We start from the raw sequence: 144,179 nt of genomic DNA, 5'->3' as shown, positions 1-144,179 counted from the left end.
AGGCCGCTGGAAGATTTTCAGTGAGAATGTAGCACCATTTTATTTATTTATATTATAAACAAGTAATTTGACTGCTTTGTGGAGAACAGAAAGGGGCATGACACCCAGCTGGGTAATCATCAAGGAAGGTTCTGCAGACATCCTTGTTGAAGATGCTGATGGGTGAATGACAGTTGAAAGTGAGTTGGAGAGGAGAAGCAACGTTAAGTATATTTTGGAAAGACGGTAATAGATTAATTAGATCTCAGAATGGGAGAGGGTGAGAGGTGTTTCCTAGGTTGTTCTGGCTTAAGTGCATGAATAGATAGCAATGGGTTTCCATGAGATGATAAATATTGGAGGATCAAATATGGTGATTAACAAGAAGTTCAACTTTGCATGTTATGTTTGGGATACAGATGAGCTATTACAATTGATTTTACAATTCTCCAGTAGAGAATTAAATGCTTGTGTCTATAGCTAGAAAAAATCTGAGCTAGAGAAATAAATTTGGGATCACTGATGTACAGAAAAGTGATAAAGAAGAACATTATGAGTGAAAATAATTTTGAAAATATTATTTATGAAAGAGAACAGAGAAATGAGTGGTTACTAGGAGATTGTGGGGGGACAATACAGAGGGTTGTTTTTTTTTTTTTTTTGCTTGTTTATTTCCTATGAAGGATCATGAAATATTTCCTCAATAAAGAAGAAATTGGTGTGAGGTGGACATATCTGAAGCTTATGGGAGTGATCGAAACCCCTGATTCTCAAACTTGGCTGCCTATCAGAATCACCTGGGAAATTTAAAAAAAAATACTGATTCTTGAGTTCCACTGACAGAGGCTGATTTAATTGATATGAGTGAGGCCCAGACAAAGGAACTTTCTAAGCCTCTTCAAATGAATCTCAGAGTTTCCGAATCCTTAATCTAAACAGAGGACAAAAAAGTGTGAACATGCAGGAGAGGAAAACCTAAAGCAATCAGATGTAGAGGAGCATGAGATTCTGGACCTTTGGTGAATAAGTGAGGGGCCTGAGCAATGAAGAGAGGATGAGGATGTGGAGTGATGGTTGAATGCAGGCAAAAGAGGAGACAGCTCAGCGTCTAGATGGAGATGTCATCACCTGCACAGGAAAGAATCCATCAGTAAGCAGAGAGGAAGGAAGGACATACTGTACTTCACTTCTTGAAGAAGGTGATAGCTAAGAACTGGTAGGGAGAAAGGGCATAGTCACCTTCCACAAATGGAGAAATGTTTGAATCTTTCTGTAAAGAACACAGAGGCAGGATGAACAGGGGATAATTTCCCTTTCTCCCCCCAAAAATGAGTCAAAGGATATCTGTGGGGAAGGATTTGGACCCCAAGACACATCTGTCGATATGGTCAAACTGCAGAAAGTCTGAGATGTAACAAACAGTCTTAACCTGTTCCTTCCTGACCCTTTCATGATCTAACAATCATAGAAGCTAAGTATCTTGCCCTTTCTATCCTGAGGGCAGTCACCATTCCTGGTCTTCCACTGTTTTTCACTTTACTCTGGTTCTATTTCCTCAAAAGCTACTCAAGGACCCTCATGGGAAGTTTTGGGACTAATGTCTCTAGCACTATCAGCTTCACACTAACAGGCTTCCCAGAGATAGAAGGCCTGCAGCACTGGTTAGCTGCCCTCCTCTTGCTGCTTTATGCTATCTCCATCCTGGGCAACATCCTAATTCTCTTCATTATAAAGGAGGAACAAAGCTTGCACCAGCCAATGTACTACTTCCTGTCTCTGTTGTCTGTCAATGACCTGGGTGTATCCTTTTCTACGTTGCCCACTGTCCTGGCTGCCTTGTGCTTTCATATCCCAGAGACTGCCTTTGATGCCTGCCTGACCCAGATGTTCTTCATTCACTTTTTCTCCTGGACAGAATCTGGGATCCTTCTGGCCATGAGTTTCGATCGCTATGTGGCCATTTGTAACCCCTTGCGTTATTCTTCAGTGCTCACTGATATCCGTGTGGCTCACATGGGCATATCCATCATCATCCGCAGCTTCTGCATGGTTTTCCCATTGCCCTTCCTTCTGAAGAGGCTACCTTTCTGTAAAGCCAACGTGTTAACCCATTCCTACTGTTTGCACCCAGACCTGATCCGCCTGCCCTGTGGAGATACCACCATCAACAGTATGTATGGACTGTTCATTGTTATCTCTGCCTTTGGTGTAGACTCAGTGCTCATCCTCATCTCCTATGTGCTTATACTGCGCTCTGTATTGGCCATTGCCTCCCAGGAGGAGAGGCTGAAGACACTCAACACATGTGTGTCCCATATCTGTGCTGTGCTCATCTTCTATGTACCCATGGTTAGTGTGTCCATGGTTCATCGGTTTCGGAAGCATGCCCCTGAGTATGTGCACAAGTTCATGTCCCTGGTATATCTTTTTGTGCCTCCAATGCTCAACCCAATTATCTATTCCATTAAGACTAAAGAAATTCGTAAGAGGCTACACAAAATATTTTTGAAGACTAAGCTCTGATCAGGGAGAGAACTTCTGGAAAGCCAGGTGCCCTAGGAATCTGTTGTTATTGCTGATTCTTGGGTATACTTGGCCCCAAAGGGTTTTAATCCCCTTCTGTAAATGGACCTATGATTAGGTACCTGCCATTAGTTGTGTGGTACAGCCTGTTGTAATTAACTGTGTCACAGGTTGTCATAGGTGACTTCTGTCCGAGCTAACAAGGAAGAAGGTCTTCAGTTAGACTCTTTTATTTGTCCCAATAACCAATTACACCTATGCTTTCCAGTAATTCTCAAAACAGAGCAAAATTTATGTAAACCGCACTATAAATGGAGATTATGTTACTTGAGATCAAAGGTATAACTGAATATATTTTTTTTAATTTTTTTTAAAGATTTTATTTATTTATTTGACAGATAGATCACAAGTAGGCAGAGAGACAGGCAGAGAGAGAGGAGGAAGAAGGCTCCCCACCTAGCAGAGAGCCCAATGTGGGGCTCGATCCCAGGGCCCTGGGATCATGACCTGAGCTGAAGGCAGAGGCTTAACCCACTGAGCCACCCAGGCACCCCTAACTGAATATATTTTAAAGGAGTAATTCGTTTGAGTATCTTTAAACTTGAAAAATTAAAATACACAGTAACTGTGACCAACCTTTCACTATTAAAATAAATATGAATATTCTCAAGTCTTCTAAGAAGGAATGTATATGCTTTCCATTCTGACTAAGCAATATAAGTGATGTTAATACTTGAAACTTACAAGTTCAAACAAGGAGAAAGGTTTTGTGGAAAAAATCATACGCTGTCATCCCTTGGGTAGACTTTAGGGGATGACTGTCTTCTAGGGAATCAGTAAGCCCTCTAACTGGAAGGCTAACAGACACCAGTGATAGATGGTGGGGCGAGTCTGCTTCAGTGGCAAAGCCAGTTTGGTCCACAGTTTACTGGAATATAGATTTTCATGGCCTGTAGTAAGCACGTAAGCCCAGAGACTTTAGCACTTGGTAGAGTAGAGAACAGTGACTGAGGAATATCAGGACATTTAGAGAGCACAATCCCTTTAGAGTAACAGCCATGAGGTGAGAGGAATACTCGGCAAAGTCATGCAAAACATACATAGCACAGCGCACACGGGCCATATGATCAGTTGGCAGAGGTACACACAAACATGGCGGCTTTCATTGGATAGTACACAGGCTATCGCATAATTTGACTCTGTTGGATGATTGGGAAAAGCAGACACTGAGGCAGAAACATATCAGTTTTAAAGAAATATCCTTTTCCATGTTTTTACCCCTCAAAAGATAATGAAATAGCTTTTCTAAAATAAAGCCGTAAGGACTGAGTGACAAGATATTGCCCTAAACAGCAGCAATATAGATCTGCATCTCCTGTGAACACTTAGATGTCAAATTAACCAACCGTTACAAAAAAAAAAATGAAACAGAATAAAAACCTAGAGATAATATCTTCAACAATATTAGATGATGGAGAAATGACTACTACCCTAGATCAAGGTAGGTATAGCTAAAACAGAGTTAGAAAATATGTGGTAGGGAGCAGTGTAGTGAAGGGATATAACCAAACTTAGTCCAATAGGAAATGACAAACCCCCCAAATCACAAAAACTCACCCCCAGTAGGAGAGGATGGAAACCTAGGCAGAAACCTGGGTGGTGGCTTTGAGACTGACTGGTGAAACTGGGAAAAATCCTTCTAAGATCTAAGTCCTTGTGCACCTGAAAAGATCAAGCAATGCTGTGGTGCTCCTAAGCATTTAAGAATCTCTGAAATGCTCAGCATATAAGCTTTTCCAGCAGGCTTTGATCTCAGCCAGAAGGAAACCACAGATAAAAGAGATAAAGATTTATTTCGCTAAGCATGATACGCTCTAGTTCCATCCATGTTGTCGCAAATGGCAAGATTTCATTTCTTTTGATGGCTGCATAGTATTCCATTGTGTATATATACCACATCTTCTTGATCCATTCATCTGTTGATGGACATCTAGGTTCTTTCCATAGTTTGGCTATTGTGGACATTGCTGCTATAAACATTAGGGTGCATGTGCCCCTTTGGATCACTACGTTTGTATCTTTAGGGTAAATACCCAATAGTGCAACTATCATATGATCTCCCTGATATGAGGAAGTGGTGATGCAACATGGGGGCTTAAGTGGGTAGGCGAAGAATAAATGAAACAAGATGGGATTGGGAGGGAGACAAACCATAAGTGACTCTTAATCTCACAAAACAAACTGAGGGTTGCTGGGGGAGGGGGTTTGGGAGAAGGGGGTGGGATTATGGACATTGGGGAGGGTATGTGGTTTGGTGAGTGCTGTGAAGTGTGTAAACCTGGTGATTCACAGACCTGTACCCCTGGGGATAAAAATATATGTTTTTAAAAAATAAAAAAATAATAATATTGCACTCTAAAAAAAAAAAAAAGAGAGATAAAGATCACACAGTAAGAAAGAAGGTACTGGTGACAGATACAGGCTCTGAAGGAAGTAGGTGCAGAACAGTGCCATGGCACTATAATTCTCAAAGGTGTTCCCCACCCCCCCCTTGGAAGGAAGGCTTTTATCTGGTCCAAAAACTGGATATGAGCTAACTCTGTTCACAGTTACGAGCAAAAACGAAAGATAAAAAAAAAAAGACAAAGATTAACTCATGGCCCTTAAAGTCATGGTTATGATAGGAATCTTTCTTGTTTTTCAAAAAATGTTTTATAGCTTACTGCTCTGGTATCTATAACTGAAAATTAGAAACCATATGACTGACTTCAGTATATCTTAGGTTTCTTTTTTTGTTTTTTAATCATATCTCTGAATTCAACCAGAGAATTGAAAAGTCACAGAATAAGGAGCAAAGTGAGTGCCAGGTGTAACAAGAAATATTTCTGTCATGGTTTTGTGCAGTGATGCCTTATATATTCCTTTAGCAAACCCACATGGAATGAGGAACCTGTGATAAGCACTGGGTATGTGGCTAACTGAACGGGTTACTGATAACAATGAGCGGGTGACAATGGGAGATGCTTTCTTGTGCCTGTCTCAGCAGTTGAATATGGACATGGGGAACTGAGCTCTGAATTAAATAAGGGACAAAAAGCACAAAAAAGTGATAGAAATTCCTTTCCTTTCAATTCCTCACCCTCCAGTTCTTAATTGGATAAGGACCACTGGGGTGTACACACACACACATATACACACAGTAAATATAACCTGTTTATATTGACTATGGGTTAAAGAGAAGTTTATTGAGGAGGCAGAAAATGAAAAGACCTTAATTTATTAGTGTAGAAAAATAATTCGTTATATATGCATGTGTATATGTATGTTTAATGGCTGCCTAAAAAATACTGGCCAAGTCCCTAATTAGCAGTATGTTTAAAAAAGGCTTTTCTTTCTGACATAAACTGCATTTGTTCAAACAGGAAAGATATAGTATTCAATCTGATATCTAAATGTACTGATATCTAAATAAATGATAAATTTATAAACCTGTTTATAATATTTTGTGTGGTCTGAAGACTAACACAGTTAAGAAATTATGTTGGAAAATAAATCAGAATCAGTTTCAAAAATAGGTCCCGTTTTCCAATTTATACCTGAATTTTGCCTTATAACTTTCTCTCCCCCTGATAACCATAAGCTTGTTTTTCTACATTATTTGTAAACATGTTCTTGCACATATTAGGATTTTCTAAATATTGAATGGTATTTCCTGAGAAATGTTATCATTAATCTTCATCCTTGCTGACTAAATGAATTGGGAAATATTTCCACTCTAGTGACACCATGTCATGTCACATGTCAAATACAGAAAAAGCCACTTAGTGCTCTACCACTTCTAACCTGTTTGACATTCACAGAAGACTTCATCTCTAACAGAGACAATGCTCCTGACTGTCAAGACTAGTATTTAAATTTTACTGAGCCACTCTTGATTACAGGCTGTCTTCCATGGTAGAAACACAGATGGCCACCTAAGAAGTTTGTTTCTCCTGGCTTTTAATATGGGATGCTTGCTTAAAAAACAGTTGGAGATTCCCAGCCTTCATTCTGCCCTGCCACAGTTTGCATGAACATGGACCAGATCCCCATCAGTCACATTCTTTGTCACACTGCAGCCATTCAAAATGTGGTGTGGCTGTGCAAGGGGGTATTTAAAAGGAATAGTTAGTATTTCATCAAGATCAAAAGCTTTTGCACAGCAAAGGAAACAGTTAACAAAATCAAAAGACAACTGACAGAATGGGAGAAGATATTTGCAAACGACATATCAGATAAAGGACTAGTGTCCAGAATCTATAAAGAACTTAGCAAACTCAACACCCAAAGAACAAATAATCCAATCAAGAAATGGGCAGAGGACATGAACAGACATTTCTGCAAAGAAGACATCCAGATGGCCAACAGACACATGAAAAAGTGCTCCATATCACTCGGCATCAGGGAAATACAAATCAAAACCAAAATGAGATATCACCTCACACCAGTCAGAATGGCTAAAATAAACAAGTCAGGAAATGACAGATGCTGGCGAGGATGTGGAGAAAGGCGAACCCTCCTACACTGTTGGTGGGAATGCAAGCTGGTGCACCCACTCTGGAAAACAGCATGGAGGTTCCTCAAAATGTTGAAAATAGAACTGCCCTATGACCCAGCAATTGCACTATTGGGTATTTACCCTAAAGATACAAACGTAGTGATCCAAAGGGGCACGTGCACCCGAATGTTTATAGCAGCAATGTCCACAATAGCCAAACTATGGAAAGAACCTAGATGTCCATCCACAGATGAATGGATCAAGAAGATGTGGTATATATACACAATGGAATACTATGCAGCCATCAAAAGAAATGAAATCTTGCCATTTGCGACAACATGGATGGAACTAGAGCGTATCATGCTTAGCGAAATAAGTCAAGCAGAGAAAGACAACTATCATATGATCTCCCTGATATGAGGAAGTGGTGATGCAACATGGGGGCTTAAGTGGGTAGGAGAAGAATCAATGAAACAAGATGGGATTGGGAGGGAGACAAACCATAAGTGACTCTTAATCTCACAAAACAAACTGAGGGTTGCTGGGGGGAGGGGGTTTGGGAGAAGGGGGTGGGATTATGGACATTGGGGAGGGTATGTGGTTTGGTGAGTGCTGTGAAGTGTGTAAACCTGGTGATTCACAGACCTGTACCCCTGGGGATAAAAATATATGTTTATAAAAAATAAAAAATTAAAAAAAAATTAAAAAAATAAAAGGAATAGTTAGTAAATACATCTTGGGAGACTTTGGCATATTCCTTCCAGCTCCCTTCAGATAAGTATCGCTCACAAACCCTAACAACTAAATTCTGTAATTACGGAGCCCTCAAACCAAACACAGTCGCTCCCGCATTGTAGGTCACAATAAATACTGTTGAACGAACAAATAAAGGAGTGAGCTGCTGTATTTTCTTTAAGCAAACAAACAGTAAATTTTATAAGGAAAATAACATGTTGCCAGAATTATATCCAATCCCCTAAAAAAACAGTACTTTTTTTTTTTCCTTTTTCACTTGGGGTTGAATAAAGGAGAGTGTCTAAATATCTTTGATGGGGAAAAGGAGATTGAGAAACACTTGAGAAAGAAATTTTTCTGAGCACCATGACTGCCAATAAAAAGATGTAAGATCAAGATTGTCCAATCACCAGCTCTGTTTGTTGTATTTCTGTTAGTTGAGATCTGTTTATAATCTAAATTTTTAGTAAAGCTTGCCACACATCCATGCTTTCAGAGAGTGATGCACACCTGTGGAAATGTGTAGGCTTGGCTGGGATTACATGTTCTATTTGAAGATTGTTGGGGGCTTATGAAAATTTCAGTAAAATATCCAATATTTAGGTGGTGTTAGCTGACTCCTGAGTGACACATGTACAAAACAAAGTAAATAAACCATTTAACAAATAATGTATCTTCCTTTATTTTCTTATATATATTTGACAAACAAGTTTTTTCATGGATAAAAGAAGAAATAAAAAGAATAAAAACACTTCATAATATAAATATAAACACAAACCACATCCACCATGAAACAAAATGTTGGCTACTGATGTTGGTTTGAAAGATCCTCAGGAGAGTCCCGAGTGTCATTTGAAACTGGGCTCTGTATTTGAGGACAGGAAGAGCCCAAGAAAAGAGGCAGGCCACTCCAGTTTAGTAGGCAGCAGACTTAACAACCAAAGGAGCTTACATACTAGGTTTATCTTGTGTGGCTGAAAGCCAGTACATCTTTACACCTGCTGTCAGAATCTTGAAAGTTTATATAGAAGCCTTATCTGGGCTCAGCCTCTATGCTATCCACATGGTCTCAGCAACACAGGACTATCTCAAGGTCATGTCCATGTGACAGCTTTTAGAAGGGGCAAGACAAATGCTAGACACATTCCAACGACAGGGTCAGGGGTGAGGAGCCTTGAGTGCTGAGGCCGAGCTCGTGGGTTAACTAGCAGTCATATCCTCTCCCTGACCTTCCCAGTAAACATTCACATCCAGGCATTGCCTGATAATGGTCTTTCTCTTCCCCTGCATGGTGTGATGCCTCAGCAGGACTCAATTACTTGTTTGAGGCAGGAGGATGGTAGTTCACAAAGGGTTAGCTGACTTCATGAGCCCTTTGTTGTGTCTATGAAACCTGAGCCCTCTTCAGGGGACATACACCACTCAGCTGTGTGGAGGGCCTCTGGTTGCCTGTGCTCAATGCAGAGTCCCCAGCACATGTATCCCCTCCTCTCTGAAATGAAATAGCACAGCGCAGCGTCCTGAGCGAGAGAGTGACACAGTGAGAGAGGGGGTCATTCTCCCAGTGAGGCAATGCCCTTGCTGTGGAGAACCCTAAATCAGAAGAAACAGTCTGTGCCCCTGCTCCTAGGTCTCCTTTTGCACAACAGTATCTAGGAAGGAGCTCTTCTCATCCTGCTGAAACACAACTGAGGCATGAAGCTGACTCCTCCTAGCAGAACTGACCATGTCTGAGGATGGCTTCCTGGAGGTGGGGCTGTATCTCAGGGGTACTGAGCAAGTGGGGCTGATGGTCAGCCATGCCCAGGGGCCTGTCCATGACCCTCTGTTACCACGTTCCTGTTTCTGCAAGTTCTCCTGGTTCCTGGGCTCACACAGATATTAATCCCATAGAAGGGCCCCTGACAATGGATGTGTGTTTTCTCAATTGTGCATTACATTCTACTTGTATGGGTTTTCCTATGAGTCTTACTATGAGGCATGGGTGTCAGGAATCCAACACTGCCATAATTCTTGTTCTAGTTTCTTCTGTCTGTCCCTTCATAGACCCAGCCAGCACAGGCCCTGGCAGTTGAGATTGACACCCCTGACAAGACCATGCAAAATTGTGACTTTTATTACTCAGATTTTTTTCCCACAGACGTCAATATAGACCTCATCCAAGCTTAGTTAAGCCAAGCTCAGTATCTAATTTTCTAAGGAAGAAGTAAGGGGCCTAAAGTAAAAGAAGTATATAATCTTTGATTCTTCTTAACTGGCCCAAATCCAGATATTTTCCTATTTCAATAGGGGAAAATCTTGAGTTCAAAGTAAAGCTTGTTAATAAACGAGGAAATAATGTGGAGAGGAGCCAGAGGTCCTGATAGGAAGCTCCTACCCCAGTGTCCTTGTCTTTTATCCTTTCCACCTTTCACTGTCAATGTGGGGCCCGTGGTCATAGGATTGTCTTCCTCTCTTTCCCCAGGGTGGGAATCACTGAGTGTTTTCCACACTTTCATATGCAGAAAATTTCTCAAGCTTTGTCTTTGCATCTACATAATCATTTCTCCCTACTTTCAAGGCATGATAAATTATCACTATTACTACTATTATGACTACTACTACTACTATTATTATTAATTGAGGTGACAGTATAGACCTTCTTGTATTAATAAAAACAGTCATTACTTGAACTGACTTTGAAGTCCGTAGTCTGACTCATTATTTTCCATTGGAAATCATGCTGAGTTATGTTACCCAATCATGCCCCTAAATTAATTAATTTCTTGGACAAGGGCACTTACATTATAAGTCTCTTATTCACTTATGGGCATATATGGAAACCTGGATCCCAAATACTTTGTTTCCATTCAGAAATAATTCCTTCCTTCTGGCACCTCATACTTCTTCTTCATATTCTCTCAAGAAAACTTCACAGAGAGAAAACTCTAAGTAACTTTACATTCAGCTACTTGAGGTCTCCTGCCCAGTATTTCTGGTGAGTAGGTCAGTCTCCACAGGACATCTCCCTTAATTTAGTCTAGATTTAAGCCCAAACCTCATCTGAGAACATTGCAATTCTGCCAAGGAATTTTTATTGTTTTGTACCTCCTAGGTATCAAGGAAAGACCAAGCAAGAAAACCAAACAATTTAATAGAAGGCCAAAAAAATTATTTTGTAGTGTCTAAATCATAAATTCTCTATTGCCTAACCCCGGGCTTTTTAGCTAGAAATTCTAGAAAGACAAAGTAGTTGACATTAGTCATCACATCATTATATAGAAAAATTAAAATCCCATTTTGACAACGTCAAAATGAACAAAGGTTTACTGTTCAGATGTTGAATATTGTTTTCCCCATGGGAGGATGGATTGGTGAGAAGATGAAGGAAACAAAGAACAATCCGGAGTTTCTTCTAGATGTCAGTCTTTTTCGGTTTTCCCAGGGTCACACATCTTATAGCAGATTCTGACAGTACATTAAATGTCACATTGTGAAGCTGAAACACTAATGAATGAGATGACAGTGAAGGCAAAGGGAAGGAAAAAGTTGGAATGTTAGTAGTGAGGCCAACCATCAGAGAGATAGTGTTTGTAGGCATTAGATACACATGATGGAGACAGACATGTACTAATATAAAGATGTATTTATTTTAGAGAGAGAGAGCGAGAGCACACCCACAGGAGTCTGCGGAAGGGCAGAGGAATAAAAACTTCAAGTAAACTCCCCTCTGAGTGCAGAGCCAGACATGCGGCTATATCTCCATGACCCATGAGATAATGACCTAACCCGAAAATGATTCATTAGCTTAACCAACGGAGGCACCCAGGACCCAGGAGACAGAAAAGCACTGAGTCTCATTTAGATCACTTATAAACAATGTTACTTTGAAAAACTGATATAATTCTCTATACCTTATGAGATTGTTATGAAGGTTCATGCATTGAATCACATCATAATTCCTAATAGAACCTGACATTTTAATGACTCAATGAGTTAGTTATGATAATATCAGCAATAGTTATTGTTATAGAAAATGATTCCTAGATTACACCAATCTTCCTCTGTAAAATGTTGTCTAATCACTTAAGGACTCCAATATTTACCTCTCAATGAAAGCCATAGAGGTTTGTTGAATGTACTAGTTATATTTCATTATCATTTCATAGGACAATTTTTTGATATTTTACTTTTATCCTTCATATTTATTCTCTTCTATATGATATAAAGATAATGATGATATGATGATGATGACAATGATGATGATGAAAATGATACCATGGATGACAACTTATGACTACAGTCAACAGCAGATATTAAAAGCAAACATGGCAGTCACATTTTGACGGGGCGAAACATGCGGATAATGGCTCGGCGGATCTCCTTTGTCTTGGCGCTATAAATGAGAGGGTTGAGCACAGGAGGGACAAAGAGGTACACATTGGACATGAGGACATGTACAAATCGTGGGGCATGCTTCCCAAAGCGGTGCACTACTGAGACCCCAATCATCGGCACATAAAACGCAAGCACAGCCAAGATATGTGACACGCAAGTGTTGAGAGCTTTCAGGCGTTCCTTGCGGGAAGCGATGGCCATGACTGAATGCAGAATGAGCACATATGAGAGAAAGATAAATAACATGTCCATGCCGAAGGTGGATACAAGAACAAAGAGGCCATAGATGCTGTTGATAGTGATATCAGCACAGGCCAGCTTGATCATGTCTGGGTGCAGGCAATAGGAATGGGAAAGAACATTGGATCTGCAGATAGGCAGCCTCATGAAGAGGAAGGGAAGGGGAAAGAGGGTGATGAAACTCCGAGCTGTCACAGCTACACCTATTCCAGCAATAACTCCATTGGTGAGCACAGTGGCATAGTGTAAGGGATCACAGATGGCCACATAGCGGTCAAAGCTCATGGCCAGCAGAATTCCTGACTCCATCATGGAGAAGGAATGAATGAGAAACATCTGGATGAGGCAGGCATCAAAAGCAATATTGCGGGCATTGAGGCAGAAGGTTCTGAGCACCGTGGGCAATGTGGCCATGGACATGGCCACGTCACTGAAGGACAGCATGGACAGGAAGTAGTACATGGGCTCGTGGAGGCTGGGCTCCACTCGCACGACCTGTAGGATCAGAGTGTTGGCTCCGAGGGCCACGGCATACATCACACAGAGGGGCCCTGCTAGCCAGGAGTGAGCGCTCTCCAGACCAGGGATGCCAGTCAGGAGGAAGGAAGCAGGATGGGTGACATTGAACAGTCCCATGGCAGGGGCAAGTCAGCCACACACTTAACAGGATCGGACCTGGAGGACTTCTGAGAGTTGCCCTTACTGGAGGACACGAAGCCAGGGAGTAGCATGCACAGGGCATGAAGTCTACAGTAGAAACTGTTGCCTTTCTGAAATCACTGGTCAGGGGAAAACATTGGCAAACTTCTTTTCTTCATGTTTCCCCATCATCAGGCTAGAAGCTGGGCTAATAACCCTCTGCTTTACACATGAAAGGAGACAATGATCAATGTTTCACAGATCTCCATTAGGTACAAGAAAATCTTCAAGTCCTATTATGTTAAGCTATGTTATCCACAACTTTAAGGTGTCCTTGAAGGAGCACTGAACAGAAATATTCATAGGTAGTTAGTAGAAAGAGCGGTGAGAGTTTGAGTCATCAGGAACTCATGTTAGGAAGCCCTTACCAGGCAGGCACAGCCTCCGGCACTGCCTTACTCAGCTCTTCGGACAGTGACACATGTTACTGACTGCATTCCCAGACCTTAATCACAAGGATTTCTCTGTGAGTGTGATTACAGTTTGTATTGTCCTGTTACTCTGATGTTCTGTTAACTGTTTCACCTTCATTGCCTCATGATGGATGAAGATAGACAGGGCTGGAAGGCTTTCTGTCAGGCAGAACTGTTTCAGGCGAAGGCACCCTCCTTTGGGAGAGGAACTCCTGAAATATTTTCCATTTCCCCTTCCTCTCCCAACCCTTACAAAGCAAGGCTGGAGTATGATCTCAAAGTCCTTGCCGATCAGATGGAGGAGGAAGGGGACATGGGATGTCCAGGTATCCACAGGCCCCAGAAATGCTCCCTTGAGGACTAATGCAGCCTCATCACATGGCGAACATTCCTGGCTTATCTGGGGTACTATAGGACCCGGTTTGCTCTGTGGTTGATAAGAAGTCAGCGGCCACTTCTCTGCATGATGGATTGCATCCCTTCTAGTCATAGAGCTCAGTCTACACAGATCTGTCTCCCTCCACACGTGTGGTTGCTCCGCTGAACATCCCCATTCCTCACTTTTTCCCTCCTCCCTGACGACAAGTCCTATTCTTCATACAACCCTCAGTGAAGGAATTTAGGGGAGGAAATATAGGAAGATTAGTGAGCAAAAGTGAAGTGAACTGAAAGAAAAGGGAGAAGAAACCAGTCTTCAACGAGTAGGATTCTCTGCAGGGCAGGCCAAAGCCAATCTGTGTGTAGACATCTACGTTTTAGTATTTGTGGAAAAAACTTGACAGTCCCAGGATCACATTCCTGATCATTCCCAGCAGTGACTCACCTCCTGGGTTCCCTGGAAGCATGGGAAGAAAGAAAATCAGTGACAGGAAGGCTACATGTACTGAGCACATTGCTTGTCAGATAATCTGTAGGAACTTTCTATCTGTTTCCTCAGTTCATCCTTGACCATGAGGTGGAGGCTCCTGGCTGTAAGCAGGCCTCTCAGAGCATGGTCAGTAGGTGGCAAGGCCTCAGTTTGAGTAAAGAGGTATAAGACTCTAGCATCTTCTTCAATCTTGGAGGCACCATTGAGGGGGAGAGAAGAAGTCGAAAGAGAAAACAGAGTCCACATTTCTGGATGGGGACTTCAAAGATGCTGTTGGACCAAGGAGATGGTCACAGGGAGATTCATGGGGCAAAGAAGATGTGGAAGTCCCTGTCTCCAAAGCTGGACTTTAGTTCCTGGGCCCCCAGAACTCAGAACTCTTCCTTTCTCTGCCACCACGTGGGGACCAGGTGGTTTAGGGGACAGGGTGCTGGAGGGGGTGAGGAGCCCTGGACTCACTAACCTGCTCTGGCTTGCCCTGGTTGTGTGAGCTTGCCCTGGCCGTGTGAACTTGGCAGAAGCTAGTTCTCTTTCTACAGAGAACCTCTTTCCCCTTATCACTCTTTTTTGTGATGTATTTTATGATCCTTTAGGGCTCTGATGTTCTTTCACATTTTAATTTCTAGTCAAAGACAAGCTGATGAAAGTTTGCTGTGCAAGAAGGCTCACATAGAGGATGAACAGCTGGAGGATGAACACAGTGTCTTCTGATGAAACAGCCTTGAAATCAAAGGCAAGAATAGAAGATTAGAGATGGTTGGCAAAGCCAGCTCCTGCGGAGTTTGGGACTAGCGGATTTGTTTATTCTTTTATCTCCTGGGTAACTTTACATACCTTATCTCAGAATTCATAGTCATCGTTCGCATAGATATAGAGCAAACTGGAAGGGATTATGCTAAGTGAAATAAGTCAAACAGAGGAAGACAATTACCATATGGTTTCACTTATATGTGGAACATAAGGAATAGCACTGGGGACCTTAGAAGGAAGGGAAAAATGAAGAGTGGGAAATCAGAGGGGGAGACAAACCATGAGAGAGTATGGACTAAAGGAAACAAACTGAGGGTTTCAGAGGAGTGGGGGGACGGGGTAACTAACTGGATGATGGGTATGAAGGAGGGCATGTACTGAATAAAGCACTGGGTGTTATAGGCAAACAATGTATCAGGGAACACTACATCAAAAACTAATGATGTCCTATATGGTGACTAACATCACATATTAAAATTTTTTTAAAAAAAAGTAAAGAATTCATAATCAAATGCAAAGTTTGTTAATGTTAGTCAATCCATTTTGTAGACTGTGAACACTTTGCTCCAGGATTTCAGAAATTTGCCCTTGTCCTGAGCTGACTTCCTCCCTGAACTGCTACAATGTTAATGAGTCCTAGCAACATGGATTCAAAGGACATTGAACCTGCAAGCTGAGCTATGTGCAGAAACAGAGTGTATTAGCCAGAGTTCCACAGTTAGTGGCAGTGCCCAGGGCCTTGCCCCTGCACTGCTGGCTCTACTAACCTCCAGGCACTCTCTCCCTCTTCTCCTCCCTCCACTGCCTTCCCAGTTGCACTCTTTCTTAGAGCAGTGTTCAAGGAGTCAGCTAGCTGCTCCCTAATGGATCTCAGAACTTACCAGAAGCCAGACAGAGGAGAGACTCTGGAGGAGCAACATGCCCATCTCTCTATTGGCTCCAGTGAATTCATACCTGCCCCTTTTGTATCTAATTCTAAGCCTCTGGAGAGAGCAGGGTGATGCTACTTTGTGTCTGAAAATGCATCAGGAGGGTTTCAGCCTCTAGAGGTTCTTAAGGACCCTTGAGAATTAAGCATGTGTTCCTGTTTCTGAAAAAGAACCCAGCAACTAATCAGGCCGTCCAATTCTTTACCCACTGCAAGACACCATTAGTGATGGCTGGGCATGGGTATAAGAGAAGAGTTCAGGGTTATGTCATCTGTTGACCAAGCGGAACAAATAAGATATAAGCTGAAAATTTAACAACACATTTCAGGAAGAGTTATCACTGTACCTTGTGCAGGTTCTCAAATGTTGCTCTAGTTGAGGTTTTGTGCTTCTGTCACTGTGCTCCCATCATTTCCTCTGCATGGAATTCTGCCGCCTAAGCTTTTCCTGATGAATTCCACAGCTCTAAGTTCATTCTAAGCTTTATCAGATCTGTGATTCTTAATGTGAAGCTGAAACAGACTTTGAAGGGTGGGTGCTGTTCAGGTGGTGCTGGGGTCTCAAGAGTTCAGACATGAGGCTTGTGTGCCTGGGACACCAGCCCCTGGATGGGGCAGCAAAGGTGGGTGGGGACTTCCCTAACTTGTTCTGAGGTGTTTCATAGGTCATGGTAAGACACGTTCTGGAAATGTGGAAAGGTGTAAAATGGAACCAATAATGGTCTGGAATTCCTTCTCACTGAGGCTGCCTTATCCCCATTAGCCGATCTTGGGAACTGGCTGGCAAAGGAGAAGTGTCAATTACAGAGTTCTAGCCCCAGAATCACAAAGAATAACATAAAGAGTGGGATTGAGTCAGAGAAAAAGTAACGTAATAACAGGCAAGATAAAATAATGAGCTTCATCCTGGGAATTGTTTACACAGGTTTCAAAAGAGAAGAGAAACTGACCAGCAAAAGGGAATAACACCCAGAGATTTGCAGCAAAGGAAGTCACTGACTGCTACCCCTAGGTGGGAGAGTTCCAGGTCAAAGTGACCTTGCCCAGCAGAAGCTGGAGCCATGACACAGAGACAGACCCCTACTGGTTACTTAGCTTTGGGCAGGAGAGTGGAGTGAGTGACATTCCCCCTGTCTGCTGATGCTGTTGACACCTGAACCCAGGTGGAGTCTGGGATATTCATGTAATGATAGAGGAAGAGCTGCAGAAGGGTGCGTAGTGGATCTGAGGGTAAAGAGGCCCATCCTTGGTACTGAAGCGAAGCATCATTCATTCATTCACTACAGGGTGATGGTATCAGTAACACTATAAGCTCCAGGATCTCTCATGGACTTTCAGCCTCATAGGCAGCACCGTGCAAGGGGTGGACTCACTGTTACACGTTGAGGAGGAAAGTTGTTGAATTTCTAATGTTCTGAAGGGTAGAGACTCTGATTATCTTTTCTCTCAAAGCCAGATAATCAGATTTCTCAGGTAACTACTTCAAGACTGGCACACAATCAAAACTGAAATTCTTTTTTCTTTTTTTTTTAAATTTTTTATTTTTTATAAACATATATTTTTATCCCCAGGGGTACAGGTCTGTGAATCGCCAGGTTTACACACTTCACAGCACTCACCAAAGCACATACCCTCCCCAATGTCCATAATCCCACCCCCCTTCTCCCAACCCCCCTCCCCCCAGCAACCCTCAGTTTGAAATGAAATCTTGCCATTTGCGACAACATGGATGGAACTAGAGCGTATCATGCTTAGCGAAATAAGTCAAGCAGAGAAAGACAACTATCATATGATCTCCCTGATATGAGGAAGTGGTGATGCAACATGGGGGCTTAAGTGGGTAGAAGAATCAATGAAACATGATGGGATTGGGAGGGAGAAAAACCATAAGTGACTCTTAGTCTCACAAAACTGAAATTCTTTTTTTTTTTTTTTTTATTTCCAGCATAACAGTATTCATTATTTTTGCACCACACCCCGTGCTCCATGCAATCCGTGCCCTCTATAATACCCACCACCTGGTACCCCAACTTCCACCCCCCGTCCCTTCAAAACCCTCAGATTTGTAAAACTGAAATTCTTAAAGCCTTACCAACTCAAGTAGCTTTCATGACTCTTTCATTATAGCGTTGTTTATTTCTGCCATGAAAGCAGTAATAGCACTGTTACAGTTGGCTCTACAGGGATCTGTAGCCTCCACTGTGGAGAGCAATCTGGGGAAGGAGCCAGATGCTTCTAGGATGGGACACAGGGATAGCATGAGTGTTTACTTGTTAATAAGCAGCTGACCTTGGGACAAAACAAGCTCCCCCTATAAGCTGGATTCTTTAATCAGATAAAAAGATATCCATTACCTAAGTATATAAATGTATCCCATAATACATTTAAGTACTGATTTTATACAAGGGATGATCAGAGTTGGTTTCAATGGGGACTTGAGATGGTTGAATTTTCACCGTGGTTTTTAAAGTGGCATGTTCTTTCAAAAGAATGGTCTATGTCTTGCTTCATTTTATTTTTATTTTATTATTTATATTATTTGGCACCATGAAGTAAACACCCTTTGCCTCAGTTTCTCTACCCCTACTACCGTATCTTATATCCATCCAGGGAGCAGGGCCAGAGTCAAAGCTACTGGGTAGGATTAGGGATGGAGAGCCATGTTGAGCCATCCCTTGGAGACGCCTTCTTTTATGAGGCCCTTGGCTTGGGGCAACTTCCTTCTCCATGGCGAGACACCTGGCTTCTGATTGCTTGTCCCTTGTCCCTGCTGGGTGGTAGAGAGTGGGCTGGGGGCCAGAGCTGAACTAGGTTGACCTTGTTCTGACTGAATGTCCAAGTCCCTCCCAGCGAGTCAGGAATTGGACAGGAGTGTTGGACCTGGTGCTGACATATGGGGGATTCCCCCGTATCCCCTCTGTATGAGTTCTGACGAGGATCAGCATACTGTAGACCTCAGGTTGGAGTAGGCTGTTCCCCCAAGTAGTTAAAAAAATCCTGAACTTTTTATCAGGTACAATTTCAAACACACAAAATTGAAATAATTTTATGGAGAACATCATTCTACTTACCACAGATCCTTGATATTTTATTATACTTGCTTTATCTTGTATCTACTTAGGTAACCATTTCTCTATCATCCCTCAGTCCATTTATCTTACTATTCATTTCAAAATAAGTTGCAGCATCAGTGCACTTCACCTTAAATAGTTTAGCATGCTTATTATTAACTGAAATTTAACATTTTGTATAGTCCTTTGATTTCTTTCAGACATATAATGCACAGAATTTACATTTGATAAGTTTTGATAAATGCATTGATTTTCTTGTGAAATATGTTTATGACCTATTTCTAGGAGGTCTCTGAGGAATTTTTGCACTGTTGAATGGATCACTTTTTCAGTATTTAGCTTCTTTGCAAGAACAGGCAATGCTGCTCTGTATAACATCAGTCTTGAGAATAACATCTGGAGGAGAATAATGCTCAAAAATGTGGGGTTTACAATCTGAGGGGTTTGAAGTGGCGGGGGTGTGGGAGGTTGGGGTACCAGGTGGTGGGTATTATAGAGGGCGCAGATTGCATGGAGCACTGGGTGTGGTGAAAAAAATAATGAATACTGTTTTTCTGAAAATAAATAAATTGAAAAAATAAAAAATAAAAAAAATAAATGTGGGGTTTAAAAAATTTTTTTTCCTTGGTTTTATTTGAATGGAAGTAAGTTTGTAATTTTTAGGCTCCATAAAGTGTTGGCGTCAAGGGAATGCTTAAATAGGAAGCAAGCTTGTGGATGCTGACATACATTTGTACAAAAATATGCAATGCATTTAAACTCCATATATGAATCCATGAATAGATGTGGTGGACAGTCATTGAATGTCTTGTTGATCTCTTAATGAGAATATGGATAGATTTGAAATGTATACTTTTGGATATGTGATCATAGGGATATATTTGAAATATATTATTTCTTCAAGGATGCATTGGAGTCTCCAATGATTTATAAGATTATGTCCATAATCTACATGAGTCTCTATAATTAATGAAAGAATAGAGAGTCTGGTGTGTTTGGTGTGTCAAGATGGGTGACTGAATAGAGATTTGGGCAATTAAACATATTTGTGTTTATCTGTTTGTATGTGTATGGATTGAAAAGAGGCACTGCAAATATTAATAAATAAATGGCTAAATATGACTAGTGCCATATTTGTGGGAGTCTTAGAATGTCCAAGACTATGCATGTTTGTGTGCATACATGTGTTTATATCCCTTGATCAAGAACAGATTCATATAGTAATGGATATGGATGATGACATCAGGGATGATGAGGCCAAGAATGGGATTCTCCTGGGAGCAAGTCTCATATGGCCTAGCTCACTGCTCATTGATACCACCTTCTCTATTATTTACACTTTCCCTCCTCCCACTACAAACAAACCCTGGGATTCTAAGATGGTCATAAATGTGTGAGTCCTAGGAAAATGAGCTGATGTTACTCTCCCAGCTGGACTCCCAGACCAGTACATCCAGCTACAGGGAAAAGAACCGTCTGCCACCCAGTGAGTGTCCATCCTTTGGATTGCCCATGTGGACTCCTTATCTAAAAGGTGTCCCAAACTTTAATACTCTTACTGCAACTTCAGACAGACTCTGCCCCTCATATTTTCCCTCCAAACATCAGCCAAATCTTTTTGCTGACAAAGTCAAGGATCACAGATACTGATGCCAGGTCTCATCTTAACAAAAACCCTAATACCAAACCATATACCCTTAAAGTTAAGGAGACTTAAATGCATCAGATTTAGATTTTATCTTCTGTGTATTCCATGCTTTTGTTTGCCTGCAATTTGAATTATTGTCTCATATACCTAACCATTGGATATGCAGCTGGAGACAAGATCACAGAACCAAATGAATCGAAGTCATTCAACCTCATGGTATTCAATCTTAGCTAGATTTTTAGGATTGAATATGTCTTGGGAATGTAATTGGTGAGGATATTACTGTGGGATATTACTGTTAATACTGATGTATTATTTGTGGCACTGTGTGTGTATGTGTGTGTGCTTGTGAGTGTGTGTGTGTGTGTGTGTGTGTGTTTATAAGTCTGTGTTCTGGAGAGTGTACATATGAGAGGATATCTGAAACATTGTATAATGTCAGTGAGTAGCTATGAGTCTCCTTAAATTCTGTGGTTGTGATGGTGTTGAGTGTGACCAAAGGAGTGCATGATGGTTTCTGTATGTGCGATGTGAGATAGTCCCCATGGATAGACCTGAATGTTTAAGTGTGTGTAGGAGTATAAAGATGTATATTTAGTGACACTTTTGTGTGACCATGTTTATGTTCATCCACATCCTGTGTAAAAGACCCACATTTTTGTGTCTGTCTCCATCGTCTTGACTTTTCTTCCTAAATGAGTCACATTTAGGAAGACTTAACTGACACCCTTATAGTCCAAACAATGAAAAATGTTTGTTAGGTGGTGGCAGAACATGTTTTATTTGGAGTAGAAGTTTTCAGAGCTGCTTTCTAGACCGAGGAAAGTCTGGAGTGTCTGCCTGAAATATGACCATTTGGTTTACCTAAATTTGCACACCAGTATTTAACTAAGTATTTAATATATATTGTGAGAGAGACCATAGTATCTGTTGGCATGGCACTCTTAAGAGTCTTTCCACTTCTTCAGTATGTGAAAATAATCTTGGAGTGAAGATGATAAAAAACCAAATCTGGGTAGGCTGGATGTGAGAAGACTTTTTGGAGAGATTGTCTTTGAACCTGGGTCAGGAGAAAGAGAGACACTTAGAGGGGGAATAGGGAAAAGAAACTACTCGTTAAAGGATTCCTTTGGATTCTCATTTGGATGAGCAAAAACGAAGGAATATACAAATTTCCTTCTCATGGTCCACGTACTTTCAGGATTATTCCTAACATCTGGGGGTTCTCCAGCCTCTGGGCACCATCTAATTTCACTGTATTTATTAGGAAGACAGGGAAAAAGATGGAAATTTTAGAAAGTTAAAGGAATAAGGAGTTGTTATAAGAAAATAGGGGAGTCATTATGCCTAAATTCCAAAGGGGAACTTATTTTATTTTTTAAATTTCAAATATAGATTTTTCCAGTTTTATTGTGATATTATTGACATATAGCATGTGTCAGTTTGGGGTATACAGTGTGAGATGAACAGTTAACCTACTGTGCTACCCAGGTGCCCTAAGGCTGAGAAGAAGTCTTTCATGGTATGGTTTTCTCAATCTGCACCATTCTGACTACTGTTTACTTTTCCTGGAGTTAGACTGCCACTGCTTAAGGAGAAAGACAAAGAAAGAGTCAGTAAAGAAGCTATAAAAAGAGATGTGAAGTAGGAGGAAACTAAGCTGCCAACAATATTTACTCTGATGGAGACTCACCTGGATGAAGAGAGAGAATGTTTTCATCCAGGTGAGCAACAAAGAGGTGACTGGTGAGCATAGAGGTGAGCACAGAGTGATCAGGGGCAAGTGTGGCAACCACAGTATAATAAATTGAACAGTGATAGAAGGTAAGGCCAATAAGTTTGAAACCTTGATGTAAAATGTATCAACCTGATGATTCACAGACCTTTACCCCTGGGGCCAATAATACATTATATGTTAATAAAATTAATTAAAAAAATAAGTTTGAAACCTTGACTTTCAGATCTCAGAATGGAACTAGGAAAGCAGACATATAAACAGGATCCCTTTCCACGATAGGGAGACAGTGTTTCAGGGAGTTTGACTAAGAATTAAGGAAGAATTAAGAGAGGGACAGTTACATTTTTATGGTGGTCTGTCTGGTCTTATACATGCTTATTGCCTGAAGGGCAAGAGACAGGAAAGGAGAGACTGAACTTGAAGTACAGTAGACTAATGGGAGAGATAGCAAGAAATAGAATTCTGGAGGTAGAGGTCTTGGCCTTGGACAAGGGGAGACACACCTTTCTCAGAAACCAGTGGGTAAGAACAGATAAAGATGTGAGTTTAAAATTTAAGTAGTGTTAAAATGACTCTGTCAGTCTGTCTCTCTGTTTTCCAATAAAACACTTGTTTCTTTGGTTTTATCCTGCTGTACACTCAGAAGTTTGGTTATAGAAGTTATCAAAGGTTGGTGTTTCCTGTATGAATGTGAAAGAGAAACACAGAGAAGATAAGGGTACCAGTCCCAGTGGGAGAGTGGGTCAAAGAAAAAGTAAGGAGGAACTCACAGACAAATAGGCCAGTTATTGAGACACTGAGAACACTGTATGGGTTTGAGAAGGTAGGAGAGGTAGAAGGTAGAAGGCTATTGTAATAAAGTAAAAAATAAAGGAATTTAAGATTGCAGAGGTGGAATATTTTTTGGTGATGGCAGGTCCAGGGATAGTTGTGGGACTGGGAATCTGAGGAGACCTGAGTAAAGGTTATTGAAGCTATAAGTTCACAGGGTAGAAGTTTCATCTGCACCATCAATCAAAGGATTCCCAAAGGAATGGGTGGTGGTTTTTTTTCCCCTATTTATCTTAATTTCTATATGTCCCAGATTTCCAAAAGATGGCTTCTAGGATGAGATGGGGGAAGCGAAGGAATGATGCACTTTAAGGTAAAGATTAAGGGCATCATTCATGCTGTCTCCTACTTATTGCCTTGCTATGCCATGGCAATCACCTGATCGTCACATCTTCATGGAGTTTCTACCATGGCCTAGACAGGGTACTGAGCACCGGTGATAGAGATATGAGTAGAACCCAGTTACTACCCTCAGAGAGCTCATAGTATAACGAGAGAAGCAGGAACATAGACAAACACTTTCAATCTCTAACCTTTTGTGTTGGAGACAGGAGGTCTGAAAGAAAGTGAAGAACTCCCCCAAAACACCCACCAGGGGTCACCCCTGTCTGTATTCTCCCACCTGCCTGCCATGCTGAGCCTCAATGATACCCCCTTCCAGCCAACCACACTCCAGCTGACAGGCATTCCAGGGATGCAGAGAGGCCATGCCTGGGTTGCCCTGATTTTCTGCATCCTCTACCTGATTTCCATCATAGGCAACCTCAGCATCCTCACTCTGGTGGTTCGGGAGCCTGCTCTGCACCAGCCCATGTACTACTTCCTCTCTATGCTCTCTCTCAATGATCTGGGAGTGTCCTTCTCTACACTTCCCACTGTGCTTGCTACCTTCTGCTTCAACTACCACCACATTGGTTTTGATGCCTGCTTGGTTCAGATGTTCTTCATCCACATGTTCTCTTTCATGGAATCAGGCATACTGCTGGCCATGAGCTTTGATCGTTTTGTGGCTATTTGTGAACCACTACGCTATGCCACTGTGCTCACCAACAGCCGCATCTTGGCTATGGGCCTGGGCATCCTTGCCAAGAGTTTCTTCACACTCTTCCCTTTCCCCTTTCTGGTAAAACGACTGCCCTTCTGCAAGGGCAGAATTTTGCATCATTCATACTGCCTCCATCCAGATCTCATGAAAGTGGCGTGTGGAGACATCCATGTTAACAACATCTATGGGCTCTTTGTTGTCATTTTCACCTATGGTATTGACTCGGCATTCATCCTGCTTTCCTATGCATTGATCCTGAGAGCTGTGTTGGCCATCGCATCCAGGGAGCAGCGGCTCAAGGCACTCAACACCTGCATGTCACACATCTGTGCAGTGATGGCTTTTTATGTGCCCATAATTGCTGTCTCCATGATCCATCGCTTCTGGAAAAGTGCCCCACCTGTTGTTCATGTCATGATGTCCAATGTCTACCTGTTCATACCTCCCATGCTCAACCCCATCATCTACAGCGTGAAGACAAAGGAGATACGCAGAGGGATCTTCAAAATCCTTCATAAATCCCAGAGCTGAGGAAGGCTACTAAGAGAAGTCCTTTGGAGAAAGGACTGGGGTTGGTTTGCCAGCTTTAGGGCACTGGTCTGCCAGCTTTAGGAATGCTAAAACACGGGGAGGGGAACCAAGATCTTGAGAGCTAGAATATGGAACTACTAAGAGAACATCCGACTCAATAAAATGTCAAAAATATATACTGAACATTTACCATGTAAAATTTTGTGCTAGTCGCTAAGAATGTTATAATGCTGAATAAGGCATATCGTTAAGTAAGAGATATATCAAGGAAAAAAAAAACATAAAAATGAGTAACAGATGCCCTGAACAATGTGTGGTATATATGGAAACAATATATATGGAAATTTTATATGTTTATAAACAGTATATATGGAAATTTTACCAAGCAAACAGGCTGAGCACAAATAATGCTACTACCACTCAGAGTGAGGGAAATGATAGACACTAGACAGCAAATTCTGTGGAGGCTTGGTGCTTCATGTTCAAGAGAAAACCCACTTGATGTTCAGAGATCAAGATCAGACTGTGTGTGTGTGTGTGTGTGTGTGCGTGTGTGCGCATGTGTGTTGTGTGTTTATATAAAGTAATTTGTGAAGGATGAGAGGGGTTAGGGTACTTGGTAGAGGGTGATAGGAAAAAGAGGTTATGGTCTTAGCATAAATAACTGCCTGAGAAGAAATCTTTAGGCAAAGGAAGTTTAGAACCTTATGTTCCAAGTATGGCCCAGTGAAGAGCAGCATTGGTATATCTGGTAGATTTTTAGAGAAACAGAATCTTAGACCTCACACCAGACCTACTGAATTCAAGTTGTATTTAGTAAGACCCATGGGTGATTAAAGCTTGAGAAGCACAGTGCTACTCTTTCAAACACCTCTCAGGTAATGTCCATGGAGCTTCCCTCTCTCTCTCTCTGCCTGCCTCTCTGACTACTTGTGATCTCTCTCTGTCAAATAAATAAATAAAATCTTTAAAAAAAAATAAAATAACAAGACTCATGAGTTACAAGAGTCTGGAAAAGTGGTTCTCAAAGTGTAATTTCCAGACCAGCATTACCAGCAAAGAATGGGAATTTGTTAAGCATGAAGATTCTCTGGCCCTTCCTCAGATTTCCTGAACCAGAAAATCTGGGAGGTGAGGTCTAACAAGCTGTGTTTTAATAAATTCTCCAGGTAATTCTGATATAATTCTCAAAGGTTGAGAAGCTTTAACCTAGAATATTAGTCTAGAATATTTGGAACAATTGCAAACAGATTTGTTTAGACAAAGGGGAAGTTTCATATTGAGAAATTTGGGAAGTACAATCTTGAGAAGATTGTGTGTGTGTTTTTTTAATATTTTAATTTTAATATTTACTTATTATTTATTTATTTATCTTTAAAGACTTAACAAGGTTTTTCTTGGGGGCGAGTCAGGCAGACAACTTCTATTGGTAATATCAAAATTGCAGACCTCCAAGAGGAAATCAAGTGCTCAGCATAAATCACATTGTTTGCATAAACAGTTTAGGCCTAGTGAGTCACTCTTAACAATTTGGGTTGTGGGAACCCTCTGGAGATCCACGTTCCCAGATGCCAACCGAGGGACTCTTTGCAACATGACCATTCTAAGAATATGCTGTCTTGGACCTGCTATGTTAACTCTTTCTACACACTGAACACCAAACTGATAAAGAGTCTCTTGAATAGAGTCAAGCTTATGCCATGAATAAAACTGAATATACATGAAGTTTTCGTAGTAAAGAACAAAACGTCCCGGAGAAGGTTATTCCATGAAATTTGGTATGGGTGAGTCCATGAAGGATAAAATCAACTACAGATGTTGGTGGTGATCTGGGAGAATGGAGTTCTGACAGTCACCTATATTCGTAGACCAGAAAACTTAGTTGAAGATTCTGTATATTGTGATGCCACAAAAGCATTCAATGAAGAAAGAACCCAAATGTTCCACCTGTTCAAGTAAGAATCACTGTTTCCTGGGTTTTGAGGACTAGAATTGTTTCCAGCATTTGCTCATGTGGGTCTGCTCTGTCTTATGAAAACTCTCCCCATGCGCACACCCTTGAATTAACACAAGATCAGAGACAGCAGAGAAGTTATGGCACTGTAGATGAGCACACAATGTCTGAGGACACTTTGGCATATACATATTTTCTCATGGTGTCTCACAATTAAAAGTCCCCAAATAATCCCAGCAAGGGCCTGCTCTAATTGTTCTGCTTGACCGAGATCCAGTCACAGGGCTCCTGGCTTCCAAGGAGTGCCAACTTACTCTCCTTTCCCCTGACACCCTTGCCCAGAAGGTTATTCCAAGGATGCAGTGTGCACAAACAAGATTTTATTTATTTATTTTGGAGAGCGAAAGAGCGAGAGAGAGCGAGAGAGCAGGAGGAGGATGAAGAGGGAGAAGCAGACTCTATGCTGAGATCAGTACCTGAGCCAAAATCGAGTCAGACACTTAGGCTTAATCAACTGAGTCCCCCAGAGGCCCTGTGGATGGTTTTGAAAGCTGTGAGGAGACTGAGTGAAGGGCAGGGGCATACGGTGCTGTGGTGAAGGGAAATGCAGATTACAGCCTTTTATCTCCACGAGGTGGTGCAGGTGGAACACTGAAACAGCTTCACAAAAAAGAAGGATTTGATGAACAATCCCCCCAGCCATCCCACAGTCACTCTGAGGCCCCTGTCCAACTGCCCCCTGTGATTCCCTTCTTTACCCCCCAGTTCTCACCCCATGCCATCACAACGTACCTGGAATCCAAAATTCAGTCAAGCTCTAATTTTAAGGCTGCCCTCTAGGCAATTAGAACCTAGAGGGGGAAAAAAAAATCAGTTGTTTGTCACAGTGAGATGCGGGACCTTGCCAGTTGTCAGTAGGATTTCAATGTATACAAGTCACCTGACCAACACCTCTTCTGAGGCTTCGTCTCCTTTCTACAAAGTCTTATGAACTTCTTTCTAAACAGTGTATTTCATTTTTAGAAACGATATGCCTACTGTGGTTATATTCTTCTACACCAAACATGTACCTGCTTTGCTTTGCTCTATTGTGGAAAATTCCACTTAATACTCCACAGGGCACATTTATTTCTCTACTTAAGCTTTATGGGGGAAAGTGTTGCATAATTTCCCATAGATAACCTTTAACACGTATAAAAGGCCCCTTTGTTGGGATTTGTACAGATGCCAGGTTTACTGTTGTCACTTGAAACCAGTACTTAGGGTTTCTGTTGACTTTTCCTGTCAATTAATGGAAACAGAATCTTCAGAAACTGAATCTTTAAAAAGGACTTTTTAAAAGTAAAAAACAAAAACAAAAGCAAAAAACAAACAAACAAACAAAAACAACAACAAAAAAACCCCCAAAGAGATAATGACAGTTAAACCTAAAATCCTGCGCCTAGCAGTGTTTGGTACACCCAGTACATGTTAATTCAATGAACAACCAAATGACTAATTAAATAAATGAATGAATTGGATCTGATCTGATGCCTGTTTCCCATCATGTTGTCCTGAAAGACATACCTAGAGTCACTTAACTCTATTACTTCTCAAAGTCTTGCCCCTTCTCACCAGGGGCTTATGCCCAATCTGCATTGTTTTGGTCTCTGTTTTTTTCTCCTGTGATTCTCTGACTTCATTCACAAGGTTGTCATCTGCATTCTCTTGAATTCCATCTCCGGGGTCCCAACTCATTCATCTGATACAAGAAATTCTACAATAATGGAAAGCAAAAAATGCTCTTTGGAGATATTTCTCTTGGAGATATTTTGAAGTTCCTCATAGGGAAGGGGAAATTTTCTCCATATTTATCTTCTGTTTGCTTTCCCTAAGTATCCCACTCCTCAGTTTATAAAGGAGAGAGAGATCTCCTGCTATGCCTTCTTTTTTATTTTATTTTATTTTTTAAAATTAACATATAATGTATTATTTGCCCCAGGGGTACAGGTCTGTGAATCATCAGGCTTACACACTTCACAGCACTCACGATAGCTCATACCCTCCCCAATGTCCATAACGCAACCACCTTACCCTACCCACCACCCCCCAACACCCTCAGCTTGTTTTGTGAGATTAAGAGTCTCTTATGGTTTGTCTCCCTCCTGATCCCATCTTGTTTCATTTTTTTCCTTCCCTACCCCCAACAATCCCCTGCCTATGTCTCAAATTCCTCATATCAGAGAGATCATATGATAATTCTTTCTCAGATTGACTTATTTCGTTTTCCTGTTATGCCTTCTTCAAATATATCTTTATCCTATTTGAAACTGAAACAAGGATGAGGCCAACTGAAATACTTAGTGGGAAGATTAAATATTTGGGAAAGGATTTATTAGGGGTATTTGAAATTGGGGACTCCAGCAGAATCTATGATAAGGATAATTATCATGTGAGGTACAATCACATTAAAAACTGTTACTTTCTTCTTTTCATTTGAACATCTACCCCTATAGATAGTTACTAACCCCTTATGAATTGAGTTCCAAGTTCAAGAAATGCTAATCTCTTGAAATCATGAAGCTGGTAGATGGTAAAACTAGGACTCAAACCTACCTCTGTGTGACTGTGAACCCTATAGTCTTTCACCATTCTAGGATGTGTCTCCTGAACTAGACCTCTGAATGTGGTGAGGGGTTGAATGTAAGGGATGGGAGTGAGTATTGAGTAGGGAACAACTACGATGAGTGGGTGAAGGAAGCTCAGTCGTATCCCTCAGTGGTTAAATCCTGGGCTCCAAGCTCTCTTCTCCTGAGCTCTGAGTCCCGGAGTTTGCCCACTGGGGTCTAAATTTTAGGTTCTGCCTGCGATACAGGCTTTAAGTCCAGAATTTGAGGATGTCGATTCCTGGTTCTGGGCTGAGAGTTCCAGTTTCGAGACTGGATTATTGGGGGCCAAGAAGATGTTGCCATGGAGACTGGGGGATTTGTCTTCATCCTCTGCATCACAGGGAAGCTGTTGAGATTTTTATTTTCTGTGTGGAGAGAGGGAAGTATATTTAGGGGATGTATTTTTCTTTCCATTCTCTTCCCAAGGGGAGATATAATCCCCCTCCTTTTCTTATCACCAGCTCAGCATCACCCTCAGGCACACCAGGGCCCCAGGGTCCTGGCCCCTGGGGACTCTCACTCAGAGACATATAGAGCCCTCCTCCCCTCTTACTCCTGCCTGTCTAAGGCTTTTTTCCATGCCTTCATGAGCTCTGGCCTATGCTCTTTCAATCTCACTGCCATTTCACAAAGCTCTCTCAGGTGAGTCTGAGACTGTTCGCCTCTCCAAGGCATGTATGCAAGAGTATATTTTGGTCTCTAATTCCATTTGGGCCTCTGAGGTTCTCCCGGTCTCTCACGTCTCTGTATCTTTGAGTGAGTCTCCGTCAGGGAACATACGGGCTGTGTATTTGCTGCGATTTGTTTGGTCTGTGATGGAGAGGTTTAAAAAAAAACATTCCCAGATCTTATTTTCATGTAGGTTTCCTACGAATAGAGTAATATTTATTCAAATGTTCCTGGTCCTCCCACACTTTCGGATAAGATGCTGGAAAGTGGTTTAAGGAAAGACACATGAACCCACGACACGCATTGAGAACCGCCCTCTCTTGGGCCCCACACAGATCCACAGCCCTGATATTCTCAGTGTCACAGGATGAGAGAGAAATCTTGGCAGGCTGGACATCAGGCCTGAGGGCAGAAAAACAGTTGAAAAAGGCAGAAAGGGCCTTTAGTCCCAATGCAGCAGGTACTGGGATTGTCCTGCCAATATTCCCAGCAAAGATTATTCAGTCTTTGCTTGAACACCTCTGCTGACCAGAAGATTATCACCCTACTGTGCAGCTTTGACTCTTAAATAAATAACTACACAAGTAAATACATGTTTGTGAGTTCAGATGTATTTTGCAAGCAGTTAACAGATACCAGGAAGAATAATATTCAGGTGAAACCTGAAAGAGATTGTTTCTCTGTGTCTGCAGCAATTACACCAATATGGAGGAAGCATCTTTAAGCCCCAGGTAAGAAAGCACTTCAGAAGTCAGTGCATCTAACCAGGATAGTGGCGTTAGGTGCAGTGAGCTCCCCATCATTGGGAATGCTCCAGCTGAGTGTGGGTGACAGTTCGATAAGGATGCAGTGGAGGGGAATCTATCAATAGGTGCAAAACTGGAATCTGGTTTCAGGTCCTAGAGAGACTGTTGGCAACTGAATCAATGGACATCTGAGAGGGGCCACTTTAGAAGGTTTCTGGACCTCTTCCACCTGCCTCCCCCCACCCCATCGTCTGCATAGAAGGCAGGAAAAAAAAATGTGCATCTGACACTCTGTCCTTTTCACCGCCTGTGAAAATGAAGACCAACTTCTCCAGCATCACCTCATTCTTCTCCCTTAGGTGGCTTCTGTTAAATACTATTCTTATTCCACATTACAAGTAAAAAACTGAAAACAAACAAACAAAACCCCCTTTGGATTAGAGTATAAGTAAGTTGCCCACATCACATCTAGTAATCGGCTGAGTGTGGATTTTGACAGGTCTGATTTATTCTGTTTCTGCTTTCGATTTTTAAACTATGTGGTCTCTCCTAAGATTGGGCAGTTTCAAATATTTCCTTTACATGTAAAGTTTTAGGGTTTTAGAGGTCAGAGAAAGAGGAGGTGAGAAGAAAGTGTCTGCTATATTTTTACCCAAAATGATGTAGATGGCTGCAACTTCCCTCACTTCCTTCCGTCTGCCTCCTTCAGCCTTTGAGGTGAGCTGCTAAGGCAGAAGACCTTCAGGAGGAAGCTAATTTCATTTTTTTGTTCCAGATGTCAGGTGAAGACATCTCTGCTTTTGGTGACACGCGAGCTGAAAGCAATGAAAGTCTTGATGTCCTGTCTGTCTTCCTAACTGGCATCCCAGGATTGGAGGCTCAACATGGCTGGCTTTCTATCCCCTTCTTCACCATGTATATTGTGGCCATTGTGGGTAACAGCCTAATCATGGCAGCAGTGCATATGGACACTGCTCTACATGAGCCCATGTACCTGTTTCTCTCCATGCTGGCTGTGACTGAGGTCGGTGTATCTGTGTCTACATTGCCCACTGTCATGGGTATTCTTTGGTTTGATGCTCGCCAGATTGACTTTGATGGCTGCCTGGCTCAGATGTTCTTCATCCACACCTTCTCAGGCATGGAGTCAGGGGTCCTTTTGGCCATGAGTTATGACCGCTTTGTAGCCATCTACAATCCACTGCGATATACAGCCATCCTAACCCTGTCCCGTATCATCTGCATGGGTCTGGGAATCACACTGAAGAGTGTGATGTTCATGGCCCCACTTCCAATCCTTTTGAGGCAACTGCCCTATTGCCATGTTAATGTCCTCTCCCATTCCTACTGTCTCCACTCAGACCTGATCCAGCTGCCTTGTGCTGATACTAAGCTCAATAGCATCCTGGGTTTGTCCATTGTCCTGGCCACTTTTGGGCTGGACTCACTGCTCATCGTGGTCTCTTATGTGCTGATTCTTTACACAGTGCTAGGCATTGCCTCTGGGGAGGGACGGCGGAAGGCCCTCAACACATGTGTGTCTCATATCTGTGCAGTGCTTTTGTACTATGTGCCCATGATTGGTGTGTCTGTGATGCATCGAGCTGCCAAGCATGCCTCACCCCTGGTCCACACACTCATGTCTAGCATCTACCTCTTTGTGCCTCCTGTCCTCAACCCCATCATCTACAGTGTCAAGACCAAGCCAATCCGACAGGGAATTTTCAACTTGTTCTCCTGCAAGAGGAAATGGCTCTGAATCCTTCTAACAGGGCAAAGACTTCAAGCCACTCCATAAACTCTGATGGTGTTACTGCTGTGAGCAAAGCTGGACACCAGGCATTTTGTGGAGGAATAAGAATGAGGAATTCTAAGCATTGTCAAAGGCTTGACTCTGGATCATGAGTCATCCCTGGCCCCTTTTATTTCACATCCTGTCAACATCTGTGTGTCTCTGTATGTATGTATGTGAATGTCTTCTCTCACCAGATGTGACCGTCTTGAGGGCAGAGATCATGAATTTCACTTTTTTATTTACCCCCAAGCGTCCTAAACAAAAAAGCCCAATAAATAATAAGTTAGAAGTAAAGTTAGTAAGTTAACATTAAGGCTGGGGTCTTGATGTTTGAATTGAAACAAAACAAATTGCTGTTTTTGAGAGGTTAGGCAGGGATTAAGAATATCCCCCAAGAAAGAGATTGTCCTAGGAATGTGCCTCTGAGTAAGGTGAGCATACTTTTTGGCTTGCCCAAGATAATCATGGTTTACACTTATTTTCCTCAGCATCATTATTTATACAGCACTCTCTTTCCCTCCCCAGAATGTCCTTGTTTAAACGATAACTTGTATGGGAACCTACTTACGAAGCAGCCTCCTTCCTGGTATGTAAGGAACCAGACTCTGTACAATCCACATTCAATGATCTCTACACTTAGAATTTACGTACTTGGAGACTCTGAGGTTGAGGAACAGCTTATTAAATTACCTCAGTTTAGGCACAAAATAAAATACAGACAATCTCAGATTGTCCAGGTTTCAGATCCTAAGAATTCTACCAAAAGCCCCAAATTCTGCTCCAGTACACTCTCAGACCCTATTTGCAGGTCCAAGTAGGTCTGGTGTCACTGTGCCTGAATATTCCTGTTTTTCTTTCCTCCCCTCCCTTCAGCCTACAGTAACCTCAGCTTATGGTATGATGGGTATATTTTTATATTTTTCTTGACCTTACCCCGCCGTCAGCCCTGTCAGCATGGGGTTGTTTGTATCTACCTATGCCTTTCTAGGGTTTCCTGGAAACCTTTAGTCCTATGGGAAAGACCATTCTCATACCTCTTAAGGAACACAGACAGGGCTTTGTGTAAAGTGCATTGATAGGACTGGGCTGGTTGACCAGTAACTGGTCTCAGGTTTTTAGCCTTTCTTACTTCAGGGCCTCCAATTACAATGCAAATGTTTTCCTCACTATATACAGTTCTTCCTGACTTTGTACAGCTCATTAGGTGATTATTACTTTTTTGTCACCAAGTACTAGATTACATGCCCACTAATAACAGTTTCTATAAAGTCAGGGTGACTGATTATTTCTTACAACTGCATGTGCACCTGCAATTATCCCCAAACAAAAGATTTACTTTTTTTTTTTCTTAAGATTTACTTTTTAGGGGCTCCTGGGTGACCTAGTTTGTTAAGCCTCAGACTCTTGTTTTTGGCTCAGGTTATGATCTCAGGGTCATGAGATAAAGGCTTGAGTTGGACCCCATGTCTGTTTAAAGACTCTCTCCGCACCCCCCAAAATAATTAAAGAAAATCTTTTTTAAAAAGTTTAATTTTTTTTAAAGGACATGAGAAATACAAACCCAAATTTTATTAGATTTAACAGGCATACAATTCCTCAGAATTTTAGAATGTCTGCTCTTCAAAACACGTTATTAAGGAAATGAAAAAACAAGCTAAAGACAGGGAAATTATTTACAGTACATGCATCTTACAAAAGACTTGCATACAGAGTATATAAAGATCTTTTATAATATGATAAAATACAATGCAATTAAAACCACAGTGAGCTAGGACTTAACAAGTTAACATGACTAACATTGAAAAGACGTAACGAAAATGTTACACATTGCTGGTGGAAATGTAAAAATAGTATGAGTGCTTTGGAAAAATGCATGGCAGGCACAAGAGAAATGAAAACATGTATTCACAAAAAAGCTTAATGAAGGGGTGTTTTTTCATAATAGCCACAATATGGAAACAACTGAAGTGTCCACCGGTAGGTGAATGGATAAGCGAAATGTGAATATCCATATAGTGGAATATCGCTGAGCAATAAAAAGGAACAAACTATCATACACACAAAGACATGAACGAACCTCAGAAACATGGTTTACAAAACAAGAAAGACACAAAAGACTACACATGATAATTTCATTTATATGAAATTCTAGAAAAGGCAAAAACTAATCTATCATGACAGAAGGTAGATCGGTGGTTGCCTGGGGCTGGGTGCAGGGGAGGGGATCGACTGGAGGTGGTTAAGAGGGAAGTTTTGGGGGTGATGGAAAAATTTCATATTTTGATTGGGTGGTGGGTATAAGTATTTGTCTACATCATTAAACTGTACCCTGATAATGTGTGCATTTAATTTTATGTAAATTAATGTTAAGGTTGATTTTTAAAAGACAAAACCCAAGATTATATTGTGTCTTAGATTCAACACATACAAAAATACTCTACAACCTGCTATTAGAGTTTCTGTATGCTCACTAAAAAAAGAAAAAGGACTGATCTATTTCCCCAGCAACATTTCTCATGTGACAATGTGTTAGTAACAAGTTGATAGGCACATCTGGGTGCCTGGGTGGCTCAGTTGTTAAGCATTTGACTTCTGATTTCTGCTGAGGTCCATGATCTCAAGGTCATGAGATGGAGACCCTTGTGGGGGTCCGTGCTTAATGGAGTCTGCTTCTCTCCCTCTCCCTCTGCCCGTCCTTACATGTGCTCTCTCTCTCTCTCTCAGATAAATATATCTAAAAAAAAAAAAATCCATCCTCTCCCCCAAAAAACCAAATAGTGATATGCAGATAGATAACTTCTAGGAAAAACATGTGCAGTACTGTAGCATAATGAATGTGATATCTATAGTAATGTAATATTAGCCAATTTTTAATACATATGATGCCACTACTTTTTTCCTGCTAATTCACAGGTTAAACGTTATTGCTGGAGTCCTGTGTTTTGCACGTACTACCTGCTGTTCAATATATCATGCAGATACCACCTTCAGTAAAACACACACACACACACACACACACACACACATATGTATGTGCATATATTTACATTCAAGCTATGACTAGACTCTCGCTCCCAAGTTGAGAGGCAAAGAAATACAAATAGATACCAGGCTAGAAATCCATAATCATAAAAATCCACCAATAAAAATGCTCATATTAGGACATAAACAGCATGTCAAATGTTTTACCCTTTGCAAACGAATGCAGAAGGATTGTACAAGCATGTACATTCACATTTAGTCCTGGTAAGAGTGGATTGTTGGACTAATTGGATGAGTTTAGAATTTTTATTAAAAAATGTTTAAATATTTTTCCCTGTTATTTTTCCAGTATAGAATATAATGTTGGAATAAAATTTTAATATATAAATTGAATTAATTTTCTCATTGAAAATCTAATAATTTTTAGCTTCCATATTTCTGATACTGATTTGTCAGATAAATTAAAATTTCTTCTAAAAATATTTGTTTCTGTTAATGAGTGTGATTGTGGCTACTAGTTTATCATTGTTTCTAGGCCCTCTTAGCTGGCAGAGCAAGGAAATCTGTGTCCATATACTCACCTGGGTCTATACAAATATGTCTGCATTTAACCATAGGCAGCCACATTGAGCTAACCATGACTTCATATTGACGTCTCCAGCTCTGTTGCATGGATCACTCAAGCCATCTCCTCTTGCTTTTCTGTAACCTCCCATTTGGATAGTGAGAACCTGGCTGCCTCTGTCTGCCATCCATTCACTTAAGTGTTCGATTCCAGCACACATGTAGAGTGTTGGTAGAAATGCTGATTACACTGCCATGAGAAATTACTTCATCAAGCAGAGTACGGCATTTATTGTTCTTCCTGTCTCTACTCTTACAGACTCCAGCCAGTTTGCAAGCTCAGTGCAGCAACTCCTCCCCACACCCATCCAGCACACACATCCTTCAATGCAATACCCATCTCCTTCAATGCAGTTGTTTCATATTTTGTAATAGAATTCTATTTTTTTTTTTGCCATATTCTGCATTCCATCCTGGGAATCCCTGATGTCATAAGTATTTATCAAAAATTCACGGATGTGGGGCGCCTGGGTGGCTCAGTGGTTTAAGCCTCTGCCTTCAGCTCAGTCATGATCTTAGGGTCCTGGGATCGAGCCCCCATCGGGCTCTCTGCTCAGCGGGGAGCCTGCTTCCCCCTCTCTCTCTCTGCCTGCCTCTCTGCCTACTTGTGATCTCTCTCTGTCTATCAAATAAATAAATAAAAATCTTAAAAAAAATTAACGTATGTTATAGTTCTTTCTGTACTGCTATAAAGTGCTATAGGATGTGGCAAATGCATGGTGTCATGTATGTACCATTCCAGTATTATAGCATGATTTTATCCCTCTAGAAAATCCTCTGTGCATCACCAATTCAGCACCCTACTCTCCCAAATCCTTGGTGATGACTGATTAGTTTATTCTTTTTCTAGTATTGCCTTTTTCAGAATTTCATATAAATGAAAGCAAACATGTAGGTTTTTAAAACTAGCTTCTCTCATTTAGTAATACACATTTAGGGTTCATCTATGCCTTTATGTATCTTGGTATCTCATTCCTTTTTTTAAATTTCTGAATAATATCCCATCATCTGGATGTACCACATTTTTAAAATCTTTTTACCTGATGAAGGGCAAATTCGTTGCTTCAGTTTTTCTCTGTCTTTGCTTTTTTGCTAATTATTTGCAAGAAGATTCTTAGGTGCCCAGTTAGAATTAGATCCCTTTTTCTGTAGCAGCAACCTGAGCTCTCTTCTGCTTGAAATAATACAATTCACTTCACATCTCTAAAAAATAGATATTCAATCCTACTTCCTCTTATATACCTCATTTAAAATAATTTTAAAAGGGTTAAGAAGACCACCTTCTGAATTTTATGAGATACAAGCACATTTCCATATTGACGTGGGACTAATAGAGTCATTTACTTTCTGGGCACTGAATAACTTATGTAGAAACATTTCACAATAGCTAAAAAAAAATTCCAAAATGCAAATCTATTTTGAAATCTAAACATATCATGTCATTTCTTAAGTCGTCAAGGCTACACACATACACACATGCACAAGTACACAGAGGAAAGAAGAGTTTTGTCCAGGAAAAGGAAACGGAAAGATTGAACAAAGAATTAGGGCAGACTTCTTCATTTAATCTTCATTTAGTTTCCACTTAAATATTGGCAGATGTCTGGGAGTTTGGTGACTATAACATTCAGTTGATAGAAAGCTCTCACTAAGAGATTATTTCATTCTTAATAGCTGCTGGAAAGGCAGCACACCGAGACATGACCCATGCAAGCCTATGGGCTTAGAGTCGATGGGTGCCTTGTCTTCCATTACTTAGACTATACTTTGTATACGGACAGTCAGCCAGACCATTCACCAGTCATTGAACAACCTACTTTGCCCAATAATTCCTCTTTGTGTCTCCAAACTCTAGCCTTTTTAGTGTAACCAAAATATTTCTACTCTCTTCTACAGCTGACTTTAGTTTTACAGTTACAGAAACATAGGCCATGGATTCGAATAGTCTGCCAGTGCTGCCAAAAAAAGGTACCACAGACTGGGTGGCTGAAACAACTTATTTTCTCACAACTTTGAAGGCCTTGCACAATTTCTCACCATTCTGGTATTCTTTGAGGCCTTCCTCCCTTGGCTTACAAATGGCTGTCTTCTCCCTATGTCACCACATAGTCTTCCAGCTGTGGTTGTGTTCATCTGTGTCTAAACACCCCTTCTCCATGGGAAACCAGTTATATTGGAGTAGAGCCCATCCTAGTGAACTCATTTTAACTTAATTACTTTTTTAAAAACCCTATCTGTAAATACTGTCATATGCAAAGATACGGAGATTAAAATTTCTACATATGAATTTGCAGGGGACACAATTCAGCCCATGACACTGGTAGTTCTCATTGTCCTAAGTTGAATTTAATTCTGTCATCTCCACCTCAGAAACCCATCCTCCCATTGGAGAAGTCTTTAGAGGGTAGTGGAAGTATCTGTGTGTGTGGACAGGTACCATCTAGCTACCCCAGTTCCTATTCTCGTGATGATGGAACCATAGATATTTCCATAGATGTTCCCATCCATAATCCACAGTGTAATTTTTTGGAAGGGAGTTGAAGAAAAGAATTCACATAATCTGAGCACCTTAGTTTGCACACCTGTGTCTTCTGCATACTGTGATTCATTGAAAACTCAGCCTTATGAGATGGGTATTATTACCTCAGTTTTAGAAATCCAAAAAGTAAACTCAGAGTTTTATTAGCTGGTCAAAAATTCATACAATTAGTAACGGGGAAAAAAAAAAAGAGTGATTATTAATGGTGTCAGGTGCTCCACTTGAAAATCTGGCATAATCCTAAGACGTACTTTCCCCTCATGATGTTTTAGGAGATTCTCAAGTCTGTACTATCCACTGGGGGGAAAGAAAAAGTCTTCTTCTCCTCCTTCTCCTTTTTCTTCTTCTTTAAATTTTAGTTAGTTAACATTTAGTACAATATTGGTTTCTGGAGTAGAATTCAGTGACTCATCACTTACACATAGCACCCAGTGCTCATCACAACAAGTGCCCCCTTTGACATATTCCTAACCCATTTATTGACTTAAAAAAAAAATTTTGGTTTCCTGGTCCTGATTTCCCCTGTTCTGAGATTGCACATGCTTCCCATTCTGCAATTTGTTTCCTTATACCACCTGGCCCATGGTTCTCTGGAGAAACCTGGTAACTTCTAGGCTCTGGTTAAGAAGGGGGAAAATAAGGGAGAAAAGAGTATCAGTGGAGAAAGACATCCTTTCCCCCCTTGTTCTCTGCCTTTTGCCTCCTAAGCATCCCCTGCCCCACTACACTCTCACTGAAGTCCTGCCTATTTTGATTCAGATCTAAGTCACTCGTTCTACTGGCCACCTGCATTATGGGTTCAGGAATCAGAAGTTGTGACCATAACTATAGCTGCCTTTCAAACTGATATGTCTGAGATCCAATCTCATTCCTACAAAATAATGATCAGGAAGGCCATATTCCTTCTATCTGAACCTTTTCTGGTACAAGAATTCATGATGACAAAGGGAAATTGCCCCTAAGAATTTGAGCCACATCAAAGACATTAAGGTTTAAAAACAAAGCAAAAGAGTCTGCTCTGGTCAGAAAATTGAGTTCTTATTCCCACAAATATTATATGTAAACTCACTTAAAGTTTTAATTCTAAACACTAAAGGAACTCTAGCATGACAAGAGCCTTAATTCTAGTGATGGGGGACCTAACTAACCATTCCACCCCAATCTTCAGATTACATGTGTTCATTTGGTCTGCTGAAATCATGTTCTTTAGGTAAACTGGAATAGCCAAGAAACTTGAACTGTATTCATCCTTCCTGGAAGATTTGCCACTTTTTTTTTTTTTTAAGAGAAAATAAAAGTATTCTTTGCAGGAAGGTGAGCCAGTACAGTGGACCTCAAGTTTACCTGGATGTCTGAGTGAAGCTGCCTGTGAGAATGGGTCGTGGGGGCAACAAGTAAGGGATTTCTTCAAACTTATTTAACCAAGCCTGTGGGAGAAAAGTACATCCAGAAAGGAAGACAAAACTTAAATCTTTACTCAATTAATGAAGCTCATCCCACTGTTGGTAAATGTGCTAGAATTGAATCAACTCAGGCCCACATCTCTTTTGGACAGAACAGGGCGCCTGGGTGGCTCAGTTGGTTGGACAGAACATTTGGTGATAGGTCCTCCCAGATAAAACTTTGAGAAAAGCCAGGACGATGTCATACTGCCTTAAAAATATGATGGTGTATTACTGTACAGTCACCATTTTTCATTGTGGCTCTACTGTCCCCATAAGCCTGTGACTCTCATCTCCTGAGTAATCTAAATAAATTCCTTCTTTCATCTCAAACACATATTTCTTTTGAAAAGGAGGTTGTTGATTCCCTGGCGGATCTGCTTCGTCTTTACACTGTAAATGATGGGGTTCATCACAGGAGGTGCCAGCAGGTAGATATTGGCCATGATGACGTGGACCAGTGGAGAGGCATGTCTGGCAAATCGATGAGTCATAGATACTCCAACCATGGGGACATAAAGGACCAGAACAGCCAGAATGTGGGATAGACAGTTATTGAGGGCCCGGAACCGCTCAGTCCAGGAGGCTGTGCCCAAGATACTCTTCAAGATGAATGTATAGGAGAGCACAATGAGCAGAGGGTCCATCACTATAATGAGCAAAACCAGAGCAAATCCATACCAGCTGTTGACCCGGATGTCAGCACAGACCAGGCGGATCATATCCTGGTGGAGGCAGTAGGAGTGAGTGAGAAGGTGGGAGCGGCAGAAGGGCAGGCGCTTGAGTAGGAAAAGGGAGGGGAGAACAGCCAGAATGCAGCGGCAAATGATGGCTAAAGCAATCCTGCCAATGATTTTACTGGTGAGGATGGTGGCATAATGGAGGGGGCGGCAGATGGCCACATAGCGATCAAAGGACATGGCCAACAGTACTGAAGATTCCATGAAGGAGAATCCATGGAGGAAGAAGAACTGCACAAAGCAAGCTTCAAAGCTGATCTTACGAATGTTGAGCCAGAGGAGCTGCATGACTGTGGGCAGGGTGGTGAGGGTGAGGCCCAGGTCAGTCAGGGCCAGCATGGAGAGAAATAGGTACATGGGCTGGTGGAGGCATGGCTCTGTGCGGATGACAGCGAGAATGGTGGTGTTACCCACAATGGAGATGGTATAGAGGCAGCAGAAGGGAATGGAGATCCAGATGTGAGATGCCTCAAATCCAGGGATGCCCGTGAGGATGAAGTAGAAGGGGGCTCGGGTGGTGTTAGATACTTCGGCCATGCCTTGGTGAATGCAAAACCAAAATCTGTGTGTTTCACAATAAGAGATTTCATCAGTATGCTACTGCCACGGGATCATTATCTAGTCTTTAATCTAGGACTGAAATAGGTGTCTGGAATTGATTTTTTTTTAAGTTTTTCTTTTTCTTTTAAGGTTTATGTATTTACTTATTTGTAGGGGGGATGGGGAAAAGGGAGAGGGAGAATCCGAGCATATTCCCCCAATGGGGCTCTATCCCACAACTTCGAGATCATGACCTGAGCCAAAATCAAGAGTCAGACATTCAACTGACTGAGCCATCCAGGTGCCCCTGGAATTGTTTTTCATAAAACCATTGAGCAATATGCTAACCAAACTGGTAGCACATAATTATGGATTCTATTGCCATTAATTTGTATTTTAAATTATCTTATTTTTCCAACTTTCTAACACTATGCACTAAAATTTAGCTTTCTGCAAGCCTCATAATACACTTCCTACCAGCTCTTGTACACATAAACTTACAGATGCTCGTTTACTAACTGAATAATTGGTCATCAATATTTCAAAAAACCGTCTAAAACCAAATCAAGAGACTTTTAAAAAAATTTTTTTTTAAGTTCACCTGAAATTTGACACGCAGGCAAATAAGATTCTGGAGACCACCTCCTTTTATTCAGACAGAAGTATGGTGATGTCCAGGGGTCGTCTTTGAGCAACAGTATGGATGATAGTGACAATTTTATTCTGGGCAGTATAGAAGCAGGCACCTGTAGAGGAAGGACTACAGTTTGGTTTGTGCATGTTGAGTTTGATGTTTGTAGGAGCTATCCAAGAGAAACGACGATTGGACAGACAGATATGAGGCCCAGCAGGACAGAAGAGAAATCTACTAGGGGTAGTAGAGTCTCTGGCATATTCAGGGTAACTGTAAATCTGGAAGTTAATGTGATAATCTACGCAAGGGTAAGAAAGGAAGAAGGTGGAGGATCCATCCCTTCAAGGAAGTGTAAAACTTAGCAATTGTATAGATGGGGAAGAAAAAGCAAAGGAAACAATGAAGTACTGCTTGGAGAAGTGGGTGGAAAACCAAGGAAATGGGAGTCACAGAGGCAAAGACGGTAAAGGGTGTGGTCACTACAGTTCAGTGCTGCTCAACCACTCAGTAAAAGCAGTGCTGGAAAGCACCTATTTGGTTTAAGGATGTAAATGTCAATAGTAAGCTTTTGAAAAGACATTTCAATAGAATGATGGGAGAAGCAACTGAATTAAAGTGGCCTGAGGAGTGAACAGAAAAATTTGACAGTTCTGAGGACCCTGTGTTCCAAATGGGGAGCTATACTGCTCCCTAGGGGGTGAATACAACTTGTATTTTTTAAATATTTATATAATGAGAGTAAATGAATACTTACTAATTTTTGGAGTGCTTTGAGATGGAAAGCTGTGAACTTTCTTTTGAGGAAATACACACAGAAGTTACTGGGTTCCTAGTATTCATGGTGTCCAACTATATTCCCCCTAAAGTGTCTATAAATGCCAAACGAAGAATCCCCAGAAAAACATTAAACCCAAGACTTTAGAAAATAATGCAAGAAAAAAAAATTAGGGAAAAATGGGAAAAAAGAAAATGGATATAGATATGGGATTTTTTGAATTATAAAAATTAAAAAGGATATAGAACATTCAAAAATTGTTTTTTGAAAGAATCATTGTAATTTGAAACCTTTTGGCAAGTCTGACCAAGAATAAGAAACATAGGAAAATATTTAGAAATGAAATGTAATGAGAGAGCTAAACTGTAAAGAAATTGCAGAAGCCAATGAGAGGTGATCTTACCACTGACCGACCACCCATGGAGCATTCCAGCCTCACCTTTGTGCTTCTTGTTTCTTCAGGGCTCTCTGGGGCATCTGTTCTCTGCCCTGTGGCTGAGTGTGGTTATATGCTCATGAAGATCCAGGCTGGACTGCACGAGGTGGGTAGGGAAACCCCTGGAGAGATCTTACATGAAAGTGAATATTGTGCCCTGAGACCAGAGGCCCTAAGGGACAGAACCAGGAAAAATAACAGTAATGATGAATATAATAGCTTCTAACATTTACTTAGTGCTCAGCACGTGCCAACAACTGAGCTAGCCGACTTACAGAAATGTGAAGATGTTGTTAGGTGACATGTAAAAGACACACTCCATATCCTGGCAGATTTTTTTCCTCAATGATTATTAGTTCCCTTCTGCTTACTGCCATAGCTATGTGGTTTTAAAAGGGACTACTTGTTGGCAGGATTACCATTTGTTATTGTCACCTTGAATATGGCCAAACTCAGATTTGATACAGCTTGAAGATTTGGGGGAAGGTATCCCTTATCTCTTGATAGATTCAAAAGTCAGAAAGGCAAAATGGAATTTCTTCTTTCTGTGTCTTACAGATGCTGGCCTCAGCATCATACTTTCCTTCTTCCCCAGGGAGTCTGACTCTCTTCTCAGGCAAGAAGGGGCTGTGATGAGTGTCATCTAGAGATAATTGACCTAAGGCCTGAGCCTGAGGGTTCATCCGAAATTTCAGAAAGAGAATGAAAGTGAGACCTAAAATTCTCATTTTATGTCAAGCTTCCTGACAATCTGTTCTTATCATTCCTTCCTGTACTTCTCCAGCTATAGGATGCCTTTCTCCAGACACTCTAAAATTACCTCTTCTCCTTTCTCCCAAGGAACTGCCACTCTCATTTCTCTGGTCATGTACGGGATGGCCCTTCCTATGGTTTGCCTGTTTGGTTTCATTTGATAATTCTAAGTCACAACTGACAGCAGAATGCAGTCACCTATCAGTGGGCTATGAATCTAGGGCATAGCTAGAGGCAGCTTAAGATCCCTAGATCAGAATCTACAGAAACATGTGAGTCTGGAAACCTGGAGTTAAAGTAACAGAATTAACTTTTACAAAAATATCTTTGGTTGTTTTGGCACCTTTGCAATGCAATGCAAGAACACCATTTAAAATTATTTTTTATTTTATTTTAATTCCAGTGTAGTTAACATATATTGTGGGGGGGGCACCTTTGTGGCTCAGTGGGTTAGACCTCTGCCTAAGTGGGTAGAGGCTTAACCTACTGAGCCACCCAGGTGCCCCTGATTTCAGTTATTTTCTATAATAAGTGAGAGTGAGCATCTTTTCACATTATCAAGAAATTTTATTTTTCTATTTGTTTATCTCCTGTGTCCATTTCTTATTTAGGTCAGAATTTGGCAATTTTTTTCTACAAAAGACGAGATAGTAAATAATTTTAGCTTTTTGTGATCCATACAACTTCTTCCAAAACTGCTCAACTCTACCACTGTAGTATGAAAACAGCCATAGTCGACATATAAATAAATGAGTATAAATGTATTCCAATAAAACAATATATAGACACTGAATTTCGAATTTAATATAATTTTCATGTGCCACAAAATGTCATTGCCTTTTGTTTTTTTAGTCATTTAAAAATGTAAAAACAATTCTTATCTTGTGAGTCATACAAAAACATACACATTTAATAATATATTTTAGACAATATCTATTAATCTCTTACTATAAATAATAATGAAATTAATGAACTTCCCAGTTCACCACCATCTTCTATCTACTATCTTATTTTAAAGCATTTTATTAGAGAGATGTTCAAATAGAGTGCATCGAAAAAGAACATTATAAGAATTCCCATGTACTCTTCATTCAAACTCAACTTGAAGAATTATCTGTATAGTTAATATTTTATCAATTTTGACATTTTTGCTTTCTACTGATTAGTGTATAGCTTAAAACTTTAGTTTTCAATTTTAAATTATGTCTTTTAAGCCTTAACTACTAAAGATGGAGTAATCATATATCTAATACTGCATCCCAAATGTAATACTACCATCCCAACTAAATTTCTACATTCTCAACTGCTATAAATTTATGTTCTGCTCTATAATCATAATCTCTTTTTGAAACAGTGGAAATGGTATAGAGGTGGATATTCCTTGAAACCAGAATAGATCCTAAAATCTAAGTAGGCCAGATACAGAAGGAATCACAAAGCCAAGGCACATTTGCAGAAACACGGTGCCTTCAGTGGTAGAAAACAAAGGAGCCATTCACTGTGAACATGTGAATAGCTGCCGTTTTCCACTGTCTAGAGAGAAGTATAAGCTAAATAAAGTCACATATTGAACCTTAGGTCAATTATCTCTAGATGACACTCATCATAGCCCCTTCTTGCCTGAGAAGAGAGTCAGACTCCCTGGGGAAGAAGGAAAGTACGATGCTGAGGCCAGCATCTGTAAGACACAGAAAGAAGAAATTCCATTTTGCCTTTCTGACTTTTGAATCTATCAAGAGATAAGGGATACCTTCCCCCAAATCTTCAAGCTGTATCAAATCTGAGTTTGGCCATATTCAAGGTGACAATAACAAATGGTAATCCTGCCAACAAGTAGTCCCTTTTAAAACCACATAGCTATGGCAGTAAGCAGAAGGGAACTAATAATCATTGAGGAAAAAAATCTGCCAGGATATGGAGTGTGTCTTTTACATGTCACCTAACAACATCTTCACATTTCTGTAAGTCGGCTAGCTCAGTTGTTGGCACGTGCTGAGCACTAAGTAAATGTTAGAAGCTATTATATTCATCATTACTGTTATTTTTCCTGGTTCTGTCCCTTAGGGCCTCTGGTCTCAGGGCACAATATTCACTTTCATGTAAGATCTCTCCAGGGGTTTCCCTACCCACCTCGTGCAGTCCAGCCTGGATCTTCATGAGCATATAACCACACTCAGCCACAGGGCAGAGAACAGATGCCCCAGAGAGCCCTGAAGAAACAAGAAGCACAAAGGTGAGGCTGGAATGCTCCATGGGTGGTCGGTCAGTGGTAAGATCACCTCTCATTGGCTTCTGCAATTTCTTTACAGTTTAGCTCTCTCATTACATTTCATTTCTAAATATTTTCCTATGTTTCTTATTCTTGGTCAGACTTGCCAAAAGGTTTCAAATTACAATGATTCTTTCAAAAAACAATTTTTGAATGTTCTATATCCTTTTTAATTTTTATAATTCAAAAAATCCCATATCTATATCCATTTTCTTTTTTCCCATTTTTCCCTAATTTTTTTTTCTTGCATTATTTTCTAAAGTCTTGGGTTTAATGTTTTTCTGGGGATTCTTCGTTTGGCATTTATAGACACTTTAGGGGGAATATAGTTGGACACCCTGAATACTAGGAACCCAGTAACTTCTGTGTGTATTTCCTCAAAAGAAAGTTCACAGCTTTCCATCTCAAAGCACTCCAAAAATTAGTAAGTATTCATTTACTCTCATTATATAAATTATTTAAAAAATACAAGTTGTATTCACCCCCTAGGGAGCAGTATAGCTCCCCATTTGGAACACAGGGTCCTCAGAACTGTCAAATTTTTCTGTTCACTCCTCAGGCCACTTTAATTCAGTTGCTTCTCCCATCATTCTATTGAAATGTCTTTTCAAAAGCTTACTATTGACATTTACATCCTTAAACCAAATAGGTGCTTTCCAGCACTGCTTTTACTGAGTGGTTGAGCAGCACTGAACTGTAGTGACCACACCCTTTACCTTCTTTGCCTCTGTGACTCCCATTTCCTTGGTTTTCCACCCACTTCTCCAAGCAGTACTTCATTGTTTCCTTTGCCTTTTCTTCCCCATCTACGCAATTGCTAAGTTTTACACTTCCTTAAAGGGATGGGTCCTCCACCTTCTTCCTTTCTCACCCTAATTCTTGCCTAGATTATCACATTAACTTCCAGATTTACAGTTACCCTGAATATGCCAGAGACTCTACTACCCCTAGTAGATTTCTCCTCTGTCCTGCTCGGCCACATATCTGTCTGTCCAATCGTTGTTTCTCTTGGATAGCTCCTACAAACATCAAACTCAACATGCACAAACCAAACTGTAGTCCTTCCTCTACAGGTGCCTGCTTCTCTACTGCCCAGAATAAAATTGTCACTATCATCCATACTGTTGCTCAAAGACGACCCCTGGACATACTTCCATCTGAATAGAAGAAGGTTGTCTCCAAAATCTTATTTGCCTGCATGTCAAGTGTAAGGTGAACTAAAAAAAAAAAAAAAAAAAAAAAAAAGTCTCTTGACTTGGTTACTAGAAGGGTTTTCGAAATATTAATGACCAACATTTCATTTAGTAAGCGAGTATCTGTAAGTTTATGTGTACAAGAGCTGGCAGGAAGTATATTATGAGGTTTGCAGAAAGCTAAGATTTAGTACCTAGTGTTAGAAAGTTGGAAAAATAAGATATTTTAAATAGAAATTTATGGGGCACTTGGGTAGCTCAGTCGGTTAAAGCCTCTGCCTTCCACTCAGGTAATGATCCCAGGGTCCTGGGATCGAGCCCCAGGTAGTGCTCTTGGCTTGGCAGGGAGCCTGCTTCCCTTCCTCTCTCTCTGCCTGCCTCTCTGCCTACTTGTGGTCTCTGTCAAATAAATAAATAAAATCTTTTTTAAAAAGTAAGTAAGTAAATAAATAAATATAAATTTATGGCAAAAGAATCCATAATTATTTGCTACCACTCTGGTTTTATGCCACCACAATGGTTTTATGAAAAACAATTCCAGGGGCCCCTGGATGGCTCAGTCAGTTCAATGTCTGACTCTTGATTTCAGCTCAGGACATGATCTCAAGAATTGTGGGATGGAGTCCCATGGGGGGAATATGTTCAGATTCTCTCTCTCCCTCTCCTCCAACCCCTGCAAAAATAAATAAATAAATCTTAAAAGGAAAAAGAAAAAACCTTAAAAAAAAATCAATTCCAGACACCTATTTCAGTGCTAGATTAAGGAAGAGATAATGATTCTATGGCAGTAGCACACTGATAAAATTTTTTATTATGAAACACACAGATTTTCGTTTTGCATTCAACAAGGCATGGCCGAAGTATCTAACACCACCCGAGCCCCCTTCTACTTCATCCTCACGGGCATCCCTGGATTTGAGGCATCTCACATCTGGATCTCCATTCCCTTCTGCTGCCTCTATACCATCTCCATTGTGGGTAACACCACCATTCTCGCTGTCATCCGCACAGAGCCATGCCTCCACCAGCCCATGTACCTATTTCTCTCCATGCTGGCCCTGACTGACCTGGGCCTCACCCTCACCACCCTGCCCACAGTCATGCAGCTCCTCTGGCTCAACATTCGTAAGATCAGCTTTGAAGCTTGCTTTGCACAAGTATTTTTCATCCATACATTCTCCTTTATGGAATCTTCTGTATTGTTGGCCATGTCCTTTGATCGCTATGTGGCCATCTGCCGCCCCCTCCATTATGTCACCATCCTCACCAGTAAAATCATTGGCAGGATTGCTTTAGCCATCATTTGCCGCTGCATTCTGGCTGTTCTCCCCTCCCTTTTCCTACTCAAGCGCCTGCCCTTCTGCCGCTCCCACCTTCTCACTCACTCCTACTGCCTCCACCAGGATATGATCCGCCTGGTCTGTGCTGACATCTCGATCAACAGCTGGTACAGATTTGCCCTGGTTTTGCTCATTATACTGATGGACCCTCTGCTCATTGTGCTCTCCTACGCATTCATCCTGAAGAGTATCTTGGGCACAGCCTCCTGGACTGAGCGGTTCCGGGCCCTCAATAACTGTCTATCCCACATTCTGGCTGTTCTGGTCCTTTATGTCCCCATGGTTGGAGTATCTATGACTCATCGATTTGCCAGACATGCCTCTCCACTGGTCCACGTCATCATGGCCAATATCTATCTGTTGGCACCTCCTGTGATGAACCCCATCATTTACAGTGTAAAGACGAAGCAGATCCGCCAGGGAATCAACAACCTCCTTTTCAAAAGAAATATGTACTTAAGATGAGAGAATGAATTTATTTAGATTACTTAGGAGTTGAGAGTCACAGGCTTATGGGGACAGTATAGTCACAATGGTGACTATACAATAATTCCCCATCATGTTTTTAAAAAAGTATGACATGGTCCTGGCTTTTCTCAGTTTTGTCTGGGAGGACCTACCATCAAATGTTCTGTCCAAAAGCGATGTGGGCCTAAGTTGATTCAATTCTAGCACATTTACCAACAGTGGGATGAGCTTCATTAATTGAGTAAAGATTTAAGTTTTGTCTTCCTTTCTGGATATACTTTTCTCCTATGGGCTTGGTTAAATAAGTTTGAAGAAATCCCTTACTTGTTGCCCCCACGACCCATTCTCACAGGCAGCTTCACTCAGACATCAGACTTGAGGTCCACTGTACTGGCTCACCTTCCTGCAAAGAATACTTTTATTTTCTCTTAAAAAAAAAAAAAAGTGGCAAATCTTCCAGGAAGGATGAATACAGTTCAAGTTTCTTGGCTATTCCAGTTTACCTAAAGAACATGATTTCAGCAGACCAAATGAACACATGTAATCTGAAGATTGGGGTGGAATGGTTAGTTAGGTCCCCCATCACTAGAATTAAGGCTCTTGTCATGCTAGAGTTCCTTTAGTGTTTAGAATTAAAACTTTAAGTGAGTTTACATATAATATTTGTGGGAATAAGAACTCAATTTTCTGACCAGAGCAGACTCTTTTGCTTTGTTTTTAAACCTTAATGTCTTTGATGTGGCTCAAATTCTTAGGGGCAATTTCCCTTTGTCATCATGAATTCTGTACCAGAAAAGGTTCAGATAGAAGGAATATGGCCTTCCTGATCATTATTTTGTAGCAGTGAGATTGGATCTCAGACATATCAGTTTGAAAGGCAGCTATAATTATGGTCACAACTTCTGATTCCTGAACCCATAATGCAGGTTGCCAGTAGGAAGACTGGAAGACTGACTTAGGTTTGAATCAAAATGGGCAGGACTTCAGTGAGAGTGTAGTGTGGCAAGGGATGCTTAGGAGACAAAAGGCAGAGAACAAGTGGGAAAAGGATGTCTTTCTACACTGATATCCTTTTTTTCCCTTATTTTCCCCTTTCTTTACCGGAGCCTAGAAGTTACCATGTTTCTCCAGAGAACCATGGTCCAAGTTGTATAAGGAAACAAATTGCAGAATGGGAAGCATGTGCAATCTCAGAACAGGGGAAATCAGGACCAGGAAAACCAAATAATTTTTTAAAAGTCAATAAATGTTTTAAGAGTATGGGTCAAAGAGGGCACTTGTGATGAGCACTGGGTATTATGTCTAAGTGATGAGTCACTGAATTCTACTCCAGAAACCAATACTGTACTAAATGTTAACTAACTAAAATTAAAAGAAGAGGAAAAAGGAGAAGGAGAAGGAGACTTTTTTTTTAAAATATTTTTTTATTTATTTGACAGAGATCACAAGTAGGCAGAGAGAGAGGAAGGGAAGCAGGCTCCCTGCTGAGTAGAGAGCCCAATGTGGGGCTCGAACCCAGGACTCTGGGATCATGACCTGAGCTGAAGGCAGAGACTTTAACCCAGGAGACTTTAACCCAGACTGAGCCATCCAGGTGCCCCCCCCCCATTTTTTTCAATAGACAATAGAGGCTTGAGAATCTCCCAAAACATCTTGAGGGGAAAGTAAGTCTTGGGATTATGCCAGATTTTCAAGTGGAGCACCTGACACCATTAATAATTACTCTTTTTTTCCTCCATTACTAATTATATGAATTTTTGACCAGCTAATAAAACTCTGAGTTCACTTTTTGGATTTCTAAAACTGGGATAATAATACCCATCTCACAAGGCTAAGAGTTTTCAATGAATCACAGTATGTAGAAGACACAGGTTTGCAAACCAAGGTACTCAGTTTATGTGAATTCTTTTCTTCAACTCCCTTCCAAAAAATTACACTGTGGATTATGGATGGGAACATCTATGGAAACATCTATGGTTCCAAAATCACGAGAATAGGAACTGGGGTAGCTAGATGGTAACTGTCCACACACACAGATATTTCTACTACCTTCTAAGGACTTCCCCAAAGGGAGGATGGGTTTCTGAGGTGGAGATGACAGAATAAAATTCAACTCAGGAAAATGAGAACTACCAGTGTCATGGGCTGAATTGTGTCCCCTGCAAATTCATATGTAGAAATTTAAATCCCCTTATCTTTGCATATGACAATATTTAGAGATAGGGTCTTTAAAGAGGTAATTATGTTAAAATGAGTTCACTAGGATGGGCTCTGCTCCAGTATGACTGGTGTCCCATGAAGAAAGGGGTGATTAGACACAGATAAGCACCACCACAGCAGGAAGACTATGTGATGACATAGGGAGAAGCCAACCATTTGAAAGCCATGGAAGGAAGGCCTCAAAGAAAACCAGCATGGTGAGAAATTGTGCAAGGCCTTCAGCGCTGTGAGAAATTAAGTTGTTTCAGCCACCTAGTCTGTGGTACTTTTTTTTGGCAGCACTGGCAGACTATTCCAACACATGGCCTATGTTTCTGTAACTGTAAAACTAAAGTCAGCTATAGAAGAGAGTAGAGATATTTTGGTTACACTAAAAAGACTAGAATTTGGAAACACAAAGAGGAATTACTGGGCAAAGTAGGTTGTTTGATGACCGGTGAATGGTCCAGCTAACTGTCCGTGTTATAAAGTATAGTCTAAGTAATGAAAGACAAGGTACCCATGGACTCTAAGCCCATAGGCTTGCGTGGGTCATATCTTGGTGTGCTGCCTTTCTAGCAGCTATTGAGAATGAAATAATCTCTCAGTGAGAGCTTTCTATCAGCTGAATGTTATAGTCACCAAACTCCCAGACATCTGCCAATATTTAAGTGGAAACTAAATGAAGATTAAATGAAGAAGTCTGCCCTAATTCTTTACTCAATCTTTCTGTTTCCTTTCCCTGGACAAAACTGTTCTTTCCTTTGTGTACTTGTGCATGTGTGTATGTGTGTAGCCTTCATGACTTAAGAAATGACATGTTTAGATTTCAAAATAGATTTGCATTTTAGAAAATTTTTTTAGTTATTGTGAAATGTTTCTACATAAGTTATTCAGTGCCCAGAAAGTAAATGACTCTATTAGTCCCATGTCAATATGGAAATGTGCTTGTATCTCATAAAATTCAGAAGGTGGTCTTCTTAACCCTTTTAAAATTATTTTAAATGAGATATATAAAAGGAAGTAAGATTGAATATCACTTTTTTAGAGATGTGAAGTGAATTGTATTAGTTCAAGCAGAAGAGAACTCAGGCTGCTGCTACAGAAAAAGGGATCTAATTCTAACTGGGCACCTAAGAATCTTCTTGCAAATAATGAGCAAAAAAGCAAAGACAAGAAAAATGAAGCAATGAATTGGCCCTTCATCAGGTAAATAAATTTAAAAAAATGTGGTGCATCCAGATGATGGGATATTATTCAGAAATTTAAAAAAAGGAATGAGATACCAAGATACATAAAGGCATAGATGAATCCTAAATGTGTATTATTAAATGAGAGAAGCCAGTTTTAAAAACCTACATGTTGGGGCGTCTGGGTGGCTCAGAGGGTTGGGCCTCTGCCTTCAGCTCGGGTCATGATCTCAGGGTCCTGGGATTGAGCCCCGCATCGGGCTCTCTGATAAATACTTATGACATCAGGGATTCCCTAGATGGAATGCAGAATATGGCAAAAAAAAAATAGAATTCTATTACAAAATATGAAACAACTGCATTGAAGGAGATGGGTATTGCATTGAAGGATGTGTGTGCTGGATGGGTGTGGGGAGGAGTTGCTGCACTGAGCTTGCAAACTGGCTGGAGTCTGTAAGAGTAGAGACAGGAAGAACAATAAATGCCGTACTCTGCTTGATGAAGTAATTTCTCATGGCAGTGTAATCAGCATTTCTACCAACACTCTACATGTGTGCTGGAATCGAACACTTAAGTGAATGGATGGCAGACAGAGGCAGCCAGGTTCTCACTATCCAAATGGGAGGTTACAGAAAAGCAAGAGGAGATGGCTTGAGTGATCCATGCAACAGAGCTGGAGACGTCAATATGAAGTCATTGTTAGCTCAATGTGGTTGCCTATGGTTAAATGCAGACATTTTTGTATAGACCCAGGTGAGTATATGGACACAGATTTCCTTACTCTACCAGCTAAGAGGGCCTAGAAACAATGATAAACTAGTAGCCACAATCACACTCATTAACAGAAACAAATATTTTTAGAAGAAATTTTAATTTATCTGACAAAATCAGTATAAGAAATATGGAAGCTAAAAATTATTAGATTTTCAATGAGAAAATTAATTCAATTTATATATTAAAATTTTTATTCCAACGTTATATTCCATACTGGAAAAATAACAGGGAAAAAATATTTAAACATTTTTTAATAAAAATGCTAAACTCGTCTAATTTGTCCAATAATCCACTCTTACCAGGACTAAAGAATGTACATGCTTGTACAATCCTTCTGCATTTGTTTGCAAAGGATAAAACATTTAACATGTTGTTTATGTCCTAATATGAGCATTTTTATTGGTGGATTTTTATGATTATGGATTTCTAGCCTGGTATCTATTTGTATTTCTTTGCCTCTCACCTTGGGAGCGAGAGTCTAGTCATAGCTTGAATGTAAATATATGCACATACGTGTGTGTGTGTGTGTGTTTACACACAGTATATTGAACAGCAGGTAATATGTGCAAAACAGAGGACTCCAGTGATAACGTTTAACCTGTGAATTAGCAGGAAAAAAGTAGTAGCATCATATGTATTAAAAATTGGCTAATATTACATTACTATAGATATCACATTCATTATGCTACAGTACTGCACATGTTTTTCTTAGAAGTTATATATCTGCATATCACTATTTGGTTTTTTGGGGGAGAGGGTGGATTTTTTTTTTTTTTAGATATATTTATCTGAGAGAGAGAGAGAGAGAGACCACATGTAAGGAAGGGCAGAGGGAGAGGGAGAGAAGCAGACTCCATTAAGCATGGACCCCCACAAGGGTCTCCATCTCATGACCTTGAGATCATGGACCTCAGCAGAAATCAGAAGTCAAATGCTTAACAACTGAGCCACCCAGGCACCCAGATGTGCCTATCAACTTGTTACTAACACATTGTCACATGAGAAATGTTGCTGGGGAAATAGATCAGTCCTTTTTCTTTTTTTAGTGAGCATACAGAAACTCTAATAGCAGGTTGTAGAGTATTTTTGTATGTGTTGAATCTAAGACACAATATAATCTTGGGTTTTGTCTTTTAAAAATCAACCTTAATGAGTTATAATTTACATAAAATTAAATGTACTCATTATCAGGGTACAGTTTAATGATGTAGACAAATACTTATATCCACCACCCAATCAAAATATGAAATTTTTCCATCACCCTCAAAACTTCCCTCTTAACCACTTCCAGTCAATCCCCTCCCCTGCACCCAGCCCCAGGCAACCACCGATCATATTCTAATATTGCTGTTGCCCCAGGATACTCTACTTCTGGGGTTCTAGTTCCATGTGTACTTGACCTTTCTAGCAAATACCATATATTCTTTAAGGTTTTTATTTATTTTGTTATGCTTCATCCTTTCATTAAAAATTAAAAATTAGTGAAATATTTTTGAAGTCATTTACGAAATATTTCTCTTAACCTTTCTAATTGTTCTTGTCAGTAGAATTGGTCTAAACAAACTAATACTTACTTTGATGAATGTGGAAATGCTTAAAACATGTCATGCATTTTTCTCAAGGGTTCTAATTCATAATTTAGCTTCATGCCTAGTTTATTATAATGACATCATTTTGTTCTGTTGGCAAAATCAAGAATAAAGTTGGTATGAAAAGGTCTAAATTTTAAGTCAGAATAGTGACTATGTCAGAAAAAGATGGAGCCAAACTTGATACTTTCCCAGTCATATTGGACTTTGCTTATTTTTTAATTGCATAGACACCCAGAGACTTCTATACTCTTCATTGTGTGATTTTCTAGGATTTTGTCTCATCTCTGAGACTGGACCTCAGGGAACAAAGTGAACAAGATTGGAAAGAAAGAAGCTAGAAAAGGGGGTTATGCATGGAGTCCTTTCTGGATGGAACTTTTTGAAGGGAAGACATTAAATTAGCCATGATCTGACAAACTATACCACATTTAGAATCTCAGTGTCTTTGATACCTTTAAATATAAGAGTAATCACAGTGAGGAAGCCTGAGCCTGAGGGTTCATCAGAAATTTCAGAAAGAGAATGAAAGTGAGACCTAAAATTCTCATTTTATGTCAAGCTTCCTGACAATCTGGTCTCATCATTCCTTCCTGTACTTCTCCAGCTATAGGATGCCTTTCTCCAGACACTCTAAAATTACCTCTTCTCCTTTCTCCCAAGGAACTGCCACTCTCATTTCTCTGGTCATGTACGGGATGGCCCCTCCTATGGTTTGCCTGTTTGGTTTCATTTGATAATTCTAAGTCACAACTGACAGCAGAATGCAGTCACCTATCAGTGGGCTATGAATCTAGGGCATAGCTAGAGGCAGCTTAAGATCCCTAAATCAGAATCTACAGAAACATGCGAGTCTGGAAACCTGGAGTTAAAGTAACAGAATTAACTTTTACAAAAATATCTTTGGTTGTTTTGGCACCTTTGCAATGCAATGCAAGAACACCATTTAAAATTATTTTTTATTTTTTGTATTTTATTTTAATTCCAGTGTAGTTAACATACAGTGTTGGGGGGTGTGCCTTTGTGGCTCAATGGGTTAGACATCTGACTTCGGCTCAGGTCATGATCTCAGGGTCCTGGGATCGAGCCCCGAATCAGACTCTCTGCTCAGCGGGGAGCCTGCTCCCCCACCCCCACACCTGCCTCTCTGCCTACTTGTGAACTCTCTCTCTCTCTCTCTGTTAAATAAATAAATATAATCTTAAAAAAATAGTGTTGCATTACTTTCAGGTGTACAATATAGTGATTCAACAATTCTTTTCTTTTTCTTTTTTTTTTAAAGATTTATTTATTTGAGAGCTCAAGCTGGAGGGGTAGAGGGAGAGGGGGAGAAAATCTCAGGCAGACTCTGTACTGAGCCGGGAGCCTGACATAGGCTCACTCCCAGTTCCCTGAGATCATGAACTGAACTGAAACCAAGAGTCAGACGCTTTACCAACTGCCCACTCAAGTGCCCCAGTTATGCAACAATCTTATACATTATTTAGGGCTCATCATGATAAGTGTCCTGTTACTCCTCTTCACCTATTTCACCCAACTCCCTCCTCCCCTCCCCTCTGGTCTCTATAGTTAAGAGTCTGTTTCTTGGTTTGTCTTTTTTCCCCCCTTTGTTTGTTTCTTAAATTCCACATATGAGTGAAATCGTATGGTATTTGTCTTTCTCTGACTGACTTATTTCATTTAACATTGTACTGTTCAGATCCATCCATATTGTTGCGAATGGCAAGATATCATACTTTTTATGGCTGAATAATATTCTATTCTGTGTGTGCGTGTGTGTTATTTTTATATATTCATCATCAATTGACAGGCACTTAGACTGTTACCCTGATTTGGTTATTGTAAATAATGTTGCGATAAATATAGGGGTTCATACATTCCTTCAAATTACTGTTGTTGTATTCTTTGGATAAATGCCCAGTAGTACAATTCTAGATCATAGGGTTGTTCTATTTTTAAGTTTTCATTTTTAAAAAAATTTTAAAGATTATTCATTCATTTGAAGGAGAGAGGGAGCAGGAGGAGGGAGAAGGGCAGAGAGAGAGGGAGAAACAGACTCTGCACTGAGCAGGAAACCTGACAAAGGGCTGGATCCCAGGACCTTGGGGATCATGACCGGGGACGGAGACAAAGGCTTAGCTCATTGAGCCACCCAGGCACGCTTATTTTTAAGTTTTTGAAGACCCTTTATACTGTCTTCCATTGTGGCTGCATCAGTTTGCATTCCTATCAACAGTGCATGAGATTTCCTTTTTCTCCACACCCTAGCCACAGCAGTCAGATAAGAGAAAGGAATAAAAGGCATATGAATTAGTAATTCCATCATATCATTGCAGATGACATGATGCTATATGCAGAAAACCCTACAGCTCCATCAAAAAAACTGCAAAAATTGATAAGTGAATTCAGTAAGTTCGCAGGGTAATCAATGTACAGAAATCCATTGCACTTCTATAGACTGATAATAAAACATCAGGAAAAAATTACAAAAAAATCCCATTTATAATTGCATCCAAAATAATAAAAATCTAGGAGTAAATTTAACAAAAGAAGTAATAAACTTGTACTCTGAAAACTAAAACAACAATGATGAAAGACATTGAAGATACCACAAGGAAATAGAAAGATATTTCATGCTCATGGATGGCAAGGGCAAATATTGTTAAAATGAGTGCTGTGAAGTGTGTAAACCTGGTGATTCACAGACCTGTACCCCTGGGGATAAAAATACATGTTTATAAAAAATAAAAAATTAAAAAAAAATGTCTATACTACCCAAAGAAATCTATATGTTTAATGTAATCCCTACTGATATGCCAACAGCATTTTTCACAGAACTAGAGCAAACAACCTTAAAATTTGTATGGAACAACAAAAGACAAATAGTCAAAGCAATCTTGAAAAAGAAGAATAGAACTGGAGGCATCGCAATTCCAGCCTTCAAGTTGAATTACAAAGCTGTAGTAATCAAAACAATATGGTACTGGCATAACATTTTTAAAAGATACATTAAACAGCTTTATTTGTGTGTGGGAGGATTACAGGGTCTATTTTAAATTGGTTCTAAACCTAGTTTCAGAAAGTACAAAGTATACCAGAGACGGAGGTAGAAAGAAATTTCTAAGCTCTATAAGGGAAGGAACACGTCTCTTTTGTCACCACTTTATCTCTAGGGGTTAGATTTCTGTTTGATCCATGCATGTGCTCAATTAATGTTCTTTGGTTTTGGATGAATGGGTTCGAGCAAAATGCGTATTTATCTAAGCACCAGTTTTTCTTTTCTTTTTCTTCTTTTATTTATTTATTTTTTTGCACCAGTTTTTCATCTTTAAAAAAATAACCTTAATACTGAGTGGGAAGTGGGGGTTGTGGGAAGTGATTGAAATATTAAATATAGAGTGTTTAGTATACACTTGCCTCTCATAAGTCTTAGTTCATTTCCCTGAAAATACGAATGTGAAATTTCTACATTATTTCGAATGTCTGCAAATAAATAACCAACCAGACAAAAAAATACGAATATATGTAAGTGGCATGCTTTCCTTTTTAAAAGATTCTGCATCCTGGGAGGGAGATTTGTATGTTTTTTATATAACAAACAAGATTTGTAATCTTTGTCACATTCAGCTGGGAGCCCTGGTGGCTGAGCAAGTACCAGAGTCAGTACTGGAAGCCTCCTTTAAGCTAGTTAGTATATCCTCCTGCTATTGAGATCAGATACCAAAAACTCAAGAGAATATAATTCATTTCACATCCCCATTCCCTAGAGTGAAGAGCTTAGTAGGTTTCCCAGGACACCATCCAACTCTTGATTACTTTTCACTTATGGGAAGAGTTATGTTTTCATAAGAAATCCTTCCTACATTCCTGCTCCAGCTAGGTGAGATAATGGAAAACTTGATGTAAAATAACATCAATTCTTTATAGTGCTGTATCACAGACAATCCACCCTCGCTGGTACCCCACTTCAGTTTTTTTGCTTGATTATTCAGAACCTTCATCAGATAACATATTTTAAAGTAACACCATTTGCATAACATGTGAGCTAGGATCACCTTTGATTATAGAGGAAAGTCCCCTCCTACTTTATCCTTTGTCTAAACTCTGGCTCTTTTCTGGAAGAGCATTCGGACAATGCCATGATGGATCTCTTTGGTCTTAATGCTATAGACAATAGGGTTGATAACAGGTGGGAAAAAGAGATAAGCATTGGCCATCATAGCATGAACCAAAGGGGAGACATGGAGTCCAAAGCGATGCACCATAGATAAACCAATCATAGGCACGTAGTAAGCAAGCACAGCACAGACATGTGATCCACATGTATTGAGTGCCTTCCTCCGCCCCTCCCCAGTGGTGATACTCAGTACAGTGTGGAGTATCAGCCCATAGGAAACCACAATAAGTAGTGAATCCAGCCCAAAAGTGGAGGTAACAATGAAAAGCCCATAGATATTGTTGATAGAAACATCTCCACAAGGTAGGTGGATAAGGTTGGGGTGGAGGCAATAGGAATGGGAGAGGACATTATGGCCACAGAAGGGCAAGTTCCTTAAGAGCATGGGCAATGGGGCCATGAGAATAATACTTTTCAGCCCCATGATAATTCCTGTGCCAAAGATACGGGGAAGGGTGAGGATGGTTGTGTAGTGCAGTGGGTTATAGATGGCCACAAATCGATCCACAGACATGGCCAGCAACACTGCTGACTCCAAAATGGAGAAAGAATGGATGAAGAACATCTGAAAAAGGCAGGCATCAAAAGTAATCTCAGTGATGCCAACAAGGAAGATGCCTAGCACTGTGGGAAGAGTAGATGCAGAGACACCAACCTCAGCCAGTGCTAACATGGCAAGAAAGAGGTACATGGGCTGGTGCAGGGCAGGGTCTGTTCTGATGACATGAAGAATAGTGCCATTCCCAAGGAAGATGATAATGTACATCAGGCAGAAGGGGATGGATATCCAGATGTGCTCTGTCTCCAGCCCTGGGATGCCAACCAGAATGAACATTGTAGGTAAGAACTCCAAAGAGCTATTGGAGTTCTTCATGTTGAAATCTCATCCCATGGGACCTTAAAAATTAGAAACAAGCTAGTGAGATCACATTATAATGGAGAAAGACTTCTGGACTCTGTGGAAGGGAAGAAGAAAACAAAGTTTAGAGATTCAGGTGGCCATAGGTCTCCTGCCAGAAATTGACAAGATGGCCACCATCAGGAAATGCACAGGATTAAGGGGATTACAGTCTTCATCAGAGTAAAGTTTAAAGCTGAAAGAAAATTATCCCTCTAAATTGTACTTCACTTTGGATCTGCCAAGGGAAAAGTGTCTGTCTTGTCTTGCAGTGCCGCTGCTTTGGTCTCAGAAAGCTGCTGGGGAGAAAGGCATGTGTAGGCAATCTCAGTTTTAAGGTATGGAGTAATGTCAGGAATAGGTGGACAAAGATGTTGATAAATATGGATGTAACACAAGCAGCACGGTACATGAAAACAAATATCTGTGGAATGAATGTAGACATGTGGAATAATTGAGGTCCAAAGCAAGGCTAACAAGTGGCAGTGAAGAGCCTGGAGCAAATGGTTGGAAAATAAACTAGAAAACAATGGGGTATGAATTCACCCTAGGTTTAGCTGTTCTGTGCTTTGAAAGGACTAGGAAGCAACTGAAAAGATGATGTGTAAAGGATAGAATGAGTCAAGAACCAAGGCTGAAGGATTTGCATGCAGACTTTAAAGTTCATGAAAATATTCTGTCACCATAATATACACAATCTCTTAACTCGCAGCTCTCCAGGACAACTTACCTGATCCATTGGACCTTCTTTCTGACTCAGACACACCTGTGATACGCTGCAACAACAACACTGGGAACCTAAACAGACTTTCAAGGAAGATTGTCTTGGGCAGGGGGGGAAGGCACCAGAGAGGAGGAGAAAAACACCTCTCTAAAGTGTCTAAAGGGATATTTTAAGCTCAGCTCTATCTGGGATGTCACCAGGTGTAACAGTAGAATTCTGAATTCTGGGATGACAGGGCAGGAAGAACCTCTGGAGAGGTATTTTCAATTAACTCATCCAAACACACACACACACACACACACACACACACACACACACACACACACACATGCTCCTGCTCACACACTTGCATATGCAATAATTTCCACACATGCTGAAATCTTGTCTTCATCTTCTCTGATGAGGATTCCTCACTCAGCCACTGCTGAGCTTTAGGGACCTCACTATTATATGCTGGTTGTTATTTAGTTCTTTGCAGGTTAAGTCAAGAACTAACATAAGTAAAAATTAATATACATGGGTGACTTACTTTATTAAACTCATTGCATTAGATTTACAAACGTGGTGGAGTTTACTACTACAAGCACAGTTATACAGTATTTTGTGGGAGAAGGGCACACAGACATAACCAACTTCATACTGAACCCATTAAACAACTTGTCAGGGACAAGTTACTGACCTCAAGACATGACGACACATATTGGAACGTCCCATGGCTGGGGACTTGGAGGACACTAACATTTACCAATAGCTATGGAGAGCTTCTTTTCTCCCTTCTCTGCCCAAAGCCCGATGCATCTTTCTTAACCTTTACAGTGGACCGAAGTTGGTCTGCCTCTGGGTCCAGCAGCTGTTTCTTCTGTGTGAGGCCTCATTGCACTCTTGATTCCACTGCTGCCTATTTCTAGTTTATGCCACTCTGATGACTTGATATTGGAAGAAACAAATCTTGAGGGAGACTTGAAGCTAGGATCTATCCTCTCCTGTTATCAGCAGCCTTCTCTGGCTCTCCTTGTGCTTTTCTCTCTCTCTCTCTCTCTTTTTATCCCTTTTACTTCTTTGCATCCTTTTTGTCCTGGTCCTTCAAAATCTCCCCAGCCAAGCAAGGCTCCTTTAAGAGCCTTCAAAGTCTCCTTTAAAATTGTATTAAAAGGCAATAATTCCCCTCAGCTTCAGATTCATATGACAAGGACATTTCCAGTTTGAGGAGGAAAAAGGGGATTGTTTAATCCAAAGCCTAATGTAATACACAGTGGAACACCACAGGTCAGCAGAGAGAGAGGAGAGAACAGCACAGTAAATACTACACTCCTGGAAGTGGGCAGAAGTGGAAGTGAATGCTGTGTGCAGGACAACTCTACCTACTTAAAAGTTAGGAAACTCCTTTATTTTTAAAGACAGAGGTGTTGATACGTACCTCAGAATGGCTCTGAGCATTGAACGGGAACCTTTAGCAACCAGTGACTATCAGCATCCCCACACTTCCTGCCTCGTTTCTCAGTTATCCTCAGAAGGGATCAGTCAAATTCAAATTGTCCCCAAATTTCTATTAATAATGATCTTTCCTGTTGGAGAGGGACTGGTTCCCTGAGGAGGAGTGCCCAGATAATTTCATCACTCCTTCTCAAGGGCCCTTAGAGGAACCAGGCAATGGCAGAGTCAAAACATATTTGAGATGAGCATAAACATCTACTACAAGAATAAAATAATTAATATATGTAAATTGTGTATAAAAGGGTCTGACTTATAAAAAGTACATTATAAGGGTTAGCTATTATTCTAACAATTATAGAACAATTTGTATCTTGGAGAAATAATGTATTAATTTACTTACAATGGTCATCGGCTGCCACTTTTATAAACATGTAGATAATGAGTAAGGAACAGGGCACAGAGGTTATGGTATTCATAAAATATCAAAGGTGTTTAATAAAAGGACATGATGAAATTCAAGAGGTTAAGCTCTTGTGAGAAAGGTTTCAGATTGGTTTGGGGGCAGGGGAGGGGAAGATTGATCAGACAGATCACCAGCTTAAGATGACTAGAGAGAACTGGCAGAGCGAGCCTTTCCAGACCAGGGTTAAAGAGGATTTAAAATCGCTGAACCAAACTTGAGTTTCAATTATTTGTGGATGGCTGGTTCATTGGCTAATTTTCTGACCAGCAAGGGGAAAAAAAATCAATCTATCTATCTATCATCTATCTATCTATCTATCTATCTATCTATCTATCTATCTTGGCTTCAAAATCCACCATGACTCATTTTTATAGGACTTTTAAAAGTTCTTAAAATAAACTTCTTGTGCTGCTGGTTTAACCAGAGAGAAGAGAGTTTTGTGTGATTGGTGTGCAAATGCATTAAATGATATGTAGGTAGATGAGATTCAGATATGTATGAAGTCAGCAGTGAGCTGACAGACTCGGAGAGAATGCAGGGACTGAGGGAGACATGGCCTTATCAAAGTCAAATAAATCTAGTGTAAGTAAGAAAATAAGGAATTGGAAGTTAAGTATCTGCAGTCAGAAAATAGGCTTGTAGAGGTCAGGAGACACCATGGAGTGAGCAACATGGAATTGAATTAAACCCACTGACACTGAAGATGAGAAGCTAGATAGAATGTATTTATTAACTATTTTTCTCAAGTAAGGACACCCCATACCTTTCTCAGAAAGACACATTTCAGATCATTGCAACTAATGGAATGGGCAATATTTCCAATATTTCCATGAGAAATATTTACCCTCAAATTTTGTTTTCAGTTTTGTTGCAACTTTTATATAAAAATCTTGCTGAGGTAAATATATTTTAGATGAGGCACTGGGATGGGATTATGATTTTAAAAGTTAAGACTGTAATTTTCTACCAAAAAACCAGAAATTATATAATCTGTATTTCATATAAGGCTGAGAATGTTGGAGTGTCAGACAGAGTATACTTTTGGAACTCCGTATAGCACATAAAGTTTTTCTATACCAAATTGAAATGAGTGAAATCCTAAAACTTTACAAATGCATTTGTGCCATGTGTAAGAATTTAATTTTATGTAAATTATGTGCATTTTAAAGATGATAATTTAATCATATATTCTCTTACTTTAGCCAAAACGATCTATCATAGATTTATCTATCATTTTGTCTATCTTTAAGATAAAAGCTTCTTTTAAAAAAATTATTTTCATTTTCATTGCTTTTGTTTTTTGAAAGCATTCCGTAATTTTGCTTTTGACAAAAATGAAAATGCCATCAATGGGACAATGGTGAGATACCTCTTATCTTAAAAAGGAAATCAGGTCTTTTGGACCTGATGAGGTTGGTTGGACCCACGGGTTTGGGTTGCGATAGATTAAAGCAAATGAACAAACCAACCAACCTAAAACAAAAGCAAAACCAAACCTATTTTCAAACTTTCTTCCAAATGCAATCATATCTCACATACCATATCTAAAATATTACCATAGTTTTTCTATATATGATTAAGATTAAACCACACATGCATTTGTCAAGAGTCTCCCAAATGTTACTGGGAATGTTTAATTAAACGCATGTGCTGGGACTGAGGATGGATTTTGCGTTGAGACCACTGATGTTTTACCAAGAAGTTAAAGGGCTTAGCATCTGCCAGGAGCATATCTTTTGACTTTAGAAAGAGAACCTGAAAAAGTAAGAGTGGGAGAAAAATGATAGTCAATGCAGAAAACAGAGGGGAAAGAAAGAATACTAGGGATACAGTGTCATCAAATGGGATTCATGCATACAGAAAATTACAAGGTCAGGGAAGTATTTGTTGACTTGTATTAATTCACTCAATGATTAATTTGTTCATCACCAAGCATTTATCAAATAGTATATTCCAAGTGAACAAAAAGACAACGTCCTACCTTACTGAACTTAATATGTACTGGATGTAGGAAAATAAAACAGTACAAAACAGTATAAAGACAATTACTTGATTACAATTGTGATGTACAGTATGAGACAACAAGAATTCGAGTGGGGGGACAGCTCCTCTCATGAGAGGGAGAGAGACATTTGTAAATCCAGGTCCCTACAAGGAAAACACGCCTCTCAGAATCTGCCCCTCCCATGTTTCCCTACTAATACTCCAGGTGCAAAGACTTCAACTTAGCACATCTTCTGGAATTTCACATTTCAAATTCTCAGGATGACTAAGCATATTTAGCATTAGCAAATTGTGCTCTCTACTTTCCACTTCATCATCTCAATGTCCATGTCAATAGATTTTTTTCAATGAGGGCTTTGGAGGAAGAATTAGTTCTATTCCTCCCTTCATATTCCTCAAGAACAATACAGATTCCTGATTTACAAAATTATTCCTTCTGGGCTTATTCTCAATTTTAGGGCTTTGTTCTTAGTATCTAGTTTGCTTCTAATTGTTCTAAGGTTTGAACAGTTTTTTAGTGTGTGTGTGTATATATATATATATATATATATATATATATATATGCACACAGCTGTATACATATAACTGTATATTTTTATAATGAAGGAAAATGTGGAATGCCTTATTTTTTAAAAATAGGTCAAGGAAGAATTCCATTTGTTCTTCTCTTCACCATCACAGTCTCTACCAAAAGAAGCTATTATTATTATCAATGTAGCATGTATTTTTGAATACATAAACTGATATTTATATGATTAAATTGTTTTATAAAAAGTGTTATCAAATATGTGAGTGTGCACCTTGCTATCTCTTGCTTAAACTTTGAATGCTTATCAATCTGTCTTTTTTTATGCTGTGGAATACTCCATTTGTGGGCTGATATCAAGTCATTTAACTATTTACTTATTGATGGCCAGTCAGGATTCTTTTTATTATTACTATTATATTATTTCAAACATTGCTGAAGTGAAGATTCTTTTTTTTTTTTTTTAAGATTTTATTTATTTGACAGAGAGACAGCCAGAGAGGGAACACAAGCAGGGCAAGTGGGAGAGGGAGAATCAGGGAGCCCCATGCGGGGCTCCATCCCTGGACCCTGGGAACACGACCCAAGCCAAAGGCAGATGTTTAACAACTGAGCCACCCAGGCACCCCTGAAGTGAAAATTCTTATTCAAGTCTCTCTGTTCATAAACAAACCTCAGAGTATAAATCTAGGGCAGTGCTAAGAACTGGAATTTCTGGATGAAAGAGTAGATGCATTTTTAAGCTGACACATGTAACAAAGGAGCTGACAAAATACTATACAATAGAGATTTAGATTATGACCTCTTGTGTATGAAATATGAATTCTCAATACATTCATCAACATGCAGCCTTATCAAGCTTTCTAACTTTGAGAAGGTGATGAGCGTCCTGTGCTTCCCTGGACTACTTTTGGTGATGAAAAGGACTGGCTCGTGGATGACATCTCACTGGCCTTAACCCCGTTATTGCTTTCTTGGAAGAAAGAGTTGGATTAACCCCTGGCGAATCTGCTTTGTCTTAACACTGTAGATGATGGGGTTGAGCACAGGAGGCACCAGAAGGTAGACATTGGCCAGGAGTAGACGGATCGCAGGGGCCGCGTGCTTCACGAAGCGGTGCACGAGAGCCACGCTGATCATGGGCACATAGTACACAAGCACGGCACAGATATGTGACACGCATGTGTTAAGGGCCTTCCGCCGCCCCTCCCCAGAGGTAATGCCCAGCACCGTGTAGAGGATCAGTACGTAAGAGAGGACAATGAGAAGCGAGTCCAACCCAAAAGTAGAAGTAACAATGCAAAGCCCCAGAATGCTGTTGGGACGTGTATCTCCGCAGGGCAGCTGGATTAGATCTGAGTGAAGGCAGTAGGAGTGGGAGAGGACGTTGTGGCCACAGAAGGGCAGACGTTTCAGGAGGAAGGGCAGTGGGAACATAAGTATCACACTCTTCAGTCCAAGTGTAGCACCAGCAGCAGCAATACGGGATCTGGTCAGGATGGCGTTGTACCTCAGTGGCTTGTAGATGGCCACAAAGCGGTCCACAGACATGGCCAGCAGAACTCCAGACTCCATGATGGAAAATGAATGTATGGAGAACATCTGCAAAAGGCAGGCTTCAAAGCAGATCTCATTGGCACCAAAAAGGAAGATGCCCAACACTGTGGGCATGGTAGACGCAGAGACACCAAGTTCTGCAAAGGCCAGCATAGCTAGGAAAAGGTACATTGGCTGGTGCAGAATGGTGTTTTTCCTGATCACTGCCAGGACCAGGCTATTGCCCACAAATGCCACGAGATATATGGAGCAGAATGGGAAGATAAACCAAGGGTACAGGGCCTCCAGACCAGGGAGACCAGTCAGCAGGAAATATTTGGGGTTGAATTTACTGCTGTTGAACATTTTCCTATGGAGTCTGAGTATTTTGACTTGGGCGGGTGCCAGAGACACAACCTGGGGTGAGACACATGAAGTTATTAGAAGCTAAGAGAGCCTGCAATTTCCTCTGCCTCATATGATCTGCCAACTTAGGTCCCTCCTCTCATTCATGACCAGTTCCTTTGGTCTTTGATGGGAAACAAAAATGTGGAATCATACTTGCAAATAAGCTTATCTCTAGAATAAGGGAATCTGGTAGAATATTTTATCACTCATATTTAAAACTAATCTCCACTGTGGTTTCACTGTGTTTATCTGGTAGGAATTGAATGTTTTCCATGTTTTTATCAAGACATGGCAATGTGTAGTTTTAAAAAGACATCATCGGAAAGACACTAACACAAAGAAAGCTATAATCTGTTAGACATTCTCTAAATTCCCTGTTAAAGAATGTTGGATTTTAAGTAATTACTGGGTACAGGGGTTAGAATAAAACTACTTCAAAGTTAATAGAGAATTGCTCAGGAGATAAAGATTCTAAATGCCCATATCTGCCACTCCGAGCAGCACTGAAGAATGTTCTCCACTGGAGACACAGACTTATGTAGTTTTACCAGATAAAACAGCTCTAAAATGGTCTCCATGTTATTTCTACAGCCTTCTGGATGATCACTTTGGCTTTTACCCACAGTGGGGTAGAGCACACAAAGGTTAATGAAGAGAAATACTTTGCCCACTGGAATTCCTATTAATGGAAAGAAGTATTCTGCCCAATGGAGAATTGCTTTCCCATTGTCAATCCACACACAGCATGCTTAATCAATACTTACTGTGGTCTATGGGAAAGATGGGCAGTAGTCCCAGAGTTGTCCCTTCAGACCAAGTTTTTGAAACTGCACATATAAAAACAAAAGCTTTTTATTAAAAGATTTTTTCTTATTTATATATTTATTTATTTGGTTGGTTGTGGGTGGAGTTTGGGAGTGAGGGGGAGAGAACTGGGGGATGGGCAGAAGGAGAAAGAGAATCCCAAGCAGATTCCCTGAAGAGTGTGGAGCCTGACAAAGGGCTTGATCTCATGACCCGGAGATCATTATCTGAGCCAAAACCAAAAGTTAGACACTTAACTGACCCGGGCACCCCCAAAGCAAGTCTTTTTATTCATGATGGTCCACTTCAATAGTGCTGATGACTTCTGAAAGCCTGTCTGGAAAGCCAACCTATATAGGAAACTGATTTTAAAATGCCTGGTGCCCCTGGCACTTCAAAATGGTCTGGTGGAGAAGAAGTCAGTGGCATCTGAACGTCATCCATCAATTTAAAATAGTAAGAGGAATGGTGATTTTTGTTCCCTGCACTGTTTAAGATAGAGGAAAACTCTTTACATCCCATGCAGACATCCTTTTTGAATGGCACACTTCTTAATGACAACAAAACGCCTGTGAAATCTACCTGCTTAACTTGACTTGTCTGCAAATCCTGACACACCCTAACTCCTCTTTTCCATCCTGGTCATTCTTATGACTTTTGTTTTGCTTTTTGTTGTTGTTTACTTTGTTTTTCTTTTTCTGCCTTCCCTTTCTTAAGTACTTCAGCATATAGCTCAAATAAAAGTTGTGTTTTAAAACAAATGCAGAGGGGCGCCTGGGTGGCTCAGTGGGTTAAGCCGCTGCCTTCGGCTCAGGTCATGATCTCGGGGTCCTGGGATCGAGTCCCGCATCGGGCTCTCTGCTCAGCAGGGAGCCTGCTTCCTCCTCTCTCTCTCTCTCTGCCTCTCTGCCTACTTGTGATCTCTCTCTGTCAAATAAATAAAATAAAATCTTTAAAAAAAATAAATAAAACAAATGCAGGGATGCCTGAATGGCTCAGTTGGTTAAGCCTCTGTCTTTGGCTCAGGTCATGATCCTAGGGTCCTGGGATCAAGTCCAGCATTGGGCTCCTTGCTCAGTGGGAAGCCTGCTTCTCTCTCTGCCTCTGCCTGACACTCTGCCTGCTTGTGCTTGCTCTCCTTCTCTCTGACAAATAAATAAATAAATAAAAATCTTAAAACAAAAAACAAATACAACCTGCACTGCTGTTTGAGAGCATCTGCCTCAGATGTCAATCCTGTGATGTCTTTCTCATTTGGGCATGTGGTTAACCACTTTCTGCAGTAGCACCTTCCCCTAATCTATCACTCTGTCCCCTGTGTTTCTGTTTAGTTTTTTGTGTGCCTTCTCCTAATTGTTCATAAGCTCTTCCAAAGAAGACATGGAGCCTATATTTTGAGCATGTCACCAGGGCTTAATAAAAGGGAAGGGGTACAGGGAGGCAGGGAACAATAAAGAAGGTACATATTGATGTATGGTGATTTAGTCTAGGCTGGGAACTTGGGGCAGGAAGCCAGGGAAGAACTTTGTCTTCTTCGATCGAATGAGAGCCTCATTGAAGGCAGAAAAATCATGGAATATCCCTTTACTTCACTGTGTAGGAATTTAAGTAATTAAAATTTAACTACTTAAAATCCATTATTGTAGGAAATCAGAGATCGATGCTAATGAAAGAGGTGTGTGCATTGAGAGGGAAATATTAGAATAAGAGGTTAAAGCCTGACATTTGGTAGGGAAAAGGTAATTCTTACTTAGAATTTGGTAATTTTTACTTAGAATTTACAAGGAAAAAAAACACATTGATTTAGTATGATGTATCAGGTACTGTGGAAGGGTGCCCTATGTTATCTTTGTATAGAGGTGATCTAACTTATCCTCAAAATACTCAAAACGACCTATTCAAACATATATTACAACTTTGGAGAATGAGGAATTGGCATTTTAAGTGACTTGCCAAATCACACTGGTAAAACTGTAGTTAAAAAGGAGAGAAAGGAAGCTTGAACAAAAGAGATACAAGGAAGACCATGGTAACAAATGGGATGGGAGAGGTGATGAGTAAGCTAGATGGGGAGGAAGGACCCTGAAAAGCCCAGGTCAGGGAGGAGCTGGGTTTAAGACTGACCAGGCCCTACAGGCTATGTGGCTGCCTGCCTGGGATGGAGAGGACAAGGACTATTGATTGGCATGGAAGGTAAAGGAGAGGAGAGTGAATAGGTTTAAGAAACAAAGACTTAAAAAGGAATTACATACCTAGTTTTAAAAGATTTGGATTTGGGGAAAAAATGGAGGTTTTCCTGCCCCAGTTTTCCTGAATCAACAGAGAAAGGTTGAATAAAAGAGATCAAGTATTTCTCTGCCACAGTGAGGATTTCTGGATAAAAGACTGTGTCCTACCAGAAGGGGTCTTTCATGATATGAGGGAAGGGGAACATAAAACCTGTGCTGGAAATAAGCTGCATCTCTGAAAGAAAACCCTAGGTTCTGCTCACCTGAACAGATTTCCCATCCTTCTGATCCCATAGACTGGACTTTCAGGCCAACTCACTCCTCCTTTATGCAGGCCCACCTGCCCTTCAAGATAGCTGGTCTCAGACCTGGTCTCTAGCTCACTACCTGGAAGCAGGAGTTGACTGGCCTTCTTCGTTATCATGACTTCAGAACTAGCCTTTTCAATCCCTCAGTTTTGCCAGTCAGTCCCTTGGGTGACACAGGCAAATCAGCCTCAGAAGAATTTGCATCCTGGAGGCATGTAGGAATAATTGGGCCAAGAGCAGAGGAGCCCAGGACATGCCTTCTGGGGTAAAGAGAAGTCAGATTCTAAGAAAATACACAAGATGGGGGTGCCTGGGTGGCTCAGTGGGTTAAGCTGCTGCCTTCGGCTCCGGTCATGGTCTCAGGGTCCTGGGATCAAGCCCCACATCGGGCTCTCTGCTCAGCAGGGTGCCTGCTTCCTCCTCTCTCTCTGCCTGCCTCTCTGCTTGTTTGTGATCTCTCTCTGTCAAATAAGTAAATAAAATCTTAAAAAAAAAAGAAAAAGAAAAGAAAATACACAAGATGTGCATGAGTGTATGGGTGTGTGGATATACATGCCTATGTGAGCATACTTTTATGTGCATTTGCAAGTGTGTAAGTTCATGTGAATGTGCATCTGAAAACGTGTGTGTGCATGTGTGTGCATGTGTGTGTGGATGTATGCCTATCCACATACCCTCATGTAGAATTCTATTTGCAAGTTTGCATGAATCTATGAGCATGTATATCTTCCCATAAATTTATTTACTATTGAATGTACATTCATGTAGGTGTCGATATGACAGAGGTGTATCCTTGAGTCACTAACCCAAGGAAAGGACCCTCATATCTGAATATAAGGTGGAAGTGAATATCCATTCATGTCTGTATATGTGCACGAATGTCTTGCATTTCTCTATAATTTATGTATTGTATGACAGTACGTGGTTTCTTAAAGATACTTCTAAAATACTCTGATAATTGTCTTATATGCTAAACTTTATTGGTGAGTGACATTACTGTGTACTTTGGGGACAGCAGAAATTGTCTTGTACTGAAATGGGCAAAATATGATCTAAGAGACCTGTTGAATTTGCATCTTGCTCTCGTATCTGGGGGTTCTTTCCTTAGGTTATTGACTCAAAGACATACTTCTGTCATATCACTACCTACAGATCTGACACACTGTCAACCCCATTTTTTCTCATCCTGGTTATAAATTAGGGTCTGTTTATTTATTTTTTTTTTGAGAGAGAGAGTGAGAGAGAGCACACATAAGTTGGGGTCACACAGGGAGAGGAAAAGAGAATCCTAAATACACTCCATGCCCAATGTGGAGCCAGACTTAGGGTTCAGTTTCACAACCCTGAGATCAAAATCTTAGCCAAAATCAAAGGTCAGACACTTAAATGCCTGAGCCACCCAGGCATCCTATAAATTATGCTTTTATGCCTCCCCTCGATTTAGTTCTGTCCCAGACTATGATATGGACCAAAAATGCAACATTGGAAAATTCCCCTTAGATACACACTAAAGTTATCCCTGATAAGTGTATATTACAGAATTATTATATTTTAAAGAAATATACTCATTTGTTTAAAGAAATAAACTCATTTGTTAATCCAAAGAATCTGAAGTGAAGATTTAAGTCTCCACATCATCAGAGTAACTTATCACTAATGATATTATTATGGAATTAGAGTTCTACCAAATCAGTAGAGGAGCAAATACAAAAATCACTTTGAACATGTAAACATTTAAGTAAAAAAAAAATTATAATCATTTTTTAATGTAAGAAAGTAGTGGGTGTATATTTATAAGTATATACATGCATAGTAATGAGCATAGACTTTTTTTGATTTAACAGTAGAGTCAAGTCAAACTAAAGTGGGTAAACAGAACTTGCTCTGTGGTATGAAGGCTTAATAAAGAAGCATTAATTCATTCCTTATTTTGAATCACTATATTCATTGCCAGTGTCTCACTGTATCTTCCCCAGTGAAACCATCTTAAGGATGGCCCTGCGGATCTGCTGGGTCTTGATGCTATAGGGTTCATCAGGGGCGGGAAGAGCACAGAGATAGTGCCCATGAGGATGTGCACCAAGGGTGAGGTGTGGTGCCCAAATCTGTGCACGATGGACAGGGCTAGCACAGGCACATAGAAGCAGAGCACAGCCAGGATGTGCAAGACACAAGTGTTGAGGGCCTTTAGCCTCTCCTTGGCAGAGGCGATGGCCAGCACAGTGCGGAGGATGACAGAGTAGGAGATCAGGATGAAAAGGACATCAAAGCCGATGGCCAGCATGATGATGCACAGCCCATAGAGTTTGTTGAAGCATGTGTCCGAGCAGGCCAGGTGGATCATGTCCTGGTGAAGGCAGTAGGCATGAGAGAGTGCCCCTCGGTGACAGTAGTCAAACTTCAGCAGGTTCAGTGAGAGGGCTGCAGTGATGGTGGCACTGTGTATGCCCAACACAGCCCTGGCCAGTGCCACGCGAGGACTGGTGAGCACAGATACATAGTGCAGTGGGAACTGGATGGCTACCAGGTGGTCCAGGGCCATAGCAAAGAGTACGGCTGACTCCATGAAGGAGGAGTGAAGGAAGTGCTGCTGCAGAACACAGGGCACCAGGCCCACCATCTGGACATAAAACCACAGCAGGCCCAACACAGAGGGCAGCGTGGACATGCACAGACCCAAATCTGTCACAGCCAGGATGTCCAGGAAGTAGTACTTGGGCTGCTGGAGAGAAGGGTCAGTTTGTACCAGATGCAAGATGCTAGCATTACTGACGAGGGCCACCAAGTGTCCTACAAAAATGGGTAGTGAGATCCAGTGGTGAGCCCATTCCAGGCCTGGGGAGCCTGTCAGCAGAAATATAGAGAAGCTCGCATTGTCATTTGGTGGAGCAGATGTCCTCATTCTCAAGTCTGTTCTTTCTAGGAAAAGGTGGTAATATATTGAGGGTTACTAGGCCATTAAGCATGAGCACTCCTATCACTGAACACCAGTCCCCTGGGGGCCAGTCGGGCATCTCTGCACACTGTGAACTCAGTGACCTTTTGATAAACTACTGCCCACACAAGCAACCTGTCCTTTTCCTGCTTCCCCTCTTCTTTCTCTTATTCCCAACCAAACCTTTACTTACCTCATGACAGTGAGGTAAGTAAATTTTCTCTACTTTTGTTCTTAACCAGTTGTGAAAGATAGAGCTTGACCTTAACGGAATGCTGTGATTCTCTGAAATTCTGTTACTCCCAAATTGTATGACCCTACCCCTTCAAGCATTTCCTGTAGAATAAATTCTATCTAATTTGTCTAAGCAAGTCAAGAATGCATGTAGAGCGCTTCCTCATTCAGTCTGTTCTCCACTTTATATCCTTATTGCCATTACGAGATTCTGCCCACATGTTCCTAGGATCAGGAGAAGAGATATGCTGCTTTTCTCCAAACTCAACCCCTTTAAAGAACCATGACTCACTCTGCAGTACCTCATCCCTCAAACACCTCAGGTCCCTGGAAAGTCACACTAATTCATCCTACACTATCTATATTTTTGGAGCTGCTACCTTTAATTCCTGGAATTTATTTTCTTTTTCTTTCTTCCTTACTTTTTTTCTTCCTTCCTTCCTAACTTCTTTCCTTTCTTTCTTTGTTTCTCTTTTTCTAGGTTTATTTATTTATTTATTTTAGAGACAAAGCGCACGAGAGGGTGTGCATAGGGGGAGGGGCAGGGGAAGAGAATCTTTTTTTTTTTTTTTTTAAGATTTTATTTATTTGACAGATGGAGATCAGAGAGGCAGAGAGAGAGAGGAGGAAGCAGGCTCCCTCCTGTCAGAAAGCTCAACACGGGGCTTGATCCCAGGACCCAGGACCCTGAGCTGAAGGCAGAGGCTTTAACCCACTGAGCCACCCAGGTGCCCCAAAGGGAGAGAATCTTAAGGAGACTTCCTGATGAGTGGGAAGCCCAACGTGGGGCTTAATCTCATGACCCATGAGATCATGACCTGAGCTAAGACCAAGAGTCAGTTACTTAACTGACTCAGCCACCCAGGCACCCAGGAATTTCATTATTTTCCAAATCAAATTTGAGAGTCCACTGACATGTCTGCTACTTTCTTCCTTCCTTTCCTCCCCTCTTTCTTTCTTTCTTTCTTTTTTTCCCTCCTTCCCTTCCTTCCTTCCTCTTTCTCTCTTTTGTTCTTTCTCTCTCCCTCCCCCTCCCTTTTTCCTTCCTTCCCTCCTTCTTTCCTTTTCTCTCTTTCTCTTTCTTCCTTTCCTTTTCCTTTCTTCCTTCTTTCCTTCATCTCCATGTTTTTAAAGGTTATCTCTCCTCCAAAATCAAGCTGGAGAACTGATACAGATTTAATGAATCAGGGCAACTTATTAGAGTAGTATTTCTGAAATAGGTGTTGCAAAAAAAAGCAGATCAATAGTGTACCTTGAAACAGAAGGAGTAATGACAAAGCTTGTTCCTTGTTCAAACTAGTTTATTAAAAATTAAAAACCGGGGTACCTGGCGAGACGCTCATAAGACAAGCCCTTCTATTCTAGATCTTGCTGTCTGATATAATCTTGCTTCTGTATCCTCATCAGTAAAATAAAGAAGTTGAGCCCATCTGGATGGTATATGTGGCTGAACCAAGTTAAGATTCTGGTGGTGGATGCAGAGAGTTACTTTTCTTGTGGTGTCCAAGACATGCCTTGTATATAAGTTCCCTCGCTTACCAGACCTGCCATCTACCAATCTGGAGTGAACTGCCTCTTTCTTCAGTCTCTCCCTGCCTGCCATGTACCAGGGCCAGTTTCATATCCTAACCAGGAAGCTGCCATGTTTGCAAATAAACACCCAGGAACAAATTCTGGTCTGTTTCTAATCCAAAAGGTCACAGGGAGATAACATACTGCAGATGGCCATAATGCTGGAAGTTGCCCTATCCCATCACCCTACTTATAGACTTTTTAGGTAAGAGGTACCAGAGAGGTCACTGCATTGGCTGCCTCTGCCCATCTGCAACAACTTACTGGTCCTTGTTTTCTGTGGCTTCTTCCCCCAGTCCTGCAGCACTTCTCACTTCCTGCCCCAGCCTCTTCTGACTCAATCAGGATGTCCATCTGCATCTGCTGCAATGGCAGTTATATGGCTCTCTGTCCTTTTCCCTTGGGTCTTAGCCCTCAGAGGAAACTCCTTAGATGGATGTAGATCTGTAAACACCAAAGAGGGATCAGTGTCTTCCCAGAACTTGGTCATTGGGCACCCCATTTATCTTTGATGGAAACTTAGTGACCCTTCAGTACCACCATTAAATACTTTGTCAATCAGATGAGTCTTCATTCTTTTCTCCCACTAGCTGTTATTGTTGCAAGAAAATTTACTGGTTGACCCTCAGTCCTCTTCTCTGTGATCCTCTTTTCCTCCATCCAGCCTCCCTTTGAGACTCTCTTCCCCACCAGGTAGTTACTCATGCTCATTCATTCAGCAAATATCTAGACACTACAAGCTTTGGGACATATACTTAAGTGCAAAGATAAACAAAACAAAACAAAACAAAAACAAAAACAAAAACAAAAACACAATCTCTGCTTTTGAGAAAGTTATTTGTCTTTTGCAGGAGACAAATTTGAAAAATGACTAACTTTTCCTGACAGAGTAAAAAACCAAAAAGATTCACAGGAACTATAAAGATGTTAACAGGTATTCTTTACTAATAGCTCTCACACTGGATCCAACATTCCAGATAGTGAGGGAAACAACGAAGTCTCAGAGTTGACACAAAGCAAGACATTATAAAATCACGTGAATTTCAACTACCTGAAAAATATGTTTTAATTACATAAAAATATGTATTTTACAAACACAATGCTAGCTTCGAGGTCTTAGGGAGACATAAGGATATTGAAAAACATGACAGTTTTGTAAAGAGCTTTGCATGTGGGAGCATAGAATCAGTGCTGGTGCATGGGCCACACAGTTTACACCAAATATTGTCATATGTGTGAACAAATCTAGCTTTGGTGAGTTTTGTAGATTTGTTAGTTTAGTTTTGTTTTGTTTTACTGAAGAGGGGGCTTAAGGGGTTGAAAACATAGACGCTGCATGAGTAAAGAAGTTCTATGAGCTTAAAACTAAAGGAGTTCACTTCTGTACCAAAGAAGTTAAAGAGAAGCTGTGGGATTGTGTAGTTTTTTTTCGTTTGTTTCTTTGTTTGTTTGTTTTTACTTGAACTTCTTTCAGCAATGCAGGCCCTTGTCTTGAATAGAGAGGAGGTCCAGCACGAGCACAGGTGCTGAGGTAACTCTGTGACCAAACAGAAAAAGATAAATCCTCATCCTCAGGGAGCGTACATTCTAAAAACTTTATTTTTCCTTTACAGTTATTTCAGTAGGATAGATTTCTAGAAGTCGTGCTTCTGAGACACAGGATCTGAATACATTTAAGTCTTTCAGTGCATCTTGCTTTCTATAAAAGACAAATTGAATTATGCTCTCACACAAGTATATGGAAATCCCTTTTTCACTTCATGCCTGATTATGAACTTTTAATATTTGTTTATTAACAAGATTAAAATTTTTAATTTGTATTTTAAATTCCAGAAAGGTAGGAGTTTTAAAATATCATTATCTGTTTGTATTTTCTCATTTTGAAAAGAAATTTAGATGGTAGTGACCTATTTGTTGATAAGTGGTAAAAATGGGACTTAAACTGTAATCTAAATCCACATTCTACATTCTCCTTCAGTATGCCTTCCATTCAGTATGGGAAAATCATTTTGAGACTCACAGCTGCTATTTTGTGGTGTAGCCTGCTATTGGACTTCCATTAAAGCTCAGAATGGAACCCATGTAAAAGGGGTGCCTGACTTTAGGACTGGAAAGACTCTAGTGCTCCCTAGGGCCTCCTAAGCCTAAACAGCTGGTATTCCAAAGGCCTTCCAAATGCACGCACGTGCACACACAAGCACGCACACAGGATACCACACAAACACAAGAACATTTATATCCAGTTTTAGAATTTGGGAATTTTGATACCTGCTAAACTGGTTTCTTATTTATATTTATTTTCTGTTTGCCTGGTCAAAATGGAAAGAGAAATGGTGGTGGCAGCAGACCAGACAAAGATCCTCAGATATAATTGCTCTTGTGAAAGATATTATTAAAAACAGCTAGGAAAGACTGAATTACTCAAAACACGGTGCTAGCCAAATTTCTTATCCATTGTGGAAGATAAAATTTGATCCTTAGCCTATAGTATACATAAAAATGTATTAAAGATACAAATGTTAAGAGGAAAACTTGAAAAAAAAATTTTTTAATCTCCCCAATTTATTTATTTATTTAATTTATTTATTTTCAGCATAACATTCATTGTTTTTGCACCACACCCGGTGCTCCATGCAATCCGTGCCCTCTCTAATACCCACCACCTTGTTCCCCCATCCTCCCACCCCCTGCCCCTTCAAAACCCTCAGATTGTTTTTCAGAGTCCATAGTCTCTCATGATTCACCTCCCCTTCCAATTTCCCCCAACTCCCCTCTCCTCTCTAATTCCCCTTGTCCTCCATGCCATTTGTTATGCTCCACAAATAAGTGAAACCATATGATAATTGACTCTCTCTGCTTGACTTATTTCACTCAGCATAGTCTCTTCCAGTCCAGTCCATGTTGCTACAAAAGTTGGGTATTCATCCTTTCTGATGGAGGCATAATCCATATGGATTCCTTTTAAAATTTCACTTTGTACTTTTGTTTGTATTTAAATAGGAGATTACTTTAATTGTAAAATATAGAGAATGATATAATATCCACCTGAGTAAGTGTACATCTCTAGGCTTACCCAGTTTTAACAAATCTTAACATTTTGCTTATTTGCCTCAGATTTTGCCTCTATTTTTTTGATAGAATTAAAACCTTCCATGTAACATGGCTCACTTGATTTATTTCTTTCTTTCCCTAGAGCTTTTTTCAGAGTTTACCAATCTCCACATAGTTTTTAATTTTTCCTGCATATATGTTTGAAAATATGTGTGAATGTGGGTGTATATATGTGTGTATATTTATATTTATGATATGTATTTTTCCAGTTTTGCTAAATTTATTGGTGAAATACATGGTGAAATACTCTTTGTTATTTCTTTTCCAAATTTCTTGTCAAGATGAACGTGTTTTCAGATATTTATTGGCATATTTGTTTTTTGTGTAGGTGCATTGCCTTTTCCTATCTTTGCTTAATTTCTTATTGGATTTTCTGTCTTTTAAATTTTTTACTAACTTAAAGAGGTTCTTCACATATTCTGAACATTAAACATCAGTTGTCCATATAGATACCTATTGCAGATTTCACCTCTGAGTCTGATTTGTGTTGTCTATTTGTTTTTGGTATATTCTGTTTTACTGTATTTCAGTACTGTATTTCCATTCTCTCTTATTTTTTAAAACATTTTCATCATCACTAGCCATCAGGGAGATTCAAATTGAAACCACACTGAGATATCACCTTACACCAGTTAGAATGGCCAAAATTAGCAAGACAGGAAACAACATGTGTTGGAGGGGATGTGGAGAAAAGGGAACTCTCTTACACTGTTGGTGGGAATGCAAGTTGGTGCAGCCACTTTCGAGAACAGTGTGGAGATTCCTCAAGAAATTAAAAATAGAGCTTCCCTATGACCCTGCAATTGCACTACTGAGTATTTACCCCAAAGATACAGATGTAGTGAAAAGAAGGGCCATCTGTACCCCAATGTTTATAGCAGCAATGGCCACAGTCGCCAAACTATGGAAAGAACCAAGATGCCCTTCAACAGATGAATGGATAAGGAAGATGAGGTCCGTATACACTATGGAGGATTATGCCTCCATCAGAAAGGATGAATACCCAACTTTTGTAGCAACATGGACTGGACTGGAAGAGACTATGCTGAGTGAAATAAGTCAAGCAGAGAGAGTCAATTATCATATGGTTTCACTTATTTGTGGAGCATAACAAATGGCATGGAGGACAAGGGGAATTAGAGAGGAGAGGGGAGTTGGGGGAAATTGGAAGGGGAGGTGAACCATGAGAGACTATGGACTCTGAAAAACAATCTGAGGGTTTTGAAGGGGCAGGGGGTGGGAGGATGGGGGAACAAGGTGGTGGGTATTAGAGAGGGCACGGATTGCATGGAGCACCGGGTGTGGTGCAAAAACAATGAATGTTATGCTGAAAATAAATAAATTAAATAAATAAATAAATTGGGGAGATTAAAAAATTTTTTTTTCAAGTTTTCCTCTTAACATTTGTATCTTTAATACATTTTTATGTATACTATAGGCTAAGGATCAAATTTTATCTTCCACAATGGATAAGAAATTTGGCTAGCACCGTGTTTTGAGTAATTCAGTCTTTCCTAGCTGTTTTTAATAATATCTTTCACAAGAGCAATTATATCTGAGGATCTTTGTCTGGTCTGCTGCCACCACCATTTCTCTTTCCATTTTGACCAGGCAAACAGAAAATAAATATAAATAAGAAACCAGTTTAGCAGGTATCAACCATCTGTTTCCCATCCAAAGGAATTCTCTCAGACTTCATATAAACTAAAACAAAAGAAGAGATGGGGGATGCTAGAATATAAAGCCAGGAGAAGCTGACTTGTGTGGAGGCAAGGATATGGTTATTCTGGCCCGAGAAACTGCTCAACTCCTAAACCCATGGAAAGAAAGTGACAATTGAGTTTATCAAAGAGACCCAGCAAGGTTGCTATTCAGCCTGGATCAGGGAGGAGGGTTGCTGGACTATATACAAGGTTTCCCATGCCCCAGACCCGTGAAGAGTAACTCTCAGGAAGTGCTTCTGGGTCATAATAATCTGTGGCAGAGGGGGCTGTGGGGCCCAGAGGACTGAATGATGCAGAACTAGGGTAATGGTGAAGAACACTCTTTGAGGGTTGCCATCACAAGGGGGTCTTCTTGAGCTTCCTGAGTGTAAGGAGAAAAAACTCCCCTAGAATAGAAGTCCTCTTTCTTAGCTTTGAATTTCAATTTATGCTTTCATGTATCCAGAATGAATAGTATGTATTCATTGAGCATCTATTCTCTGCCAGTCTTTGTATTTATGGAGATGTACTGGCAAGACATAACAAGGCATAACTCCTCCAAGGGTCTTAATTTAGTAATCCATTCTGGAAGAAAAAAGAAGAGAAAAGAAAAAAAAAAAGGAAAAGGAAAGGAGGAAAGAAAAAGAAAGGAAGGAAGAAGGGAGGGAAAGAAAGGAAGGAAGGAGAAAGTGAAAAAGGAAGCAAAACTGAGACATGAAGCAGTACATTACTATGTGACAGATGTTCAGATGTTACACTGGGAAATGCAGGGTTCTGAGGGAGCAGAGGGAGGGAGCATCTGCTCCAATATTGGAGAGAAATCTCTCAGGGAAATGTCTGTGAGGAAGTGAACCCAATGCTGAGACTCATTTATTCAACGGTATGGGGAATCTTCCCTGCCAGCTTTAGGTCCACAACCTCCTGAGCAATGGATTATAACTTATAAATATTTGTGATATTTTCCTTCATTGCAACTTGGCCATGTTTCATGTCATTATGCAAGATCTCCCCACTGAGGTGCCTGGGGGAAAACTCTGACTTCTGCTTACTGTCAGAAAGTCCATAGGAAAGGTAAAATCAGAGATGAGATGAGTCAAGTTTGGGGTCAAGGGCTTCCACTAATGAAATAAAGTGGTAGAAGGACCAGAAGGGGCACATCCATAGAACACATGGAGGTGTTCTAACTAAATCAGCTATTAGGGAAGAGTATCAAGTTCTTCTTCCAGTGTGACTGAAGAGTGCAAAGGATAGCCAGGATAGAAACTGAAGAGGTTTTGGCTGTGTAGAGAAGAGAGAAGCAGTCCCAAGGAGCCATGGGAGAAGGTACATTTCTTGAAGTGAATTTGTTTCTTCTCTGCCCGGTTTATTTATTTATTCATTTATTTATTTAAATTTACTGTTCTGTTTTCATTTTTGTTCCATTTAGTTTTAGTTTTAATATTTGTACATTGATGATGACCCTTAACAGAGTATTTATCTGGGCAGTTTTTGGTGCTATGAAAAGAGTTAGGTCTCCTACATAGGTGGAGGCATTAAAATTTAAGCAAGGGCATATCAGTATTCTTAACTCATAACTCAGGAAAAGAAACTCATATATATTTTATTTAGGGAAATGGAAAAGAATCTTGGAGAAACACATGGGATTCATAGTAGGTTCTTAATGCTAGTGATCTTTGGCTTGATTAGGGACCTTCTCTTGGGTACCAGGGGTATTTTTAACCCCTGGATCCAGCACTGACCTTCTTAAGACCCAGGAGCTTGCTGATAACATGGCGGATCTCCTTGGTCTTAATACTGTATATGATTGGATTTAGCATGGGAGGCACAAAGAGATAGACATTGGCCATAAGAAGGTGGACAGCAAGAGGGGCATGCTTCCCAAAGCGGTGCACCAAAGACAGCCCTACCATGGGCACAAAGAATATCAGCACAGCACAGAGGTGTGAGGTACATGTTTGGAAAGCTCGGAACTGCTCCTCATGGGAGGCCAATTTTGCCACAGTGTGCAGGATGACTCCATAGGACAGTGCGATGAGCACCAGGTCCAGCATCATAGTGAATGCCACTACCGCCAGTCCATACAGGTTGTTGAAGGTGGTATCTGTGCAGGCCAAGTGTATCACTTCCTGGTGTAGGCAGAAAGAATGGGAGAGGACTCGAGGCCCACAGTAGGGAAAAGTCTTCAGGAGGACGACAAGAGGAATTAGGGCCACAGGTCCCCGGAATATGACAGCCAGACCTGTCCTAATCACTCGCTGGCTAGTGATAATGACTGAGTACCTAAGGGGGTGACAGATGGCCAAACAGCGGTCAAAGGACATGATGAGGAGCACTGAGGACTCCATGAAGGAAAATGAGTGGATACAGAACATCTGAATTTGGCAAGCTGCAAGGTAGATACCATGAGATTTGAACCAAAAAATTCCCACAGTAGTGGGCAAGGTCGACACTGAGAGTCCCAGGTCAGTGAGGGCCAAAAAAGAGAGTAGATAGTACATGGGTGTGTGCAGACGAGGGTTGGTCTTAATAATTATCAAAATGAAACAATTGCCTGAGATGGCCACAAGGTACATAAGGAAAAAGGGGATGAAAATCCAGTGTTCGATGGCTTCCAATCCTGGAAAACCAGTGAGGTAGAACATGGGGCTAAACTGAGTAATATTGGACAAAATCATGAATTGAGGACTAAGAAGATATTGGGCTGGCATTCCTCAGAGATGGAGCTGAAAATAAATGGATATTTCTAGTTATTAATTTTTCAGTCTTCCTAATAGTCAAACCATCATAAGCAGAATCATGATTATCATTATCTTTGATATCATGTAATTTACTATTATCAATTCTACCACCCTGCTAGCTATTCTAAACTGTATTATAGCACCACATTCACCAGGTTTTCTCCAGTATTTCCTTTTTTTTTCTTGAAGATAGAAGCATTTTTTATTTAAATTCAATTAGCAAAAATATAGTACATCATTCATTTTTGATATAATGTTCAATGATTCATCACATCATTGATGTGGGGGCTCATCTCCTCATGTGCCCTCCTTGATGCCCATCACCTGGTTACCCTATCCCCCTGCCCACCTCCCTTTCTGCAGCTATCAGTTTTTTTCCTGTATTTTTGTAATTTCTGTTCCTTCCCAATCTCTATTGCTGGCTTCTCTAATTGTTTATCCTTAAACAATTGTTTAGCCATTCCCATTCTGGGCAATTTTTTGGCCAGAATACTTTATTATTTATCTTGGCAATATCATTGTTATCATGAGTTTATTTACCATCTATACATTGAAAATATCAAATATATAACCCCATAGTTTCTTTTTTTTTTTAAATTATAGGCTCATCTATCTAGCAGTATCCTGAGCATCTGTTTCTAGTTGTTTCAAAAGCGTGTCGAAAATTCAGTTTAGAATCACTTCCCCCAAGAAGGTTTTCATTTATCTTGTTCTCATTAACTCAGTATAGGAAAAGTATCAACTTCAAAATAAGTTGAGGAAAAGATATGTATTTGAGAGATATTAGTAAATAACCTGGACAAAATCTAAAATATGAGGGTAGAGGGAAGTTTCTAGTATTAAGTCCTGGGAAAATCTGAAATTTAGAGGTCAAGAAGAAAGTTTCCACTGAAATAGCTTGAGGGGGAAAAAAATCCCAGTTGCATAGAGAAATAAAATAAAACAAAACAGGAAAGTGTGGTTTTGTGTGTGAGTTTCATAAGGGATAAACCAATTATATATAATGCTGCTAAGGAGTCAAGGTACTAAAGGACTGAGAAGTGACCAGAAGATTTAGCAATGAGGAAGTCCTAGCTGACGGTGAGATAGTAGTTCAATGGAGTGGTTGGGAATAAAATCTGATTCTACTGTGTTCAGATGTAGTGAAAGAACTATCCCCCTGTACTCTCTCTATTTCTTCACCCATAAGTTCAGTACTCAACAACCACCTGATGACTTTTTTTTTTTTAATTTAGCTAAAGCAATGCTCTCTCTTTCTTTTTTTAAAAGATTTTATTTATTTATTTGACAGACAGAGATCACAAGTAGGCAGAGAGGCAGGCAGAGAGAGGGGGGAAGCAGGCTTTCCACCGAGCAGAGAGCCCAATGCGGGGCTCGATCCCAGGACTGTGAGATCATGACCTGAGCTGAAGGCAGAGGCTTAACCACTGAACCACCCAGGCACCCCTCTATTATTATTTTTTTAAGACTTACATTTATTTATTTGAGAGAAAGGGTGAGGTGGGGAGGGGCAGAAGGAGAGGGAGGGAGAAATTTTAGCAGACTCCTTGCTGAACCCAATGCAGGGCTCAATCTCATGACCCTGAGATCATGGCCTGATCCAAAACCAAGAGTCAGAAGCAACTATGCCACCCAGGTGCCCCAGCAATGACCTAGAGGTCATTAGTGATCTCTAGGCTTGGAATTCAATGGAGAATGTTAAGTCAACATCCGATCTCCATAACAATGCCTTCCTTTTAAAGTTCTCTCTTGAAATTCTTGATGCAACTATTCGCTGATTCTCTTCTAATTTTTATGACAGCTCTTATTCAGTGCTTCTATCGGTTGCTCAAATATTCATGTGCTCATGTTACCCAGTCTTCTGATGTTGAACACTTTCTTATTCATAACATGATCTATTATTTTACTTGTATACTGACATCCCTTACATATTTACCTCTAGCCCAGACAACTCTGCTATGCATCAGGCCTACCCTTCCACCTTCCTGTTAGTCTCTTCAAATGGATGCCAATTAAACCCAACACATCTAATTCTGAGCCCATCACCGACCCTCTACATATCTGATTTCCCTCCTATTTATACATTTTTGACAGTATCATTTATCAACCACTTTCTAGTCATCCAAGACAACATATTGGAATGTACACTTTACTTGACCCTTTCCTTCTTCCCAGACCTATTTTGTAACTGAGTTAAGTATTTTTTACCTCCTAAATATCCCTACCATTGGGTGCCTAGGTGGCTCAGTGGGTTAAGCCGCTGCCTTCGGCTCAGGTCATGATCTCGGGGTCCTGGGATTGAGTCCCGCAACAGGTTCTCTGCTCAGCAGAGAGCCTGCTTTCCTCTCTCTCTCAGCCTGCCTCTCTGCCTTCTTGTGATCTCTGCCTGTCAAATAAATAAATAAATAAAATCTTAAAAAAAAAAAATCCCTACCATCTATTGTTTTGTCTCCACCCTTGTACTCACTGTCATAATTCTTAGTTTTTCTACACCTGCTTAACTGACCTTTCTGTCGTTTAACTTACCTGCCCAAACCCCCTCTCCCTGCCTTGATCTATTCCCTGCTGCAGCCCTTGGGGTTGTCCAGAGAATGCTAACTCCCTGCGTCAATGGGCTGTACACAGTCCCTCACTACCCCTTTTCACCAGAATGCAGTTCAGATTTGTGAAGAGCTATGGTGAGAGCTCCAATTTATTGAGCCTATGAATGATTTAGACACTGGGGAAACTTAACATAGAGAATATTTCTCACAACCATGAAGTATTCCATCCCCACTCCACAGAGAGGGAAGCCACAGAAAAGGTAAATAACTTTCCTCAAGCTTCCCAGAGAGCTAATAATGTCGGAGATGGGATCTGAGCCCATGTCTGCCTAATTCCAAGTTTGTGTTCTGAATATTCCCAAATACTCTGTCTGTAGCAAGGCTTTTGTTCTTTCTCAACTTATGTTTTTTCTCCTGCAGTCAACAAATCCTTACAACTCTTTCTACAGTTCCCTATATGTACTTTTCTTTTTTCTATTATTTTTATCACTTCTTATCTTGCTTTCCTGAAAAAAAAAAAAATCTTGTTTTCCTGACCAGTGAACTTTGGCTGATCCTTTAAGACAACACAAATATCATTTTCTCTGACAAATCTCTCCTGACTTTCTTGTGTAGAGTTAGGTGTATCTTTCTCAGTGTTCGTATAATACCTTTGCTGCAACACTGTTAAAGTGTAAATCACACATACATCTTTTATATTATACATATATATGTATCCTTATTTATATGAACACATAGAATCTATTTATATGTTATATATAAGTATATACAATAACAAATATGTGTAATATAAATAACAAACAGAAATATATTTACCTTTATATGTATTTTATATAATGTGTATTCACATATATCTATTCTTTATATAGAAACATACTTACACATAGTTATATACTGATACATATATTTCTCATATACATTATATATGTATATATTATTTGTACCTTATATATGTATACATATATTGTTTGTGTGTATGTATTTATAACTTATGGTTTTGACTCACTTTCTTGTACAGGTAGAGTGGGACTCTCTGAGAAATACGCCTGGAGCCCAGAACAGTGTCTAATATTGGTAGGCACCACCATATGCTTTTGCATGAAAAACTGAGTAAGTAAATGAATCAAGTGCTCACCTCTTATGAGTTAGTTGTGCCTGGAGTTTAGCATTGAGTCCTGTGTTCACTGACTTCAGACTGAGAAGGACAGGAAGAGTGATCTGGGAGAAGAGAGAAGTCTATAGAGAGACCATGCGGAGCTGTGATTATTTTTCCTGAAAGGAAGTCCTATGGTAGTTTCTGTGGAAATGAGAGAAAATTGTTAGTGTTGGGGAACAACAGGTGTTTCTCCTTAAAAAACAAAACAAAACAAAACAAAACAAAAACCACTCCAAATTCCCACCTCCCTAAAGTGGTCCCCATTCCCATCTTAACCTGAAAAGACCCAGGGCAGACAGCTTACCATACCTCCAACCCCTAGCCCAGCCTACTCAAAAGAACTGGCAGAACAGAAAAAGGAAACAGATAAGCCCCTCTTGGTTTCTGTCCCAGCTCCATGCAGCCAGATGGAGAGGCAGCCACTTGTTTCCCCTGAGACCAAGCCCTGCCCTCTTCCAGGGTAAGGAGAAACTGGACCCCCACCTTTGCAGTGGGCCAAATCTTTCCATCTGGAGTGATCACTCAGAGGCCCAAGGTCTCCACCCCTGTCTGGCCTTGGCTTCCAGCCTGCACCCCTTTGCTGGAGAGGAGGAGGTCTGCTTTGTCTTATGTGGAAGGGGTAACATCAGAGCCACCTCCAACCCAAAGCAGAATCATGTCTCTGATAAAGGTTTTGAAGTGACTAAAGTTTTTAAAACTCCAGATGGAAACAAACAAACAAACCAGGAAGTCCATTTGTTAGTACACAGTCATGGCTAATGAAAATATAACTACAGTATTCATGGCAGAGATACAGCAGAACCCTGAAGAGGAAGAGAGATTCTTCACTATGCAATGAGCAAGTTGATCTCTTTACCTCACCCTTGTGTCCTAAATATTTTTGTTTCAATTTAATATCTGCTATTAAAAAATGAATTAGTGGTAGAGGTTACTGTTTCTTATAAGTAGGAAAATATACAGAAGGACTTAGACTTTAGTTTTGAAGATAAGCTCATTTTTGAACCAAAGAGCACTTCCACAATGGTCAAACTCCTGTGTAAACATGCCTCTTGTGACCAGAGGAGAAGAAGACTTTGGAAGGGGGGTGGCGTATCCTGGATACCGAGGAAGCCACAGGGCTGTCTGTATTAATAGAAGAGACTGGGGGCAGGATCTTCCCTGCCATGTTCACTGGTCTGGCACACAAAATACACTTAATATCTGAGTTGAAGCAATGAATGGTGCTTGGTTGATAAGAAGATGAGGGAAGGCTGGGTATATCAGATAGCCTAGCAGGGAGGAGTCTATGGAGACCAGAGAGTTTATGCTATCCATGACTTCCAGACATAATCCAAGAAGAGCCTGACCTGGGCATGTCAGCCCTGGTCCAAGGAGCCAGGCAGCTGAATATTACAGATGGTCTCCCTTCTCCTTCAGGGAGAGTAGTCCTTGTTCCTTTTCCTGGCTCTGGTTCTTTGCAAAGACTTTAAGAGTGTCAGAAGTGAAAAAGCTTCTATGGGACTATGAAGTCCAAGACTTCATTTTGCAGTGAAGAACACTAAGTAAGGCCCAGTGTAGGGAATATACTTGGCTTAGGTCGTTCAAGGATTTAGTGCAGGAGCTGGAATTAGAACTTAGACCAGCTTCTACCAGGGCTACTGCTTTCCTGGACAGTTGTGCACCCCTTTCTCCCTGCATTCTTTCTCTCTTCCCATATGACCTCCTAATTCTCACCCCTGAAACCCTGACACAAGACAGAAATAGAGACTTACCAGCAGCTGCTAATTTTAAAAAGAGTGAAGCTCAGATGATCTGTACTGGAAAAGGAAACAGGTAGGCAGGATGGCACCAGGGTCAGTGAGAGGTGTCAGGCTGTGCTACCAGGGAAGGATTTATTCTCCTTTTTCTTCTGTGCATGTGAAGCACCATGGCAGCAGCTGGGAGAAGCTGAGGACAAACAAGGAGTCCCCAGGGCTTGGAACCCTGTAGGCAGGAGTTGTCATTACTCCCCTTCCCTCTGCAGCCCTCTCTCCTTTACCTCAGGCTGAAGATTTTATAGGACTTTATAGGATTTTTTATAGGATTTAATCCAGGCTTCAGCTTCTGACAGATCTCTACTGCAGGAAAAGAAAAGTAGTTTGGCTTCATCCTGTTTTCCTTCTACCTTATTCTCTCCCTTCCTTTGTTCAGTAGGATGGACCCACAATTTGCCAGAGAGGCTGGATGTGGTATATGAAGATTATGCATATAACTGCCAGATTAGTTTACATCGCTCATCTTCCTAGAAGCCCCAGAGCCATCACCGCCCCAACATCCTTCCACTCTTGCACTAATTTTCAGGGTTACATATCTGTTTCCTTGTAAAAGATCATTCATTCACTCTTTGTCTCTGCCAGTCACTGCACGTTTGAGCCTAGAGATCAGCCCAGTGAAAACCTTCCATATATACACCTGTCCCAAATACATGTTCTAGCTAGTTTCTCGGGCTTTTCCAAGGCTCTCCACTCAACCCTGGATGTGTGGGATGCCACTTCAACCAGCCCTAAAATAAGCAGCCCTTCCCCAACATTTCCTCTCTTCTTGCCTTACTCCCCCTTCTGGTAGTGAATACCATCATCTTTCAGAAAAATCAGTGTGCATTTCTTCCTCAGTCTATGTTACAAAATCTAAATTGATTGATGTGATCAGGTCATATGCACACTTCTCTTTCCTCTGAACACACACACACACACACACATACACAGACTTAGAGATTGACATGAACAAGATATTATAATAATATAATCACAAGCCGGGGATGGTTGATCAGAATTGTGTGAAGCAGAACCCCTGAAATGGGACAAACAGATCCAAAGTGAGGACAGAGGCCCATGGAGTTTATGATATGCCAGTGTGATCAGAACACACCTAGATAGAAGATCTGTTTACCTTAGATCAGGTAAATAACCAAAGGTTATGGACAGACTGTAGGCAGGCAGAGTTCGGGTGACAAGACAGGATGCAAAGAACAGGTCATCTTTCAAAATGTAGTTGAAAGAGTTGTTGAAAGTTGAAAAAGAGTTCAGGCTCAGGCAACAAAAGGAAAGAGTTGAAAATCCTCACTTAGGTTTGTAGGAGAGGGAATCCTTACTGGAAAAATTTGAGAATATTCTGTCTTTATTGAGAACATAGTTTTGGCTGTGTCCTAGAGGGAGTCTGGTTAGGGAACAATGCTGCTGTTCCTACTATCCATAACTATTGCTATTGTTTGGGGGCATCTATCACAAATGAGATGATATAACAATTGTCATATGGGTAATTAAAGAGATGAACATAGTAATTATGTGAGTTTGGGTGGGTAGGAACTAGCCCACCTGGGAGACCCAGGGAAGCCCTCAAATTGATCTAGGAAGATGAAGTAAGAATTAATCATGAGATGGGGCTTCATAGAAAGGGATTTCCAAGAAGAAGTAGTATAAGGTAGGGCATAGAGGTGAAGATATTTTTCTGAGAACTACAAAATTCTCCAATACACAAATATAAAATTTGAGAGAGATCATACTATGGAATGAGAGAGTAGATGTAGGTAGAGATAAGACTCTGAAAGACTATACATATTGATGATTGAGTTTGAGAGGACTAGGAATGACCTTATTATATTTTTAATAAAATATACTATTAGCAAAATGTAGAAAATACTTAAAATCTGTACTGGAAACAGACATTGTTTGGTGTATGAAGGTAGGTGAGATTATTTAACTCAGAGCTTTTCACATGACTAAATAATACTATGTAACAGATAACCTGCCATTTGTCTGGAGATATTTGCAAGGCAAATTTTTGCCTTATATTTTTTACTAGTATCTATTTCTCTGAATTTTACAATAATTTAAGGACTACAGCCCAAGAAATTGCCGTTTTAAAAAAATACAAAATGTTCTTAGATCTTTTTTCTTTCTTATTTCCCTCAATGATCTTTAAGTTTACTTTATTACATCACAAAATCATCCTTTTTAAATTTTTAAAAAATATTTATTTATTTATTTGACAGAGAGAGACACACAGCGAGAGAGAGAGCACAGCAGGGGGAGTTGGAGAGGGAGAAGTGGGTTTACCGCAGAGTAGGGAGCCTGATGTGAGAATCGATCCCAGGACCCTGGGATCATGACCCGAGCTGAAGGCAGATGCTTAATGACTGAGCCACCCAGGCACCCTTATTTTTTTTTTTTTTAATTTTTTTAAGTAAGCTCTACAACAACGTAGGGCTTGAACTCATGACCCTGAGATCAAGGGTTACAAACTCTGTGGACTGAGCCAGCTGGACACCCCTAAAGTAATCTATTTGAATGAAGATTGAAATTACATTAAACATTCTCATCCATTTTCATTTGCTATGCATCTATTAAGTGCCTACTCTGAAAAACCCTGAGCAAGGTCTTGCAGATGCACAAAAAGATATGACATAGTGTTGCCTTTATGCAGCACATATTTGAAAACAGACTGTTAAACAGAGTTTACCAAACGGTAAGACTAGCCTAGGTTTGGAAGGCTGAATTTTTCTGAAAGTTGTGGCAGATAACAACAAAGGAATAGTCCTCGGGCATCTCTGTCCCCTTGGGTAATGATGGTGTAGGGGGCAAAATTTGCCACCCCAAAATGTGTCTTTGGGATATGAATTATTTAGGCTGATTATTTTTAAGAAACAGAAGACTCAGTAAGTTTTTCTTTTTGCCTGCCTAAAAGAATTTAGATAGAGCACCTATTCTAGGAAGAGAGCTATTAACAGTAGATAACTACAATGTAACATGAACTCAGTGTTATAGACAAGGAGGAAACTAGCAAGGACTGTTTGTTAAAATTCCTATCTGTGTTCCATTGTTTTCTTAAGGCCTCACAAACATTTGTTGACGAAATATTTACTCTTTTCCATCTTCTTGCAAATTATATTTCTCTCCTTTAAAGTCCCAGATCCCTACCCACTTCTCCTTAGTTCTGAAAGGCAAATAAGCCTCAATTGCTTAGCTGTCTATAGACCTCTTATGCTTATGGAACCCCCATTTCTATGTAATTAAATTTGATTTTCTACAGTCTCATGATTAATTAATGATCAATCTGTTTCTTGTCAATTTAGTTATTAGACTAGCCTGAAGAATCTTAAAGGGTAGAATAAAATTTTTCACCTCCCCAACAATGAAATCTTGTGACTATAAAGTGAAGTGAATGTAGATAGGTGTTGTTTGGGGAGGTGGTGTATCCATACGTTGGTGTGAATCATTCATGCCCTAACCTTGAATGTATTAGAATCCATTACTAAAGTATCTAACTGCATTACTAAAAATATTAGTGTAAAAGCGTGCCTATTTATGTATGTGCTAATTATGGCATTTAGTGCATTATTTTCACATGTACCTGTGAAAATTGTTTTCACAGGTACCTGTGTGTGTATGTGCATACATATGTGAGAAAGACAGAGAGAGACAAAGATATTTTGTCTCTGGTGATGTGTGTGTGTGTGATAATATGACTGTCTTAGCTTACGCCCTATGCATAAGAACAACTGAGCCTACTCTGTATCAGAGATTGAGAAAACCTGTGGGGAAGACAGGGATATATTGGATCCTAGCATGCTTTTCAAGGTCCCCATATAAGTTATATTCAAGGGAGCTTCGACCCAGTATCCTTATATAACCAACAGTCAGGCTTACTAGGGTAAGAGATTACTGTAGAACAGTCAGGTCAATATGTGTATTGTCGTTTTTCAATATAATCACAAGGGGGAGCCTTCAACTTGAAAATGGGTTTAAATTCAAACCCTCTTCTATTTCTAGCAGGTTAAGGAAGTAGATCTTCCAGCTTCATCTTCCCACATCCTCTTTATCTCCCACATAGCTCTGAAAGATGCCAACTTGTGCATTCCTCCTCTGAAGATGATCCTCTCTGTTTCATGCATACAGACAGCAGACATATCCACACTCTATAACCCACATAAAATCCTGAAACTGATGGAGACATGATATTTTTCTCTACTTTCTCATATAGTAAAGATAACCTCATAAGTTGCAGATGTTTCTTTGTGCTTTAGTCCTAGTCATATAGACCAAGGTTTAATTCCCAGTCAGACCAGACACAAAGCTAAAAGAAATTCTTCCTCAGCATTTTCAGTTTCTCTAGACTCAGACTCAATTTGGCCAGTGAGAGAGGTGGGGGAGTGTTGTCTGTGTTGCAGAAAATGGCTGTTGCTTTAAGCAGAATTTGCAGCTCCAAAATATGCCTCTTTGGCATAAGGATGATTTTAAGGCTAATTATTTTTAAGAAATAGGGAGACTCAGGAGGAGCTCTGAAAACCAACCAAGTAGAGGTTGTCTTTTTGAAAGAGACATTTACATTTGAAAGGAAAAAATCTCCATTTGTAAGGATGTCTCCTTGTGTATACCAGGAAGTGGAGAATAGCTAAATCTCTAGAAACTCATCAATGGAGAAGGAAAAGACCTAAACCTATATTATAAACTTACCCTTGATGTCTTTAGCTGGATCTGGGATTTAAAGTGGTGTCTTGTGCCATTTTGGAGAGTTACTCAGTTTTCCTGAAACCTGCCATATATACAGGCAGTGTACATGTTATTATACTTGTTTTTCTCAGATTAATCTGCCTTTTACTATGGGAGGAGGGGGTTGGTCCTGGTCTTGAACTTTTAAGGGTAGAAAGAAACCACTCCCCCCCACCCCAGAAAGCTCAGCACACTTTTTTCTGACCCAAGTTTCTAGTGATCCTGGTGAGCCCAGGCCTTCCTAGATGAATTCCATTTTATGGTATGTGATCAATAGGGATCTTTGAGGCTGGAAAGACCTACATATGTTGGGATTATCAAAGGGATCCTCTAGCTTGGTCTGAGTCATTGAGAAAGTTTCATGTTGGAATATATTTTGTCTACTCCCCTCCTTTCTGGATGCCTGCGTCCATGTAAGCATAGAAAGTCTGGAATGTTTCCATAGAGAAAGATTCCACATCTTCCCATGGCAAACCTTTTATCAAGCTCTTCTTTCCTTATATCCTGCCTCTCCCCTGTCATTCTAAAGAGGAAACAATTTTCGTCCTCACAGAAAAATTTAAAAAGTAAACTCCCCTCTGAGTACAGAGCCCTACACTGGATTCCATCTCATGACCTTGAGATCATGACCTGAGCTGAAATCAAGTGGGACATTTAACTGACCAAGCCACTTGGGTTTCCCTGAAAACATTTAAAATACTTTAAGGAGAATAATAAAACACACATTCGTGTTAAAATATTAGAGGAATGGAAAATATCTGGGAAACTCTTATAAAAATTCCAGTGGGAGATAAGCAAAATCTTGGGATATAAGCAAAGAGGAGACCAATGAGACACATGTTAAGAGTATGCAATCTAGTAACCTGAAGACTATCAAGGTATAAGTTAATTCTGACACATCAACACATTGAAACCTATTTTCCCTAACATAGCAGTCTGGAACTATTTTCCCGAGACCAATGGATACCTCTTAAAATTATTTTGTATCTGAGGTCTTGTCAGGTATTTTGCCTAACTCTTGAAACTTCCCAGTCCCTGTACAATAATCTATATTTTGAGCCCAGGTAGAACTATTCCATGAGATATTTTTCTAATTTAGTTTTCCTCATCAGACTTCTCACTGCATTTCTCTTTTTCCTCCTTATTAATAGCATATTATCAGCTGAGCCATGGTCAAGGAGGTAACATCAGTTTAACAGGATCTCAGAATTTGTGTGAATTTTTAATCTTTTTTTTAAAGATGTTTTATTTATTTATTTGAGAAAGAAACAGAGAAAGAGAGTATGCATAAGTCGGGGGCAGAAGCAGGGGGAAAAGAGAGAAGCAGACTCTCAGCTGAAAAGGGAGCCTAATGTGGGGCTTAATCCCAGGACCCTGAGATCATGACCTAAGACAAAGGCAACTGCTTAACTGACTGAGCTCTCCCGTATGAAATATCCCAAAAAGAAAAGAATTTCTTTATTTTATTTTTCTTTTCTTTTTTTTAAAGAATAGAATTTCTTATAAAACCTTGGTGAGAGGCAGGTCCTCTCCTTTCCCTGCTAACAAATATTGAGCATCAGGGCCAGGCCAAAGATAAGCAAGATAGATAACTAAAGAGCAAAATTTAAGGAGATGCCCATTCCTGTTGTACAAAGGCAAGGTTGGCAATTACAGGACCTGAGAGTGGGTGCCCCCCTAAATTTGCCCCATGTTTGCCCTGTTGAGTGCCTGTTATATTTAGGTACTGAGGATATACAATAATTAAGAAGTGGTCTTAGGGAGCCACATGCTCCTGGAAGGGACAGATACATCAGTAGTCAATTGCAACAGAATGGTGTAAATGGACACATAGAAATAAGATATTAAATCAGACTTGAGGGTTTACAAGAGACTTCCTAAAGGAATAACCGGATAAATCAATATATGATGAAATAGCACATTCACCAGGGAAAGAAGAGGGGGGTGGGGTATGGTTTTCCAAGCACACAGCTAGCCACTGGACTCTTTTCCAATGATGATGAACTCATCCTTTTGGAAGATGGCATGAGGAAATGGATGCTCATAAGACTTTGAAATTTAGTCAGATTACTTAAGTGAATCCCACCCATGTGACAAAAAGCAAGTGATTTAAGTGATTTACTCTTTCAGCTTCACTCTCCCCAGCATGTTAAATTGGCATCACTGAGGTTAAGGCCCTAAGTCAGTAAACTGGTTTTTAATACCCAATCTAATTTCAGTTTCATCCCTCCCCAGAAATGCAGTCTTAACTGGTTAGTCAGTAACTGTCTGATGGGCACCAACAAGTCTATCACTTGGCCCTCTCCATTCCCCAAAGGAAGATAAGGTCAGCTGCATGACAAGATCCCCTGTTGTTCCCCCTAAGGGAAAATGACCTCGCTTGGAATGATTTTCTTTTCTTTTCCTTACAGCTTTCTTGTCCCACCCTCCTCCCTATAAAAACCCTCCCTTTTGTACACCACCTCCCAGGAGCTCCCCTCTACTTGCTAGAGGGGATGCTGCCTGAATTGTGAATTATTTAATAAAGCCAATTAGATCTTCAAATTCACTTAGTTGAATTTTGGTTTTTAGCAAGTAAAATATGTAACATTCAGACAGCTATTTAAATAATAAAATGTAACAAGAAAGTGATAATTTCTGGGAAAAAAAAATAGTGGTTATTTGTTTCCTGAAGTAACACAAATTGCTCTACATATACTTTTTTACGGAGCCTGAGAAAGAGTCTAACTCTTTCTGTGCTGCCTCCTTTACAGTACTGTGGAAGCCTAAGGGGTAATTTTCCTTATCTGTGTCCTGCAGGGTTTATGCTAAGTAGTCAGTCAGATGGTTTAGACCTGGAGCCTTTGCCTTTCCAATAGGCAAATGAGGAAGGAGTTGGACTCTCTTCTGGTGACAATGGACCGGGCTATTGCTTTCCTTCTTTGTAAGCACACGTCATCACAGTATTGTCCAATAGACTGTGCACTACTCTTCCTCCTAGTTTTGAAGCTCCGCTTATTGGCTGACTTCAAAGTAACAGTATACTGCTTACTGGGGCCCTGCCTTTTTCCAGGATGTCTGCTGCTCCAGTTTCCTCAGCAGGCCTCTGCCAGCAGGGGCACTTTGACTCTGATCCCAAGGAACTTCACTCACCACTTGGTAACAACCATTGCCACTGACCTGTGGCCCTAGGTACTCACTTTAGGGAATGTTCTGATGTGTTTCAAGAACAATACTATTTGTTAAAGCTAGAGAATGAAAGCCTCTTTTTAGCTAAACTAAGGAAGTTCAACAGATCACACCCTCGTACCCAGAAACATGCAGGCTTACATAGAGACATTCAGAGAGTCCCACAAATATCCATTTATCCAACAAATACTTAATAGGGACCTACTATACTCCAGGTACCATATAAAGCTGGAGGATAGAGCAGTGGAGAAATGTTAAGGTATCTACCCTCAGGAGCCTCAAAGTCTCCTGAGGCATTTTTGTTACATCAACCCTGTATAGATACATTGAATACAAAGCAAAAGTGGAAACAGGAGAGTGGCCTTCTTAAACCCACTCAGCAGATCAATAGCTCTTATGTGAGCTTCCTAGCTTTAGCTGGTCAGACCCAGCCTCCTCTGTTTTCTGTTCCGTTCACATCTGTCTGTCTGTAATTCCAGCACATAAAAAATATCCTCTCGTCCAAAAATCAGACTACAAGCAGGAGTCAGAAGACCGTTCATAACCTATTTATTCTGTGGATACCAAAAGATAGCAGAAAGAGATGTCACAAGCTAACCTCCAATAGAATCTTGGAATGGTGACCATTTGTTGTTTTCAGTTTTGATGAGCTCTATCCAGTTCCACTCTAGCTTCAAACCAGAAGGGATTTATTTTTAGTGATAGCTGAAAAATATTCCTCAGTTCTCTTCTAGCTTAGAAGTGTTCTTCCAAAAAATTCATCTGAAATTTGCCATTCATCTTCCACTAAGCTAACATTGTCTTTTTCCCAATATATCTCTACTTTGGATATGAAGAGATGAGGAATTTAGATATGCATGAGATTAGGAATTTCAGGAAATATTTAGAAAGTCTAAAAAAAATAAAATGAGAATCCAAATAGAGAAAAATAAATTTAAAAAAATCATTAGATGGGATCCAGGGTAGACTGGAGAACATAGAAGTAAGAGTAACTGAACTTAAAGATGCATCAACGTAATCATCCAAACAGAAGCATTGAATGAAACACAAAGTTTTTTTTAATAAAAATACCAGACTCCCAGAGTTTCACATGTGCAATTAGTTTTAAAAGTAAAAAAGAGAGAAAAAAGAATCAAAAAGTTTTGAGGAACTATTGGCTGAAATTTCTCAGAATTAGAACATAAGGGACACCTGGGTGGCTCAGTGGGTTAAGCCTCTGCTTTCTGTTCAGGTCATGGTCTCAGGGCCCTGGATCAAGCCCCACATCAAGACTCTCTGCTCAGCAGGAACCTGCTTCCCCCTCTCTCTCTGCCTGTCTCTCTGCCTACTTATGATCTCTCTCTTTCTTCAAATAAATAAATAAAATATTTTAAAAAATTAGAACATAAAAGATACCCATGATTTCAGATGCTCAGCAAATGTTGGGCAAGGTCAGTCAGAGAAAACATGCAACTCAATGAATGTAGAAAAACTAAATGAATATAGAACGTAGAAATACAAAAAAAATATATAGAATATAGAAAAAATATAGAAAAAAACCAATGATTATAAAATATTACATACAAGGAAACAAGGACAAGAATTTTGTCTGACTTTTATTCAGAAACAATGGATGCCAAAGGGGGAAAATAAAAAAAGCATGGAACTTCATTTGTCACATGGTAGAAGTAAAACCCATCAATATACAAAAACTAATGTAAAATAAACATTTTTCAGAAAGGGGAACACTCTTACACTGTTGGTGGGAATGCAAATTGGTATAGCCACTTTGGAAAGCAGTGTGGAGATTCCCTAAAAAATTAAAAATGGAGCTACATTATGACCCAGTAATTGCACTACTGGGTATTTAGTCAAAGATACAGATGTACTGAAAAGAGGGGCCACATGCACCCCAATGTTCATAACAGCAATGTCCACAATAACCAAACTGTGGAAAGAGCTGAGATGCCCTTCAACAGATGAGGGAATAAAGAAGATGTGGTCCATACGTATAATGGAATATTACTCAGTCATTACAAATGGTGAATACCCAACTTTTGCATCTGCTTGGATGGGACTGGAGGAGATTATGCTGAGTGAAATAAGTAAAGCAGAGAAAGTCAATTATCATATGGTTTCACCTATTTGTGGAATGTAAAGAATAGCTCGGAGGACATTAGGAGAAGGAAGGGAAAAATGAAGGGGACGAAATTGGAGGGGGAAGAGAACCATGAGAGACTATGGACTCCAAGAAGCAAACTGAGGGTTTTAGAGGGGCGGGGGTGGGGGATGGGTTAGCCCAGTGATGGGTACTAAAGAGGGCACATATTGCTTGGAACATTGAGTGTTAATATGCAAGCAACGATTCATGGAACACTACATCAAAAACTAATGTATTGTATGGTGACTAACATAACATAATAAAAAAAGTTGAGATTAAGACTTTTATTTCTGTTTTTCTATTAAATTCATTAAAACAATTGAATATTAAAGTGAAAATAATTATAAAATATTTTAGAATTATTATATAAGCAGAAGTAAAATATATCTGAATTCCATTACAAAGAATAGGTTGGGTTATAAGTGAAAGGAAAGTATGGTAGACAAAAAGGAAACATACCAACACACTGGGTCAAGACATTTCTGATTCTAAGTCAGATTGACATTTCTGAGTAAACAGAATTACTGCCCTATAGTGTCCATCCATGAACACATTTTTGTTTGTTAAAAATAAATATTTTTCCTAAAATAAAAATTATTTTAGGAAATAATGGTAAATTAATCCAGTAACAATAAAAAAAGAATAAGACCTCAGCACCATTCATTTGGACGTTTGGGGAAAACAATAACAAAATCTTAGCATTTTTTGATAGAATTTCATAGGTTGTATTACTTTTTTTTTTTTTACAGAAATGCAAAAGAACTAATGTAACTAACCACCTTGAAAATAAAGAACAGTCTTTTAGAGCTCATATACTATTTAATTTCAAAACTTACTATAAATCTTCAGTAAAAAGATAGTGTTAAATAACCATAATGAGAGACAAACACATCCAACTAAAGAGAAAAGAGAGTCCAGGAGGAGATTTTCACATAGATAAATTATTGACATCAAAAAAAGTCACCAACTATTTTTGTAAGAAAGAATATCTTTTCAGTAAATGGTGCTGGTACAACTGTGTGTGTGTGTGTGTGTGTGTGTGTGTGTATAACTACATCTATCTATCTATATATAAAATTAACTTTGATCCCATCTTTAGGGTTTAAAGTTAATTTAAACACAATTAAACACAAATTAGGCACAGCAAAGACCTATATATACATAATAAAAATATACCAAAACTGTAAAGCATCTAGAAGAAAACAGGAAAAAATCTTTGTGATCTTTTTTAAGAAAGAAAAGTTAATTGATAAATTCTGCTTCATTAAAAGTAACAAAGTCGGGTTTTGAGTCAAGATGGTGGAGAAGTAGCAGGCAGAGACTACATCAGGTAGCAGGAGATCAGTTAGATAGCTTATCAAACCAGTGCAAACACCTACAAATCTAAAGGAGATTGAAGAGAAGAAGAGCAGCAATTCTAGAAACAGAAAATTGAACACTTTGTGAAAGGTAGGATCGTCGGAGAAGTGAATCCAAAGTGACAGGAAGATAGACTGCAGGGGGAGGGGCCGGCTTCCAGCAAGCGGCAGAACAACGAAGCACTAAATAAGGACTTTTAAAAGTCTGCTCCACTGAGGAACATCACTCCAGAGGCTAAACTGGGGTGAAGCCCACGTGGGGTCAGTGTGGCCTCAGGTCCCGCAGGGTCATAGAAGGATCTGGGGTGTCTGAGTGTCGCAGAGCTCACAGGTATTAGAGTGGGGAAGCCAGCTATAGAGACAGAACCAAGGAGTGACCTTTCAGCTCCAGGTTACCTTGAACCGGTTACAGCCTGGGTGAGCTTGGAGTGCAGCTAGAGGCCAGGGAGACTGGAGTGATTGAGCACTTTTCTCTGAGGGCGTACTGAGGAGTGAGGCTCTGAACTCTTGGCTCCTCTGGCTGGAGATTGGCCACCATTTTCATTTCCGTCCTCTGGAACTCTAAGGAAAGCATTCAGGGAACAAAAGCTCCTGAAAGTGAACCCGAGCAGATTACTTAGCCTGGCACCTGGTCAGGGTGGTGCAATTCCGCCTTGGACAAAGACACTTGAGAATCACTACAACAGGACCCTCCACCAGAAGATCAACAAGAAATCCAGCCAAGACCAAGTCCACTTAATAAGGAGAACAGCAGAATTCCAGAGGAAAAAGCAAAGCATGGAACTCATGGATTTCTCCCCATGATTCTTTACTCTTGCAGTTAATTTAACTTTTTTTTTAAATTTTAATTTTTTTTTCTTCTGCTGAATTTTTTTAAAAACTTTTACCCTTTCTGTTTTTAACGTTTTTTAACTAGTTCACCTTAAAATACCTTTCATTAAAATAATAATAATAATAATCTTCTTTGAACCTTCTCATATTTTATCCTTCATTGTATCTAACTTTATTTTTTGTATACACATAGGGTTTTATCTTCTAAAAAATTTGGGGTACAACTTCTTCTAATAGATCAAAATATACCCTAAATCTAGCTCTGGGCTTTTTCTAGTCTCCAGCCCAAGCAAATTCTCTCCACTTTCTTTTACTTTATTCTCCCAACTGACTTACTGTATCAACTCATTTTTTAGAAATTAAAAAAAATTTTTTTCATCTTTATACACATATTCCATCCCTTCATTATGTTTACCCTTATATATGTTTTTCATTCTTAAAAATTTGGAGAGGTAGTTTCTTCTAAGAGACCAAAATACTCCCAAAATTAAGTGGGTGGCCCTGTTCTAGTCACCAGTCTAATATATATACATATATATTTTTTCTTTTTATATTTTTTCTTTATTTGTTTTCTTTTTAAAATTTTTTTTTTTCTGAACTTCTTTTTATCCCCTCTCTCCCCAGCACGATTTGGGGTCTCTTCTGATTTGGTTAAAGCACATTTTCCTGGGGTATTTGCTACCCTTTTAGTATTTTATTTGCTCCTTCATATATTCTTATCTGGACAGAATAACAAGGTGGAAAAACTCACCACAAAACAAAACAAAACAAAACAAAAAAACACACAAGAGGCAGTACCAAAGGCTAGGGACCTAATCAATATGAACGTTGGTAATATATCAGATCTAGAGTTCAGAATGATGATTCTCAAGGTTCTAGCCTGACTCGAAAAAGGCATGGACGATATTAGAAAAACCCTCTCTGGAGATATAAAAGCCCTTTCTGGAGAAACAAAAGAACTAAAATCTAACCAAGTTGAAATTAAAAAAAGCTATTAATGAGGTGCAATAAAAAATGGAGGCTCTTACTGCTAGGATAAATGAGGCAGAAGAAAGAATTAGTGATATAGAAGACCAAATGACAAAGAATAAAGTAGTTGAGTAAAAGAGAGACAAACAGCTACTGGACCACGAGGGGAGGATTTGAGAGATAAGTGACACCATAAGACGAAACAGCATTAGAATAATTGAAACTCCAGAGGAAGAAGAAAGAGAGAGGGGAGCAGAAGGTATACTGGAGAGAATTATTGGAGAGAATTTCCCTAATATAAAAAAGGGAACAAGCATCAAAATCCAGGAGGTGCAGAGAACCCCCCTCAAAATCAATAAGAATAGGTCCACCCCGTCACCTAATAATGAAATTTACAAGTCTTAACAACAAAGAGAAAAATCTGAAAGCAGCCCGGGACAAGAAGTCTGTAACAAACAGTGATAAAAATATTAGATTGCAATGGACTTATCCACAGAGACCTGGCAGGCCAGAAAGAACTGGCATGATATATTCAGAGCACTAAATAGAAAAACATGCAGCCAAGAACACTATATTGAGCTAGGCTATCATTGAAAATAGAAGGTGAGATAAAAAGCTTCCAGGACAAACAAACTGAAAGAATTTGCAAACACCAAGCCAGCTCTACAGGAAATATTGAAAGGGGTCCTCTAAGCAAAGAGAGACCTGAAAAATAGTAGATCAGAAAAGAACAGAGATAATATACAGTAACAGTCACGTTACAGGCACTACAATGGCACTAAATTCATATCTCTCAGTAGTTACCCTGAATGTTAATGGGCTAGATGCCCCAATCAAAAGACACAGGATATCAGAATGGATAAAAAAACAAAACCCATCAATATGCTGCCTACAGGAAACTCATTTTAGACCCAAAGACACCTCCAGATTTAACATGAGGGGTGGAAAACAATTTGCCATGTTAATGGACATCAGAAGCAAGCTGAGGTGGCAATCCTTATATCAGATCAACTAGATTTTAAGCCAAAGACTATAATAAGAGATAAGGAAGGACACTATATCATACTCAAAGGCTCTGTCAAACAAGAAGATCTAACAATTTTAAATATCTATGCTTCTAATGTGGGAGCAACCAACTATATAAACCAATTAATAACAAAATCAAAGAAACACATCAATAATAATACAATAATAGTAGGGGACTTTAGCACTCCCCTCACAGAAATGGACAGATCATCCAAGCAAAAGATCAACAAGGAAATAAAGGCCTTAAATGAAACAATGGACCAGATGGATATCACAGATATATTCAGAACATTTCATCCCAAAGCAACAGAATACACATTCTTCTCTAGTGCACATGGAACATTCTCCAGAATAGATCACATCCTGGGACATAAATCAGGTCTCAAACATTATCTAAAGATTGGGATCATTCCTTGCATATTTTCAGACCAAAATGCTCTGAAGCTAGAACTCAATCAGAAGAGGAAATTTGGAAAGAACCCAAATACATGGAGACTAAACAGCATCCTTCTAAAGAATGAATGGGTCAACCAGGAGATTAAAGAAGAATTGAAAAAAATCATGGAAACAAATGATAATGAAAATACAATGGTTCAAAATCTGTGGGACACAGCAAAGGAAAGGAAAGGAAAATATATAGCAGTACAATCCTTTCTCAAGAAACAAGAAAGGTCTCAGCTATACAACCTAACCCTACACCTAAAGGAGCTAGAGAAAGAACAAGAAAGAAAGCCTAAACCCAGCAGGAGAAGAGAAATCATAAAGATCAGAGCAGAAATCAATGAAATAGAAACAAAAACAACAAAAAAGAACAAATCAATGAAACTAGGAGCTGTTTCTTTGAAAGAATTAATAAGATTGGGGCACCTGGGTGGCTCAGTGGGTTAAGCCTTTGCCTTCAGCTCAGGTCATGGTCTCACGGTCCTTGGATCAATCCCCACATCAGGCTCTCAGCTCAGTGGGGAGCCTGTTTCCACCCCACTCTCTGCCTGTCTCTCTGCCTGTTTGTGATCTCTTTCTCTCTCTCTCTCTCTCTGTGTGTCAAATAAATAAATAAAATCTTTTAAAAAACAAACAAACAAACAAATAAATAAATAAAAGATTTAATAAGATTGATAAACCCCTATCCAGACTTATCAAAAAGAAAAGAGAGAGGATCCAAATAAATTAAATCATGAATGAAAGAGGAGAGATCACGACCAACACCAAAGAAATACAAACAATTATATGAACATACTATGAGCAACTCTACTCCAAAAATTTTGACAATCTGGAAGAAATGGATGCATTCCTAGAAACATATAAACTACCACAACTGAGCCAGGAAGGAATAGAAAACTTGAACAGACCCATAACCAGTAAGGAGATTGGTACAGTCATCAAAAATCTCCAAACAAACAAAAGTCCAGGGCCAGACGGCTTCCTGGAGGAATTCTACCAATCATTTAAAGAAGAATTAGTTCCTATTCTCCTGAAACTGTTCCAAAAAATAGAAATGGAAGGAAAACTTCCAAACTCATTTTATGAATCCAGCATCACCTTGATCCCAAAACCAGACAAGGATCCCATCAAAAAAGAGAATTACAGACCAGTATCCTTGATGAACACAGATGTGAAAATTCTCACCAAAATACTAGCCAGCAGTATCCAACAGTACATTAAAAGGATTATTCACCACGACCAAGTGGGATTTATTCCAGGGCTGCAAGGTTGATTCAACATGGGCAAATCAATCTATGTGATTCAATACATTAATAAAAGAAAGAACAAGAACAATATGATACTCTCAATTGATTCTGAAAAAGCACTTGACAAAGTATCACATCCCTTCCTGATCAAAACTCTTTAAAGTGTAGGGATGGAGGGCACATACCTCAGTATTATCAAAGCCATCTATGAAAAACCCACCACAGATATCATTCTCAATGGAGAAAAACTGAAAGCTTTTCCACTAAGATCAGGAGCATGGCAGGGATGGCCACTGCTATTCAACATAGTACTAGAACTCCTAGCCTCCACAATCAGACAGCAAAAAGAAATTAATGGCATCCAAATCGGCAAAGAAGAAGTCAAACTATCACTCTTAGTAGATGATATGATGCTATATGTGGAAAACCCAAAAGGTTCCACTCCAAAACTGCTAGAACTTGTACAAGAATTCAGTAAAGTGTCAGGATATAAAATCAATGCACAAAAATCAGTTGCATTTCTCTACACCAACAACAAGACAGAAGAAAGAGAAATTAAGGAGTCAATCCCATTTACAATTGCACCCAAAACCATAAGATACCTAGGAATAAACCTAACCAAAGAGGCAAAGAATCTATACTCAGGGGGCGCCTGGTGGCTCAGTGGGTTAGGCCACTGCCTTTGGCTCAGGTCATGATCTCGGGATCCTGGGATCAAGTCCCGCATTGGGCTCTCTGCTCGGCGGGGACCCTGCTTCCCTCTCTCTCTCTGCCTGCCTCTCCGACTACTTGTGATTTCTCTCTGTCAAATAAATAAATAAAATCTTTTAAAAAAAAAAGAATCTATATTCAGAAAACTGTAAAGTATTCATGAAAGAAATTGAGGAAGACACAAAGAAATGGAAAAATGTTTCATGCTCCTGGATTGGAAGCACAAATATTGTGAACATGTCTATGCTACCTAAAGCAATCTACACATTTAATGCAATCCCTATCAAAATCTCACCCATTTTTTTCAAAGAAATGGAACAAATAATCCTAAAATTTATATGGAACCAGAAAAGACCTCCAATAGCAAGAGGAATATTGAAAAAGAAAGCCAAAATTGGTGGCATCACAATTCCGGACTTCAAGCTCTATTACAAAGCTGTCATCATTGAGACAGTATGTTACTGCTGCAAGAACAGACACATAGATCAATGGAACAGAATAGAGAGCCCAGAAATAGACCCTCAACTCTATGGTCAACTAATCTTTGACAAAGCAGGAAAGAATGTCCAATGGAAAAAAGACAGCCTCTTCAATAAATGGTGTTGGGAAAATTGGACAGCCACATGCAGAAAAATAGAATTGGACCATTTCCTTACACCACACACGAAAATAGACTCAAAATGGATGAAGAACCTCAATGTGAGAAAGGAATCTATCAAAATCCTTGAGGAGAACACAGGCAGCAACCTCTTAGACCTCAGCCACAGCAACATCTTCCTAGGAACGTCGCCAAAGGCAAGGGAAGCAAGGGAAAAAATGAACTATTGGGATTTTATCAAGATCAAAAGCTTTGAACAGCAAAGGAAATAGTTAACAAAACCAAAAGACAACTGACAGAATGGGAGAAGATATTTGCAAACAACATATCAGATAAAAGGCTAGTGTCCAAAATCTATAAACAACTTAGCAAACTCAACACCCAAAGAACAAATAATCCAATCAAGAAATGGGCAGAGGACATGAACAGACATTTCTGCAAAGAAGACATCCAGATGGCCAACAGACACATGAAAAAGTGCTCCATATCACTTGGCATCAGGGAAATACAAATCAAAACCACAATGAGATATCACCTCACACCAGTCAGAATGGCTAAAATAAACAAGTCAGGAAATGACAGATGCTGGCGAGGATGCGGAGAAAGGGGAACCCTCCTACACTGTTGGTGGGAATGTAAGCTGGTGCAACCACTCTGGAAAACAGCATGGAGCTTCCTCAAAATGTTGAAAATAGAACTACCCTATGACCCAGCAATTGCACTACTGGGTATTTACCCTAAAGATACAAACGTAGTGATTCGAAGGGGCACGTGCACCCGAATGTTTATAGCAGCAATGTCCACAATAGCCAAACTATGGAAAGAACCTAGATGTCCATCAACAGATGAATGGATAAAGAAGAAGTGGTATATGTACACAATGGAATACTATGCAGCCATCAAAAGAAATGAAATCTTGCCATTTGCGACAATGTGGATGGAACTAAAGCGTATCATGTTTAGCGAAATAAGTCAAGCAGAGAAAGACAACTATCATATGATCTCCCTGATATGAGGAAGTGGTGATGCAACATGGGGGCTTAAGTGGGTAGGAGAAGAATCAATGAAACAAGATGGGATTGGGAGGGAGACAAACCATAAGTGACTCTTAATCTCACAAAACAAACTGAGGGTTGCTGGGGGGAGGGGTGTTGGGAGAAGGGGGGTGGGGTTATGGACATTGGGGAAGGTATGTGCTTTGGTGAGTGCTGTGAAGTGTGTAAACCTGGCGATTCATAGACCTGTACCCCTGGGGATAAAAATATATTATATGTTTATAAAAAATAAAAAATAAAAAATTAAAAAAAAAAAAGAGGTATCACCTCACACCAGTCAGAATGGCTCAAATTAACAAGTCAGGAAATGACAGATGCTGGTGAGGATGCGGAGAAAGGGGAACCCTCCTACACTGTTGGTGGGAATGCATGCTGGTGCAACCACGCTGGAAAAACAGCAGGGAGGTTCCTCAAAAAGTTGAAAATAGAGCTACCTTATGACCCAGCAATTACACTACTGGGTATTTACCCTAAAGTTACAAACGTAGTGATCCGAAGGGGCACATGCACCCAAATGTTTATAGCAGCAATGTCCATGATAGCCAAACTATGGAAAGAACCTAGATGTCTATCAAGAGATGAATGGATAAAGAATAAGTGGTATATCTATACTATGGAATACTAGGCAGCCATCAAAAGAAATGAAATCTTGCCATTTGTGACAATGTGGATGGAACTAGATGGTATTATTCTTAGCAAAATAAGTCAATCAGAGAAAGACAACTATCATATGATCACCCTGATATGAGGAAGTAGAGATGCAATGTGGTGGTTTGGAGAGTAGGGAAAGAATAAATGAAACAAGATGGGATCAGGAGGGAGACAAACCATAAGTGACTCTTAATCTCACAAAACAAACTGAAGTTTGTTGGGGGGAGGGGTGTTGGGAGAGGGGCGTGGGGTTATGGACATTGGGGAAGGTATGTGCTATGGTGAGTGTTTTGAAGTGTTTAAACCTGGCGTTTCACAGACCTGTACCACTGGGGATAAAAATACATTACATGTGTATAAAAAAAAAATTAAAAAAAAATTGGTTTTAAGCAATTTCCTCAATAGCCAAACTATGGAAAGAGCCTAGATGTTTTATCAACATGAATGGATAAAGAAGATGTGATGTGTGTGTATATATATATGATATCTATCTATCTATCTATCTATCTATCTATCTATAATGGAATACTATGCAGCCATCAAAAGAAATGAAATCTTGCCATTTGCAACAATGTGGATGGAACTAGAGGATATTATGTTAATTGAAAAAAGTCAATCAGAGAAAGACAATTATCATATGATTTCCCTGATTTGAGGAATTTGAGAGGCAACATGGGGGACTTGGTATGGAAGGCAAAAATGAAAGAAGATGGGATTGGGAGGGAGACAAACCATAAGAGACTCTTAATCTCACAAAACAAACTGAAGGTTACTGGAAGGAGGGGAGTATGGAGAAGGTGGTTGGGTTATGGATATTGGGGAGGGTATGTGATAAGGTGAGTGGTGTGGAGTGTGTAAGCCTGACGATTCACAGACCTGTACCCCTGGAGCAAATAATACATTATATGATAATAAAAATAATAAATTAAAAAAAAAAGTAACAAAGTCTGTTCTTCAAAAGACTCTGTTAAGGAAAGAAAGCCAATCCAGAGATTGAAAAAAAAAAATATATATATTTATAATATGTACATTTGAAAAACCACTTGTATGCAGAAAAAGAACTCTTACAACTCAATAATCAGAAGGCAATCTAATAAAAGCAGGCAAACTTAATCTAAATATTTTCACAGAAGATATACTAATGGCTAAGAAGCATATGAAAAGTTGATCAAATAATTAGTTATGAAGGAAATGCAAATTCAGGAGGAGGGTAAAAAAAGTAAAAAATAAAATAAAAAGGAAATGCAAATTTAAATAACCATGAAATGACTTAGAGACACCAGAATAACTACAGTTAAAACCACAGACAGTACCATGTGTTGTTATGGTTGTAAAGTGCTTGGAACGCCCATATGTGGCTTGTGGAAGAGTAAAATTATCCAATTATTTCCCAAAGTTGTGGGAAATACTTGAGAGTTGCAATATTGAAGCACAGTGTGTTTCACTAAATAGCTCAAGGTTGCATAGCTGGTAGAGGTGTTGTGGAAAATCTGAAGTGACCAAGGAAACTCAAGCAGCACATGGGAAATCAGGGAAAACTTAGCTTTATTATTGCAGGCGGTCCCAGCAGGATTACTCCCAAAGTCTGAGCACCCAACAGGGTAGGAGTGAGGTGGTTTTTTGTTGTTGTTGTTGTTTTTTAAAGATTTTACTTATTTATTTGACAGAGAGAGTGAGAGAGATCACAAGTAGGCAGAGAGACAGGCAGAGAGGGGGAAGCAGGCTCCCTGCTGAGCAGAAAGCCAGATGTGGGGCTCAATCCCAGGACCCAGAGATCATGACCTGAGCTGAAGGCAGAGACTTAACCCACTGAGCCATCCAGGTGTCCCTAGGAGTGAGTTTTTATGGTTACGGGTAATGGGGGATGGTAACAGGACATTTTCGCAGTCTATCAAGGCCAAATGGCCCTTTCATGTGGAAGTATAATCTATGTGGAGGTGTCTTAGGAGCGTGCTAAATCACGTGGGGGTGGGGGGGACACTTGTTTCTTCTTCTTTTCTTAATCAAACAGGATGGGCATTTGGTCTTATCTTCTGCCCCAGCAGGAGCAATGGGGAGCAGGGGACAGGAAGGGGCTGGAGCCCCAGTGTCTCTATCAGTCTCAGAGGACACAGTCATAATTTGAATTAAGAGGTCTAGAGTCAGAGCTCAATGCTTTACCAAAATGCAAGTCAATGGCATACTAATCAAAGTCTGTATTTTTTAGTCTTTAATATTAGTTGCTGGGAGAGTATATACTTTGAAATAATACTATGGATTTGAAATATTATTAGATCTCCTCCTCCCCTGTTCCCTCTACCTAAATGTAACTGAAAACATTTCCTTTGGGTTCCTCCTTAAGTCTTAGTTATTTGCCTGCTCTTTCTAAGCAAAGATGTATCATTTTTGTTTATGCATTACCAAGATATAACACTGTCTCTGGCATTAAAGGGTTAAATAATATAGGTTTGCTGAAATTTCTGAGAACAAACATGAGGGTCCCCAAACTATTTTTAAGTGTTAATGAGAACATTCTTAATAATTTAATTTTCTTATCAAAGATTCTGATACAATGCCTACAGATTAGGAAAAAATATTGAAAAATATTGAAAAAAATAAATAAAATAACTGCATCTTGGAAAGTTTGGATAATAACGATAATGAAAATAACAATAATAAAAAATAATAATAACAATGAGTATCATAACAGTATAGTTAGTACAATTAGCATTTAGAGCTAACAATTATTTAGACTTTGATATGTCTCAGAAAGTGTCTTCAACACTTTCCAAATACGATTTTTATCTTTGACATACTGAAAATAAAATTAAAGCAAAGAAGGTTTAATTCAGCAACCCAAAGTCATGCAATTAGTGAGTATTCAAATTAGATTTTGAATCCAAATTAGTTTAATTTACAGTCACTTAAGTTAGGAAAATGCAATATTTGTTTTTCTTTGAAAAGAAAAAGAATTACTGAACATAAAAGGGAAAAGGATATAAAAATTTTGAAAACAATTCTGTTTTATAAATAAAAATACTAATTTTGTCCTAGTATAGAATAAGCTAAGAATTACCACATCCTTAAGTCCATCTTCTATCATTATACTTCCCTGACTCTTGTATTTATTTTTACCATTAGTGGTTAAACAAACAGACAAACACAGTGTGTAATAGAGAAGAGTGCTGGAAAGTCCCAGGTCTAGCATGTCATATAATGTCTTCATGCAAAAATAATGAATACTTTTTTGCTGGAAATAAAAAAAAAAAAAAAAAAAAAAAAAAAAAAGGAATTTTCTCTTTGGAAATTGTTCTTCTGTCCAAAGAGTTCCAGAAATTCTCAGACAAAAACATCTCTTGAGAAGTATGCTTGGGTGGCTCAATCAGTTAAGTGTCAGGACTCTTGATCTTGGCTCAGGTCATGATCTCAGTGTTGTGAGTTCAAGCCTGGCTTTGGGCTCCTTGTTGGGTGTAGAGCCTACTTAAACTAAAAACAAACAAGCAGGGGGGACAAGATGGCCGGGAAGTAGGAGGAGGCGCCTTTTCAACCTGTACCCCAAAGTGAGCTGATTACCTACCAAAGAACTCCGATCACCCATGAAATCAGCCTGAGATCAGAATTATACACGTCTGGATCTCTACAGGGGCAGAAGATGCCAGTGGGCATGTAAAGCGAAATGGGAACTGCGGGCTGATATCAGAAGATAAAAAAAAGGGGAAGGGAGCCACCAGAGGCGACCGGTTGAAAAGTAATACCCCAATACGAAGGAGAGTGCCCTGCGTCTGGGGATCAGCATTAACTTGGAGACTGGTTGAAAGCACTCCAAAAGAGCGGTGGGGGGGGGATTGTGGGAATTGGGGCTGCTAGGGACAGGGGCTTAAGTCCCCGGTCCCAGGACAGCCTCCTCTGGCGCTGATGCAGAGAGAGTGCGGAGGAGAAACCAGGTCTTGGTCCCTAAGCTGCCAGCGCACCCGAGAACGCTTGGGGTCCATTTCCTGTGAGGGGATGGGAGCCAAGGCAGAACGCGCGAGCCCTGCTATAGAGCCTGAGATACTCCCCTGAGAGAGGTACAAAGGCCCAGCCAGCGCCCTTTGATACGCACCATTGTTTCAGAGCCTAAGACACCTGCACAAACTCTCCCCCCAGAGAGGTGCGCAGAGGCCCAGCCTGGTGCTTTCGGACCTGTGCTCTGTTCTCAGAGCCTGAGACCCCCGTGCAACCCACAGCCTTCACTGAAATTGGTGCACGCAAGCCGGATGCTGTTAGACCCAGAAAGACCAGGCACTCCCAACCCGGGCCAGCGGAAAAATCTCAGTGTGCGATTGCTGCTTGGAACCTCTTCAGCGGTCTGAAGCTGCCCAGACAGCCACCACTACCTTGGTTTTGGGTACAAGCAAAAGATCCTACGTCCCCAGGGACCGTGACTTGGAACCTGCTCTGCCAGCGGCCAAGGAGGAACTTATTTAGGCTCTGCAGCCAGACTGAGGCTTCTCTCTGAAAGGGACATCAGGGTGCGGTTTGTTTTCCCCTAAAACTACAAAAGCCATCAAAAGCGGTCAAAGTGAGAGAGAAAAAAAAAGTGAACAAACATAAAAACCGCCAGAGAACAAAAGCCTGAAAAAAAAACCAGTTTCCTCAGAGCTCACCCCCTTGAGGGGGGCGGGAGGATTTAACTCAGGGAACATCATTGACTGAAAACCCACGTGGCAGGCCCCTCCCCAAGAAAACAAACCAAGGAAGAAAAAAAAAGTACTACAAGAGAACAACCACTACTTCATAGGAAAACTTCATTTTTCACTCGTTCCCACTACTCTGGTCCATTTTTTTTTTTTTATATAGGTAATTTTTTTAACCTATTTACCATCACAGCGAGCTGTCCAGTACATCAAATTCCATAATAACCTTCTAACCTGAACTTTTTGATACATACATCTATGTTTTTCTTTTGCATTTCTATTTTTTGAATTCCTTTTTTTTTAAATACATACATCTATGTTTTTCTTTTGCATTTCTATTTTTTGAATTCCTTTTTTTTTAAATTTTAGTTTAGTTTAGTCTAGTTTATTCCTTTTTATTTGTATCTTCTAATATTCATAGAGAATTAAACTTCAAAGTAATCCCCTTTCCCCAATCAATACTACCCCTATAGGTAAACCAATTTTTAATCCCCCTTTATCTTAGGAAAGTTGAGTCCGTTAACAAAGGTATCAAGATACATCCAGGAAGAATCAAAACAACCTTCCTCGCCCTCACTGAGAATTTATAACCACTCTCCCATCTTTTTCTTCCAGCAGTGTTTCTGTGTTTTTGTGTTTGTCCTGATAGTATATAAATCTTACACTTGGGGTTCTTTTTGATGAGGTTCTTCCATTATTTGCATATATATATATTTTTCTCTTGTCATATACATTTATCAGTCTTTTTGTTTTTCTGTTTTTGTTTGTCTACTTCATAAATCTTACCTTGGGGCCCATTTGGGCTTAACCTTCTCTTTCATCTTCACTTTCTTTCATGTCTCTCTCTCTTTCTCTCTCTTTTTTTTTCTTTTTCTTTTCTTTTGTCTCTCATTTGGGTGGGGAATCCTAATTGCTCAGAAGTGTTCCAGGGTGCACCTTGACTGCACCACGGTTGATACATCCAGCTACATCTGTTCAGTCATCTCCCACCAAAATGACTAGGAGGAGGAATGCCCAACAGAAGAAAAATACAGAGGATGGACCTTCTGCAACAGAGCTAATGGCTATCAACATAGACAATATGTCGGAAAGAGAATTCAGGCTAACAATTATCCAGGCAATAGCTATGTTGGAGAAAGCCATGGATGACCAAACCGAATTGATTAGGGCCGAACTGAAAGCGATGAGAGATGATGCTCACAATGTTAGGGCGGAGCTTAAAGCTACCAGGGAGGAGGTTCACAATGCTCTCAATGAGCTGCAATCTAATCTAAACTCTCTCAAAGCTAGGGTAACTGAGACAGAAGATAGAATTAGTGATCTGGAAGACAAACAGATAGAGAGAAAGCATCAGGAGGAAGCCTGGAACAAACAGCTTAGAAACCACGAAAACAGAATCAGGGAAATAAATGATGCCATGAAATGTTCCAACGTCAGAATTATTGGAATCCCTGAAGGGGAGGAGAAAGAAAGAAGTCTAGAAGATATAGTGGAACAAGTCCTTCATGAAAATTTTCCCAATATCACGAATGGAACCAGCGTTCATGTACTAGAGGCTGAACGGTCTCCACCCAAGATTATACATTCCAAAAAAAATCACCACACCTGATAGTCAAATTGAGGAATTATAATTGTAGGTATAATCTCTTGAAAGCCGCTAGGGCAAAGAGGCTCCTTACTTACAGAGGAAAGCCCATAAGAATAATGTCAGACCTGTCCACAGAGAGCTGGCAAGCCAGAAAGGGCTGGCAAGACATATTCAGGGCATTAAATGAGAAGAACATGCAGCCAAGAATACTTTATCCAGCAAGAATGACATTCAAAATGGATGGAGAGATAAAGAGTTTTCAAGACCGGCAAGGCTTAAAAGACTATGCAACCACCAAGCCGACACTGCAGGAAATATTAAGGGGGGTTCTATAAAAGAGGAAAAATCCTAAGAATAGAACTGAACAGAAATATAGAGACAATCTATAGAAAGAAAGACTTTATTGACTTGATGTCAATAAAAACGTATCTATCAATAATCACTCTCAATGTGAATGGGCTAAATGCGCCCATAAAACGGCACAGGTTTGCAGATAGGATAAAACGACAGGACCCATCCATATGTTGTCTACAAGAGACCCATTTTGATCCTAAAGATACACCCAGACTGAAAGTGAAGGAGAAGCATCTATCATGCCAATGGGCCTCAAAAGAAGGCTGGGGTAACGATTCTCATATCAGATAAATTAGATTTTAAACTAAAGACTGTAGTCAGAAATACAGAAGGACACTACATAATCCTTAAAGGGACTATCCACCAAGATGATCTAACAATTGTAAATATCTATGCCCCCAATATGGGAGCAGCCAATTACATAAGAAAACTGTTAATCAAGATAAAGAGTCATATTGATATGAATACACTAATCGTAGGAGATCTTAACATGCCTCTCTCAGAAATAGACAGATCTTTGAAACAGAAAATCAATAAAGAAACAAGAGCACTGAATGACACATTGGACCAGATGGATCTCATAGATATATACAGAACACTCCACCCTAAAACAACAGAATACTCATTCTTCTCAAGTGCACACAGAACCTTCTCCAGAATAGACCACATACTGGGTAACAAATCAGGACTCAACCGATACCAAAAGACTGAGATTATTCCCTGCATATTCTCAGATCACAATGTTTTGAAACTGGAGATCATCACAAGGAAAATTTCAGAAGGAACTCAAACACATGGAAGCTAAAGGCTACCTTGCTTAAGAATGCTTGGATCAACCAGGAGATCAAAGAAGAACTGAAACAATTCATGAAAACCAATGAGAATGAAGACACTTCAGTCCAAAACCTATGGGATACAGCAAAGGCGGTCCTAAGGGGGAAATACATAGCCATCCAAGCCTCCCTCAAAAAAATTGAAAAATCCAGAACACAGCAGCTGTCTCTACACCTTAAAGAACTGGAGAATCAACAATAAATCAAAACAACTCCACACATAAGAAGGGAAATCATCAAGATTAGAGCTGAGATCAATGAGGTAGATACCAGCGATACAGTAGAACATATCAATGAAACTAGAAGCTGGTTTTTTGAAAGAATCAATAAGATCGATAAACCATTGGCCACACTAATCCAAAAGAAAAGAGAGAAAGCCCAAATTCGTAAAATTATGAATGAAAAAGGAGAGAACACAATGAACACCAAGGAAGTAGAAACAATCATCAGAAGTTATTATCAACAGTTATATGCCAATAAGCTTAGCAACCTAGATGAAATGGATGCATTCCTGGAAAACTGTAAACTCCCAAAATTGAACCAGGACAAAATCGACAACCTGAATAGACCGATATCTAGTAATGAGATTGAAGCAGTGATCAAAAACCTCCCCCAAAACAAGAGCCCAGGACCTGACGGATTCCCTGAGGAATTCTACCAAACTTTCAAAGAAGAAATAACACCTATTCTCCTGAAGCTCTTTTAAAGAATTGAAGCAGAAGGAAAACTTCCAGACTCTTTCTATGAAGCCAGCATTACCCTGATCCCCAAACCAGGCAAAGACCCTACCAAAAAGGAGAATTTCAGACCAATATCACTGATGAATATGGATGCTAAGATTCTCAACAAGATCCTAGCAAACAGGATCCAACAGTACATTAAAAAGATTATCCATCATGACCAGGTGGGATTCATCCCTGGGCTACAAAGATGGTTCAACATTTGCAAATCAATCAATGTGATAGAACAAACTAATATGAGAAGAGAGAAGAACCACATGGTCCTCTCAATCAATGCAGAAAAAGCATTTGACAAAATCCAGCATCCATTCCTGATTAAAATGCTTCAAAGTATAGGGTAGAGGGAACGTTCCTGAACTTCATCAGATCTATCTATGAAAGACCCACAGCAAATATCATCCTCCATGGGAAAAAGCTTGCAGCCTTCCCGTTGAGATCAGGAACAAGACAAGGATGCCCACTCTCAGCACTCTTGTTCAACATAGTATTAGAAGTCCTAACAACAGCAATCAGACAACAAAGAGAAATAAAAGTTATCCAAATTGGCAATGAAGAAGTCAAACTCTCTCTTTCTTCACAGATGACATGATTCTTTATATGGAAAACCCAAAAGACTCCACCTCAAAACTACTAGAACTCATACAGCAATTCAGCAACGTGGCAGGATACAAAGTAAATGTGCATAAATCAGTGGCTTTCTTATACACTAACAATGAAAATACAGAAAGGGAAATTAGAGAATCAATTCCATTTACTATAGCACCAAGAACCATAAGATACCTGGGAATAATCCTAACCAAAGAGGTAAAGGATCTTTACTCGAGGAACTACAGAACACTCATGAAAGAAATTGAAGAAGACAAAAAAGATGGAAGACCATTCCATGCTCTTGGATCTGAAGAATAAACATTGTTAAAATGTCTATACTTCCTAGAGCAATCTATACTTTTAATGCCATTCTGATCAAAATTCCACTGGTATTATTCAAAGAGCTGGAGCAAATAATTCAAAAATTTGTATGGAATCAGAAGAGACCCCAAATCACTAAGAAAATGTTGAAAAAGAAAAATAAAGCAAGAAGTATCACGTTACCTGATTTCAAGCTTTATTACAAAGCTGTGATCACCAAGACAGCATGGTACTGGCATAAAAACAGACACATAGACCAGTGGAACAGAGTAGACAGCCCAGGTATGGACCCTCAACTCTATGGTCAATTAATCTTCGACAAAACAGGAAAAAATATACAGTGGAAAAAAGACAGTCTCTTCAAGAAATGGTGCTGGGAAAACTGGACAGCTATATGTAGAAGAATGAAACTCGACCATTCTCTTACAGTGTACACAAAGATAAACTCAAAATGGGTAAAAGACCTCAACGTGAGACAGGACTCCATCAGAGTCCTAGAGGAGAACACAGGCAGTAAGCTCTTCAACACCGGTCACAGCAACTTCTTTCAAGATACGTCTCCAAAGGCAAAGGAAACAAAAGCGAAAATGAACTTTTGGGACTTCATCAAAACCAAAAGCTTCTGCACAGTAAAGGAAACAGTCAAAAAACAAAAAAAGCAAAAACAAAAACAAATAAAAACAAAGAGGCAACCCATGGAATGGGAGAAGATATTTGCAAATGACAGTACGGACAAAAGGTTGATATCCAGGATCTATAATGAACTCCTCAAACTCAACACACACAAAGCAGGCAATCATATTAAAAAATGGGCAGAAGATATAAACAGACACTTCTCCAATGAAGACATACAAATGGCAGACACATGAAAAAATGTTCATCATCACTAGCCCTCAGGGAGTTTCAAATTAAAACCACATTGAGATATCACTTTACACCAGTTAGAAATGGCCAAAATTAGCAATACAGGAAACACCATGTGTTGGAGGGGATGTGGAGAAAGGGGAACCCTTTTACACTGTTGGTGGGAATGCAAGTTGGTGCAGCCACTTTCGAGAACAGTGTGGAGATTTTTCAAGAAATTAAAAATAGAACTTCCCTATGACCCTGCTATTGCACTCCTGGGTATTTACCCCAACATACAGATGGAGTGAAAAGAAGGGCCATCTGTACCCCAATGTTTATAGAAGCAATGGCCACAGTCGCCAAACTATGGAAAGAACCAAGATGCCCTTCAATGGATGAATGGATAAGGAAAATGTGGTCCATGTACACTATGGAGTATTATGCCTCCATCAGAAAGGATGAATACCCAACTTTTGTAGCAACATGGACGGGACTGGAAGAGATTATGCTGAGTGAAATAAGTCAAGCAGAGAGAGTCAATTATCATATGGTTTCACTTATTTGTGAAGCATAACAAATAGCATGGAGGACATGGGGAGTTAGAGAGGTAAAGGGAGTTGGGGGAAATTGGTAGGGGAGGTGAATCATGAGAGACTATGGACTCTGAAAAACAATCTGAGGGGTTTGAAGTGGCAGGGGGGTGGGAGGTCGGGGTACCAGGTGGTGGGTATTATAGAGGGCACGGATTGCATGGAGCACTGGGTGTGGTGAAAAAACAATGAATACTGTTATGCTGAAAATAAATAAATTAATTTAAATTAAAAAAAAAATAAAATTAAGGAAAAGGAAAAAAATAAGTCCAACTATATTGAATAAAATAAATGATATAATGGAAAAAAACAAACAAACAAACAAAAAAGTCTCTAGAGAAACTATTTACACAAAGCTTTTGCTTGGTTATTTTGGTTTTAATGTTGGTCAGACTATGCTTGGAAAATCAGCTTGGAATCTGTATGAGCTTCTGTGTCCTTAACTAGATGTGGTCCAGGGCAGACTCTTCTACACAAATCTTTCTTTCTTGCTTCCATCCCTTGGGTTCCTGTAAGGCCCAAGGGCTACTAGCTTCCCTGAGAACCTGTAGGAGCCTATACAAATCCTTCTGCTCAGCAGGGTGAGGAGTTCTACAGAAAAAGCAAGGCACTTGGCTAACAGATGCAGTTGAAGTTTATAATCATGGACTACCAGAAATATGGGAGAGATAGGCTGAGCAGAAAGACTTACCTCTGTGAACGGGACATAGCGATATACATCACCGCTGAGCCGGAGGAAGGACGGTGATGATCTGGGAGCTTGAGGGACAGGAGCTAAAACTACATTATGGTGCTGTGCCAAGGCACAGATTGCTGAAGGGAGCATTCTCTGGGTAACACTATTTTTGGAGAAAGGGCCCTAATAAAGGGGGTCTTTCACTGATTGACAAACTGCTAGAACCCTGATACTATTATAGAGGCTGGAGAACCATGAGTGAATAAGAAGAAATTCTGGCTTCCATAGCCCAGGATTTCCTCCCTTCCCATTCTCTTCCGCTTCCTTAATCTACTAGTCTTCATAGTGGGTAAGTAACCCACTATTCCTAAGTAATGCTTTCAATTTTCTGGTGGAGGACAGAAATATTAAGACATCTGGAGTTTATCAAGAGAGAGTTTATAGAAGGCAAAGGAAGTGTTACCAGATAGTAATGTTAAAAACAAACAGATGAAATAGTTTATCCAAACAACTATAAGAGAGGAAAAATAATTTTCCCTTTACCCTTCTAGGCTTTTGGCTGAGGCCTCTCTATAGTTAAAGATTATCAGGAGAAAAATAAGCAGAATTTAATAACATAAATATACCTCCTGTATACAGGGGACTTAACTTGGAAAAGTGAGTAATGGCCCAAACTATCACATTAAATGATTTCTCTGGATAAAGACAAAGGAAGATGTTGAGGGGGGTGGATGGGTAGGAGGAAGGGCTTCTAATTGGAGGAAAAGCACAGTAAACAAAGGAATGGTTGTGCAGATTTACATCACTGCCTTCTTCTTTGATAAGAGTTTCCAAAGATTTACTGATTCTCCTCTTCCAGGTCTCCTTTATAAATATAAGTGTCTCAGTTCAATATAAGGATCCCAAAAGTCAGGGCTTCTGTATGGCTCAGGTCATGATCTCAGGATCCCAGAATGCCATCAGTCTCCCTGCCTGGTGGGAAGCCTGGTTCTCCTCTCCCACTCCCCTGCTCCCCCATGTTGCCTCTCCCTCTGTCAAATAAATAAATAAAATCTTAAACAAAAAAAAAGGTAACATCCCCTCAGCTTTCAGAGATTGTTCTATGTCTGCTGTTTCTTAGAAATAATCAGTTCAGAGAGAATCTGTAAACCAAACAGGTGTATTTTGCCGGTGGCAGATTCTGCTCCCTTTCACATCTATTAGTATGAACTTAGACAGTTTTACAGAAAACCACTGGCTGATCCAATGGATACAATTGCTTTATGTGCAAAGAGGATATTTTTCCTTAATCCAACTCTACGAGACTATTCCCACAGAGATGCTCCTACCTATTGTTGCAGTCTTTCCAAGAACGTGCTTCCTAGGCTAGTCTTTTATTTATGTTATGTTATTTTATTTTATTTTATAAAAGGATCTACTTATTTATTTTATATGGCAATGGGGAGGGGCAGAAGGAGAGGGGGATGGAGAGAGAATCTATCTATAGCAGACTTCCAGCTGAGCACAGACCTCCATGTGGGGGCTTGATCTCAGGACCCTGAGACCATGACCTGAACCAAAATCAAGAGTTGGATGCTTAACCAATGAGTCACCCAGGCATCCCCTGGTTAGTCTTTTGATATATGTTCTTTTGACAGATATTGAGCACCAGAGTCTTACCCATTTAGCTCATGTAAAGTCCTTTCCAACAGATTCCCTGCACCCATCTGATTCTAAAAGTTCTTTCTTAGGGCTCCTAGGTGCTGAAGACAGGCATTAGCTTTTCCCAGTGCTTTATCTGACTTTACTTCTCTATGGTTTGGTTGGCTCAAAACTCAAAGCAATTTGGTTGGAATTGCTTTGTATATTTACTGGTCTTAACTTTGTCTTTTTCTCCTAACCTTATGGCATCCAAGGATGTCCTACAGTAATTTTTTCTCCACAGCTCTTCTTTTCAACAGCTATAAAGTACCCCTACACCCTCCTACTGCAAAGGTATAACTGCTTCTGCAAAGACAAAGAAGTTTTTGGATTAAAATTAAGGAGAACTTCATGCTCTCAACTCCCTGGTTGGCAAGAGATGATAAGTTAAGAGCTAAAACAAACAAAACTGGTAAGACATTTGTAAACTTCTTTGCCAGCTAGCTCCCTTTCCCCAGGTCTCCTTGATAATCTATCAGGTGATTTCAAGTAGTCATAGAACATTTACTTGAATCCTTATGTTGTCCACTTTTCACAGATTTGGCAAAGAACTCTGGTCTTGAGGCTGCCTCTTCTAGTCATGTTTTTGGTTACTAACTCTACTCAAGTACCCTTCCTCTTCATCTTCAGGGGCATCCCTGGCTTTGAGATTTTCCATACCTGGATTTCCATCCCCTTCTGTTGTGTCTACACTCTCTCAATCATGGGCAATGATTGACAGCCATCCTGGCTGTCATCAGGACAGAGATGGGCTACATTATGGGCTCTCTACATGAGCCCATGTACTTGTTCCTCTCTATGTTGGCTCTAACAGACCTGGGGCTTACTCTCACCACTTTGTTTACAGTCATGGGGTTCCTCTGGTTTGGTGCCTCAAAGATCAGCTTTGAGGCTTGTTTTGCCCAGTTCTTCTTCCTCCGTTGATTCTCCTTTATGGAATCTTCTGTGTTGTTGGCCATGTCCTTTGATCGCTATGTGGCTGTCTGCCACCCCCTCCGTTATGTCTCCAACCTCCCCAATCAAGTAATCAGTAGAATAAGGGTAGCCATCATTTGCCGCTGTGTTCTGGCTGTTCTTCTCCCTTGGCCTGGTTTGGTCCTCGACTCCAGCCGTGCCGTGGCCTCCAACAAATTTTCAACTGTATTGTATGGGTGGAGGTTTCTGTGATTTGTCCTACAAAATAGACCACCTTGACCTGCATGTATGCAGGTAGGCTAAAAATGATTTTTTGTGAAATTCATGCTGCATAAGTGACCTTGGGAGCCTGGTTAGTTGACATCATTCAGCCTTCAGGTCAGAACTGGCCCTTCTGGTCTGGATGCCAAGAGCTGAAAATAATTTTTTTTTAAAGATTTCATTTATTAATTTGATGGAGACAAAGTGAGAGACGGAACACAAGCAGGGGGAGTGAGGAGAGGGAGAAACAGGTTTCCTGCTGAGCAGGGAGCCCCAGGCACGGCTCAATTCCAGGAACCTGGGATCATGACCTGAGCTGAAGGCAGATGGTTAACAGCTGAGCCACTCAAGTGCCCCCAAGAGCTGTAAATCTTGCCTTATATCGCCTCAGCTCGGGCTGGGCTGGCTCCACAGAATGGAATCTAGGTGGAGAAGCAAGCACATATGGCCCAGTCTCCTTGAACATATAAAGACCTGATAACGTAGGAATACAGCTCACTCCAAATTGCATATAGGCACAATATTTAACTTCAAACCTTGTCATCTGCACTACAACTATGGCCCTCATGGGATGGTCAGTTGGAAGTCTCACCTGAGGGTAGGACCCTCTGCCCAGGGCTCTCAATCAGGACTCTAGCCTGTCTCTCTCCATGGAGCTTCCCCAGCTAATGAGGCTGGATGTTGCAAGTACCCCATCTGATGTAACTCTGTCTTATTCCCCTTTACTGCTTACTATTGCTTTTATCTCTGTGCACATTTCCCTTTTCTTCTTTCTGTTTCTATTAGTTTTTATATCAATAAAGTGCTTTTTTCTCCTTTGAAACCTAGAGTATGGGTGCTATGAATCTTTCATTTAGAACATCAATTTTTTTCTTTTTGCTTACATTTACTCATAATTTTTTATTAACATATAATGTATTATTTGTTTCAGGAATACAGGTCTGTTTTAACTCTTAATTCTATTTAGCCAGTGCTATTTTTATCTACCAGTTAACATGAGTTTATGGCTTCCCTGATTGTAACGATAGGCTCCTCAGTCAGACATATTTTTTCACTGTTTTTGGCTTTATCATTTTCCGCCTTGCTGGTTAAAAAGACTGTTTATAATTAAGTTCCATCTCTCTGGATCACATCATTTGGAAAGTGACAATATAACCAATTCTCCTTCTAGACTTTTGGTGAAGTGGAATGAGTCACTTATAATTTCTTCTGGCCTGATTGTTTTCATAAAAGGATTATATGATTGGTCTTGGTCCCTGATGGAAACAGTATAGCTAAGAACAAATTCTTGTCATTGAATGTGTTAGAAAAGTGAGTGGGATATGACTTGAAAGTCAAGAACTTTCTCAATATCTATAATTGTAATGCTTTGTTCACTATTCTGGACATTCAGATTGCATACAAATACAAATTCCTAACCTCCCTTCCAAGGGCAACAAGAGCTGTAAGTGGGTGGGAACTCCCTGAGGGGCAAAGGACCAAGTGAAGGTTAGGTTACTTGTGAAATATAATTGGAAGAGGGGCCTTGGTGAAGTAAAACTTTGAGGACTCTCTGACATTTTGCTAACTGCTGAGTAAAGACTGGGAAATGCTTGGTCTTTGTCAAGATGGCAGAAGACTTAATAAAAGAAGACATTAAAATGCATATATTGTGCTGTACCAGCACATCAGAAACATTTTTTTTCCATTTTATTTTATTTTATTTTCAGTGTTCCAAAAGTCATTGTTTATGCACCACACCCAGTGCTCCATGCAATACATGCCCTCCATAATAACCACCAATCCATGCCTGTGGATAAAGGAGAAGATGGTTGCTGCCTGGCAAGGCAGACTACTGGATTGTAATTCTCTCAATACCTCTCCTGGGGCGCCTAGGTGACTCAGTGGGTTGAGCCTCTGCCTTCGGCTCAGGTTACAATCTCAGGGTCCTGGGATCGAGCCCCACATCGGGCTCTCTTCTCAGCAGGGAGCCTGCTCCCCACCCTTTCTCTGCCTGCCTCTCTGCCTACTTGTGATCTTTCTCTGTTAAATAAATAAATAATCTTTAAATGCCTCTCTTCTTGGTATTTTCTAGCATATGCTCGATCATATCCCTCCTCATCCCCTGAGGAGGGAAAAGATAATGTTGGTAACTTATTGCTGGGTTGGAACAAGCCTGGCATTGTTTTGTCTTTGGCATCACTGTATGTTCTGATTCCATGGTTTCCATACTGGGCAGACACCAGTGGTACTCTGGTAACACTGCTTTCAAGGCACAGAACCTGTTGCTCAGTGACCAGACCCCTAGTTACCTAGATAACTCCATGGACTGTTAATATATAATAAAGATGTTATTTTCAGTTCTGGCCCAGTTCCTGCCCTACTGATATAAATGTCTACCAGAACTCCTTACCAGACCCCAAATAAATGTTCTTTGGCAGATGCAATAAGCCACCACTGGGATTCAAGTTTATTACAAATATCATTATTATCACAGTTGATGTTATTGAGGGTCTCTTATCTATTCCACATTGAATGGGCTGCTATGGCAAGGAGGTGAAGAACAAGTTATGGCTTGAGCTCTCCCCCTTCTTATAAATGTATCTTCTTCTGTATCTTTTTTTTCTTTCTCTTTCTCTTATAAACTCCTCATCTGTATCTTTTTTTCTTTCTCTTCTTTCTTTCCTTGGATATCTTGGAGCTCTTAGGAAAATGTGGAGACTACAATGATTGAAAATTGTTCACTAAAAATGAATATTTCATATAAATGCATTAAAAAGAAAATTCACCAATGGAAACTTTGGGAAGTTGAGAAAGATGTCCTATGAGGTTGGCTCCAGGGTACTCAGAATATATGCCTAGGAAGGAATAGGCAGGCCCTGAACACAAAAGACTTCTATTATTTACTTTGGCAGCTGGGTGCTGCCAATGTGTGTGTGTGTCCAGAAGTTGGGGGTTGGAGGAACAGTTAGTTGGTAATTAGGACCCTGTACCCAATGACACAGTTTGGTGCTGTTGAATTAAACTTTCTAGGCCCAAGACGGGGCCACTCCTAGAGAGGGTGCCACATCAGCAAACTGAAACTTTGGTGTCCCTGTAAATACTCCACTTGACTAGAAACACAGCATAGCCATCAGCCAGATCCCAAACGCCAAGCCAACTCCGGGCCTTCTCACCAGACACAAGGTAGACTATGTGGCTTCAGACAAGAAGGCATTTTCTGTTTTTCTCTTCCTTGTTCATTGTTCTTTAGTTTTTAATCCTGTAAAAATCCTCTGCCTTAGGGACGCCTGGGTGGCTCAGTTGGTTAAGCGACTGCCTTCGGCTCAGGTCATGATCCCAGCGTCCTGGGATCGAGTCCCACATCGGGCTCCTTGCTCAGCAGGGAGCCTGCTTCTTCCTCTGCCTCTGCCTGCCATTCTGTCTGCCTGTGCTCGCTCTCTCTCCCTCTCTCTCTCTGACAAATAAATAAAATCTTTAAAAAAAAAAAATCCTCTGCCTTATACCCCATATTGCCGTTCTCCAAGCAGAGACTATCCACTTCATGAGGTGTTAAGTAAATTTGTGTTGGGGTACCTGGCACACTCAGTCTGTTAAGCATCTGACTTCAACTCAGGTCATGATCTCAGTGTCCTGAGATGGATCACTTTCAGGCTCTGTGCTCAGCAGAGAGTCTGTTTTTCTCTTTCCCTCTCCCTCTGCACTTGCCCCTGCTCATGACCTCTCTCTCTTTCTCAAATAAATAAAATCTTTAAAACAACTTGTTGGTGTCCCTCAGTTTGGTTCCTGGAGTCCAGAGTCTCTCATGGGTGGAGGATAGGGTAACTGGGTGACTGGTATTAAGGAGGGCATATGGTGTGATGAAGACTGGGTGTTATATGCAACTAATGAATGCTGGTTAATTGAACATAGCAATAAAAAAATAAAAATTGTTGATGTCATCTACATGGTCCTTGTAAATAATTTTTAATACTGCAAAGACTTATAATTCTGTAACTATTGCTTCGTGACCTTGGAAAATATATCCATCAACTCATGGGCATATTCATTCCTGGGGAACCCTTATTGATGAAAAACTATTTTCCAAACTAATCTTTCCATCCCGGAAACATGGAGGCTTCAAGAAGATATTCTGAGTCTCTCTTCTCGTATATGTGTTCTCATGGAGGAGCACTACTGGGACATTCAAGTAACAAACTTTACAATTGTCTTTCTTTGGGATCCTTCCCCCTTTTGTTTCCAGCCTTCATTCCCTCCAATACCTGTCTGCCTTGTACACTTTCTTCTTATCTTCTACACTCTTGACATCATCTGTAGTATCTGACAAGATGATATATACCTAGCAACGCTTTTTTTGATACATGGTATCCTGTACATGTAATTTAATCACCAAATACTCAGCATAAGTCTCAGTACATATATTTATACTTTTCCAAAGCCATGAATTTCTTATTAACCTATACAGGCAATAAATTCCTGACTTTCTTACCAGTGAATACTGGCTCTTTCTACCCAAAGCACCCAACTGTTTGGGTGGCATCCCTTGGGTGCCATCCCTTGTTAGTGAAAATGGTGACTACTTTCCCTTACCCACAGCAGCCTGACAACAGATCCACTATTACTCCCTGTCTGGGTGGGGTTTGAGATCCTCAAAATCTACAGTACCAATACCTCAGTATAGAAGAGAATAAAGAAAGAAGCTCTGCTCTGCCTTTGGTTAATTTGCACACTTATTTTCTGATAGATAACGGGCTCACTTCTGGGAATACGAAGCCATTTAAAGCAGAGTATCTAATGTCCGATTCCTCAGATTCTGCCACTGACTTAATCCAAAGCTGGACTATTTGGCAAGTTTTTCTTTCTGTTAGTCTATGCTCTTGGTCATTATAGTGCCTCCCCCCTCAACCTGATTTAAACTCTGGGGGTGTAAAAACCTGGTGGCACAAACAGGGGTTAAGAGCTGAAGAGCACAGCAAAGGAAACAGATAATTCATCCTAGAGCTCTGAATCATTCTAGAGATACCTGCCTCTATTCCCACGGAGATTCTGGTGTTTTTGTTTTTGTTTTTTTTTTTCCCCTCCCAGCGTATATCTGTCTAGTAAGGAAGGGGAAGGCAGATTTTGGCTTTTCCCTATTTCAGCGATCTTCAAGAAAAGATCATTTGGAAGCCCAGTTTTTGGGGGAGTCTTTGGGATATATTCTTATGTCTCATCATCTCTTGACTGACATATTACTGCATTTCTCTCTAAGTTTGTTTAAACCAAGTCTCTACACCCTACCCTGCTCTGCCATTACTTGTTACATATACTAATATAAGATACACTAGAACTTCTTACTGACCTGCTCATGAGTCTTTTGTTCCCTGGTGCCACAGATATGACCCCGACCCTGGCCAAGGTCTTGGTTCCAACACCACCTTTAGATCATACCCAGAAGCCATGCTTCAGGGAACATTTGTTTCAAAATGTCCTCCCCAAGGCCCATTTCTGCCTCCTCTGTCCTTTATTCTCCCAGCCTTGGGAATTTGGAGCTTTGGATCAGTGATGCCCCAAGGTCTGGAGCTGTTTCCTGGTTTGTGCACCAGGAAGGTGATTAATTTCAAGCATCACACACTGGTAGGAGAGAAAAATTAAAGAGGATGGAGTTTTTGCTCCATGTTTGGTTTGTTTGTTTCTGGAGAACTCCCAAGACTTTGCCTCTGTATTGAAGTATATGTGGATATACGGATCAGAGCAAGGCATTAAATTGCCCACCCTAACTCCCTTGATCCAGATGTTCAGCTGGGTCCATCATGATCCCCGAGCTCTGCTCTCTTTTTCATAGGATTCACCTTCATCTAAGTGAAACTGACTCCTCAGTCCTTTATTTCTTAAGAGCTCTTTCTCTCATCTCTCCATGCAATCTCTGAAAGGTATGGAAGGACAGAAAAAGGAAGAGAGAAACTTCTGGAGGTGTCAATCAGATGTACCCACTTGAAGACTTTCTAAAACACCTTGTTATCCTAACATGTTTTCTATTAGTCTGCTATGGCAGGTTCCAGGATCACTGGGCCCAGAGATAAAGTCAAGGAGGATTTCCTTTGATGGAGTTTAGACCCCCTTGAATTGATTCTCAAGAGCACAAGGAAAGGATGCATTCTAACATAGTTATGAACTTATATTTTTGAGGCTGTTACATGAAAGTACAACTTAGGATGGCCAAATATTTGAAGGCATTACAGGATATAATAAGACATTCAGAGGACATAGAGATTCAGAAACATAATCAGAAGAACCAATAGACACACAGAGATTGGGTCACTTTAATCTTATTCATTGTGATCAAAAACATATTTTGTACAAGATTATCCATGCTGTACTTTCTGTAATACAGTAGGTAATAAGACCTATAATATCATTATCCTGCTGGAGCACACTGTCTAGAAACTATGAAAGGAGAAGGACAAATGTCATGCAGACAGATACACAGTTGCATTCAATAAAAATAAATAAATGAGTGAATAAACAAAGAAACAGTCCATTAAGCTGATCTGGTAAAGATTATTTATGATCCTGGAAGCTGTTCTAAAGGTCTGGTTCCATGTTTGTTTTTTCCATACCAGTCACTAATCCCAGTAGTTCTGGAAAATTCTCACCTTTCTATGGACAAGAGTAGGTGCAGGAGTCAGACACCACTTTGAATGCCAGCATGACAGAGCCCAGAGACAGGCTCCATCTGTATGAAGGGAAGTGACGAGTCACTGGGTGGCCCCTTGTGTAATCCTAGCATTTCATACTTGATCTTCTGTTCATAATAATATCTTTTCTGATTCACTTTGAACCTGTTAGCTGAGGGGCACCTGGGTGGCTCATTTAGTTAAGCAGCTGCCTTCAGGTCATCTCATGGCCTGCCATCAGCTCAAGTCATGATCCCAGGGTCCTGGGATGGAGCCCCACGTTGAGCTCCCTGCTCGGCGGAGAGCCTGCTTCTCCCTCTCCTTCTACCTGCCACTCAGCCTATTTGTGCTCTCTCTCTATTTCTCTGTCAAAAACAAAACAAAACCAGAAATGCCTATTAGCCGAATCATAAGTACCAATCTTCAGGTGGCCATAGGAAGGTGAACTCTTTTGCATGTCTAGACTATGTACAAAATCAACTTTGGCAGCTATTTGGAGCCAGAAAAGGTCATTTTTACCTTCTAGTCACCAGCATTGCCTCCCTCCTCTCCCTTTCTCCACACTCACACATATGATCAACTGTTGGTTGGGGCTGATATTTTTCACATTCCAGGAACCCCCAACTAGTCTTAACTGTGGTGTACTGTCAAGCTGGAGCTTTAATACCACTTTACTATTTGAGAATACAGATCTCTGTTCCCCATACCTAGGACAACTCATCAAGACATTGGTCATCTGGATTAGGTATTATATCTCTGTTGTCATATTTTTTGCATATATTCACATATATGTTACTAAAAATAATAATATTTAACCAGTGTGTTTATCAAACATTTAACTGAATGAATTTAGATACAGTTTCCCTAGGGTTCCCATATTGAGCTGATGATAGGGTAAGTCTCATTGTTTCACTCAGTGCCATTTTCTAGAAATAGCAACTATTTCTATATTAGCAAAAAGATATAGCTGAATGTCTGGGATTAAAAGTATCAGCTAATTATATCAGAGCCAAGACATATAGACTGTACGGAAAATCAATGGGCTTTGACTCAAATAGTAAGAGACCCATACTGTAGATCTAAGAATCATATATCAGGTGCTTAGTCTCATTGAATAGCACCTGAAAAAAGAGTAAATCAGTTGGACACTTGAGAGAAATGATTAGTGCCATATATATATATATATATATATATAATGTTTTTTATATATATAAAACATAATATATACTTACATATATATTGTTCCATGCACAATCCAGCAATAAATGTACCATGTAAGATCATATTCTAAATACCAGAGAGAAGTAGGTTTCCACTGACATGTCTTTTCCTAGTTGATCCTACCAATGAAGCTGTCAACTTTCTCAAGTTCTCTGAGTTAATCTTTGGAGAGCAGTGTGTCAAAGTTATGCTCTAGAATTAGGCAGAGAGAATAAGCGAATTATGCCACTCTGGATCTGCTTGGTTTTAATGCTATAGATAACAGGGTTCATAAAAGGGGGGAAAAGGAAGTAGACGTAGCTCATTGTTATGTGGACCACACGAGGAGCATGTTTTCCAAATCTGTGAATGAATGTCAGACCAACTACAGTGACATAGAAGACCAGGATGCAGCAGATGTGAGAGACACATGTGTTGAGGGCCTTGGCCCTTTCTTCTCCAGAAGCAATGCCCATGACAGTCTTGAGGATCAAAATGTAGGAGAAAAAGATGGTGAGAAAGTCCAACAAGACCATTGCAAATACAACCACAACTGGATAGAGACGATTGAAGGTGATGTCAGCACAGGCTAACTTGATAACATCTTGGTGTAGACAGAAAGCATGAGAAAGTACATGGGATTGACAATAATGAAACCAGTGAAGGCGAATAATAATTGGCATAATTGATAGACCAGCCCTTATCAATACACCTATCCCAATCTTCATTACCTTGGTGCTGGTAAGGATGGAAGTATATCTCAAGGGGTTGCGAATGGCAACAAAACGGTCATAGGCCATGGCAAGTAAAACACCAGATTCCACGATAGAAAGAGTATGGATAAAGTAGGCCTGAGAGAAGCAGGCTTGGTGGCCAATCTCTCTGTGATTCAACCATAGGACACCCAGAACTGTGGGCATTGTGGTCAAAGTCACTCCAAGGTCAGTGGCTGCCAACATAGCTAAAAAATAGTACATGGGCTCATGAAGACTATGATCATCCCTGATAAGAAAGAGAAGGGTGCCATTACCAAGAAGTATGGAGACATAAACCACCAATAATGGGATGGAGATCCAGTGGTGTGCCTTCTCCATGCCTGGGAAGCCAGTAAGGAGAAAAGGGGAGGCCGTAGTGTTGGGCCACATTGCAGGCCTTGCAAAGAGGAAAATACTTCCTTTGGGTAATGCAGTAGAAACTCTAGTTCTGTAGAAGTTGCCCCTGAGTGTGCTACCTGTTCATAAGATGTTTACCAGTCTTCACTTCCAGTGATAGCAGGAATAATAACTTAGTCATTCTTTTGAGATTCCTAGGAAATGGGAGAATAGAATGTATTAAGAACTCTATGTATCATTCAGGGTTATTGGACAATATACTGGTGATACAGCAATGTAGACCAATGTAGATGGCTGATGTCCTTACAAATTATATAATCCTTACAAATTTGTCCTTATTTGTCCAATATTTGTCCTTACAAATTATATAATCAATAAAATAAAGACAAAATGAAAGAAGATAAGGGTATATTTGAATAGTGCTGTAATAGTGGTGGGACTTACAGCATGTTTTTCATGGTGCTCCTTATCTTGACTTGGGATCTTGTAGGTAGATGGAAATGTTCCCTAGAATCTAAGAAACCTAAAAAATTAGTAGAAAATTAGTACTGTGCAATGCTGGAAAAGCAAGTATGAACATCAGATGGGAAAACAAACACAAAGAAAGAAAAATCAGTCAATTAATCAATAAATAAAATAGACTTAGTTGATTTGAGGGAATGAATAATAATCCTTATGCCTGGATGAAAAACTGAACCTCTAGAGACTTTGGAGAAGCTACAAAAATGATATGAGTTAATTATATGTGTTTATCTCTAAAACACATAGACCTCAAAATCTATATGATGCCCAGAGCCATAATACTTTGTTGGTGTACTGTGTCTCAAAGAATTCAAAATTTCATTATTGATACAAAAAATGAACAATAAAAAGGAGATTTTATGATTAGCACTTGAGAGCACTATTTGTTAACTGCACAAATCACCTATTTGGAAATACAAAGAGAGAAATTAGTTATTTTGGCAAGTTCAAGGAGGATAATTTTTAAAATCTATGGAGTCTGATGACAAAAGCGAGATAGCTCTCTGACCCTTAAATTTCAGGTATCACCTGGTGTAGGTAGCCAAATTCTGGGAGTAAAGAAAGCATGCATTGGTGGCATCATCCAAAGATAACGAGGGCCATCTTCTATTATGGCTGGTATGGACTGAATATCTCACATGCTTTGAAAAGAATACCTTTGTGTGAATTTAATATATGAATCTAAGGACATATTTTGCCCATGAAAAAAAGGTCTGCAAGATTATTGGGCTTTCACCTTCAGAAGAATTTTGTTGTGTTTCCTCTCTGCTGCTTTGTAACAATAATGATATTGGGAAAGTCAATTAATCTTGGGCATTGATTTCATTATCTTTAAATGATACTAACAATTTCTGTCTTGTCAAATGATGCTCTTGATAGAGGTTGTAAGAGTGGAATGGTATTGCCAATGAGGGAAGTGCTTTGCAAGGGGTAAATTATTCTTCACTTCCGAAGCTTTGTTAATGAGAAGAACCTCCTTGCTCTCATCTTGCTGAGCTTCCATTATGTGTCAGGACATTAGGACACTACATAGGTCTCATCTTTATTTTTCATTTTTGGTAAAACCTTACAATAGCTTATTTCCCCCTTTCCACAGAGTCATATTGGTTATATGTCCAAGGTGATACATAAAGCAAATGGCAGAAGCCTTTTTAGGCACTATGGATTAAAAGACTACAGAATGGTGAAATCTTTGCAGTATTTTGGAGTACAACCAAGCTCACTGCCTCTCTTTTCTGTTTTCATACTGAAAATATGAACATTTTACTTGATTTACTCAGACCTACTTTTGTTGGACATGAGATTATCTGTAAATTCTTGTGGTTTAAAAATCCTAGACTTTTGCCTTATCCCTGCAGCCACCTGTCATCTCCCAGAGTCTGTTTTAGAGTGGAGTTGGGTTTTCATTAATGAGAAGCTAATTCACAAAGTCTCAAACCCTGCTGTGTAAACTGTGGGCTCAGAGCAGACAACCCAGAGATCCTACTCAGACTTTTATCTTTTACCAGTTCCCTCACCTTCCCTTAGATTCTTTTCCTGACACTTCCTCTAACCTGCCTCCATTAAAAAAAAAAAAAAAATCTCCTAACCTTTGTCTGTTATCCTTCTTTTGTGGATAGTTCAAATTTATAATCCATTCTTCTGTTTGTTCTATTTGAAGGGCTTCCCATGGCTCCATTCTCAATATAGTTTTTAGGAGAATGCCTTGCACATAATTTGTGTTCTTTTCTAGTCACTGAATGATTGGTTTGACTACACATACAAATTGATTTTCTCACTATCTTACATGCCTGATTTTGAGCAGGTTCTCAAATCATCAAAGCACATAGATTGATTAGTACTAAGTTGCTGACTGATTCTGAATACATAGCTGTATGCCCCCAGCACATAGAAACACCATGAGGGCTGTTATAAGAGATATGGAGAGAAAAACTACTCTATCATCAGTTCAGGGAGTTGAATGCCTATTGCAGTCTGTGTGCTTTTCCAGGTGCTGTAGATACAAAGCTATTCAAATAGCTATCCCTAATCTAAAAGCACACACATGGGCCATGCTCCATCCAAGATTGATTTTGAGTTGGTCTATTAGTCCTGGATGACAGTGATTATTCTCCAGAAAGTGTTTGAACCTTTGATAATTACAGAGCTACCCCTTCTCACTCTTTTGGGAGAGATTCTATCCTTGTCACTGATCTAGGCTTCTAGAGGAAAAGACCATGCAGGAAATCACAAGGTTAGAATGGAGGTCAGAGAGGCTGTAGGTGGAAACATGGAGAGAGCAAGAATTAGAGCTGTGCAATTCATTCCTGAGTCTACACCCATCATCTGGTTTGTTCCCGTAAGTCTTCTTTGCTTCACATGTTCCAGAATCTGTCCTTGACCTTATTTTATACATCTGAGAAGGTAATCCTTAAAGAAGCCAAGTTTTAGAGATTTTGGAAAGACTTAAAGACCCATGGTGATTCTCCATATCCTTGACAGAGAATGCTATCATGTTCTCTTGCCCAAAATCCAGCTCCCTATTTCCTGCCCTCTCTACCCGGATACCTGCAGTGAGCCATCAGAGAAAAGATTCAGTATTTACCCTCACTGACCCGAATTTTGTTTCTCTTTCATTCTTCATTCCACAGGCATGAATCTGGAGTCCTTAGCCTTATGAAGAACTCTGTTATGATGACATTTTTTTTTCATAGTCTGCACAAAATCTTGGCAGGTAAGAACATTTATTTCAGAAACTCATTTCTGCGGTCCATTCTGGATTTTGGGGCACTCATTGTCTCTTCCTCTCTGTATCCCTCAATCCCTTCATTTGTCCTTCCTTTCATCTTTTTTTTTTTTTTAAAACTTACTTGAATGCTTGATTTTGGAGATCTGGGACTTTGAACAGCAGTCCCCAAGGTCTCTGTCTCTGTAGGGGAAAAAAAAAAAAAAGGTTTAAATAAAAGCTCCGTTGCTAGGAGAGTGATTAGCTGTTTATATGTATCAGCATATGGAAGGAAAAGTAGCCTAGCTAGGAATGTGGACTGAAACAGAGTTATTGAGAACTCCCTACTTATCTGTGGGTACTCCCAATCCTTATCCCTAAAATGAGGAATGTGTGCAAATTATCACTTTGCTAAAGAGTTCTCCCCAACCCATTATCTTTCCCCTAGTCTCAAAGTCTGGCTGAAGCCAATGGACACTGTCTCACAGAAGGGAGCTCCCCGGTCCAGTCCCTGATTTCCTCTTTTCCCCATGTCTTGTCCTCCATTCCCATGTTCTTCTTAAGAAGACAGAGCAAGGATGGCAGTCACAGAATAATATTCTTAGCCGAAATTCATGATATCACTGTATTCCCTACAGTCACTCTCTACCCAGAATCTTATACTTTCACCTGATAACAGTATTTCCTGTCACTGGTTGGGTTCTCCAGAAATAGATATGAAGATCAAGTTTGGGGTGAAAGTCATTTACTAGAGGTTAGACTTTTGAAAGAAAGGAGGGAACAGACCTTGGCAAAGGAAGAACTCAAACTTAGATACAGGTGGACAAATCCTCAGCCAACACAGCAGAAAGCTGTGGAGCAGCTTTTTATTACCCAACAGTATTACCACTTGTTGGAGTTGAAAAGACTAGAATTTTAAGACCTCTCCTCACCTAAGAAGGAAGGTTATGTCCTTGAGCTATAGTATCCTGCAGCTGAGAGAGACCCTGCAGAAGCTGAGTTCCAGGCTGTCTTTTGACCACACTCCCAGAACTGGGCAGCAAGACTTTCCTGGAAGGGGAATCTGGCCTTCAGATCAGGAGGTTTAGAATAATTTCCTTATACCCTATATTTGGAGGATATTTTGCAAAAATTTTCAGATTTACATCTCCTAATCTAATCACTGTTCCCATCACTCCCACCAACTGACTGATGGATAGTTGGAGAATATTATCCAGACATTAAAGGAATATCTCCTGTGTTTCACTAGTTCCCATCAGCACAGATGGTTTCCTAAATTCTACGGGAGCATACGCTTGAGTGTTTCAATACAAGTTCAATAAGCAAACAAACAAAACATACATTATATTTTAAAGGTCTTTGTTTACTTAATTTTTTATTTTAAAATAAATATAGATTCATAAATTGCAAAAATATATATAAGAGGATCCTATGGATCTTTCATCCAGTTTTTTCCAGTGGTAACATCTAGCATAACTACAGTGCGATATCAAACCCAGCAAATGGACATTGGTGAATGGTGACTTAAATATCACCAGTTTTACATGCACTCATTTGTATGTGGATAGCTTTATGCAGTTGCATCACGTGTCGGTTCTTATAAATACGATCATAGCCAAAGGACAAAACCAGTTCATCTCCATAAGGCTACCTAACGTTGCTCATTTATAAACCTTCTCACCTCCCTTCCTTTCCCCTTCCACTTGTTCTTAACCTTTAAGATCTACTTATCTAAGCTCCATATCTAAAATTTTGTTATTTCAAGAAAGTTACGTAAATAGAATTATTGGCTGGCTGGATTCCTCCCTCCCTTCCTTCCTTCCTTCCTCTTCCTTTTTTCTTTCCTCAGCAAAATCTTCTTAAAAGTGTCCATTTGTTGCATGTATCAATCCTTTGTCTTCTTTCTTTGCTGAGCAGCAATTCATTGTATGAATTCACCAGTTTGTTTAAGTATTTGATGATTGGAGAATATTTAGGTTGTTTGGCATTTTAGGCAATTATTTTAAAAAGCTGCTATAAATATTTGCATACAAGTTTTCGTATCAACATGTATTTTCATTTTTTTCCTGGGATAAAACCCCAAAAGTACAATTGGTAGGCCATAAGGCAAGTGCATGATTAGTTTTATAAGAAAATGCCAAGACTTTGCCAGAGTGGCTGCCTCTTTCTGTTCCCACCAGGAATGCAAGAATGATCCAGATCCTCTGCATGCTTCACAGCATTTGGTGCTATTTTTCATTCAGGTTATTCTATAACGTTATAGCAATATCTGATTGTGGTTTTAATTTACATTTTCCTAATGATTAATAATGTTGACATCTTTTCATGAATTTATATGCCATTTGTGCATTCTCTTCACTGAGATGTTTGTTCATCCCTTTTGCTTATTGTCTAATTTTATTGTTTGATCTTTTTTAATATATTGTGCAGTTTTGAGAGTTCTTTACATTTTCCATATATGAATCTGTTGTCAGATATGTTGTTGCAAATATTTTCTCCCAGTTTGTAGTTCATCTTTCCATTCTCTTAACAGTGTTATTCCATGTCAAGCATAACTCTTCACTTTGCCTTAGGCCCCAAAGATTTTCTCTTGTCTTGTACAAGTTTTAGAGTTTCATACTTTACATTTAAGCTAATGGTCCATATCCATTTTGAGTTAACTTTGTACAAACTGGAAGTATTTCTTCCTCCACCCCTCCCCCAGAGATGGCTAATTACTCCAACACTATTCACAGAAGGGGCTATCATTCCTTCATTGAATTACTTTTGTAAGTTTGTAAAAAAAATAATTCTAAAGTGTCATTGGAATTTTGATAGGGATTCCATTGAATCTACAATGTCTTTGGGTTTTATGGACTTTTTTTTTTAAAAGATTTTATTTATTTAGTTGACAGAGAGAGACACAGCGAGAGAGGGAACGCAGTGTGAGAGGGAGAAGCAGACTCTCCAATAAGCAGGGAACCCGATGCAGGGCTCGATCCCAGGACCCTAGGATCAGGACCTGAGCCAAAGGCAGAGGCTTAATGACTGAGCCACCCAGGCGCCCCTTTATGGACATTTTAACAAAATTAATTATTTCTATCCATGAACATAAAATATCTTTCCATTTATCTGTGTCTTCTTTAATTTATTTCATCAGTGTCTTATAATTTTCAGTGTATGGATCTTCTACCTCCTTGGTTCAATTTATTCCCAAGTATTTAATGGTTCTGTATGCTATTGTGAGTGTAATATAAATTGTTTTTTCTCTCTTTCTCTCATTTTTTTCAGATAGTTCATTTTATAGTACAGAAATGAACATTTTTTTTTAAAGATTTTTATTGATTTGACAGACAGATCACAAGTAGGCAGAGAGGCAGGCAGAGAGAGAGAGGAGGAGGAGGCAGGCTCCCTGCTGAGCAGAGAACCTGATGTGAGGCTCCATCCCAGGACCCTGGGACCATGACCTGAGCCGAAGGCAGAGGCCTTAACCACTGAGCCACCCAGGCACCCCCAGAAATGAACATTTTTATATGCTGATTTTGTAATCTGAAACTTAGTTGAATTTGCTTACTATTATTATTTTTTTAATTTTAGTTATCTATTTGATAAAGTGAGCGAGAGACAGCAGAAGCCAAGGGGAGGGGTACCTGGGTGGCTAAGTCATTAAGCATCTGTCTTTGGCTCAGGTCATGATCTCAGGGTCCTGGGGTGCAGCCCTGCATCAGGTTCCCTGGTCTGCAGGAAGCCTGCTTCTCCCTCTCCTACTCCCCCTGCTTGTGTTCCCTCTCTCACTGTGTATCCTCTCTGTCAAATAAATTAAAAACAAACAAACAAACAAACAAATAAACAACAACAAAAAAACCCACCAAAAACAAAGGGTGATGCAGAGGGAGAAGCAGACTCCCTGATGAGCAGGAAGCCAGGTGTGAGGCTCAATCCTAGGACTATGACCTGAGCTGAAGGCAGATGCTCAATTGACTCAGCCACCCAGGCACCCCAAATTTGTTTATTATTTCTAATGGTTTTTCTGTGGATATTTAGGATTATTGCTATATAAGATCAAATCATCTGCAAATAGAGATAATTTTATCTTTTCCTTTCCAAAATGGGTGTTATTTATTTATTGCCTAATTCCTCATGTGGAACCACTAAAATTTCCAGATAGCCAAAGCAATCCCAAGAAAGAAGAATAAAACTTGAAGTATCACACTTAACTGATTTCAAACTTTATTACAAAATGAGGACAATCAAAAGAGTATGGTACTGACATAAAAACAGAAAAACAGACCAATAGAACAGAATTAAAAACCAAGAAATAAACTCACACATATATGGTAAGATAATATTTGATAAGGGAGTCAAGAATATTCAATGGGGAAATTCTTCTCAATAAATGGTATTGGGAATAATGGATATTCACATGCAAAATAATGAAATTAAACCTCCATCTTACACTACCCATGCAAAGTAACTCAAAATGAATTGAAGACTTAAATGTAAGACCTAAAAGCCTAAAACTGCTGAATAAAAACACAGGAGAAAAACTCCTTGACATTGATCTCAATGAGAAGTTTTGGTTATGATACCAGAAAAGCAAGTAACAAAGCAAAATTAAACTGGTGGTACTACATCAAACAAAATGCTTCTGCCTAGCAAAAGAAACAATCAAAAAAATGAGATATCTTACACCTGTTAGAATGTTTATCATTAAAGAGACAAGAGATAATAGAGGTAAGTGAGGATCTGGAGAAAAGGGAACCCTTGTGCGCTGTTGGTAGAAATGTAAATTGGTATAGCCACTATGGAAAACACTATGGAGGTTCCTCAAAAAATTTTTAAAAAATGGAACTAGCATATTATTCAGCAGTTAGCTTCTGGGTACATAGCTGAAGGAAGTGAAATCACTATCTCAAAGAAATAGCCATATTTCCAAGTACATTGTAACATGATATACATGTAACTAAGACATGGAAACAACCTACATATGTAACAACAGATGAATAGATAAGGAAAATGTGAATATCAGGGTTTCTTTATCTATATCTGTATAGACATATAATGGGGTATTATTTAGTCATGAGAAAAGAAGGAAATCGTGTCTTTTGTGCTAAGATGGATGAATTTGAAGGCACTCTGTTATGTGAAATTATGCTAAGGTCAAATAAAGAAAGAAAAATATTGTATGATCTCACTTATACGTGGAATCTAAAAAACAAAAAAAAAACCCAACTCACAAATAGAGTAGAATAGTGGCTGACAAGGGCTGGGAGTTGGGGGAAATGGGCAAATGTCGATCAGAGGGTACACAGTATAGTAACTACAGGTAATAGTAAGGTGTTATGTTCTTGAAAATTGCTAATAGAGCAAATTTTAAATGTTCCATTACACACACACACACACACACACACACACACACAAGTGGTAATTATGTGAGGTGATGGAGGTGTTTATTAACCTTATTGTATTAATCATTTTACAATATATATGTGAACAAAGTCCTCACCTTATATACCTTAAAACTTATGCCACATATTATGTCAGTTATAGCTCCATAAAGTTGGGGGAGTTTTTAAAAAAGTAAAAGTGAAAAGAAAATTTTAAAAATCAATTAGGCATATCTATGTCAGTCTATTTTATTTCTGGGTTTCCTATAATGTTCCATTTTTCTATATGTCTGTCCCTCCATCAATACCACACAGCCTTGATTACTATAGTTGTACAATAACTCTTAACATTGAATAGAGTTATTCTTCCCATATTATTATTTTTCAAAATTGTTTCAGTTGTTTAGCTCTTTTGTCTTCCACATACATTTTATAATAAGCCTATCTATGTCTATAAGAAACTAAGCTGGGATTGACAGGAATTGTATTAAACCTATGGATTGATTTGAGGAAAATTGACCTGTTTACTGTATTGAATCTTCTGATCCATGAACACAGTATCTCTCTCTTTTTATATAGGTCTTCATAGATATTGTTCATCAGAATTTTATAACTTTTATCATCCAGTCCTGTATAAATTTTATTAAGTTTATACCTAAATACACATTCATTATTAAAGAGGTTATATAACTTTCTCATGTCTACATGGCAAGTGTACTGGTTTTCTAGAGCTGCCATAACCAAGTACCACCCCCTGCATGGCTTAACAAGCAGAAATTTACTGTCTCATAGTTTTGGAAGCTAGGTGTCCTGGATCAAGGTGCTAGCATTGTTGATTTCTTCTGGGGCCTCTCTCTTGGCTTGTAATTGGCCATCTTCTCCCCATGTCTTCACATGGCTTTTCTCCTGTGCACACTGATATCTCTCTATGTGCCCAAATTTCCTTTTCCTCTAAGGACACTAGTTAGATTAAGGCCCATTGTGATAGCCTCATTTTAACTTAATCACCTCCTTAATAAGCCGTATCTCCTAATGCAGTCACATTCTGAGGTACTGAGAGTTAGGAAAGACTTCAACATATGAATATTTTGAGGTTGACAAAATTCACCCTATAATTAGTAACAGTTGATGATTCTAAGAGTAATCATTTGCATCTCTGATTTGCATTAAACATTAATTCTAACAAAGTATAGTAGAAACCCAAACAGATCTTCAGGGACAGGAAATTTTTTCATGGGTACTATATGTTTATTTTCCTTTAAAACCAGTAACAAGAAACATGCCATGGTCAAAGGAGAAACTGCAGATATTATTGTCTGTGGGACTGAAGTGATGAGATGTGCTTGGCTGAACCACTGTTTCGTAAATATGTTCATGTCATTTTCAGGAAGACAAAAATTCTGGTGAGGTGAAGTCAATAAAGGAATGATGAAGACTGCAGAGAATAGATTCATGTTGATTACTAGGGAAGGCTGACTGGCTTTCACCATGTTGACTCCAGTCCATCTAACTTTCCATTCTCAAGCTAGCTTGGAGATAAATCAAGCAGAAAATATAATTAGCATCCAGAAGACTTAGAGGCACCTGAGTGGCTTAGTCAGTTTAGCATCTGACTCTTGATTTTTGGCTCAGGTCATAATTTCAGAGTTGCAGGGATTTAGTCCTGTGTTGGGCTCTATGCTCAGCATAGTCTGCTTAAGATTCTGTTTCTTCCCCATCCCCTGCTCCTCCTCTTGCTCTCACACTCACTCCCTCTCTCTCAAATCAATAAATAAATCTTAAAAAAAAAAAAAAAAAGAGAGCGCGCGCGAGAGAGAATTCAAAAGTCTTAGTTAAAAAGATGCATTTAGTTTCCTCTTGGGAAAGAGTTGACCCTTGAAGTAGATGTGGAAGATAAATGGTCTCCCATAGTAGATAACAAGTTCTACCGGGGACATAAAGATAAGCCCTCTGATTTCTCGCACACGAAACTGCCACCTGAGGCTCCATTAATTCCTTACCTTATTTGGAGAAGATGTTTTAAAACCTTGGGGAGATTAGTTAAATGTTCCCTCTCCTTCATAGGAGGAATTAAGATAGAGAAAATGTTTCTTAAGATCTGCAGTTGGCTGGAAAAGAAAAAACTCTGGGGAGGTGCTTTCTTCATTAATTACTTTGCTGACTGCATCTCTTAGCTGACTTTAAGAAGGAGCCGTATGATCTGAGTCCTCAGGCAGAACTCAAGAACCCTGCTCCTTATCCCTAACATCCAAGAAATGGTGCATGTGAGTATGGGGAAACACATAGTATATACAGGAAAAGGGTACTAGGACACTCCTCAAAGTTGTCTAAAGAGAAGACAGGGGAAAGAAGGGAAGGATCTGTAGAGCTCTTGGTTCTCTATGAGTGCACAAATCTCAGTCTGAACTTGGTAGCACTTGGAAAGAGATTCAGGCATGAGTACATCAGACTTGCCATGCTCAGTGGTATGAATATGGTTGACCCTCTCACACGTCTCCTATCCTTTCTAGGGGATGAACACAGAGGCATCTCTTATTCTACAAGATATTTAAATGAAGCAGAGAATTGTTATAGCTTTAAAAGGTAGAAGATTACCTGAATTTCAACAAACTCGACTATATATTTTTTCTTAGATCTATTCTAAATCTTCAAAACCTCTTTCCTTCCCTATGGTCTTTCCTCAGCCTTTGAATCTTTTCTTAATGTCTTTCTTAGAAACTATAAGAAGCTCTTAGCTGAAGACATGTGACTTTCTGACAGCATGGAGTATAAGGTAGATCTGAATGGAATTCTTAGAAATAGAGAAGACGATACTGAGATGAATTTATTGGCAAAGTAGAATGGATCCCCTCCACTTTGAATAGATTTCTCTATCATGATTTATTACTGTGTTACATATTCTTTTATAAGGTGAATTCTTCACAAAATTGCTGTTTAAAAGTCAGAGAAGTAGGGAGAATGAAGCTGTATTTATTTTATTTATTATTATTATTTTTTATTATGTTATGTCAGTCATCATGCAGTATGTCATTATGAAGCTATATTTAGAACACATAAGAAGAGAATAGCTATGTGGGGTTAATAAACAATAGTCACCATATTTTCAATAAACACTAAATTTATATATCTTAATCCTGAAGACAGAATATGGACAATGAGAAATGATTCTACTAATTCTCTATCACTTAGTGTCGGCCTAAAAGGGCTGAATCACTGCCTCATGCCCAGTTGTCTGGCACCTTTCCACTGTTAGAAACTTGGAGTTTAATCTCATCTACACAGGTACATGGTTTTCTTTGAGAGCATCTTAGGTGTGGTGGCTTCCATGGGCAAAATTATTTCAAAGAAGAATAACTAAATGAGAATATCTTTTTTTTTTTTCTTAATTTAGGAGATAAAAACAGCTCGAATACACTGCTATGGTATGTAACAAGAAAAATATAGGATATCTATTTGCTTCAAGTCATCCGTATTTACTGATAACTCTTGATTTCCTCGTGATTACAAATATATCTTTCAAACTTCCCCTTTTGAGTAAATGACCTTACCATTGTCCCATTTGCTCAAGCCAGAAATCACACACACAAAGAAATTATCTAATCTCATTTTGTTTTTCCCTTATTCCCATTTCCAATATATCAGCAAATCTTGGTACTAGCTAAAAAATACATCTTTATCAGTTTACATTTTCTTTATTTTCACTGCCCTCCTACTCAAAATCAGCATTCTCAGCTGTATTATTTTGATGGCTCTAACTACTTATCCTTTCTTTGATCTTGCTTGATTATCTATTCTTCACAAAGCAATCCAAGTGATAAATTAAAAATGCAAATTTCAGTATGTCACTAGGCCCTCCTCCATTGTGATTTTTAAATTCTCCAATGTGTTTTCATCACATTTGTAGTAAAACAAAGTTCCAGTGTTATCTATAAGGCCCTGTGAGACCAGACCACTTCCTGGTTCCCTGATGGTACCTATTGTCTCTCTCTCTCTCTCTCTCTCTCGTTTGCTCACTAAGCTCCAGACGTGCTAATTTCCCCCTCTAAATGGAACAGTCTTCCTCCAGATCTTCATGTGGCTAGCTCTCTTTGTTATTCAGGTCTCAGCTCAAATGTCACTTCTTCAGAGATGCAGTTCCAGATCATCCAAATTACTAAAATGTATGTAATATCATCCCCAACAATCTCTATTAAATAGTGCTATTTTATTTTCAAATTGTACTTCTATCTATCGAAATGTTTCTTATTTATTTTCTAACTTAATTTATGGCTTATAGGATCAGTGACTGTTTTATTAGCATTTAATTCCAGTATTTAAAATGTCATGCTTATCACACAGTGGATGCTTAAAAAAATATAGGGTGAAGTAATATATACGTATATATATAATTGTGTAAATGCATATATGTGTATGTACATATAGCTGTATGTACATATATGCATGTACATGTATTTACATATAGTTGATGTATATATATAATGGGTTTATGTATATACATAACATCTTAGGTACTTGACTAGGTGCTGAGCAAGGCAAATGAAACACAGTTTCTATATTCACGTAGTCCATAATCTAGTGGCAGAAGAGATGTTGAGACCTTCATAAAGGACATACCTCTTTTCTCTACTAACGGAACTCTGTAAGCAGCAATAGGGCTCTCATTTATTATTGCTTAAGACAGGTTCAGAAGTGCAAACCTGGATATAAAAAGAAGGAGATCAAGAAGTTGTATGTTTAAATACAAATGGAGAACTTGAAAAGGGAGAAATCAGGTTCAAGGGAGTTATGATAATGGGTCTACAGAAAAGTAAGAAAAAAGAGAAAGAAATTACATGGAAATAAGTTAAATTTTATCAAACTGAAGGATAAAGCCAATCATGAGCCATCTCCTTGGCTGGTCTAAGCATTTATTCCAGCTCAAGGGTCTATATTATCTAACTTCCAATTAGTCCAGGCTATTGTAATGAATTGTGAGTAGCTCTGTAAGGACTGGGAGGAGGCTATTAAGCACATAATGTTTGTCTTCTCAAAACTAATCGATGAAGTAGGGAGGCAAAGTACCTCTGCCTCCTATCTGTCTGTTCCTTAGCAATGGTCATTAGTAGTACAGCTTTTCTTTCCATATCCTTTTTCTCTTAGACTCCTGGGACTCTTGTTGACTATTCAGAGAAGCCCTGC

The 144,179-nt window shown here is 39.8% G+C and overlaps 10 protein-coding genes and 1 pseudogene across 11 annotated transcripts; 4 read left to right on the top strand and 7 right to left on the bottom strand.

Annotated features, from left to right (window-relative positions):
* The first annotated feature begins 1,557 nt into the window (after positions 1-1,557).
* On the top strand, positions 1,558-2,502 carry LOC116599654 (olfactory receptor 51I2-like). Its single transcript, XM_032359626.1, has one exon. The coding sequence runs from the start codon at positions 1,558-1,560 to the stop codon at positions 2,500-2,502; it is 945 nt and encodes a 314-aa protein (XP_032215517.1).
* Positions 2,503-12,088: 9,586 nt separating this feature from the next.
* Positions 12,089-13,027, bottom strand: LOC116599627 (olfactory receptor 51I2). The gene has a single exon (XM_032359595.1). The coding sequence runs from the start codon at positions 13,025-13,027 to the stop codon at positions 12,089-12,091; it is 939 nt and encodes a 312-aa protein (XP_032215486.1).
* A 10,941-nt stretch (positions 13,028-23,968) lies between these two features.
* Positions 23,969-24,913, top strand: LOC116599685 (olfactory receptor 51I1). Its single transcript, XM_032359668.1, has one exon. It carries the CDS (start codon positions 23,969-23,971, stop codon positions 24,911-24,913), a length of 945 nt encoding a protein of 314 aa, XP_032215559.1.
* Positions 24,914-29,423: 4,510 nt separating this feature from the next.
* LOC116599799 (olfactory receptor 51I2-like) lies at positions 29,424-32,689 on the top strand. Its single transcript, XM_032359773.1, has 3 exons — positions 29,424-29,439; positions 29,977-30,102; positions 31,782-32,689. Exons 1-3 carry the CDS (start codon positions 29,424-29,426, stop codon positions 32,687-32,689), a joined length of 1,050 nt encoding a protein of 349 aa, XP_032215664.1.
* A 7,946-nt stretch (positions 32,690-40,635) lies between these two features.
* On the bottom strand, positions 40,636-41,589 carry LOC116598136 (olfactory receptor 51Q1-like). The gene has a single exon (XM_032356446.1). The coding sequence runs from the start codon at positions 41,587-41,589 to the stop codon at positions 40,636-40,638; it is 954 nt and encodes a 317-aa protein (XP_032212337.1).
* Positions 41,590-48,503: 6,914 nt separating this feature from the next.
* LOC116598294 (olfactory receptor 51Q1-like) lies at positions 48,504-49,457 on the top strand. Its single transcript, XM_032356898.1, has one exon. The coding sequence runs from the start codon at positions 48,504-48,506 to the stop codon at positions 49,455-49,457; it is 954 nt and encodes a 317-aa protein (XP_032212789.1).
* Positions 49,458-59,309: 9,852 nt separating this feature from the next.
* Positions 59,310-60,263, bottom strand: LOC116598091 (annotated as a pseudogene).
* A 6,138-nt stretch (positions 60,264-66,401) lies between these two features.
* LOC116599798 (olfactory receptor 51I1-like) lies at positions 66,402-67,340 on the bottom strand. Its single transcript, XM_032359772.1, has one exon. The coding sequence runs from the start codon at positions 67,338-67,340 to the stop codon at positions 66,402-66,404; it is 939 nt and encodes a 312-aa protein (XP_032215663.1).
* A 5,340-nt stretch (positions 67,341-72,680) lies between these two features.
* LOC116599461 (olfactory receptor 51L1-like) lies at positions 72,681-73,624 on the bottom strand. Its single transcript, XM_032359313.1, is given in 2 exon segments — positions 72,681-72,751; positions 72,754-73,624. Coding segments are annotated over 2 exon segments (942 nt in total).
* Positions 73,625-81,913: 8,289 nt separating this feature from the next.
* Positions 81,914-87,280, bottom strand: LOC116599646 (olfactory receptor 51M1-like). 2 transcript variants are annotated; one of them, XM_032359614.1, is made up of 3 exons: positions 87,198-87,280; positions 86,694-86,855; positions 81,914-83,000 (listed from the first exon to the last, which is right to left on the bottom strand). In XM_032359614.1, the coding sequence occupies exon 3, from the start codon at positions 82,983-82,985 to the stop codon at positions 81,993-81,995; it is 993 nt and encodes a 330-aa protein (XP_032215505.1). In that variant the 5' UTR covers positions 82,986-83,000; positions 86,694-86,855; positions 87,198-87,280; the 3' UTR covers positions 81,914-81,992. The 2 variants fall into 2 exon arrangements, with proteins under 2 accessions (XP_032215505.1, XP_032215506.1); XM_032359615.1 differs by lacking the exon at positions 87,198-87,280 and adding an exon at positions 87,024-87,075.
* Positions 87,281-129,503: 42,223 nt separating this feature from the next.
* LOC116599151 (olfactory receptor 51B6) lies at positions 129,504-130,442 on the bottom strand. Its single transcript, XM_032358841.1, has one exon. The coding sequence runs from the start codon at positions 130,440-130,442 to the stop codon at positions 129,504-129,506; it is 939 nt and encodes a 312-aa protein (XP_032214732.1).
* Between the last annotated feature and the right edge of the window lie 13,737 nt (positions 130,443-144,179).

This window comes from Mustela erminea, chromosome 9 (assembly GCF_009829155.1).
Source record: "Mustela erminea isolate mMusErm1 chromosome 9, mMusErm1.Pri, whole genome shotgun sequence".
Lineage (NCBI taxonomy): Eukaryota > Metazoa > Chordata > Mammalia > Carnivora > Mustelidae > Mustela > Mustela erminea.
Note: the sequence above shows the minus strand (reverse complement) of the source record. Positions and strands in the feature narration are given on the sequence as shown.

Coding starts and splice junctions, on each gene's coding strand:
- LOC116599654 (XM_032359626.1), top strand. CDS start 1,558: ATGGGAAGTTTTGGGACTAATGTCTCTAGCACTATCAGCTTCACACTA.
- LOC116599627 (XM_032359595.1), bottom strand. CDS start 13,027: ATGGGACTGTTCAATGTCACCCATCCTGCTTCCTTCCTCCTGACTGGC.
- LOC116599685 (XM_032359668.1), top strand. CDS start 23,969: ATGCTGAGCCTCAATGATACCCCCTTCCAGCCAACCACACTCCAGCTG.
- LOC116599799 (XM_032359773.1), top strand. Junction 30,103..31,781: donor GGCTTTTTTCCATGCCTTCA/TGAGCTCTGGCC, acceptor TCCTGTCTGTCT/TCCTAACTGGCATCCCAGGA.
- LOC116598136 (XM_032356446.1), bottom strand. CDS start 41,589: ATGGCCGAAGTATCTAACACCACCCGAGCCCCCTTCTACTTCATCCTC.
- LOC116598294 (XM_032356898.1), top strand. CDS start 48,504: ATGGCCGAAGTATCTAACACCACCCGAGCCCCCTTCTACTTCATCCTC.
- LOC116599798 (XM_032359772.1), bottom strand. CDS start 67,340: ATGTTCAACAGCAGTAAATTCAACCCCAAATATTTCCTGCTGACTGGT.
- LOC116599646 (XM_032359614.1), bottom strand. CDS start 82,985: ATGCCAGCCCAATATCTTCTTAGTCCTCAATTCATGATTTTGTCCAAT.
- LOC116599151 (XM_032358841.1), bottom strand. CDS start 130,442: ATGTGGCCCAACACTACGGCCTCCCCTTTTCTCCTTACTGGCTTCCCA.